The sequence below is a fragment of the Podarcis cretensis genome (assembly GCF_951804945.1).
Source record: "Podarcis cretensis genome assembly, chromosome: 2".
In the NCBI taxonomy this organism is placed as follows: Eukaryota; Metazoa; Chordata; class Lepidosauria; order Squamata; family Lacertidae; genus Podarcis; species Podarcis cretensis.
The window spans coordinates 22,804,540-22,923,785 of record NC_137171.1 but is presented as its reverse complement, the minus strand read 5'-3'; the positions used below and the strand labels follow the sequence as shown (position 1 = coordinate 22,923,785).

The 119,246-nt window shown below is 41.7% G+C and overlaps 3 protein-coding genes across 14 annotated transcripts; 2 read left to right on the top strand and 1 right to left on the bottom strand.

The window, feature by feature from the left end:
• The first annotated feature begins 464 nt into the window (after positions 1 to 464).
• BPTF (bromodomain PHD finger transcription factor) lies at positions 465 to 64,386 on the top strand. Of its 11 annotated transcripts, none has more exons than XM_079965309.1 (32): positions 465 to 1,388; positions 13,297 to 14,119; positions 19,928 to 20,151; positions 21,950 to 22,159; positions 22,437 to 22,625; positions 24,675 to 24,848; positions 25,122 to 25,297; positions 25,710 to 26,065; positions 26,986 to 27,117; positions 27,420 to 27,549; positions 28,356 to 28,491; positions 28,862 to 29,113; positions 29,442 to 31,818; positions 33,198 to 33,322; positions 34,435 to 34,563; positions 34,672 to 34,822; positions 36,667 to 36,709; positions 38,728 to 38,980; positions 39,879 to 40,040; positions 41,989 to 42,140; positions 43,143 to 43,266; positions 44,042 to 44,262; positions 45,572 to 45,803; positions 46,030 to 46,958; positions 47,911 to 47,993; positions 48,933 to 49,158; positions 50,654 to 51,006; positions 56,155 to 56,328; positions 57,119 to 57,311; positions 57,877 to 57,961; positions 60,267 to 60,453; positions 62,037 to 64,386. In XM_079965309.1, the coding sequence occupies exons 1-32, from the start codon at positions 695 to 697 to the stop codon at positions 62,071 to 62,073; spliced, it is 9,732 nt and encodes a 3,243-aa protein (XP_079821435.1). In that variant the 5' UTR covers positions 465 to 694; the 3' UTR covers positions 62,074 to 64,386. The 11 variants fall into 11 exon arrangements, with proteins under 11 accessions (XP_079821435.1, XP_079821432.1, XP_079821434.1 ...); XM_079965306.1 differs by having other exon boundaries at positions 36,667 to 36,790; XM_079965308.1 differs by having other exon boundaries at positions 25,095 to 25,297.
• Positions 64,387 to 65,239: 853 nt separating this feature from the next.
• Positions 65,240 to 82,609, bottom strand: LOC307210031 (UPF0450 protein C17orf58 homolog). Of its 2 annotated transcripts, none has more exons than XM_079965570.1 (6): positions 82,457 to 82,609; positions 75,164 to 75,766; positions 70,949 to 71,029; positions 69,791 to 69,982; positions 68,779 to 68,965; positions 65,240 to 66,681 (listed from the first exon to the last, which is right to left on the bottom strand). In XM_079965570.1, exons 1-6 carry the CDS (start codon positions 82,518 to 82,520, stop codon positions 66,594 to 66,596), a joined length of 1,215 nt encoding a protein of 404 aa, XP_079821696.1. In that variant the 5' UTR covers positions 82,521 to 82,609; the 3' UTR covers positions 65,240 to 66,593. The 2 variants fall into 2 exon arrangements, with proteins under 2 accessions (XP_079821696.1, XP_079821697.1); XM_079965571.1 differs by having other exon boundaries at positions 65,240 to 67,806; positions 82,457 to 82,608.
• Positions 82,610 to 88,960: 6,351 nt separating this feature from the next.
• Positions 88,961 to 107,440, top strand: KPNA2 (karyopherin subunit alpha 2). The gene is made up of 11 exons (XM_079965504.1): positions 88,961 to 89,112; positions 91,283 to 91,369; positions 91,460 to 91,600; positions 92,361 to 92,449; positions 93,310 to 93,578; positions 94,739 to 94,833; positions 94,931 to 95,194; positions 103,199 to 103,432; positions 105,061 to 105,243; positions 105,961 to 106,110; positions 106,844 to 107,440. Exons 2-11 carry the CDS (start codon positions 91,307 to 91,309, stop codon positions 106,931 to 106,933), a joined length of 1,578 nt encoding a protein of 525 aa, XP_079821630.1. The 5' UTR covers positions 88,961 to 89,112; positions 91,283 to 91,306; the 3' UTR covers positions 106,934 to 107,440.
• Positions 107,441 to 119,246: the final 11,806 nt, after the last annotated feature.

Here is a 119,246-nt window from a genome sequence, read left to right as displayed (position 1 = left end):
CAAGGTATTGAACTTGTTTTTTTTAAAAAAAACTCAGCAATTTCCTCTTAACAATAACTTTCGGGGTGCCCTGGTGAAACAATCTGGCAACCCCAGTAACCATCTGTTTCAGACACAGGCCTTTCAGACACACAAGCGAAGGGGACCGTTTGCAATGCGTGCGGCATTTAAGTCCCGTGTACAAATGAGCCGCGGCTTAACTCTTATCTGCGAAAGCGATCGCGCCCCTCGTGTTTTCTGGACGCGGCTTTTCGCGGGTGCAAAGAAGATCTGGCTCGGGCGGCAGCATCCGCAACATCAGCATCATCCCCGAACGAGCTCCCCTCTCGCGCGCCCCCTTCCGCCTCTCCCGGCGCAGCGCAGGCAAGGCCCGGCCACGTGACCCGCTCCGGCCCTGCCGCCGCTTCCCTCCCTCCCTCCCTCCCCCCTGTCGGAGCGGAGCGATCCGAGGCAGGCAGGCAGGCGAAGAAACAAGATGGCGGCCGGCGGCGATCCCGAGCGGGACGCCGGCCCTTCGCATTGAAGCCCCTCGGCCCGAGCGGCTCGCCGGAGGCCCTCCTTCCCCGGCGAGGGAGGGGGGGGCGGGGAGGAAGAGGGAGAAAGAGCGCAACCGCCCGCTCGGAAAAGCCACCCGAAGGCCCTCGCGCGCACACACAACACCTCCCCCCTCAGCGCTCTCGGCCAGCGCCCAGCGATGCGGGGCCGGCGAGGCAGGCCGCCCAAGCACCAGCAGCCTGCGGCGGCCCCGGCTCGGGCGAGCACCCCGGCTCCAGCAGCCCCGCCGCCGGGCCCTATCGGGGGACTCCGCTCCCGCCTGAGGGGCAGCAGCCGGGGCAGGTGGGCGGCCTCGGCCCAGGCGGCCGGGGCTGCAGGGCCCAAGCCGAGGGGGGCCGCTGCCCAGGCCTCCCCCTCAGTCAGGGGAGGCGGCAGGAGGAAGGGCGGCAGCGGCGGCAGCAGCAGCAGCAGCAGCACCCCTGGCGGGGGAGGCAATAGCGGCCGGGGCAGGGGCAGGTCTGCTGCTGCTGCTGCTGCTGGAGCGGCGGCGGGAGGAGGAGAAGGAGGAAGCCAAAGCAGGGCGCCCGCCGCCGCCGCCGCCGCCTCAGGTGCTTCTTCCTCCGCTCCCAAGAGGAGCGGCCGCAGCAGCCAAGTGGTTTACGACGACCATGAGAGCGACGAGGACGAGAGCGCCGTGTCCGACGACGAGGAAGGCGAGTCCGGGGAGAAGCCCGACTCCGGGGAAGACGAGGCCGTGGCGGAAGAAGAGGAGGAGGAGAACGACGACGACGACTCGGATTACCCCGAAGAGATGGAGGAGGACGAGGACGACGACGCCAGCTACTGCACGGAGAGCAGCTTCAAGAGCCACAGCACCTACAGCAGCACCCCGGGTACGGCGAGGGGTAGGTGGGGTGAGGGGGGGCGCCCCCCACTTGTTCCACCCGGAGCCCATCGCGTTAGGGAAGGGGTGGTGGACGGGTTTTTGCTTTGGGGGGGGGTTAATGGGGTGGTGCTGAGCCCCCCCTCCGCCATGGGGATGCGCGCTGCAATGGGGGCAAGATGTGGGGAGAAGGGAAGCGAGGGGCTCCTGCAGGAAGAGGGCAAAGTGCGGGAAGCCACAGTGGCAGAACTTGAGAGAGAGAAAGAAAATAAATAGCGATCCTAGGCTACTTGTTCGCAGGAAGAGGAGATGGCAAACATGGTCTGAGAACAGGGGTTCCCAGTTAGGGGCCCCATCCGTTGCCTCCCTTCTCTCTAATTTTTGGGGTCATTTTTGTGCATGGTAATATCACACATTTTATGGCCTGTGGTTGTTGTTTGTTGCTGTTTTTAGTGCATACCAAAACTCCTTTGCTTCTTAGGGACTACCCTACATTTTGTGCAGGGAATTGCTTTGCAGAGGCAGCCACCATGGAGTTATCAACATGTTCCAAAGTGGGGGGGGGGGGGTCCGTGGCTCTTGAAAAATAGGGGGTCATTAGAATGGGGATCCACGGCCCCATCCCTTCCTTGCCCTACCCCCAACTATTTTTTTGTCTTTTTTGCATGGTAATATCACACATTTTAGGGCCTGTTGTTGTTTGTTGCTGTTTTTAGTACATACCAAAACTCCTTTGCTTATTAGGGGCTGCCCCACATTTTGTGCACGGAATTGCTTTGTAGAGGCAGCTACCATGCAGTTATCAACATGTTGCAAAGCGAGGCTGGGGTGGGGTGTCCGTGGCTCTTGAAAAATAGGGGGTCCTCAGTAATCAGCTAATTGGGAACCACTGTCTTGGAAGAATAAATTGGGGATGAGCGAAATAGGGGAAAGGGAGCCCGTGTGGGGCACGCATGTGATGCTTGGGGAAGGGGGGGAGTAACTTGCAGACTCTTGACTTTGTGCAAAACTAGGGGGTGGTGTTTTTGTTTACAAAGGAAAGCAGTGCGTTGGGAATAGAGATCAAATTATTGGCAGAAGCGCAGTATGGCTTAAATCATAGCGTGCAAGCCCATCACATGTATTTGTAGTAATTGAAAACATTCAAATGGATATTTATTTATTTATTTATTTATTTTCATTTACCAATTTTTGTTATGCAGCAGTGTTTGCTTCCAGCTTGTTTTAAAGAGAGCTTGTGGTTTTTAATTTTACGGTGACTTTGCCAGTTCAACCATTGGAAGAAATTATGTTCAACTTTTTTATAACAAGTTTTAAGAGTTTGATTGTAGTATGGATCATGCTGAACTACTAGCATTTTAAGAATGTTTTGGGGGTTTTATTAAAAAAGGTAGATTTAATTCAGCAAAATATTATTGCATAAAATCTTACATGCTTAACTTTCCTTACTTGGTGGCAACTATTTTTATATACTTGCATGTGTTTTATCAAGTACGTAAACAATCAGGATTGGGACTTGTATATTGGTAGATGTGAGTGATATGACAGTTCTGTGCTTTTACAGTTTGACAAGGAAAACCCCAGTGTGGAATATTGAAATAGCTTACATTTTACTAAATATGCCTGTACAGTACAGTGGCTGTGTGAAAGTTATGGGGGAAATCGGACCCATTTTTCATCTATATCACAACATCAAAAGACACACTTCTCTATATTAAAATGGATTTTGAGTTTTCCAAGAGGCGGTTAATTTTGTTTGTTGTTAAGGTACTTTTATAAAGGCAAGCTTTCCTAATTCACAATATGAGAGTGAACACTGTATGAACAAGTTTAAAGTTTTGTTTAGCTGTAATGGTTCCTAGCTGTGGTTTTTCCCTTCACTGTGGCTTTTCAATGGATTATTTCATAGTACTAATGATATTTTTCTATATCGACAACATAGGAACTGAATTTTTATTCAAGGAGACCTTCATAATTGTTCACCTGTAGAAAAGCAAATGTTAGTGCTGTTTAGTTTGCTTCTAAAGTGTATATTTTAATTTGGATATGATTCAGTGTTAATGTTAATCAGATCAATTCAGAAACTGAATCATACCCAAATTAAAATATGTATTGTTTTGTATCTAATTTGTGTTGTATGCTAACATTGTGCCACTGATAGATATTTGATGTCTTGCAGTGGAGATGACTTTTTCACACACACACAGTGATTATTCTAACGGTTTTTAAAAGAGTTAAGAGTTGGTGTTAAGGGTCATTCTATATCAAGTGATCCAATCACATTTACCTTACCATTTTATATTGCTTCCACTTTCAGTTTCCTGAAAGTAAAGTGGTACCTCGGGTTACATACACTTTGAAGTTACATACGCTTCAGGTTACAGACTCTGCCAACCCAGAAATAGTGCTTCAGGTTAAGAACTTTGCTTCAGGATAAGAACAGAAATTGTGTTCTGGCGGCGCGGTGGCAGCAGGAGGCTCCATTAGCTAAAGTGGTGCTTCAGGTTAAGAACAGTTTCAGGTTAAGACCTCCGGAACGAATTAAGTACTTAACCCGAGGTACCACTGTAGTGTAAGAGACAGTCCCAAATTTCAGTTCAAAATTTTTTATCCCATCCTGTTTTTTAGTTATGAGGGTTTGAAATTTCAAAGAATTGGCAATTTTGGTCTACACAAAAACCTTACAATCTCAACCTAGATTTGAGATACTGTATGTCAAAATTAAAAATATCAATCTCTTCAGAACATCATTGGCTTTAATATGATATGTCACATAATATGATATGTCACCTTACTTTACATTTTAAAGTTAAGTTACAAAATTTTAAATTTTAAAAAGTGATTAAAAATAATATGTTCAGAAATTTCCAAAAAATGTAATGATTATTTAATGTTTCTAAGCGCTACCTGCAAAATTTCATCAAAATTTCTCAATGAGATCACATTAATTTATATATATATAAGGGACATACATGTCTGCCTTACTACTTCTATTTAGGATAAATGGGTCTTCTAGGCTTCAAAATATAATATCAGTTATTTTTCAGGCATTTGAAAAGCTAGTCAGCCTTTTCCTTTAAAAATGTGTTTCAAGGCAGCGTGATAGCTTGCTGTTGCTTGATAGAATTAACGCTTTGAAATAATTCTTGTTTGTACTTCATTTCATGATCTATCTCAGTTCTGAGCTGAGTTCTTAGTTTTTTGCCCAGCAAGGCCAAAATTTTCAATGTATTATTATTTTTAATTTCCAACACTCATAGCTCAAAAACGGGATGAGATAAAAAATTAAAATTTTAGATTTTAACTTAGTTTTGATCATTCAACAAGTGCAAAATATTAAGGAAATTGGATGACATAAGGTAAAAAATATATATTAAAAAATTGATCACTTGACACGGAATGACCCTTAAAACAAAACAGCCAGATTTACTTTACATGTATTTCTTGCGGCTGCTGCTTCTTTCTGACAGTTGGTGTCAGGCTTTCCTTGTTTTTACAATGGCCAATGATGGTCCATCAATCGGGTTCAGTAGCTACTTATGTTTTTGTTGTCCTGGTTCATCAGCAGCGAGGTGGTATACACTTGTCAAATCATGCCTGCCCTCTTTGCTGAACAAGGAGGAACCAAACCAGAGCACTGGCCTAGAGATAACAAGAAGCAACATAATGCTAATCCGCTGCTGTAGTTTGTTTCCTCCTCATGGGGAACAACTGAAGAGTAGGGCTGGTGAACTTGAACAGTGTGCACCTGCATTCTGCTGGCTTCTGGTATGACATGGTTTGTTTGGCCCTACCATAATCTTTTGGTTGTGATGGTGTACTGGATGGCAAATACTGCATCCACCTATTGACCTACTTGGTTCACGCACACCCACATACATAAACACACCCTAGAATGTGTGTTGTTAAAGTGCTATAGAATCAGTGTTAGAAACTTAGGTGTATAAGCTAGGCGCCAAATGGCTCCTTAAACCGAGGTTGCAGTTGCCAAAATGGAATTTCTAGTTGCCATTTGGGGGCAAGACAGCTCTAAAGTCTTGTTTTCCAAATGATGGACTGACTGACTGATTGATTCTCAGTTAAACACATGGCTAGTTCAAGACGACAACCTTGAGCTAGGTTAAGAGCTTTGAGACCTTAAAGAAGAAAAGACTGTCAGGAACAGTCAATGTATATGTTGGCCTATTGTGATGTCTTAATGGTGACCGCTCCTGCTCAGGCTGCACAGAAAAGGCAATTTGGTTCCAGAAATGCATTCCAGTTGTTCAGATAAAATATAACTGATAGAGTTCTACAGGATGGGGTATTAGTGTGTAAAAACAGTCCAGATCCAGTAATCCTCAGATGGTGGAGATGTCAGGCGCCATCCCAGGCATCTTCACTTGGTCACAAGTGGTCGAACGCTACTGAGAATGTGAAGGGATGCGGGTGGCGCTGTGGTCTAAACCAGTGTTTCTCAACCTTGGGTCTCCAGCAGTTTTTAGACTACAATTCCCATCATCCCCGACCACTGGTCTTGCTAGTTAGGGATGATGGGAGTTGTAGTCCAACAGCAGCTGGAGACCTAAGGTTGGGAAACACTGGTCTAAACCACAGAGCCTAGGGCTTGCCGATCAGAAGGTTGGCAGTTTGAATCCCCGCGATGGGGTGAGCTCCTGTTGCTCGGTCCCTGCTCCTGCCAACCCAGCAATTTGAAAGCACGTCAAAGTGCAAGCAGATAAATAGGTACCGCTCCGGCGGGAAGGTAAACGGCATTTCCGTGCACTGCTCTGGTTCGCCAGAAGTGGCTTAGTCATGCTGGCCACATGACTTGGAAGCTGTATGCCGGCTCCCTCAACCAATAAAGCAAGATGAGCGTCGCAATCCCAGAGTCGTTCACAACTGGACCTAACAGTCAGGGGTCCCTTTACCTTTACTGAGAATTTGTTGTTTCTGGAAAATAATTATGAGTAAAGTGGAGTGACTAATAGTTCAGAGCAGTAGATGTTTCATTTTGTAAAATTTACATCAGGCATGGGCAAACTCGGCCCTCCAGATGTTTTGGGACTACAACTCCCATCATCCCTGACCACTGGTCCTGTTAGCCAGGGATGATGGGAGTTGTAGTCCCAAAACAGGGCCGGAATTTGCCTATGCCTGATTTACATTATGCCAATGTGCACTGTACAACAGTGGCCCAGTGATGTGGTAATATGTGCCTTATAGACTTGCAAGCTCTTTCCTTCCCCGCTTTGCATACAAGTTCTCCCTCCGTTTGCTTTTCACAGGTAGTGTTAAGACTCCTTCAAACTAGAGTTTGTTAGAAGGCAGCTTTTCAAAGTGCTATTCAAGCTAACCATGGTAAGTGTAAATGTCGATGGAGAAATAGCACATCTTGGTAAGCAGAGCAGGGGATTAATGTGCAAGTTTGTAGGTGATTCCAATCTCTTACCCACGGTTAGGGTAAGGATTAATATTTTTTGCAACATTACAAAGCTTTGGTAATCCATGCCGTGGCCTCAACAATGCACTCCTTGGAAAATGGTGTAAAGGCTGGGGATGGAAGAAGAGAGCTGTTTAAAAGTTACACTTTATCAACTGGTGCTCTATTCAAACTGATATGTTGCAGTTGTCATTCAGGATCACAGTGGGCATGGTTATGCCTATTGTTGATTAACTTCACTCACTTTGACTGAAAAACTTCACCAATGGTTGCATGTCCTATGGTCACATCACACAGAATTAGTAGGGCTTCTGCCAAAAGTGGGCAGGGATGCCTTCCAGTATTTGATTACCTTTTGCGCAAGTGGCATGTCAATTGTAATATATATCACTCTGCGCTGAGCTAAGGTTAGGGGTGCTGCTCTGTTTACGTTGTATGCACTCTTCTGAGGTCCGTTGAACCTCCCCGAGAATTTTCATTGCAGAAGTTAAAGTGCTCTTCATAATCCATGAGTTGGTTAGGTTTACGAGAACACCCAACTTAACTGTCACATGACATAAATCGGTAGGCATGTAATTAAAGCTTTTGTTCAAAAAAGGCTAGGATTAAATAACGGTTTATTTTAATAGGAAGCCAGCCCATTTTGGCCTTGATTGCACTCCCCTTACAAAATCAAATTCATAGTTTCGAAGTACTCCTGGCCTTGGCCTTGTTTTAAGATGCCACCAGAAGTGCTTTGGCTGGTGCATCAGCTTTTCCATCCTCTTACAGTCACTGTCTGGCCACATCCCTTTGTGCATTAGTTATATGCTTATTGGGGCATTCTCTGTGACAATACCTTAGATGTGGAACTCCCTGCTCTAAGAGGTTAGCTTATCTTCCTCCCTCTTTGTATTTTGCCAGGAACTGAGGACATTTCTTTTTAAACAAACCTTTGTGTCTGCTGCTGCTTTATGTAATTTGTTTGTTGCAAGCTCCAGCTCTTCCTCCTTTTTGTTCTTAGATGTTGCTTTTAGTGATGGTTTGTGCAATGGTTAGTTTTTTAAAAAAGGTGGATTGTTATTTTATTTTTGTGCTTTTTAAATACTTTCGTCAGCCGCTTTGAGCAACTTCTTTTGGAAAGGAAAAACAGAGTATAAATTTTAGTATTTTGGTATGAATGAATTAAAATAAACCGCACCTCAGATGGTGGCAGGAGATGAAGCAAGGCCTCATTTGGTGGTTACATTAATGCAGGAGAAGGCAGCCCATAAGGTACCCTTGATCCATGCAAATCTTGCATGGCTTGTGGTTTGTAAATACCTTATGAGTTGCTTCACAACAAGAGCACTAGAAAGTTTATTTTTAAATGTAGGTTGGCAATCTAAGAATACTTGTAATCTAGGTAATTTGTGAAAGGTGACTGAAAAGAGGGTACAGATCAGAAAATCAGACCTTTTCTGAACATGTGGGGGGAGGGGTGCATAATCAGTGTCTTAAACTAACAGTAGTTAATGTTACTCACAGTTCGTTGTTCTAGATATCTTGACAAACCACATTTTTCCACACTGAAAGCTTTACAATTTCTTAATGACAACCCAGGTGGAGGATGTGCGTTTGTAAACCTTAGGTTCACTGTGGCTTGTTCACTTGTAGCATATTGCCTAAACTTGGCATTAGATCTGAAGTTTAATTGCCCAAATCCTAAAAGGAAATTTTGCATACAGTACTCATGCAGGTGTTTGCCTGGGTACACATTTCCCTTTGAACATCTGCATCTTGTTAAACTGGCTGGGTATATCTCTATGTATATCAGGGAATGTGCATTCCCATTCAGGACTTTTGTGTAACTAAAGCCTCATCCAATCCAGTATTCCAGTTAATTGAAAGATTTTTACAGTCTTTAGCCTCCCATCAAACTGAAGAAGTTGGCCATGATTATATTGTTTTTATTAAGCTTTATATGGCAGACAACCCTGTTGCTAACAGTTCTCAAATCTGGAACCCTGATAACCCTGTCATGTCCTGAAGTCCATTACACTAAAGACCCACAACCAAACTAGCCTCATAACGTGAATTACGGTAAATAATAACTTGGAGTGCTTCTTTTCAGAGCTTTGTTTTGTGAACCAGTAGGGCAGCTGTTGGCTCTGCCCTAATTTCTATAGTCAGCTGTAGCAGAATTTAAAGTGCAGAGTCATAGCTATGTTGAGTGTATGTCATGCTAAGTATCTGTGCTTCCCCCCGCCCCCCAACAAGATATATGCAGTTATCAGGTTTAAATCAGGATGCATCCTGTTACCAGGTTAACTGTAGAATTCCCTCTGCACAGAATTGCATCTGGCAACTTCACTGTATAGCTTTTGGCAAATGCTGAAGATGCACCTCTTTACCTTGGTCTAAGATGTGTGTTTTCAGGATCCACCCTATTCTTGTGGCTGACATTTGTTTTAGTGATTGTTAGTTATGAATTTTAAATTGTTGTAACCTGCCCAGGGACCTGCTAGCAAAGGGCATGTGATAGTACTAGCAACAATAATAACAGTGGTAAAAATACTTGTTGGTGTTTTTGCTTATAAATTGTGAAATCTGTTCTGTTCTGTTAACATGTATGTGTAGTATAAAGCACATGGTATGTGAACTCTCAAAAGACCTGGTTCACACACTTAGCTGTTGATGATTTTTAAATTATTGAATATTTCATGGCTGACAGCTGAATGTATGAACTGAGTTGAGTCTATTAAAAATCATTGTGTCTGAGGCAATGAGACACAAAATATAAACTCTGTAGGGTTGTTTTTGCTGGGCCACTCACACTTGTAAACTTGGCAGTTGCTCAGTTCTGAACATGCACCAGCTCTAAGTTTGACCTCTTGATTTCTAACTGTGCAAACGTTCCAGTACTACAGAACGTGCACATGTGAATAGGACATCACTGACCAATTAAGAGCTATTATAGCTTTCTCATGTGATAGTCCTCACGTGATAAGCCCAGGGAGCTTTATTTTTGTGGGGATTGATAGAATTGAAACACAAGATTCCCCACTGCAGTCTGTCCCAAATTTTGCAGTAATTTATTGACAAATCAATACCTTGAATAACTCACAGGCACATTACAAGTGCAAGATGGATGTAGTTGCCTCCTCATGAAAAAGTTCATTATCACTTCCAAGAAAGTGATGGTTTTTTAAGAATTATTTTTAAGAGTTATTTGGAATAGTCTTCCCCCACTCACCAAAAACTAAGAAGGTCAGAATATTAACTTTGGAAAAGTATATGGCGCCATAGACGTGGGGTGTCCTCCTAAGCAAGGGCTGTGATGGATACTAAGGTTTAGGAGAAAGCCACCAGGCTTATTATGTCTCTTAGGCCAGCATTTGATATCTTAACCAGACTTTATTTAAAATGGAAAACTCCTAAATGTCATTTGGGGCAGTTGAACTGGATTATTATTATTATTATTATTATTATTATTATTATTAGCTTTTCTCACAGAAGTGAACTAAAGCAACTTTCAAACACATCATAAACACTAAAACCAAATTTAAAAAGCACAACCAATGAAAACCTAACCAACGCATCTCTACAGATAAAGGACTGGTCTTACAGATCCTGTTGCACTAAAATAGGCCGCAAATACTTGAAGCCCTTCAAATTAAAGACCAAAAGCCCTGGTTTTTTTTTTAAAAAAAATATTATTTGCTTGGCCCCAGTGTTTGAAATTCCGCAGGTACCAGGCACGTTTTAATACAGGTGCGGGTCCAGTTGAGACTATGGAGATTTCTGGGTGTCAGGTTGGCGACCACCATTTAAAAAACCTCTGCCTTAGTTCATAGTTAATACTATTTCCGTTTCCCCTGTGTGTTACTTCTTCTTGCATACTGGGGACCAGTGGATTGTTGTAAGAGCAAGCTACAATCAAGCAATGTAGTTGAGATCATAGAATCAGATAATTGTAGTGTTGGAAGGGATGCTGAGGGCCATCTAGTCAAACCTTCTGGCGAATAGATACTCCGTTGTGGCAACCGTAAGCTAGAGCCCGGGTGCCATTTGGCACCTAACTTATATATCCGATTTTCTAATACTGCTTGGCTCCTAAGGATCGATAAAAATGGCACCATGGGGAGACCACTGAAACAGCCCATTTTTGTGTTGCCCCCTCATTGGAAGCATGGACTATGCCTAATGCTCCAGAATAAGCTTTGAGTAATCTGAAGTAATTGCTGAGTGAACCTTGACCCATCTAAATAAACAATATTGGTAGTTTCAAAACAGCACCGCCAATGGCATTTCCCCCTTCCTGTGCACTTTTAATACACACATACATTATATGGATTTCAAGAGTTCTCTAAGAAATCAGTAGCCTCTTTTACCAGTTAAATTTTGTCCTCATAGCGACCTTGACATGACAACCATTTGTTATTGACAGGAGTCCAGTGAAAGATTAGAAATAAATCTGGGCCAAGTGATTCACATTCATGCATTTTATTTGTATGCTGCTTTCCCACATAAAATTCATTCTCAAAGTGGTTTACAACAAAGGAAACAGGAAAACATTTCAAAACCAAACAGTGCAAAAATAATTTCATAATAGCCCAGCAAAACGACACAGTAGCAAATATAATTACATACAGAAAATAACATTTTAGTACTATAAATATAACAAAATTACATAACGACCAGCATCCAATAGCAAAAATAAAAAGGGAGCCTCTCAGGTTTATTGCGTCACAGTGTTCTTGCTTTATCTGATGCTTAAGTGCTTCTATCTAGTGATAACAGGTTGCAACTAGAGGAGAGGAAGAGTCTCTGGGAATTTGTCATGAGAGATTTTAAAAGGAAAAAAAATAACTTCTGTACCTAGAAAACTTGGTTTGTGTCAAATTGTCCAAAACTTTTGAGTTTAAATCAATCAATCAATCAATCAATCAATCAATCAATAGGGTTTCTACTCACTTTTAATTTTCTTTAGAAAGGCTTTGGATCCCACAGCATTTGCAACTAGGTAAAAGTAAAGGACCCCTGGACAGTTAAGTCCAGTCAAAGGCGTCTATGAGTTGTGGCACTCATCTTGCTTTCAGACCAAGGGAGCTGTCCGCAGACAGCTTTTCCGGGTCATGTGGCCAGCATGACTAAATGGATTCTGGCACAACAGAACACCATGGCAAGTACCAGAGCACACGGAAACTCTGTTTACATTACCTTTACCTATTTACCACTACAGTACCTTGAATATGTTTAAGTGTTTTGCATCTCTAGTTGTTACGCTACTGCTGTGAAATCTAAAGAAGAATTCAAAACTACTCTGAATTAGACAGCTTATTGCTTTTTTGTGAAACATTGTATAAAATATGGATGAGTAGCTTCAGCAAAAGAGAGATATAATTTAAATGAAAACCATAATCCAGGGTAAACTGTTTTCTAAATTTGAGTGTATCAGAATGCAAACCGCTGCAATTATTATTTAGTAAAGTGTTCCTAGAGTGCTGTGATTTCTCCCATTTGCAGTTAGTAATATGTTTTTGTTCATCACTGAAGAGAAAACGGAACATTGCCAGCTTTTGCAACTGAATTACAGTTAGGAAGAAAGAAGTGTTTTGAATTTGTAGACAAATAGAGGGAAATTCATTTCAGATTTTACCACAGCTGTTCACATTGCCTCTTCACTTTAAAGAGCAGGTTGATTTGTAGGCAGTGAGGAATGTGCAGTGAAAACCAGAAAGTACAGCTCAAGCTGCCATGCAGTCATGGCATATATGCATGTCATACCTCCTGGACTGAAACCCTACAACATCTGGGAAAGCAATATATTTATGTAATGTTTTCGTTGAACTGTTGAAAGCCCACAGATTCAGCAAACTTAAACAGGCGGCACAATGGCTCTGTAGAGCTCTTTCACTCGTACCAATATCTTAAACAAGAAAAATGAACTTGTCTCTCACGTAATTGAAATTTAGGAGAGGAAACAAGATTTGGGCTTGGATTGTGCTCAGCTAAGATCTGCTTGAGGTAGAGAAAAGGAGGTGGAAAGGCACTTTTGGCTGATTCCTCTTTTCCCCTGAAAATTTGAGGATTAGTGGTGTTGGAGACTACATGGGGAAGAGGGAATCAGATAAAATGGTTACCTTGTGGTGGTGATGATTCTTAATTAAATATCTTTATTGCCCTTCATCTGAGGATCACAGGGCAGTTTACAATATAAAATGGTTCCTTTGAGAAATGGAAAGAGCCCTTCCCTTTGCAGAGGGAAAAGTTTTGTTCTAACCCTTGTAAATGGGAAAGTTATTGGTAAAAGTGCAACATGCATGGTATGTTAGTTTCAATTTAAGGTAGAAGAATAACTGCCTATGTTGAAGTGCAAGTTCAAGAGTTTTAAAATACAACTGTGTAAGACCATTGAAGTGTGCGAGAAACTTCTAACATGGTTCTTATTTCACATCACATTCATTGTATAATAAGTGAACTTATATCTACTTCTGTTTCCTGTTAATCTTTTATTGTTCCTTTCTACTTACAGGTAGGAGGAGACAAAGAGTACATCGTCCACGTTCTCCAATACTGGAAGAAAAAGATGTCCCTTCTCTTGACTTGCCTAAATCCTCAGAGGACTTAATGGTGCCTAATGAGCATATAATGAATGTTATTGCCATCTATGAGGTACTGCGGAACTTTGGCACTGTCTTGCGACTGTCCCCTTTTCGTTTTGAGGACTTCTGTGCTGCTCTGGTAAGCCAGGAGCAGTGTACACTTATGGCAGAGATGCATATAGTGCTTTTAAAAGCTGTTTTACGTGAAGAAGACACTTCAAATACTACCTTTGGACCTGCTGACCTCAAAGATAGCGTTAATTCCACATTGTATTTCATAGACGGGATGACGTGGCCCGAGGTTCTGCGGGTTTATTGTGAGAGTGACAAGGAATATCATCATGTTCTTCCTTTCCAAGAGGCAGATGACTACCCCTATGGACCCGTTGAGAATAAAATTGAAGTCCTGCAGTTTTTAGTGGATCAGTTTCTTACAACAAACATTGCACGCGAGGAATTAATGTCGGAAGGTGTGATACAATACGATGACCATTGTAGAGTTTGTCACAAACTGGGGGATTTGCTTTGCTGTGAAACTTGCTCAGCTGTGTACCACTTGGAGTGTGTGAAACCACCTCTTGAAGAGGTACCTGAGGATGAATGGCAGTGTGAAGTTTGTGTAGCACATAAGGTGCCTGGTGTAACGGACTGTATTGCTGAAATCCAAAAAAATAAACCATACATTCGACATGAACCTATTGGATACGACAGAAACAGGCGGAAATACTGGTTCCTGAACAGGAGGCTTGTTATGTAAGTAAATGTTCTAAGCACAGTAACAATATTGGTGCATGGTGGATTTTCAAGAAGATGGGATTTTCTTTTATATTGGGCCAAAAATGTGTTTTATATCTCCATTCAGTAGAAATTGCACTGCGGGGGGTGAGGGGCCAATGGCGAAATGAAGTGTCCGTCACTGAAAAATACCAGGCTCCTGCTTACAGTGTTTCAAAACAAAAGTTGTGGTTTAGAAACATAAGATCTGGTCTGGCAACAGAAAACTTGTGTTATCCTGTTTGTTTTTGTATTTAATGTTTTTTGAATGAACAAGCTTAACAGCAGTATTACTTTCTTTTTCTCCAAAGTGACAATTTTCTAACCCTGAGAGTACTGCTGAAATTTTAGTATTTTGTGAATCCATTCTTTCCTTCTTATCTTTCTCATAACTTACAAATTCAAGCCTAGGCAGTGACTTCATTTAAATCCAAATGCAACATAGCTGCTATGTTATGACCCAGGTAGTAGAGCTTAGTGTGCAAAGTCATTTTTTGTAGAGGCATGATTGCAGAACCCTGAGATTTAGAATGCATCAGAAAAGATTACAAATTGCTGAATATCAACAAAAGCCCAAGGGCCAGATCACTGATTCTTCTAAGAATAAAATTTTAAATACCATTTATTTTAAGAGTCTCAGTTGGAAAAAGAAATTGCAACTCTGCTGACACCATTATCAGGCAACTAAGCAGCTTTTGGAGCAATGCAATTCTCACACCTCACACCTGATCTCATAAAACAGCAATTTGGAGTACATAGAAGTCAAATAAAATGAGTAAGAAACCCTGCCTGCCACCTGTGTTTCTTTCTGCAAATGGTGTCATGCTACCATGGGTGGTGATTCCATCCTGTCTGTAGAGTCGTCAATATATTTTTCTGAGGTGATGGTAGGCACTTCAAGGCATTGTAAAAATGCTTTGTCAAGTGCGGGGGTTTTTCCTCATTACCACATGAACTGGAGGTCCCCATCCCTGTTCTAAATCACAGTTTAGTGTAATGTGAATGAACCCAGGCTCTGGGGCTCTCTTGCTCCCCTTCCTCTTTCCCTGCCTCTGGTGTGGCTATGAGGAAATGTTTTTGCTTCCTAATATAGCAGTAAGTTTTATGTACTCCATGGCTGCACGAAACTAAATTCTGTGCAGGCCATCCAAATTATTCTCCAAGAAAAGCTAGATTCTGTAAAATGTATATATTATGCAAATAGACTAAGTTTGTATGATTTCCTTTTAGGTTAAATTAATTTATACTGCATTGGCTTCCTATTTTATAAAATCCATGCTGATTTTGCCAGTTGGGGATGGGTAAGGACTCTGAAGTCCCCATCCCCCCCCCCCCCCCCCCCGCAATCTTTGAAAAATCTTACTCTGCTTTTTCTGGCTTCTGCGATTTCAGCACCATTGCTTTTATACTTTCAAGATAGTCTTTTACATGTGGAAACATCACTTTAAAAAAGAAAGAAAGCAGAAGCTTCCTTCTTAGGAAGGTGAATTTTGTGCCCACTACCAAATTCAGTGTTTTTCAGTGGCATAGAGTCCTGAATTTAACTGACTGGTATTTATAATTTTCCAAAACACAAAAAGTTATTTCAGTTTATTATATAAATTGTATTTAATGCAGTAGTAAATTCTCTTCATTTTGAAAGAGCTAAATGACACTCTGTGCTTTCTCAATGCATCTTCCTGTAGTAAAAACTCATATATGAGATCATAAGGCATGAAATCTCAGCTTGTATGAGGATTTCATACTACAGTGGTACCTTGGTTCTCGAACTTAATCTGTTCCGGGAGTCCATTCGACTCCCAAAATAGTTCAAAAACCAAGGTGCAGCTTTCGATTCGCTACAGGAGCTTCCTGCACTCAATCAGAAGCCGTGTCGGACATTCGGCTTCTGAAAAAACGTTTGCAAATTGGAACACTTCTGGGTTTGCAGCGTTCGGGAGCCAATTTGTTCAGGAGCCAAGCCATTCGACAACCAAGGTACCACTGTACTTCATATTTTGAAGAACCATTGGACCTTTTTTCAGTGCAAAGTTGCTGTCTTTCTCTGTAAACCCACATCCATTTGTAGGCATGTGATCTTACCACTAATGAGTACAGTAAATATCTGTAGAAAGAAAAGATGGCACTCTGGATAAAGCCCTTGTATTTTGATCATTTGAGAGGACGTATCTGCTTCCCAAGGAGTTTCCTTTACCGTGAAGATAAAAAACTCCCATTGATTCCTACCAGATTCATTGTTGGCTTGCAAACAGCCAGTGATCTATTCACCTAGGATGAGCAAAAATTGCCTCTAGGCAACAGGGCAGAGAATTTTTTATGAAACTGAAAAACTTTTCTTTTTTTATTCAAACATCTTACACTGGTACTTGAGAAAAGGCACACCATTAAAAAAATTGTAAGCAGCATAGCAGAATGGGCTGGTCTTCGATATGGCTCATTATTGCTTGTTTATAAGTCTGCTATAGCAGTATAGTGTTGAATATAGATAATAAAATTTTAGAGAACAACTCTTTACTTTGTTTCCTACAAGCATATGGCTATCATTGATGTCCAAACACAAACTGCATTTAGTCTTAAGAATATGATAGCAAGAAAATTTCAATCCCTGATTTACAAAGCTGACTTATTTTCAATTACTATAGTTAAAGATGAAGTGCAGTTTAGAGTTCAGGTGTAATGCTGAACACTGGCTAATCAAGAATGGAAAAGAAAGCTTCTGATTGCCTCCTCGCATCTGTGCCAGTGAAGAATAATACGAATCTGAGGTAGACCCAAGGTGGATCTAAACATGGGGGGAAATACTATAAATAAGTCAGAAATTAGATCGTTTTAACAAAAGGAAAAAAAATCACTATGGAAAACTGTGTTTTAAAATTTCCTGCTCTCTGGCGCCATCTGGTGTTGCATGTTTATAGCGCATTCAATTTGCTGTATCTTTAGTAATGTAGCCGAGTCCCCTTTCTGTGTAAAGCCTCAATATCTAAAGATATTCCCTTAAGCCGTGTAAGAGGGGCTTGTTGAAAAATTCATTGGTGTTTTTTTTACTGAAACAGTGACAGTTCAGTGTCCCTGAGGCTGCCCAGTGGTAAAACTCAAGTGCCTCATCTTCAAATTTAGGCCAGACTCTTTGGGTGCTCCTGATACTTCTCCTCTTGCTAGACTTCTTTGATATTTTGATTAAGACTGCAGTGTAAATCTTTAAAGAGATAATTACACATACTAAATTTGCAGTGCACGCTAGGGAAATGAACTGGGGGTCTTCCATATCAAAGTCTGAATGGAAAATGCATGTCATCCAACTATTTACTTACTACTGTATATTTTTCTATATGTACTGTATTCCACTTTTCAGACAAATGTTGCCCCCCCCCCCCCCAGCTGCTCACATCAGTTAAAAGGGATGGCATTGCCGTCAGGTTTGCAGGAACACACAAGGAAAGGGAAATGGGAAAGGTAGGAGAGGGAGGTCAGTTCTCTAATGCCAGAACACAGTGGTGAGCTATAAGTGGGTGTAAGAGCGGGGAGCGCAGGCTGAGCTTCCCTTGCTGGTATTCTTTATTGAGTACTAATGGGCATTTCTTTTTCCTTTGTCTGATAGATAGGGCCAGAGTGTTCTTTTCCTTTACTTCTGCAGTCCATGGGCAACTGGCAGTTGTTGCTGTGTTTCTCTGGCCGGTAGTGTGTGGGGAGGAAGCTTCTGAAGCCACTTCTTTTCTGGCCAATGAATGAGCTCAGCCTGGTCTTTCCCTTCCGTGATGTAGATGAAACAACCTCTCAGGAGCCTTGGTCCCTTGTGCTGGTTTCAGCTCTCCAGTCCCTGGGTTGACTCCATACTTGCTACAGGGACATGGGTGGCGCTGTGGTCTAAGCCACTGAGCCTCTTAAGCTTGCCGATTGGAAGGTTGGCAGTTCGAATCTGCGTGATGGGGTGAGCTCCCATTGCTCTGTCCCAGCTCCTGCCAACCTAGCAGTTCGAAAGCACACCGGTGCAAGTAGATAAATAGGTACCACTGTGGCGGGAAGGTAAACGGCATTTCTGTGCACTCTGGCTTCCCATCACGGTGTTCCGTTGTGCCAGAAGCGATGTAGTCATGCTGGCCTCATGACCCAGAAAGCTGTCTGTAGATAAACACCAGCTCCCTCAGCCTGAAAAGCGAGATGAGTGGAGCACCCCATAGTCTACTTAACCGTCCAGGGGTCCTTTGCCTTTACCTTTACCTTTACCATACTTGCTATGCCAACTGATTCAGCAAAAACTACTTTTTTGTGTAGAGCATATGCTGCCACCTTGCACCAGATCAGAGCATTAGTCCATCTTGCCCCCAGCATTGTCTGTTTTGAGGGGCAGTGGGTCTCCAGAGTCTCAGGGAGATGGCTTTCCCATCTAAACCTGCTGCCTGATCATTTTTAACTTTCAGTTGAGCCTGAGACCCTCTGCATGTGAAGCATGCACTCTGCCACTGAACCCCTGGGCTCCATACCAATTGCACCAGGCAGTCATGCAGACATCTAGATACATGACAAAGAAGTAGACACTTTAATTCATAAGACTTCATTGTTTGCAGTAGGACATGTTGTAGGCTGAGGTGTGCAAGAACTTAAATGCAATTTTGTATGCAACATTAGGATTAAAGCCATTGCATATAGTATTTCATAGCTTGTTCTTCCAAGTTTCAGACAGAGTGGAGCAAAGCAGGAGTGATTGAGCCATGTGCAGTAACATATTGGTCATTCATAGTAAAGTGGGGTTTGTTGCTTATCATGATGTGTGAACAGAGCCTATGTGCAGCCACATTGGATGTGTTATATCTTCTCCCAGGTCTCCTACACTCCCTCCATCCTCTTCCCCACCTGAAGGGCTTTTCTTTAATATTCTTTCATCTTTACTCTCATCTCGTTGTACATACATTTGTTACTTGCTTCTTGGATTTATAAAAAGAAGCAAAGGTCATATAATACTATTAAATTTTAAAAGTGAATTATTTCTGCAATGCATAGTGTGGATTTGTTAAAGTGGCAAAGCATTATTTTTTCAGACCATATCTTTTAATTCTTGCTTTGGAGCACCCCCAAAGCTCAGCACGATATCAAAGATAAGAGAATGGGCAGGGTCAGTCATGACAGCAGATTTCTTCTGACTACCAAGATTGGCTAAATGTGATGTAAAGTAATAATGCCTGTACCCAAAGTGCTTGCCCTCCACTTAATGATTCTGATTTGTGTGACATAGACAGTCACCATATTTGTGTGAAATAGAGTCAGCATATTTTTGCTATACAGTTCCAAGTCATCAATAATTGGACCAGATTAACTGGTTGTACAGGACTTCATGGTGAATAAAATCTATGTTGAGATTTTTCTTAGGTGAGAAGCCACAGAACATCCTGGAAGAAATAATCATTTCTTCGAATGATTCAGTGTCTAATTTTTGAAATTATCATTGAAAATTCCTTTTGTATGGGAATGTCATAATTCTTTATAGTACGGTATGGTAAAGAAACATATTATTTGTGTATTGGAAAGGGAAGAAAAGGTTTGTGTTTTGTGATAATACAATTTTTAAATGTGGCAGCTCATATTATGTAGTTGAATTATGGAAGAATTGAATTATGTTATAACATTTTTTAGAGTTTGGTAATAGCTGTTTGTGGTAAACTAAAAATACATGCTCAACAGTGAACTTATGATATGAACTCAGTTATTCTTTTCATTCCTGTTTCTTTCCCAGTATATACATATGTTTCATTGCCATTTGTCTCATAAACAATTATTCTAATACTGTCACAGAGAGGAAGATTCAGAGTGTGAAAAAGATAAGAAAATCTGGTACTATAGCACAAAAGTCCAGCTGGCAGAATTAATTGAATGCCTTGACAAAGATTACTGGGAAGCTGATATCTGCAAAACTCTGGAAGAAATGCGTGAAGAAATACATCGGCATATGGATATAACGGAGGACCTTACCAATAAAGCACGGGGTAGCAACAAATCTTTTCTTGCTGCAGCAAATGGTAAGAATCCACAAAACTAATCCTGAATTGCTAACAGCACAGAATGGATTATCGAGCTCATTTTGAATTTCTACTTCATTGACCTGTATTCTAGTGAAGAAAGGTTTATGAGGAAAAGGGCATGTCTGTTAAAACTGGGAAGGCCAAGTTCCATGGACTGCATTTATAGTGCCACTGGAATACATATAGCCTTTAGGTACATTTGAGAAGGTTCGATTAAACCTCTTAGGCCTTATAGATTTTTTCAGGGAAATGGGCAAGCATTGGTCCAGGGCTACCCTTGTTGCTGCCCCAGAAAAAGCGCTAACCTATGCAGACTTTGTTTAATAGTGCAAAAAAAAACGAGAAACTGCAGGAGATCTATATACAGAAGGATGTGAGCAGAAGGTGACTTCTCTGCTCTTTTCAGGAGGAAACAAACTGAATGGTGTTGGCTGTGGAACTCTGTGTGTGTGTGGGGGGGTGTATTTAAAGATAAAATGGTATATTTTTGCTCTTAAGCAAAAGATAAAATGTGATTCTTCCTCTAACACCTGTAGTCTACAGAGCTCTTCCTGACGACTTTAAGCTTGTCTTTTTCACTCCTAAATATAGCTAGCTATAGTGTGCCTTTGAAAAATAGTCACCAGTATAGTGTTTGTCCGTTATCAGTTTCCTTAGTTGATCATAATACCTAGTGGCATTTACAAAACCTCCACTGCTTTATAGAAGAAATAATACTTCAGTCTTAAGTGGGTCAGTATGGGCAAGACCACCTGCTCCATACTTTTTATTCACAACCATCCCTTCTTGGCAGTGTTCTGTTTTGTAACAGCTGTAGCAAATTTTTGTTTCTTTGCAAACGGTTGGATTACTGGCTACATCTAGGCTGGGTGCCTTAAAACAGGGCAACAACTGGAGACATAAACTGAGGACCCTATTTTGCAGTGAGCATCCTTTTGCTTTTGGAGAAACCTGCCTTTTGGAAGAGCGCAGCTTTCTTCTCAAGTCTGCACTTGTTTCAAACCAAATGGATTTCTTGGTGGCACTGGGATCTGAGTCTAGTTCTAGAGCACTGAAAATATTGCAGCGGATAAATAACTGAGGGCAGGAGCAGGTCAGATTGATTATCATCCTTGTTGGAAGAGTTGCTAACTTGAGGTTTCCATAATCCCACAGCTCAGCCTTATTTTTCAGTCTTTGCATGTTTGGAGCCAGATTAATGTCCAGGAGCCACAGATTTGTAGATCTGTTAGGTTACTATATATGCATGTTATCAAAACTTCAATTAATCTGCAGAATCAATAGCAATTAATGCATGTTCTCTGACATTGTTTATAGAGTTGTAGATTATCCATATTGACTGAGTGATGTACACAAAATTCCATTCAGTTTGCAATCCCTGTCATTTTTGAGACTATGTATACAGGTAACTTGCAATTTACGTGCATTTAACTTGTGCATATTCAACTTTACACACTTGGCAAAATAAAGGGGGGCTCTGAGGGTCCAGGGAAGAAAAACTTTGGCAATCCCGTCCGCCATTGCACCCAGTGTGTTTTGACTATACAAGATTTTGATGTTCCATATTATCCCTGGAACATAACCCCGATGTAAATTGAGAGTCGCCTGTATCAACTTGTAATCCACCTGTTAAATGACTTTTTAAAAATTACATGTGCAAACAGTACTTCACAAATGTCAGTTGCACTGTGGACCATGTATCCAATTGTTAGATGGGTCTATCAGGGGTTAAAATGGATACTTCTGGAGCCCCTAGTCTTTGAACTAGGTGTCTATTGTCCATTTTTTGCTTTAGAAGAGATTCTGGAAGCAATCAGAGCCAGAAAGGGGGAAATACCAGAAGATAAAAGCTCAATAGCTGATGAAACGGAAACGGAAAAGGCTAGTGTTGAGAATAAAGACAGTACAGATACTGATAATGGCAAAGAGGAACTTTCGAACCAACTGCTGGATGTAAACAAAGAAACGCCACCAGATGAAAGTTCTGAAAAAGGAAGAAAGGAAGGTAAAGACGATACTTGCGAAATTAACATATTTTCTGCAGTAGTGTTTACTCCAGTGTATTTCATTTTAATAGCATTTGTTATTGTATCTTTTGGTCTGTCAACAATTTCAGTTTTAGACAGACATTCTTCTCATCACAGAATCAGCTCTCATTCCCCAGTGACATAGTCCAAGCAGTTTTCACAAACTTTCATTTCAGTGTAGGTAAAACTTGGCATCTTGGTATAAGCCAGTTTTTAAAACACCTGTTGCACTTTGTTACCCATTTGTTACTGTAGAGCAAACAGATGCTATAGATAAAAGCAACTCTGTGACATCAGCTGTTGGAGGCAACAGCGTAGATCCTCCTGCTGGAGAGTCTAGTACTTCTGAAGGAAAGAGTGCAGTCGGAAATGAGTCAGAAATCCTGGATGATAATGAGGCGAACAAGAAGCTGGTGACATCAGAGGCCCTCAAGAATGTCTCAGGTACAGAAAAATGCCTCTGTAATTTAGAGGATCATAACAGTTATGGAAATGGAAATGGCCTAAAACCACTTACAGTGTATGCTATTTGTGCTGCTTGTTTGCACTGCCATCCCTGACACTCTGATATATTTGTCTTCAACTGAATTAATAGTATCCCAGATTTAATGTGGATAGACTTGTGTTGCTGCATCCTTCAAATATTTGGGATTACAGTGGAACCTCAGGTTACATACACTTCAGGTTACATACGCTTCAGGTTACAGACTTCGCTAACCCAGAAATAGTGCTTCAGGTTAAGAACTTTGCTTCAGGATGAGAACAGAAATTGTGGGGTGGCGGCAGTAGGAGGCCCAATTAGCTAAAGTGGTGCTTCAGGTTAAGAACAGTTTCAGGTTAAGAACGGACCTCCAGAACGAATTAAGTACTTAACCCGAGGTACCACTATACTACTATTTATTTCAGCCGAAGCCGTTATGAATGATAAAATACATAAAACAGAATGAAAGCAGAATAAAATGCATGACATGGTTAAAATAATTATTAAAATCAGGCGTCCTGCCCGATAAGAGTTTGATCCCCCAAAGAATTTAACTTATCCCCACAAACTTTTCTCCTTAAAATTCCCGCTCTAAAGGCAAAACAGGCCACTTTTTGTGAGGTGTAAGGAGACTTGTTCCCTAATAAAAAGTTTATCACATAGTCATCTCAATCTCCCAACTGGGAGATTTAAATCTTTGTTCTTGAGTCCTCGTAGATTGGGCATACCAGTAAGTAGTAGAGTAAGTCTTCAGGCACATTACCTCCACATGGGCAAACTCTTTCTTCATAGGGGAATTTGAAATTATGTTTCGCGTGGATTTGCACTGTGTTTATTTTTAGAACTCCCAGAATGCATTGGCTCATATTTTAGTGTGGTATGCAAAGGAGTGAGAGCCTCTTGGGCGGCAGAGCATGATCCCATGGATGCCATGTTGGGGACATCCAACGGTAAAAATACCTGGTGTAATGTCCGAGATTGTAGAGTATGCAGACAGAAATGAATGTGAATAGATCAGAATCAGTGTCATCGATCTCATGCATGTGAACCTCTTTCGGAAAGATTTGAAGAATGTGTAAATAGGGGGAAAGCATCATTGTATAGAAATGACGGCAATATATTATTTTTATATGATAGATATAAAGACCAATTGGGAAACTATGTCTCTAGGGTGCTATTCCACGACTGCAGAAGTTGTGAATACCACAGCAATATGTACAGGCTTGTTTTTATGGATGTTTCTTGCCCAGCTAGCAGCCTCAGCAGCTTGTTAGGAACCTGTTAGGAGTTGTTTTGTTGCCCAGTGATCTGAGAATTTACTGCCTTGAATAATGTGGTATCATCTTCAGTGCTGGCCATCTTGATATTTCATCCTTGATTTCAGGTGACTCATGATAAGATTGATAGCAATGATTCAAAAATAATTGCCCCTCTTTTAGTTCTGTTCATAATTAAAATACTTTTGTTTATTCCTTCCTATCCTCTTACTCATGTCTGCTACGTATTCCTTTTGTGCATTAGAGACTGTCTTCAGTAATCCTCTCTGTAAGCTCTCCCACCTAACCAAAATATACAGCTCCCTTTATGTAAAACATGTATCTGGGAAAAGTTGTAGTCCAACCCTCTTCCCATGTAATCGTTTCAGTGTTCAAAGGTTGTGTTTTTTTAATGTGGGAGTGCATACAAATTCAACCTTTCTTCTTCTCCCACTCTCCCCAATGGGATTTTTCAGAATGTGTAATTTGGTTATTAATCATGTTTGCTAAATGCAGGAATAACAATGTGCTTAACTGTTGAGCTAAAATAAGAAATATAGTGGCTTTCTTTATAGAAGAAGGTGCACGTAATTAAAATATATACAACACCTGTTGACTTAAATTCAGAAAGAAATTATCATTTATATTTTCATACTATTGATGTTTCAGCACCTTTTGATTTCAGGATGTTCATCTTGCATTTTAAAGTGCCCTTCAGGTAATACTATGTACATAAATAGTTCCTATCTTTCACAGATGAAACAACTAAGATGGTTCCCAGCCTGAATGTTGGTTCTTCCACTGAAGCACTTTTGTCTGATCCAGAAAACAGCTGTAGCAATGTACTAAATTCCATGCAGGATGAATCAATGAAGGCTTCTGATGAAGTGGAAAATATTGAAGGAGGATCCCAGAGCTCAGAGGAGCTAGGTAAAAATAAAGCAGTCTGTCTTTAGAGTAGCTCAGGCATAGGCAAACTCGACCCTCTAGATGTTTTGAGACTACAATTCCCATCATCCCTGACCACTGGTCCTGTTAGCTAAGGATGATGGGGTTGTAGTCCCAAAACATCTGGAGGGCTGAGTTTGCCTATGCCTGGAGTAGCTGATTGCTGCTCCTAAAATGACACGTTTCAGCAATATCTGTACTAATTGGCCTTTCTGTCTCCTGTTTAAGTGGGTGGTTTGTTTTGGTTTTTGACAGGGGATAGATCTAACAGTGAACGAAGTGAATCTCCAAACACTGGAAGAGGCACGCCGGGTTCAACACGAATGGTCACCAGGTTACGAAATCCGGATAGCAAACTCAGCCAGCTGAAAAGTCAGCAAGTTGCTGCTGCTGCACATGAAGCAAATAAGCTATTTAAAGAAGGCAAAGAGGTTTGTGTTAATTTTGCAGACTTTTTACTGCAGAAATACTCCTGTTCACAGAAAGCAAAATGAAGGTGGTCACCTGGTGGCTTCTACTGGGTGGCGAAAATTAACAGCACAATCTTATTCATGGCTATTCAAAAGTCAGCTCTATTGATTTTAACAGAACCTACTCCTGGGTATAAGTAGAGTTTGTTTCTTTAGGAAAATCAACTTTGAAGACAAGTTTATCCTTAGCCTAAGTTCTTACAGTCAGAGCCTATTTCATCCTGTGCATGTATTTATAGATTAAGAGCTGCATTTTCTAATCCTCAACATTACATTCCCTAAAGATAACAGGGATTGGGCTAACACTAAAATCTAAGACCAAAGGTTGTAATTTTTAAAAATTTGTGTGCATTTTGTTTTTTATTTCAATAAGGTCCTTGTGGTTAATTCCCAAGGAGAAATCTCCCGACTGAACACGAAGAAAGAAATAGTGATGAAAGGAAACATCAGCAATTATTTCAAACTAGGCCAAGAAGGGAAGTACCGTGTGTACCACAATCAATATGCCACCAATTCTTTTGCTTTGAACAAGCATCAGCACCGGGAAGATCATGACAAGAGGCGACACCTCTCTCACAAATTTTGTCTGAGTCCTGCTGGAGAGTTCAAATGGAATGGCTCTGTCCACGGGTCAAAGGTTCTCACGATATCCACCCTGAGATTAACAATAATTCAGCTAGAGAACAACATCCCATCCTCATTCCTTCACCCCAACTGGGCTTCCCACAGGTGAATATAGTTGTGATTTTCATCATTTTTAATGCAGTGGTTTCTAAAATTATATAGGTTGGATCCAGACTTTCTCCTGTATGAACCATTTGTGCAGGAACCTGCAAAAGAGCTTCCCTGCTGGCGGAAGCAGTGGGGGGAGCGGCACAATAGTTTTTACCTATTGCTCGTTTCCCTCAGGAACACTTTCCATGCTGTCTGCAGGCTTTTCAGGGGCACAGGTTGCTACGTGAGAAGCTGGAATTTGCTAAATAAATAAATGCCCTGCTCCCTTTTTCTGAGCATAAGTTAGTATACAGCTTGTAAGTTAGTATAAGTTAAGCACCATCAACTTGCAGGGTAGCTGAAGAAGATGAGTTTACTGTAAAAGTTGACAGGGTGGAAATGGAAAAAAAGAAGGGAAATTGATGTAGTTGTCTCAGTTGCATGCACTTAGGCTTTGTTGCAGGCTGAATTACAGTGGTACCTCGGGTTACATATGCTTCAGGTTACATACGCTTCAGGTTACAGACTCCGCTAACCCAGAAATAGTGCTTCAGGTTAAGAACTTTGCTTCAGGATGAGAACAGAAATCGGGCTCCGGCAACGCGGCAGCAGGAGGAGGCCCCATTAGCTAAAGTGGTGCTTCAGGTTAAGAACAGTTTCAGGTTAAGTATGGACCTCCAGAACGAATTAAGTACTTAACCCGAGGTCCCACTGTATAGCACAAATAATTTGCTATATCCTCATAGAAACACTTTGAGGAGGGATTTTAATGAAGAGAGATAGTGTTTTATAATATATAATAGATAATTTATACCTCGCCCATCTGGCTGGGTTTCCCCTGCCACTCTGGGCAGTTTTGTTTTAAAGTATGCTATTGACGTAGCATTTATCCTACTGTATGCAGCAAATGCTGATAATATTTTTGTCACCTGTAGGTCTAATTGGATCAAGGCTGTGCAGATGTGTAGTAAACCTAGAGAATTTGCATTGGCTTTAGCTATATTGGAATGTGCAATCAAGCCAGTTGTCATGCTGCCAATCTGGAGGGAGTCCTTGGGACACACCAGGTAAGATGTCTGAATGAGTGAAAAACATAAGTCTACATTAAAATATGTGCAAGTACTGTACTGGAGAATTTTAACACCATTTTAGCACTGAAAATTCACGGGCACAATTTTTGCAATATGTTCGCCACCTGGAAGTTGCCTCATGTCAGTTAATCAGCAATGGAAAAACTACTTTGAAAGTTCAACAACAGTGTACTTTAAATGCTCTTGACTCAACTGCATTCGCTGTTTGTACAGCAGCGTGCAGCTGTTTGTGTATTTGTAGTATAACTGGCCCAAAAGAATGTGTATCTTGCGATTAGGTTGCGCAGAATGACAGCTATTGAAAGAGAAGAAAAGGAAAAAGTGAAAAAGAAGGAAAGAAAACAAGAGGAAGAAGAAACCATGCAGCAAGCAACATGGGTGAAATACACATTTCCTATCAAACATCAGGTACAGTTTCTGCATAGTAATCTTAAGTATATGTTTTTAGCAGATTTCTGCTCTTCCTTTATTAAATTTAAAAGGCTGTATGGGGTTGGGTGTGGTTTTTTTTAACATGGAGAGTAATAGGATCGATGAAAAGAGAGAACTTGAGACTGACTTGTGTGTCTTGGCCATTGTTTAATTGGATATTAGTCCATGATGGGTTGTAATCTTACTCAGGTGATAGAAGAGAGATTTCACCAAACATCTTTGATACTGTATGTGCATAGGATGTGATTTACATATCCCAGTTCCAAGTGTAAGAGAAATTTGAGACAGGTCAAGATCCCATGTACTCCATCTATTCAATGAAGATGATTTCCTTTTCCTTCTAGCCCCATGACAAAAAAAGCCTAAAAACAAAATATAGTAGCATTTATCTATTAAGAGCTATCCATAACAATCACTAAGAAGTCTATGTGGAACCCTTTGATAAGCCCTTCTAAAAAAAAAAAAGGCCTGAGTAGCTGCATAGATACACCCCTAGTATTCTTTGTGTGGAAATCGCGGTTCTAGGAACCCAACTGGTCATGGCAAATCTGCATCCCTAAAATGTTGTTGCTTTTCTATGTGCATTACTGTTGGGAGCAGAGGCTAGTTCTAGTAGTGTGCTCAGTCCTTTTTCATGCATTTATGTTGCAGATCTGTGTTGTAGCCACAGTTTAAGCAGTTTCCTGCAGCGTTTGTTGAAAAGCCATCTTTTATTTTTGTAATTGTATATAAGCTTTTAAAGTAAATTTATTATTTTAAAATGTGTCTGTGATGCTTTACAGGTTTGGAAACAAAAAGGAGAAGAATATAGAGTAACAGGGTATGGTGGATGGATCTGGATTAGTAAAACTCATGTTCATAGATTTGTACCAAGATTACCAGGAAATACTAATGTCAATTACAGGAAATTACTACCAGGTGAGTGTAAAATATCTTTGCTTTGAAATAATTTTTACTGTTAGTTACTGCATCATAAACAGGCCTTCTCAGCACTATAGTCAAACCTCAGTTCTCGAACAGCTCCGTTTTTTAACGTTTTGGGATACTCAAATGCATTCATGTATTTCTTCATTCTAAGTTTTGAGTATTCTGTTGTAAGAATTTTGTCTTTTTAATTACAGTTATATTTCTGAGTTCAAAATGCTGTGTTTTGGTGCAAGAATCAATACATTTGAATACTTTCGTTACACACCGTAACTTAATTCTCACTTTAATCCATGCACCCTGAGAGCTTGAAAAGGTGGCATAGAAATCTCATAAATAAATATACGTGTCCTTTTTTAACCAGCAAAAAGTGAAACTACTACCATCCCAGAAAAACAGTGTGAACTGGATAAAAGGAAAACTCCAGCAAAAGTGAAGGTCGAGCATGGTTCTTCGAAAGAAAAGATAAAACACTTCCGTGAGCCACACAAGAAGGACCAAAAAGAAACTGAAAATTCCGAGACCACAAAGAGAGCTCAAACCAAGGAAGAAAATGAACTGCATGAAGAAAAATCTGAAATCAAACATTTTGAAAAATCAGATCATGCAAAAGAAGGTATTAAGCATTTAAGGCATATGGGTGGGTGGGTGAGTATTTAGGTTTACACGGATTAATTCTGTTTAGCAGAATGTATGTGTGCTTATGTAAATCTGAGAACAATCCGGGGGGGGGGGCATTAAAAAAAAAAATCTGAAACTGTGGATGTCGGATACTAAAGTCCCGTTGACACATTCACCTGCATACATATGGAAGCCACTTCCCATTGCTGTGGTCACACATAGTTGTGATGTGTATGAATGGAACCATGTGGGTTAGGCGAAACAGGTCGGAAAGACCCAGTAATTACCAAAATGTCTTACTGAATTTAAATTGTTCTTCACAGAGAAGAAAGAAATTGGTGAAGGTGATAAAGACATCAAGGAAGAATCTATGGAGGTTGATGAAGTGAAAGTGGATACCTCCACAAAATATGAGGAAGCCCCAATCAATGTGGATTTAATCAACGTCAGTGAGAGTTTCCACTTAAGGACATTTTACAAAAGGAAAGTAAAATCATCAAAACTCGATGGACTGCTTGAAAGGAGAGTAAAACAGTTTACACTTGAGGAAAAGCAGCGACTAGAAAGAATAAAGCTCAAATCTGGTTCTAACTCTTCAGGCTGTAAATTGTTGAGGCAACAGGAGAGTGAGGATGACCTACAGTTACCTAAAGCAGGGGATGAGAAGCAAGTAGATTTGACATCCCAAAGCAGAATTGATACTTCAGATACAAATCAAATGGAAGATCCTGTTAAAGACCGCTTGTCACCTAGCAATCGCCACTTTACCAAAACCAGTGAATCAGTCCAATCTTTGCCTTGCTTGAATAGGCTTTTAGAGGGAGAAGCAGATGCAACTTCAGTTCAGTGTCCAGATACTCAAAATTTGAAAGCAAAGGATAGTAATGAAAGTGTTTCTGAATCCATGGATACGGATAACCCTCAAGTGCAGAGTAAGGAGAAAAGCACTGACTGTTTGAAAACAGAAGACCCTAAACCAATAGAAAACAAAGAAACAACAACATCTGGTATTTTAGAGGACAATGCAAAATGTTTGGAGCAAGCAAATACTGAGTCTCAGTGCGGAAATGTTATTCGGCCAATGGTAACTGAAAGCAGCTGTGAAGGAGTCACTTCATCTTCAACCGAGATAGGAAATGAAGTGTTAACATCTGAAAAACATGACTGTGAGTCTGCAGAAGCTTGTAGGTTAGAAAATCATCCCAGCATGGTATCTCTGCAAGCAAAAGAGAGTCTTGTGAAAAACATTGCAGATGCATCCGAACCCAAAATTGCATTAAATCCAAAGCAGACTCTCGGGGGCCTAAAATCACTGCATACTGAGCTAATTTCAGAAAAGGCATTTGAAGCCCAAATTCCTGACGTGATTGGAGAAAATATTATTGATGAGGTGGTGAAGACTAAAATCACTGAAACAAATGGTGAAAAGCAAGACCAGGAGAAGTGTGTCCCACCGAGTTCCATCAACAAGTGTTTTGATCAGATTAAGAGTATTGCTGACAAAAATAATAATAAAAACGGGGAATTGAATACACAAACAGAAAAGGGGAAGTCAGCAGCATTTCAGATTAATGGGAAAGACACTGATTTTAAAGTATTACCTAATGAAGAGTGCTTAAAGAGAGAGACACTTGCACAAACTGAGAGTGGCGTTGACTCGAAAATCAATAATATTAGCAAAAGCAACCCTCTGGTCAAATCATTTTCTTCTAACGAATCTCTAAAACCATTTATGAATGGTGATATTGCAGTGGAAGATGCAAATGATAATTTGGTCAGTAAGTTAGGTGTACAGAGTTCTGTGGGTGGTGATTCTAGAGACAATGATTTGCCTCAAGATAATATGTCTCAGTCTAATCAAAATACTGGAAGAAAGCAGTGTTCTCCTGAAAGGTCTAGCCTTGTTGATGACACATCTATCACATCTCTCCATTCCTCCAGTGAAAACAATATATATAATGAAACCGAATGCATGGAGATTGAACCACCTTGTGTTACGAAAACTGCTCCATCACCTGTAATTTCCTGTGAGGAATCTAGCTTGAGTAATGACTTTGCTGATCAGAATGGATTACCGATAAGCAACAAAATCGAAAGCGTCAACGGAGAAAGTGCAGTAAAAGCCGTTGTTACGGAAGTGACCACCACGTCAACTGTTTCTACAGAATCCAAAACTACTTATAAAGTATCGGGATTGTCAGCCATCAAGGAAGATAGGGAAAGTGGGGTATCATCCATGGAAAACTGTTCTGTATCCACTGTAACCACCACCATGACCACCACGACCACTGTAAGAAAACTAACCTCTCCCACTACAGATAGCAATACTGACGTCATTTCTGTAAAGGAGCATAGCAAAACTGTGGTAACAGCAACAGTGACGGATTCCTTGACTACTGCAGCGGGAACCTTGGTGACTTCTATGACAGTCAGCAAGGAATATTCCACAAGGGACAAAGTGAAGCTCATGAAATTTTCAAGGCCGAAAAAAACTCGTTCTGGAACAGCCTTGCCATCTTACCGGAAGTTTGTTACCAAAAGCAGTAAAAAGAGCATATTTGTTTTGCCCAATGACGACTTGAAGAAGCTAGCAAGAAGAGGAGGGATCAGAGAGGTTCCCTGTTTCAACTATACTGCGAAGCCTGCTTTGGATATTTGGCCATATCCATCCCCGAGACCAACGTTTGGTATCACTTGGAGGTACAGTGCTAACAGCTCTTTAAAATCATTTGGGTGGGAGAACATGTCTTCGTACAAATGGTAGGCGTGTTATAATCCAGCATGAAAATTCGGCACTTCAGGTGTTATCCCTTTTAAATATTAAACCAACATTTTTTTGGTCCTCCATATTTGAGGATATTTGAGCTGAATTTACCTAGCAGGAATGTTCGTTTCCCAGGTATGCTCAATTTAAAAGGTTACCCTGCTTCCAGGCTTAAAGTTTTGTGTACTGTCAAAGACTAGGATCAGTATTGAAGGGTGGGAAACAGCCAGTGTACATATGGCAGCTTTGCATCTACCATGCAGCGGGGTGAAGAGTTAGGGCAGATGATACACTGTTGGCATGTACATTCCTAGTCTTATATGCGTTGAATAAATTCTCCTTAAGACACAAGAACCTATATGGAGGTGTCTTGAAAGCCTGACCTGACGATTGCGATTTGAATCAGTTAAAATGGGTGTAGCAAAAATGATTTGATATTCTGTAAAAACAGATTGTTTAGTTATCTGCGAGACAAAATATTTTAGGTTACAAAGTTGCCTTGATCTAGATTATTAAATAGGGGAGGGACACAGGTGGTGCTGTGGTCTAAACCACTGAGCCTCTTGGGCTTGCTGATCAGAAGCTTGGCGGTTCAAATCCGCACGATGGAGTGAGCTCCCATTGCTTTGCCCCAGCTTCTGCCAACCTAGCAGTTTGAAAGCACACCAGTGCAAGCAGATAAATAGGTATCACTGCGACAGGAAGGTGAATGGCGTTTCCGTGTGCTCTGGTTTCCATAATGGTGTCCCATTGCGCCCGAAGTGGTTTAGTCATGCTGGCCTCATGACCCGCAAAGCTGCGGACAGACACCAGCTCCCTCGGCCTGAAAAGTGAGATGAGCACTACACCCCATAGTCAAGCATTTCTATACTGCTTGACTATAATAAAAACTCAAAGCAGTTAAATGCATTTCTGTTTGGTGCAATGGGACTTTCCCTTCCTTCCCTCGCATGCGGCCCCCAAGTTGGGGTGTTGGGAGGGACTACAGCAAAGTCTGATTGCATGACGTTGGATGTCACCCAATACCTTACATATTTGTAGAAAAAAGTCAGCTATTATGTGGACCTCTGTTCCAGAAATATTTTGGACCTATTTAGTTCATTCTAAAAACTTGCATGAAGCAAGATCCAATATATGATAGCACAGGCCTGTATAATGAGTACCACAGATTTTTGTAATTTATATGAAAATACACTTCACTTTTAGCTGTAAATTAAGAAGCTTTGCCTTATCTCTGAGAACTATGGCATTTAGACCATCTGCTTTGTAAAATTAGAAGTGATTTACATGACTTCCTTTATTATTATTTTTCTAGATACCGACTGCAAACTGTAAAATCTTTGGCAGGGGTTAGCCTTATGTTGAGGTTACTCTGGGCATGTCTGAAATGGGATGACATGGCTGCTAAACCCCCACCTGGTGGAGGAACTACACGTACAGGTAGATATTTTAGGAATACTTAATTTTGCTAATTTATAAAAACATTGCTGGTTAAATATTATTTCAGAACTTGTAATATGCATTACAAACTAGAGTCTTTTGAAGCAAAAGGGGTTTGTTTTTTTATTTGCTTTTTTCCTAAGAAAGTTTATCATGGATGGATCCATGATAACCTCTGTCATATTCACTAGACCCTTCTCAGTCTGGTTTCCAGTTTGGCACTGAAATTTCCTTCCTCCTAAGCAATCTTCATCAGGAGATTTGGGGAGGGTGAGGTCTGGCTATGCTGATTATCCCCTTGGAATCATTTGAGATGAGAACTGGAGTCATTGTATTTCACTGGTTCCATTCCTTCCTGGCAATAAATACTCCCTTCCAACTCTACAATTCCATGATTCTGTGATTCCATGTGGTATGCGTGTCTTTAAGTGGAACAGGGAATGTAAGTCACATTGAGCACAGATTCAGGTGTAACATTCCCAGTCGACCAAACTATGGGTTGTATCCAGTGAAGTCATCCTGTTAGTGCAAGGACTTCCACCTGTGCAACAATACTTCCTCTCCCCTCCCCCCCCCCGAGTTTGCTCTGAAGGGTTGGAGGAAACCCAAAACTGATTTGGGGGGGGGCACAGCTGGTGTGCAACGAGAGGTAGAAAACGTTGCATTGTGCAGGTGGAAGTCCTTGCACTGTCAGGGCAACGTCATTGGATACATTGGACACAAGCTCAGATGCTCCTTCTGTCTGTACTTGACTACAGAGGAGACTTCCTGCTTTATTAAACCACAGTTACTTTGAGGTCTAAACCAGAAAACTGTGTTTTAGTATTCTCTACAAACAGATATCAAAATGTGGTTTGCAATCGTGATTTACAAAGAACCTTAAACCAGTTACCTGTGTCAGACATCATGGGGACACTGTAGTTTAGCAAACTGGAAAGTTTTCTCTTTCTAATTATAGAATAATAAGTTTTAACTGAAAATAAATCTGGACTGTTTTTTAACAAAATGCCAATATTTCAACCATGTTATTTGAGAATAAGTTGTTCCAGAATTTGTGGAGAAACATTTCTTACTAGACTTGCAATTGAAACTTTTGAAATGAATGTTTGTAGACACATCAGAAACGGAAATAACAACAACTGAAATAATCAAGCGAAGAGATGTTGGACCATATGGAATTCGATCGGAGTACTGTGTACGGAAAATTATTTGTCCGATTGGTGTTCCAGAGGCCCCCAAAGGTAAGCATGAATATAAAATTCCCAAGTTACTTATAGAGGAGTATGTGACTTTAGGGGGACGCTATCAGATACTTAAACTGAATATTAATTTTTCTTCTGTTCCTGCAGAAACTCCTACGCCTCAGAGGAAAGGGCTTCGATCAAGTGCATTGCGACCCAAAAGGCCAGAAACTCCAAAACAAACTGGCCCTGTTATAATTGAAACCTGGGTAGCGGAGGAGGAATTAGAACTATGGGAAATAAAAGCATTTTCTGAAAGGTAATCTAACAGCTTAAAATTAAGCTCTTTGACTTGCTTTTTGAACGTATTTAGATGTGTAAATATCCTGTTGGGTGTGGATTTAATATCTAAAATAGTAAGTTTAAAGCTGCAAAATTATTTTGAACTATGTGTGCACTCTAGTAAGTAGAAACAAAAGTACACTTTACACCATCAAATAGATATACCTTCCGTTGGCATGCCCTGCTGTCAGTTAATGGAAAACTGGGAAACCAGAGATATGAAGCCAAATATTTGGTTGGCTAATTGCAATCAGTATGTGAATTTGAAACACTTAAGGGTGGTATCTATTGTTGAGCAAGCGGAAGACCGCTCCCCCTCCATGACTTTCTACCCAAAATCCTCTCCAGGAGATTGGGAGAACCTGACATTTTGGGTGATTCAGTGCAGGCAGAGGAAAAGGGAGAAACTTGCCTTCTGCTTGTGCAACATCAGATACGACTCCCAACACTTTAAACTGTGCAGTCCTCTTTTTGTTCCCCAGCCATTTGTTGCTCTAGCTGTTTTGCATACTGTTTCCTATTCATTCCCTCCCTGGTCTCTGTATTCCTTTCGCCTTTACCCCTGCTTTTGTCAGCTTCATGACATCTCTGTACAGTTTCAATATTTTTAGCTTTCTACATAGTCAATGGACGCGGGTGGCGCTGTGGGTAAAACCTCAGCGCCTAGGACTTGCCGATCGTCAGGTCGGCGGTTCGAATCCCCGCGGCGGGGTGCACTCCCGTCGCTCGGTCCCAGCGCCTGCCAACCTAGCAGTTCAAAAGCACCCCCGGGTGCAAGTAGATAAATAGGGACCGCTTACCAGCGGGAAGGTAAACGGTGTTCCGTGTGCTGCGCTGGCTCGCCAGATGCAGCTTGTCACGCTGGCCACGTGACCCGGAACTGTCTGCGGACAGCACTGGCCCCCGGCCTCTTAAGCGAGATGGGCGCGCAACCCCAGAGTCAGACACGACTGGCCCGTACGGGCAAGGGTACCTTTACCTTTACCTTTACATAGTCAATACACCTACTTTCTGATATCCCTTTACACTCAACTTCTTAAACTTCAACCTTTCTTGTCTCATCATGGCAACAGTGCTGTGTGTCCTTACATTGTATGTTTTTCATGGTTTCTGTTGCAACTTGGGTTCTGCTTTTCTTCACATCAGGCCTCTTTATTGACATTTATCCCTGCCAGCCACCCGGTGCACGTTCAGTATATTCCATCTGGGCTTCCCCCTCCCCCAGCACACACACGCACTCTTTTTGGACAATGCCCCCCACCCCTTTGCCTTTTTTGCTTATCCACACAGTTCTGTCTCCTTTCAGATTTAAGCTCAGTCCGTTCTCACTGAAGCTCCCTGGGATGCTCCACAGGAGAAAGAGGAGGGAAGTGATTTTTGCCAATTCAGGAGACCCTCTAGAAAAAATTGTAGAAGGTGGTCTGGTGGCTGCAGGGAAAGGGGGAAATAAAATGAAAATCACCCTCTTCTCCCCTTCAGTGCAAGCCTTTGCTGATTCTCAGTCTCTTCTGCAAACAGAAGTACAACTCTGGATCCAACCCATAGAGTTTCTCTTGTAAAAGTGCATAAACTGTGAGAATGTTCATGGGAGCTGCATGCCATTAAACAGACAGAAGGTGACAGCCAGATTTAAGAAAGTTCACACATAAGCAGGCCTATATGCAACAGGGCGGCACTAGAAAATTTCTGGAAATTAGATGTAGCATTTCAGTAACACTGAGAATTGGTTCCTATCACATAAAAAGGGCTGTTGGTATAAAATGCATGTTTTGTAGTAATTTGCAATGCCCAGTAGTGATTTTCTGTTCATCTCTTTGACAGAGTGGAGAAGGAAAAGGCACAAGCAGTTGAGCAACAGGCTAAGGTTAGTGAACAGAAGAAGGCTGAGGAATTCAAGGCCCAAATGGAGGCTCAACTAAAACAACAGCGATTGGCTGCCCAGCAGGTGGGGTAGCTCTTGGTAGTCCCGCCTGTTGAAGTTTGCATTGCTTGCATTTGTGCATCCTAAAATAAACATGGAAGTGTCTCTTTCTTACACAGAATTGTTCAAATGTTTTCATTTGAGTAAATATTTCCATATCCCTATCGGAAAAACTAGATTGCGATACTAAAATTAATCATTTGATGTGCTCTTAATATTACACATACAGTGGGAATTTGATTCTCTCCTTCAGGGTTGTGTTTCAGTCTTACAAAAGTGTCAGGGTAGATGTTGCTAAGATACCTAAATAACCTAGATCTTGTGGAAGTAAGGTTTGACATCCTGCTAAGTATAGAATCGGAGATGCTTCCATGTTGGAATGAAAACTAAATTATTAATTTGTATAAATCGGTATTTTAAAAAGTGGATACACCTTCAGTCTCCTAATTCTGATGCATGCATGCAGTCATAAAAATCTGTAACTTTTCCTGTTTGCCCAGTAAAGAATGGTGTCACCACTGCAAAGTTATTTCAATACTTATTCTTCTTTTTAAACATCTCATTCATTATTTATTTTTTGGAAAACTTATGTCTATCTCTCTCAACAAAATGTCCACTCAGGGTAGCTAATGATGAATTAAGATGCAACCCTATTTATTTATTTATTTATTTTCCTTGCTTGCTTTATATATTTTAGTACATTTGACTTTCAAAACAAAAGACATTATAATAAAAACCAAACCCATATTCATACAAAAATAAGACAAATGAAAAGGGTAGCACCCACGGAGGGAAGGCAACTCAAAAATGTCCACCAAAATAATAGTTTCTTCAGTGACTGCTTAAAATTTCTTAATGACAAGTGTGAGTTCATATTACAAAGCCATTCTTTCTGCTTTAGATAGCTGATACAATGTCGCTCCAGTTAAAAAGGAAAAAACCCCAACCAATTCCCCTTTTCTCTAAAAATGTGTTATTTTTATAGCAAATCATTGTGTATATGAGGGGCATGTAACAAATAGAAATACAACCAAGCACTGTAGTGATTACAGCTATTCAAATTGTTAAAAACCACTTAATAATGAGAATGAAGATAATATTTCTTTCAGATTTTTAGTCTACCTTAAATTGATCTTTCTTAAATTGATTTGGTTAATGTTTAGTTATGAACCACCTTTCTGTACATTATTGAACATTAAATAATGTAATTAGAAAAGGCTATTTACTTGAAGTTAAGTTTTGAAAGAATTGCTTTATATAGGTTGGTTTTCTGTTAATATAACCTGGCCTTCCCCCCGCCAAAAAAAATTTAAACACAAACCCTGTACAACACATTTTTAAATAAGGTGGAATTCAGCATCATTCTAAGGCAAACAGTGTCTGTGCAAGCATATCAGCTTCACATATGGAACAATCTTCCCCTGCATGCTGTTCTGGGGTGTTTTCCCAACCCAACCCCAATTTTGAGGGTGCAGGATCTCTTACATGAAATCCTAAAGCAGATCAGTATTATTACCAGCTACAGGTTACAAATGACACCCCCTAGCGGTCGTAGCAAGAGGAGAGATTCAAAGCAAAGGCATCCTGCTTTGTAGCTCGCGTCTCCTAGCTGCTACGGTACACCAGATCCGATCTAGTCAGACTTTCAGCAGATAATAGCTTGGCACTTGTGAACACTTGTTCTTTGGAAGCCGCCTTATTGCTAGCTCTGTCTGCAAATACAGTGGCGTCTCATGTTTGAAAATTCTTGCATTTGAAATGACTTTCACGCGAAGCACGTGGTACAGACATACACCTACTTGCAAGTCCGGCTGTGTTTAACGTGACTTGCTTTCCAATGAGCATTCATAAGATCACAGCAGCCTTAGTGTGCTTTTTTAACATAGGGTGAGAGGGTTGATATTGTAGAGCGGACTAGTGGTAGCTTTTCTTCATTTTACCCCTCTGCTTAACTCCTTTAGAAGCGACTGGAGCAACAGAAGCAGTTGCCTGCCGTGTGTGGCGCCGCTACAGCTACGACTACTAGCGGTACGGCAACCACCGTCTCCACTCCTCAGAAAGTTATGGTTGGCCCACTGCCACGCTCTATTCCTAGTGGAACCAAAGTGGTGCTTGCTACTAAAGTGGGATCTCCAGCTACAGTAACATTCCAGCAGAACAAGAACTTTCACCAGACTTTTGCTACCTGGGTTAAACAAGGCCAGTCTTCATCAGGTAAATGAGTTAGTTTAAAAAAAAAAAAAAAAAAAAAAGGCGGAGAATCTTCACCCTTTAAAAACAAAACACATATAACCAAATTTTTACTTGTACTATTAGAGGTGGTTCATATGCCCAGGCATCTCTTAGCCATGATCTCCAGCGGGGTAGGGGACCGCTGATAAGCTTGTAGCTGGGAAGCAGTCACACAAAATATATAAAACCTAATCGATGCTCTCTTCAGCTACATCCTTGAACGGGGAAGGAAGACTTTTTTTCTGTTAAAAGCTGTAGTTGTGGGTTAACACATTTGTCAACATGGGGTATGGGGTGTGCCTCAACTGCTTTATAAAGGCATAAACTGGTTTAGGCCAAGGCTCATTCATCGAGCCTAGTACTCCTGTCTCCTCAAGAGAACAGTCACGTTTCACAGGGAAGCTCAAAGCAATGCATGGTGGTGATGGGGAAAGCTTACCCCTATATTTTGATACTCAAAAAGGTATGTTGCCTCTGTCATAAAGGTTTGAAATAGCTGTCATGGCTAGCAGCAGTTTATAGATTTAATTCATGTACGGATGTCACCATTCCTTGTGGTAATGAATTGAGTTGCATGAAGCAGCCCTTCTGTTTCATCTGTCCTGAAAATTTTCACTGGACGAACTGAAGTACTGTAAAGATGGGGCTTGTTTTTTTAAAGAAGCATTTCTTTATCCACTGTTGCGACCAATCAATATTTTATAATCTTCATAAGAAAGTGCCAGCTTTTAAGACCTTTCCTTGTCGAAGAGACATTATTTAGAGCACACAGCATTTTAAAGGCAACCATGCCATAGGTTTCTACAATGCTGCGATGATACTTGCTGCTAGTGGCCTGTCTCAAGAAAACAGAAACTGACCACCATTCCTGTTTTGTTAGCCACAAGCACAACTGCTACATCGGCAACAACTATTTCCAGCAGTGGTCAGACTTTCCAGATTGCAAGCAGCCCAGTGACTATGGCAGGCAAAGTGATAACAAAGCTGCCTCTACCAGCAAATAGCAAGATAGTTGCTGTTAACGTCCCAGCCACTCAAGGAGGTAGGAGAACGCCGTTGCAGTTTGAACTCTTTTCTTTCTTGCTCATTCCATTTATGAATCGCTTTTTCATAAAGCATCACAAAGCGATTTCAACAATGAAAACATCAAAACATGCATGCAAATGCAAACTGGAATTAAAAATAAATAAATAAATACCCGCTTAAAAGACTTTTTAGAAAAAGGAGGTCTTCAGCAGGGGCCAAAAAGACAATAGAGACAGTGCCTGTCTGGTATGTAATGCAAGAAGGTTCCAAAGACATATTTTCCTAGGAAAATTGAGTGGTCACATTTCTAGCTTTTTAAAGTTTCTCCAGTGGGAATTTGTTCCTGCTTGAAATGATCTATCTTTGATATCCCTTTGCTGACCTACATAATGTTCCACATTATCAGCTTTTGAAGACTTTAGTGAAAAAAACCTACTCTCAAGCTTAATAGAAGGGCTGCATATGCCTTTCAGTATGTTGGGAAATGGTTATATTAGAGAGTTCCCAGGCTTTTACTTTTATTGCAGTTGACCATGGAAAGGCTTTGCTGGTTGAGTACACTGTGTTGCAGCAGTTCCACGCCTACTTTCAGGACTAACTTTGACGGCATGCTAGTTAATACCAGTACGAAACTGAACAGAGGTGTTAGCTGGGGATTTGGAGCACCATGTGCCAAATACGCAGTTGACACCCAGCAGGCTCACTTGCTTGCTCTTTCTCTCCCCCACCCCCCACCCCCCAAAAAAAATCCATCTGAATTGAGAGAAGCTGTGAAAGTGCTAGACCAGTACCTGGAGACATGATTGGCTGAATACGGGCTGACCAACTGAATCCTGATAAGATGGAGGTGCTATGGGAAGTTGGTTCCCAAGTTCAGGAATTTGGAAGACAAGACAGTTCTGGGTGATATAGCACCCTGAAGGGACGGGTTCTTCTCATTTCTAAGATAACACTCAGAGCAGAGGTAGCTTCAGTGGCCAATCCAACCAGATACTGCACTATACCTGTGTGCTAGTGGGCTCAATTCAAGTGGTTCTACTGGTGTACAAAGCCCTAAAAGGCTTTAGGCCCAATTACTTACAGGAATGCCTTTTGTACAAGTAATGCCTTGTGCTTTCATATCTGCAGGGGAGGCCCTGCTAGTGGTCCCATCAGCTGGAATATGTGGGTCGGTCACATGATATAGGAGATACAGGATTTTCTTTGCATTGAGGCTCCCTTTGTAGCATTCTCTCCCCAAGGGAGCTCAGTTTCCCCCCTCTTCTACAGTTTCAGAAACCAATTAAAGACTTACCTATGCGTTTGAGTTTTGTCTTTGCTATCTGGAGAGATACAGATGTAACGTGTAGACTTTCTTTATGGTAGTTAAACAATTAAGAGAGAACCATGGGATCATGCACTGCCTTTCCCCTCCAACGAGTGAATTCTTTCTTCTGTCTTAACCATGATAAAGGAATACATTTAGCAAGGAATCTGGTTGGCCAAAATACTGGTTGCCAAAATACCATTTCTCTAGGGAAGATCGAAAGATGTCTGTGCCAGATTAGAATTGATAGGTGTATCCTTCGTGCCGTTCCCGATTTCTCAGTTGAAGAAGGAGCTGTCATTATGCTCGCAGGTTTTCTACAAGATGTGTCTGTTAAATCATTTTTAAACCCAAACTAAGACCTGCTCTTCTGCTTTAACTCCCTTGTAAACTTTCAAATTTTAGAACTATTCTCAGCGACTAATATTGCTTATTTTCTTTAGCGGTGTACAAGTTTGAGGCATAGTGTGGTTCTTATTTAAGTGAACATGTGTCAATTCTCCCTACTGCACACCAGTACAAACCCTCCTGAATGTGGGTTCATTCTTTAGAGACCTGTATAAATATTCTGCAGGGTGAGTCACATCACCTAAAACAAGAGGGTGTTAATCTTTTACTTAGTAATGTTTTTAAATTGATGAATACTTTTCCCAAATAGGTGTAGTTCAAGTGCAGCAGAAAGTGTTGGGTATCATTCCATCAACTACTGGATCAAACCAACAAACATTTACTTCATTCCAGCCGAGGACAGCAACTGTAACTATTAGGCCAAATAACACAGGGACGGTGTGTACAACGAGTGCTTCACAAGTAAGATTGTTGTTGTTGTTTAAGATTAATGATCTTGTAGTTTTGTAATAAGGTTGCTCTTGGACTCCATTTGAGATGGCGTTTAATCTAGAAACTATTTACAGTGCCAGAACTCGGACCTAAAAATCTGAAATCTAAACCTCGGATTTCATACAATTGTTGGTTTTCTTAAGAGACACTCATTGGCGCAGTTTGCGCATAACACCAAGCCAGCATCCTGGACCAAAGCTTGCATCCGCTGCACTTTTCTTCTCCTCCAGCACTACCTGGGGCTAAGCCACGGTTGCTGTAGGAACCTGCATGTTTCTGCTAAGTCATGGCCTGGCTGAGCATTATGCACGAACTAGACCATTGTCTACTTTTGTCACTTATCTCTCAGTAGATCTTTACCATGGGGACTTGCTTTAAATCAGCTGGCTTCTGGGCCGGTTCAGGTCTCCTTGCTACCCATGTTTGAAGAATGCCCCAAGGGATTTTTTCTTTTATGGGTCCTCTTGCGTGTTTCTCTTGGTCAGTCTGTCGTTTCTTCCAGTTTTTTCTTAATACATACGTGATTTCATTTTTCATAGCGCTGGAGTTTTATTATTGTTGCAAATGTTTGGGTTGCACTACATAAATAAAACTTCATGAAAAGAAATATGAATGGAGATGTTTGAAGAACGGTGGATTAACCAGAGAAAAAGTAATGCAGTTTGAGCCTTAAAAAGGCTTTTGAAAAGTGTTTTGGATAAATAAAAAGCTTAGGGGGGAAAAAACCCAAAGTAAAAATTTCTCGTTATATTGTTATATATTGTTACATTTTATATTTAACTTTGGGGGATGTTTTGCTTTTTTCAACTTTTTGCTTACCTGATCAACAGTTTTTAAAAAATGGTTTCTTAAAAGTGTTTTGTTTTGTTTTCCATATACGAGTCACAATATGTATAGACATAAGTTTTGCCTTTTCTGCCTTTACCCTTAGTTCAAGAAAAATTTCACTGTTTTCCTTTGTAACTTGTGTAGGTAATGGCTGGGACACCTCTCCGGCCTGGGATGACAGTCATAAGGACCCCACTTCAGCAATCAGCATTAGGAAAGACCATCATTCGGACACCTGTCGTGGTACAGCAAGGTATTCTTCCAACTAGTAGGTTAATTTTGATTTTTAAACCTCCAGTATTTGAAATCCATGACTTTTTTATTCATTTAAAAAAAGAAAAAGAAGTATCATCAACACTAATTCAGGGTTTTTGCTTTAAATTACCGATAAAACTTAAACATTTCGGGCCAGTCAGCTGAATAATACTAAAAAGAAAGCACTATGCCTTTTGCTACTTATTTTTGTTTCTGAATCACAAATACGATAAATACTCTGGCTGGTATTCAGATTGTTCTTAGGTTCAGACAAGGTGCTTCTGCTAGACAATAGGAATCTTTGCCTTCTTTTTTGTGGTTAGAAAAGCTGAGATCCACTGCAGACTGCACTGAAGGCTTCTTTTTCAGAAACACGAGTCCAAACCCTTCTTGGACTTCCATAACTAGTTCCTGTACATCCTGGCTTCTATCAAGAGTGGCTAAGCTTCGGCCCTTCAGATACAGTTGGGCTACAACTCCTATTATCCCTGGCCATTGGCTGTGCTGTTGGAAATTGAAGTCCAGCAACATCCAGAGGACCAAAGCTTAGCCACGTTGGCATATATTATAACTAAGCTGCAGAATGAGGAAAAGGTAATACTAGGCTGCATTTTTTTTCATGGCTTTGAAGAGACATGGAGGCACACGACTGGTCAATAGACCCAGTGATTTTACTGGTCAATGGAACTTGGTAGATGGGAGGGAGAAGCAGCCTTGGAATTCTTTTTCGCAGAGGCTTCTTGTGTTGGGAACAGCTTCTTAATAATACAAATGATATGTCCATGCAGGCCAGACCCAGCAAGTAGTGACCCAGATAATCAGAGGTCAGCCTGTTTCCACAGCAGTGTCTAGCGCTACCACCGTTTCTGCAAATCCAAAGGTAGTGACAACTCCAGGAGCCCCTTTGCAGCACATGCAGCCGCAAGCTGCATCACCACACCCACCTCGTCCTCAACAGGGTCAGGTGAAACTTACAATGGCGCAGCTCACGCAGCTCACACAAGGACAGGTAAGCTTTCGTGATGTTTGTTGTGTGGCGATGATTTGCCTTTCCTTGCACGTGCAATGTCAATTTAAAGCAGGCATCTTCTGAGTTAATAACTGCATCTACTACATTTTTGTAAGAAGTTTGGAACAGATTCATCATAAGCTAAGGTTCCTCTCCCACGTGAGGTAAATGGGTTGCTCTCAAATGATATGTTTAGTTTCTGTTGCATTATTGTTGAAAAACTTTTCTTTCTTTCTTTTTGTTTTTTTAATGATTTCCAGTTTTACAGTCATTTTAACATTTCAAAACTCAGAAAGAGGAGGAAGTCTAATTTTGAAATGTTAAAATGACTGTAAAACTATTGAAATGTATATGAAAATCTCTCTCTCTCTCTCTCTCTCTCTCTCTCTCACACACACACACACACACACACACACACACACGCATAAAAAACATTTCAAAACTTTGCTTCCTTCCACCTATTTCTGCGGTTCCTTATATTTATTTTTATCATTTCCTGCATATTCTAAATTAACAACTTATTCTTTTATTCATCTACTTAAATTATTTACTCTTATGAAACTGCAGGTTATTACAATAATGCTGCCAGTGTCTTTCTCTGTTTACAAATTATTTGTACATATTCAATAAACCATTTCCATCCATTCTTATTTTTCTAGTAAATTTCACCATCTCTGCATAATCCATAAGTTTTTGTATCCATTCTTCTTTCGTCGGACCTTCTTCTTTCCATTTTGGAGCAAATAACATCATTGCTGCTGTAGTCGCATATATGAATAAATTTCTATACCGTTTTGGTAGTTCTACCCCTATAATTCCCAAAAGAAAGGCTGCTGTTTTTTGTTTGTTTGTTTGTTTGTTTTAAAACAAATGTTATTTTAAACATCTTTTTCAATTCAATATATATCATTTCCCAGTAAGCTTTGTTGTTGAAAAACTTTTCAATTTCCCCCCCCCCCCCTTTATTTGCAACAACTTACAGGTGTGGTAAATTATTTTTCAGAAAAGACTGCTCTTTTAAATAACCAAATGCCAGAGCTTGTGGGTGAAATCTTATCCACTAGCGGTGGAAGGGATCCTCTCTCCTCCCTGCAGCTCCTGTGTATTCGATCAAGATTTTCTCTGAAAGGTTGGGGGGGCCTCCGGGAGTAAATTGTGGGTGGGTGATTGCAGGGAAGAGAAGGGGACGCACCAACATTGGGTGTCACCAACCATTCCGGCTGGAAAGTTCATTACACAGTGCAAGCCCTTGATATACTCCATTGGGATCTTTTGTGGGTATTGACTTTTACATTTCCTCCACTTTTAGGGTGGCAGTCAAGGTTTGACTGTGGTGATTCAAGGGCAAGGTCAAACCACTGGGCAATTGCAGTTGATCCCGCAGGGTGTCACGGTAATACCAGGACCAGGACAACAACTAATGCAAGCAGCTATGCCAAATGGTACAATCCAGCGGTTTCTTTTCACCCCACTTCCACCAGCAGCAGCAGCAGCTACTGCAGCTAGTACTACTACAACTACAGTTTCCACCTCAACACCAGGTAGGGTTGTTTTTTCATATGTATATATATATATATATATATATATATATATATTAAATGGAAACAAATGCATTTCAGCTTTGAAAGAAAAGTAGTTTTTCTTAGGGAATGCTTTTCGGGCTTAGAAATGCTGAAGCCTTGTGGTGGCTTCTTAGAGAAGGAAAGCTGCTCCTCAGATTGTTGTTAGTATGGCTCTGAAGGTAAGTCCTGCTTTTTATCTTCCCAGCTGCAGGAGAACAGAAGCAAACTTCTCAAGCACAGACCCAAACACAGCCAGCGCCAGAGCTTCCTCCTCCACCTCCTCCTCCTCCTCCTCCTGAACCCCAGCCGCCTCAGAGTCAGCTCCAAGGCCAGTCTCAGGGGCAACCCCAGAGTATTCAGCCTCAGCCTCCAGCTCAGACGCAGCCTACTCAATCTCCGCCTCGGGCTGAAGCCCAGGCAGCCACCGAAGCTCAGCCTCCAGCTTCACTTCCATGCCCAGTCATCTCCGAAGCACAGCCTCCAGTATCGCAACCAACCGTAACTCCAGCCGCTGCTCAGACTCCACCCCAGAGCCTTCCGCAAGGGCAGCCTTTAGCTCAAGTTCAAAGCCAGGCCCAGTCAGGAGTACACCCACAGACCCCGCCCAAAGTTCAGATGATTCAGCCAGCTCAGGTCCAGACTCCAGCGCCACAGCACGTCCCCATGCAGCCGCATCCTTCGATCCAAATCCAGACTTCGCAGCCCCAGGTTCCAACTTCGGTTCAAACTCTGCCCCCCACACCAAACGTAAATCAAGTTACCGTGCAATCTCCACATCCTCAGCTGCAAATCCAGCCACCGCAGACTAAGGTGATCACAGTCCCGCAGCTTCAGCAGCAAGTCCAGGTGTTCTCTCAGCTCCAGTCCCATGTTGTGGCTCAGATACAGGCCCAGCAAGGTGGTCTGCCTCAGCAAATTAAACTTCAGTTGCCTATTCAGATTCAGCAAGCCGGCCCGGTGCAAGCTCATCAGATCCAGAACGTGGTAACTGTTCAAGCGGCCAGCGTTCAAGAGCAACTGCAAAGGGTTCAGCAGCTCAGAGAGCAGCAGCAGAAGAAAAAACAGCAGCATATTGAAATTAAACGTGAGCACTCCCTCCAGGCTTCTAATCAGAGTGACATTATCCAGAAACAGGTACACTTATCCAAAGACATTATCACTCCTGTTCTTGGCCGTCAAGCTATATGCATGTGAATCCTTTGGCCTGTGCATTTGGTTTAAATCTTAGGGGTCTTTCCTTATTAAACTATATTGCATGTCCCTTTTTGTAAGTGTAACAGATGTTCTGTATCTAATATTGTTTTTTTTTTTAAGTACTTGGTGGCATCTGGGTCATGATTTACTACATCAGAGTTTGCTGCCAGGGCGTCTTCAGTTCAGGGGAGAAGAGACTTAGATCTGATTGCTCAGTCTTCCACGCTATTTCTGCACTACATTTTTTCTGTAGAAGAGAAGACTTGGCATGATAGCAGCCTAGTGTTGTAAACTACTAGTGATGGATCGGGGGAAGAAAATTCATACACAGTCAATTCTGTTGCCATACTATAGTTTTAGAGTAGGTAACGTCCCCGTCCTCCCACTTGTTAAACTTCAACTCCCATCACCATTGGTCATTCTGCCTGGTGCTGATGGAAGCTGGCGTCCAACAACATCTGGAGGGCAACATGTTGGCTATCCCCGCTATAGTGCCATACATCTAAAATACTTTAAAGGCTTCTGTACAAAATTGAAGGAGACCTTCAAAAGCATTTTGTAGTCCTCTTTAATTGAAACTCTGAGAATGCTTCACTCTTAGCTCACGTACTTCTCCATCAAATCTTCCTCTGCAGCTAATATCCCACCCCACCCCACCCCTCCTGATCTGCTTCTTCCTCAGCTTTAGAAGGAATCAAGGGCTCCTATTTCCCTTCACCAGAATTGCACAGGCAACTGCTGAGCAAATCAAGGTCGCTTTTACTTTACTGGCCATGGGTTTAATCTCTGTGACACTCAGGTTTAAAATTACCTGCAGCTTTAAAAGTGTGTTTCATTTTGTTGCTTTTTGCCATCAAAGGTTTTGATTCCTCCCCCCCCCCCTTTCTTGAAGGTGGTAATGAAGCACAATGCTGTGATCGAGCACCTAAAACAGAAAAAGACGTTGACCCCTGCTGAACGGGAAGAGAATCAGCGGTAAGGCAGATGGACAGACATTAAGCAAGGCGTACGGTGCCTTTCAGTGTTTTCTGGTGTAGAAGAATATGTGCTGATTCAAACGTTTACTACCAACTTACTCATAGAAATGATTGCTCATGTTTGTTTGCACCATTGTGTCATGAACTGGCTGGGTGCAGAGAAGTGGCAGGAGTCAACAGCCGGGGAACCCGCAAGGGAGAAGATCTGGAGCCAGGGGATTGGTGGTGGGGTGACAATGAGTGGTCAGAGGAAGAAAAGGGAGCAGACTGGGGGGAGAAGGTGTTGGAAGGTGAAGAGGTGACAGGGTTTAGTGAGCAGGAAGAGTCTGTGGAGAGCAGTCCAGAATTGGAGACTGGAGGGGGGGGGACAAGAGGCAGAGAAGAAGCCAGGGGGTCTCTATCTCCTGCTGCGACCATACTACTCAATATTGTGATTTCTTTTAAGTAACTTCTTCCAACCTCTGATCCTACACAGAAACCACAAAATGCACAATGCTACAAAATTGGATAACAGTATGTTTTTGTAAGCATCCCTTTACATAAACCGCTCCATGTTTTTTCTGCATGTTTACAATATGACCTGACATTGTCCCATGTCTGCTGGTATTTTTACTATTCTACAAAATTTGAATGGTGGAAAAGGAAGAGAAGATGTGAATACAGAATATTATTTAGAGAGTTGGGGAGCCTGTTTGTACGCCTTGTAGCTTCACATAATGTGTACTAACGTCTAATCTAGAGGCTCTGGTACCATAAAAAGGTTTGGTTTCTGATTGATATTTTTTTCTTCTCCCTAAAAATGCTCTTCAGCTTTAGCCATTATCTTAAAAATAAAAAAAATCTTATTTGTATTTGATTACCAAATGCAATCTTTGTGGTCCTCTCTCGCCCCCTTATTAGTCTCTTCATAATAGTATTTTTTCTATTTCTTCTCCAGAATGATAGTGTGCAACCAAGTTATGAAGTATATTCTGGATAAGATAGATAAAGAAGAAAAACAGGCTGCTAAGAAACGAAAGCGAGAAGAGAGTGTGGAACAAAAGCGCAGTAAACAGAATGCAACTAAACTCTCGGCTCTTCTCTTCAAACATAAGGAACAACTTAAAGCTGAAATACTAAAGAAAAGGGCACTTCTGGACAAAGACTTACAAATTGAAGTGCAGGTAAAATGAATTTTTCTCCTTAATGAATTGTTGGGCTTATTTATTTGACTATGTAAGAGAAAGTTCAGAGCTAGACTTTTTGTACTCCTGGATATTCCCACTCAATATATGCATTTTAACTTAATTGCATTCTGTCTCAGTGCATTTTGCCACATTTTAGCACTTTCTCTCCCATTATATTCCCTTGGCCTTCACTCTTGACTGATGATCCAGAACCCCTGTTAGTTGAAATCTTAATTGGTCCGTTCCAGACAGATTTAGCACTGTGGGAATTCCATGCTGTCTTACCGCAAAACACAACGAAATTTAGGTAAAGGTAAATGTTCCACCTACTTGCAGAGTAATTTGTGACTCCTTTGGTCATCTTGGATTAAGTTTCACATACATTTATAATTTTTGTCTCGTAGAACTGCTTATTAGTCTCCAAGTCAGATTCTTAAAAACACATCATATGGGTGTTTTCTTACTTTTTTAGTAGTTATAGCAAAAATAAATTTGTATGTTTACTGAAGATTAGCGATAGCAATCAGCAAAGGGCTAATCATTCACATTTCTAGGTATAGCTCATCATAGTCTTAAACCTTTTCTTTGGGTTTTGGTGAGATTTGCTTCCGTAGGTCTCCAAAACAAAGGCTAAGTTGATATAAAGTTATACACATGAATATGCCTATGCAAAGCTATTTATTTTTAAGGAAATGTTAGTGTATTGATAAATTAGGCACGGATACTACATTAAGCTAATTCCATTTAAATGTTTTCCTGTTGGTTTGCATCTCATAAAACTAGATTCTGCTTATTTCTTACAATTTACATTTCCTGTGTGCCTTGTTCTCTTCATTGGTAGCAAACTGATTTCGGATTTCTTGACAGAGCTTTGGCATCCCCCTAATCATTAATTAATTTACCTCTTAATTCCAGAACAGACTTCTAAGCCGTTTACAGAGTATAAACACCCATTAAACAACATTATGGAAATGCACAAGTCCACAAATGCTGTGGTCCAATAAATTCTACACAGGGCAACTCACAGCATCATAGTACAGGTGGCGACTATTTTAGGCGCATCCAATTGATGCGCAGGTCTTTTTGGACCTGGCAGAAGGCAGAAGGGGGTGGAGAACGCTTATATGTGCTCCACCGACGCTCATGGGGGCCAGGACCAGAACCCCTGTCAAATCTTCACCACCCATACAAAAAACCATAGCTGTCAACCTTCCCCTTTTTTGTGGGAAATTCCCTTATTCCAGCACCATTTCCTGCTGCTATCCCGGATTGTTAGATATCCCATAGACTGTCCCCAGGACAGGTGAGGCTTCTGATCCCTTATTTTCGAGGCTGCTGGTCCCTTATTTTCAAATCTGAAAGTTGACAGCTATGCAAAAAACTTGCATACACAGCAGGAGTGACTAGCTCCGTGTGTTTAATGGCGTATATCTAGATTGACCTTGTAATTAACTGTCCATGTTTGCTGTTCTTTGCTTTTAATTTCACTTAGGAAGAGCTAAAGAAAGACCTGGCAAAAATTAAGAGAGAGAAAGAAAAGGCACAGGCAGCTGCCGCTGCTGCTGCCGCTGCAGCAGCAGCAGTACCTCCACCACCACCACCTCCACCTCCTCCTCCTCCACCTCCACCACCACCTCCTCCTCCACCACCACCACACAGTACCAATGTTGCATCGACAACCACGGTCACGACACCCGTTTCATCCCATAAGAGAAAACGAGAGGAAGAGAAAGAGTCCTCATCATCTAAATCGAAGAAAAAGAAAATGATATCTACTACCTCAAAGGAATCAAAGAAGGACACCAAGCTTTACTGCATCTGCAAGACGCCTTATGATGAATCTAAGTGAGTAGTGGATCTTAAAGGTGTTTGTGTTATACTTAGTTTAGTTTTAGCATTTAGTTAGTAGTTGTGGGAGATTACCAGAAATGGGGTTGAAAGGTATATATATATATATATATCAGTTGTCTATACGGTCACTGGGAAGGTACTGAAGATGTAAGCACTCAGGATTGTATTTCTAAATACCAGTCTATTAGTTTTTGTGATTCATATTTTATCTATTTGCATGTTTCCATTATATGATGTCTCACATTGCACATCCTTTATTTTGCTTTTATTCTTTCCTTTGTCTTTATGCCTCTGCTTTGGAAGAAAGGGATTATAGGCCAGTCTTCTTCTCTTCAACAGGCTCTGGACATCCCCCAAAGAGATTTCTGGATTGTATTTCTGCACAGGGGAGAAGCATTTCTTCTGTAGTTTACATAGGGTCCAAGTTACTGTGCTGCAGTACATTTTTTAAAGTGTTTATTTCTTCTTCGATTATTTAATACCTTTTTTTAGACTTTTAAGATTTGGTATTTTAGAAGCTGAAGGCACTTAACAAAATGGAAACTGCAGTTCTATATAAATAATGTTCAAATTAATAATAATACTAAACAAAGAAAGGGAGAGTTCTACAAGTACAGTCGTACCTTGGTTCTCAAACCCTTGGTACTCATAAATTTTGGCTCCCAAATGCCGAAAACCTGGAAGTAAATGTTCCGGTTTTCGAAAGTTTTTTGGAAGCCGAACGTCCAACGCAGCTTCTGTTTGAGTGCAGGAAGCTCCTGCAGCCAATCGGAAGCCACGCCTTGGTTTTCGAACGTTTCAGAAGTCAAACAGACTTCCGGAACAGATTACCTTTGAGAACCAAGGTACGACTGTAATGGAGAAAACATTAGGGTGGGATGGACAGAAATAGCTTTGACTTGTAGCTCATTAGAGTTTGAGAACCAGTATAACTCCTAAAAGGTCCTTTTAGTGAAACTGTGCTCTGTTCACAGAATTCACTTTTACTAAATAGATCAAAATCGGCAATTCATCTCTGGTTATGCTACCAAAGTGAAGCATTCATTTCTGTGTCTTGTCCTGCTCCAATCTCTGGTATTCAGAGTTTTTACTAAGCTGCTGGAGCTGTGCTAAATTTGTGGGAGTCACAAGTCCCCAGTCTGACATTTCTTGTTCCCATCTTTAGAGCAAAGCTTTATGAATGATCATCATATTAAGGTAGAGTCTTGTTCCGTTTTATCCAGTTGTGTCCCTCTGCTCACAAGAAAGGCTCTTCAGTCCAGCAGACGGTTCCTTGAACTTAGGGTACAGAGTGTCTTGCTGATTTCTCCTTCCCTCTGCTGCCTGAATGCTGCCTCCCCGCCCTGTCCCCAAAATACTGCAGAGGAACCCTCCAGAACAATGTGGGAAGTAGTACCAGGGGCTGCAAAAGAAAGGGGAGATTTGCAGAGATTAATTTAAAAATCACTTCTCCCGCTTTAGTTCATCGAAAGATCTGCTGGAGCAAAGAGCCTTCTCTGAGCAGAGGGACACAATTAAAAACAATCCCTTGTGCAGTACTGCATTTTAACATAGGCTGGAATTTCAGCCATATGGTTTTTTTTCTTTTCTTCCTCTGGACTACAGTGAGCAAAAGGAATTAAATGATTGCAGGTGCTTTATAGCAGAATGAGCAAATGAGCCTTTTACTGTGATTTAAGAGTTAACAGCTTCACAAATCAGTTTAGTTAGAACTGCTGGCAGTGGCACAACAACATGATGCAGCCTAATGTTTCTTTATTAGAACTTATTACTGTATTTTTCCATGTATTAGATGAGGTTTTTTGACTCAAAAATTGTGTCAAAAAACTGGAGTTGTCCAATATACGGATAGTGGCATGGGGGAGAGAAGCGGCGTGCACGCAACTTCCCCCAATGTCGCTGCGTGCGGGAAACAATCTAGGGGGTGTTTCCTGTGTGCAGCTGTGGGGGGGGGGGGGAGAAGCTCAACAACTTTGGGCCATCTCCCCTCATTTTCTTAAAATTGAGTCCCCCAAATTAGGGGGTTCTTATACATGGGGGCGTCTTATAGACGGAAAAGTACGGTATTGTAAAATGCAGCATAGTGAAACCATGTGGCTGAGGTGGCATATTTGAAATTAATTCCACCATGCGTGTGAAAAAGCATTTGTTTTGTTAAGACTAAGCATGATCCACCAAACTCGGGTCCTTTGTATCTGACACTATTTCTAATGGGGCTTGTCTTAGGAGTAGATCTCAGATTTTAATTTATGGGTCCAGCATTTTTAATACATTTCTACAAATAAGGTAGTTTCTCCCTTACGGTTCAAAACAATTAGAAGGGTGTTTCATTCTCTACTCCAACTCTGAACTTATTCCGTTTGTGAGTAGATCAGCTAGGGTTGGATCCAGCACTGCGTGGACAGAGTTCCTCGTGCAACGTGACTTCCCTTTCTCTTCTCTTTCCTCGTGCCCCAAAAACCTGCTCCAGAGGCCATCTCCCAACCTTATGGAACAGGTTTTGGGAGTGTGCAGGGGACACCAGGGGAGAGAAGTGGTGCGTCTTGTTGCTCAAGCAGAATCCTTCTGCACAAATGGAACAGTGGCATTGGTATATACGAATTGCAGGTTATTAAAATTTTAGTCAAGCTGTTTTTGTTACTTTGGATTAGTTTTTTTAAAAATTAAGTTTCAGTGATTGCATGGAAGAGAGCTGACGATTCATACCACATTCTGTATATGCTTTTATGCTACAATTATGCTAAGCGTAGGGATGAGGCTTCTTGCAGTTCAAGCCCATAGCCTTAACGTTCTCAGTCTTCTCAGAGGTTGACAGAATGTAAGAGAAGCAAATCTACCAGGAGCCATAGGCTTGCATACAGAGCAGGGTGAGCAGAATTCTGCTCTCGTGATGGGGCATTCTTTCTACTGCTGCCTCTGCTGCTCCTGATGGGGAGGGGACTTATCCAGAATTGAGTGGGGGTGGGGTGCTCAGAGGAGGACAAGGTAGAGAAGCCCCACTGTGTGAACAGAGTTCCACTCATGCTGCCTGGATCCAAGCCATAGTGTATTGGTATTAGCAGTCCTTGTGATGTGTATGCCTGGCCATCCTGTAGCAAAACTGTTTCTTTAGGCTCAGTAGATGTTCTGTTGTGGCAGCAGTGGAAGGCAAGCCAGGAGTAAAGGTGGTGAACTGAGATATCGCTTTAAAAATTACTGGATTATTGTAACTCACTCTACGTGGGGCTGCCCTTGAGACCGACCCAGAAACTCCAGCGGGTGCAGAATGCTGCAGCAAGACTCCTTACAGGGTCCTCGCGGGAACACATTCACCCAGTACTATACCAGCTGCGCTGGCTCCCGGTGGAGTACAGGATCAGGTTTAAGGTGCTGGTTTTAACCTTTAAAGCCCTATACAGCGTAGGACCCTTGTACCTACAGGACTGCCTCTCCTGGTATGTCCCAGGGAGGACCTTACGGTCTTCAAACAAAAACATCTTGGAGGTCCCTGGCCACAGGGAGGTTAAGCTGGCCTCAACCAGAGCCAGGGTTTTTTCGGCTGTGGCTCTGATCTGGTGGAACGCTCTGTCACAAGAGACTAGGGCCCTGCAGGACTTGACATCTTTCCGCAGGGCCTGCAAGGCAGAGCTGTTCCACCAGGCCTTTGGCCAAGGCACAGCCTGACTCCCTCCCTTGGCAATCTTCGCGGAGCTCTGGCCCAATGGTTGCCATTAATCTGATTTGAACTGATTTTATAATGAATTGATTTTAGAATGCTGTATTATTTTACTGTTGTTAGCCACTCTGGGCCCGGCTTCGACTGAGGAGGGTGGGGTATAAATAAAATATTATTATTATTATTATTATTATTATTATTATTATTATTATTATTATTATAGTGGAGAAGTTCCTCAACAATGCTACAAAGAGAGCATTGAAGCCGTAGTAAATAAATTCCAAGCTATTTGTTTGGGGGGGGTAACCTTTTTATGAGCTGGGGATAGGGAACAGAATATATACTAAGCATTGCTGTGCAGCAATGTTTTGTGTTGGAGCCGATCAGTCTGCAGGAATTCAGCCCATAACGTTAATAAAATGTTAACATGGTGCACAAGGAGAGGGCGCCCTGAAGGCGTACTCAAATTAGCTTCGAGATAGAAGCTCATTCAAGATGTAACACCAAACCAGCTTTGGTGGCACATGAACGAGCTTAGAATCGCCCTTAAGAATCAACATGCTCCTTCTTCCCGTACTGGCTGCATTTTCCTTCCTTCCCTCCCTTCTTGTTTTGGGGCTCACAGTACCTCTCCACCCCTCCAACCTAGTTTTGGATATATGGTTTGCCCCCAACCAGGACGAATGGGAAAGAATTGGAGCGTCAGACTGTGGTTTGACACGGTATGCCACAGACGTGGCTCTTTTTCCTCCATAACTTTGGTAGTCGCATTTGAGTTTAGATGCAGTCAAATGATATCGACTTGCAAAATTGCCAGTGTGAAAGAGATACTTGCAGAATTGTGTGGTGTTTTTTTTACTTCATGCCTTAACCATACCATACTTGATCTGTCACACAGTGTTGTCTTGAGAATTTACATTATTGAAGGAATAGCCTTTCAGTTTTAAAGAGTCAAGTTCCACCGATTTCAGGCTGTTTCTTAGAAATTTTAAAACTTACATCCACTTGTCCCATTTTCCTTCATGTCATGTTATACCAATATGTATTTTACACATGGCTGGTATGCATGCTCTTTTTAGTGTACCTGTTAACTTCCAGTTGTGTCTGTGCTTTGTTTTTTAAAATGGAGATAGACATTTTCAAATCTTACAAAATTAGCCTCTATTTAAGTGGCTTCTTAGCTGCACAGTTTTGAAAATGATTATCTTTTTCTTTGGCCTTGTGTTTGTGCATTCACAGTTGAGACATTCGCATATTTCAGAATTCAGTGCATATCAACCAACCTGTTTTTCTAAGAAATACAACTGTTTATTGAACCAGGCCCTAAAGAACTATGTCCACCACATTAGCTTCAGAGGTTAGCTTTGGAAGGCTAGGTTGATGTAGTTAGGAAAATGAAATCAGAACGTTTCAGGGAATCAGGTTAGCAAGTGCCATGCCATTTGAAATGACAATTACATTGTCATTTTCATTGTAAATACTTTTAGGTTCTATATTGGCTGTGATCTTTGTACTAACTGGTATCATGGAGAATGTGTTGGCATCACAGAAAAGGAGGCTAAGAAAATGGATGTGTACATCTGTAATGAGTGTAAACGGGCACAAGAGGGCAGCAGTGAGGAATTATACTGTATCTGCAGAACACCTTATGATGAGTCACAGTGAGTTCTGACAAGAACCTCTTATTTAATATATAGGTAGCAAACTGCTCTGAGTTTGGTAATGTGTTTCTTGAACAAAAAAGAAATATTGTTCCACATATGTTGTATCTAGTGATGTGACTTTTTAAAAAAAATATATGAAATGTTGCTCAAAATGATGAATATTTGACTTTCAGGAAAAGTGGGGTTTGCAGTATTTCTAATAAAACAAGTTAATATTCTAAAGCAGGCAAATTTTACTGATTTGTTACAACACATTTCCTACAAAATACAATAGCTAGTAGGAGTTCCTAACTTACTGCAATTAAAGTTATGCTTTGTTTAAACTGAATATGGTACGGGTATCTGAGTGGTATTAAGTCTGTTATGAGTACCCCTTTAATGTGTTGCAGGACTCTGAATTACCATTTTTAAATGAATATAGATATATTAAAAAATAGTTGGGCAAACTATTACTTTTGGTAACACCTCTGTTTGCAAATGCAAAATGTATGATTTCTGACTTCACTTTTGTTTCTTTCAGCTTTGCAAGTTGTTATGGTCTGTAGATAATTCAATTGCTTGTGTTTTTTCAATTGGATTTGCGTAATATAGGCATTCTGGTGGTTTTTGGTAATTTTTCTTCACAGTTGAATGCTGTTACAATTATTTCAGTAAACATGTAGCTTGATTAGCATTTATAGCATGTTTCATTTCAAATTCGAGAGGCAAAAGTTCTTACTCTGTTTAGATTTCTGACCAGTGGAATATTTTCATGAAAAGGTTAACTGGTTTTTTTGGGATCTTGCAGATTTTACATTGGCTGTGACCGGTGTCAGAACTGGTATCATGGGCGTTGCGTTGGTATTTTGCAAAGTGAGGCAGACCTCATTGATGAGTATGTCTGTCCGCAATGTCAGTCAACTGAAGATGCCATGACAGTACTCAGTCCCTTGACTGATAAAGATTATGAGGGGCTGAAGAGAGTGCTACGGTCTTTACAGGTAAGGACCAGACTTGGTTCATTTTAATTTAGTCCCCCAGCATATTTAAATTCGGTTCTAATACATCTTTTGGCAATGGAATTTCATTAAATGCATGGAATTGAAAAGCACTCTTGAGGACATAAAACTCCCTCTGAAGTCAGAGCAGGTCACTTAGTAGGTAGCAATTGCCCAAAATTATAAATATCTCCTCATACATCCCTTCCCAACGCCATGCAGTTTAGACACACAGAGTTGGATCCTGGTTTCTGCTTAGTGATGCTCCACTGTAGGAAGGGGAAGACAATTATTGCAGATTCTTGCATCTCCCTTTGCTTCCAAGAAGCTGCTCAGAAACAGCATGTGAGATAGTGTAGGATAAAGGGAATCAGCAAAGATAATCTCTCCTCCCCCTTCTTCTTTAGCTGGAGCCTCTGCTGGTTCTGAGTAGCATCAGTGAATGGAAGGAGCCCATTTGTTTGTGGAACAGCCAACAGTTGATCCAGCCCACTAGACTTGGGCTGAAATGGGGTTCATATTAATTAATGAAATGAATTTTGAACTGAATATCTCCTTTTCCTAACAGGCTCACAAGATGGCATGGCCATTCCTAGAACCAGTAGATCCCAATGATGCTCCAGATTATTACGGTGTTATCAAAGAACCGATGGGTAAGTGTATTCCCACGTGATTTGATTACAGTCACGAATGTGCAGTGCACATATGCTGCCTTTCATTGACAGATCTGTTATCCAGGATATGCTCACCACACAGAAGGGTAGATCCAAAGAAACAGTCTTGTTCATGTATACTTGGAAGTATGTGCCATTGCATTCAGTGGGACTTACTGCCTAGTCACTGCAAAAAATGGCAGCCAAAGAAATTTTCATACGGCTCTGTAGTTTACGACGGAGCAAAATGATGTATTTATTTAGATCATGGTAGGCAAACTAAGGCCCGGGGGCCAGATCCAGCCCAATCGCCTTCTAAATCTGGCCCGCAGACGGTCCGGGAATCAGCGTATTTTTACATAAGTAGAATGTGTGCTTTTATTTAAAATGCATCTCTGGGTTATTTGTGGGGCATAGGAATTCGTTCATTCTCCCCCCCCCAAAAAAAAAAAAATAGTCCGGCCCCCCACAAGATCTGAGGGACAGTGGACCGGCCCCCTGCTGAAAAAGTTTGCTGACCCCTGATTTAGATTCCTTAAAGAGATTTGTAAAAATAACATCTGGGATATAGCAATTTCTGAGTGTCTCACCAGACACAGGAGAGCAGTTAAAGGCACAACAAAGAGAGACACCTTCCAGGAAATGTGGACCCCTTTCTTTAACTATGTTAATGACCAAAATCAAGACTTTCTTATACCAGCCTTTCAATATTCTCAGTGGAGTTGTTACATTAAGTAATTATGTTTGAGTGTTGAATGTATAAGTGCATGTCTAGAGACAATGGATAAAACATGCACCCTTCGATGTACTGCTGGATAAGTGTTTAATGGTTATTGCGTTTGTATTTGTTTAAAAACCAATTAAAAAATTGTTAGAGTGTTGTATCCCACTTTTTCTATGGTGGCTCGCCATATGGTTTGAACACACACACACTAAAATTGCAACGAGATTGTAATAAAGCATAACTAAGAATTAGAAAACATTGCAACATGAAAGCCGTTTGTAAGTGTAGGGTACAAAGTTAGAATAACCCAAAATCCTGACAAAATGAGGATGTCTGGAGTATTTGCTATAAAACACGGAGCCGACCAAACTTTGAGTGGAAGGGATGTCCTCGTCCTTGATGCCACCACCAAATCAGGCCCTCTTCTGTGGCCCAGTCAGTGGTGTCTGTGAAGGCAGAAGAGCAAAGGTAACAGACAATGTGAGAGAACATGGTCTTTCAAATAACCTGTCCCCAGTGCCTTAAACAGAGATCCTGACGTTAAGAACAAAAGAAGAGTCGTGCTGGGTCTGGCCAAAGGCCAGCAACATGGTCTCACGGTGGCCAACCAGAAGCTTATTGAAAGACCACTAGCAGGACATCTGTGTGACAGCACCGTTAACTTAGAGTAAAGCAGTCTTAGTTACATAGATAAATCTACATCTGTGCTTGGCCTAGCTCTAATGTCTGGCAGGTTGTGCCCTAAATAAGTTAAAGTTCATGTGCTAATTCTATATTCTGAATTAAGAATAAATTTGGTCCTACATAAGCATATTTTAATCTGATTTTCTACTCAAACTGCAGGATTCAACTAACAAGTCCCACTAGCAGAAGCCTGTGCAAAGAATTCCACTAGAGCAAGTTTTTAATAATAATAAAAAAGCTTTGCATAGTTTGTGATAGAAAGTGTATGTTGAGGAAATACTGTTCATGTAGAATTTGAGAAATGTTTCTATTTCCTGACTATTATTTATGACAATTTTCTTGTGACGAGAAGGTGTACGCGTACCCTCTTTCTCCTTTTCGCCGCTTTCATTTCGTCCTCGGTTGTTACTATGGCAGTTACAGAACTGGGTCCTTCATCACAATCTGCTCTTTGTGTGATTGCATGTGCATTTCAGTGACAACTAATTGAAGCAGTCAACCAAGGTTATTAATTGAAATAGGGAGCAGTCAGCAGGAGTAGATGAGCTGCAAATTAAGCATGTTTATGTGCACTAATTGCTTTGAGTGATAAAAAAATGAGAAAAGCCAAAGCTGAAAATTAAGGGTATAAAAACCAAGTGATCTCCATTAGGAATGTCAGCGAGCTTATTAAATTCTCCACAGTGACTTCATGGATTTCTTAAAAATCTGCATATTTGTAGCTAATGATAATACATTCCCCTCCCCTTCTCCATCCTGTTCTCTACTCCACCTTCCTATTACTAACTGTTATAAAGTGTTGCTTTTCTTACTTGTTTTCAGTGTATGAGATGAATTCTTTAGGTAACTGACTTTTTTTTTAATTTAATTAAAAAAACACCTTTGTTTACTTTGAAGACCTTTCCACCATGGAAGAAAGAATACTGAAACGTTACTACAAGAAGGTGACCGAGTTTGTGGCTGACATGACCAAAATTTTTGATAACTGTCGTTACTACAATCCAAGTGATTCCCCTTTTTATCAGTGTGCAGAGGTTCTTGAATCATTCTTTGTACAGAAACTAAAAGGATTCAAAGCAAGCAGGTAAGTAGCCATTTCCCCCTTAGCACGCTTTTCTATTAAGTGTGCATGGCATACATGTTTATTGCTAACAATTTATATGCTTAACTTTTTAAATGTCTGGTTCTCCCCGCACATTGCTGTGAAAGTAAACCTTCAGCAGTGAACGTAGAACGAGTGCACAACTAGCTTAAGGTTTTGTCAAACCAATTGTGCAATCCTCGTGAAATGGCAGAGCAGTTTTGTTTAAATCAGAAACGGTGTACGGTATAATGAGGAGGGTGTAAAATTTGCATAGCACCTTTGAATATTGGGAGTGGCAGGCAAAAACCCTTTTTGGCTACCTAGGCAGATTGTACCCCCAAAGTTCTATCAGTCTCGGGGTGTGTGCTCAGGAATCGGTGGGACTTGTTTCCTGTCGAAAGTGCTAAAGATTTTTCATTTTATTTAACAAATAGAGCAAAACAAAGTACCTGCTGATGAACTCTTCGGTTATAAACCAAGGAGATCTAAGGGCCCAACGTTGACTTAATCGTACTCTTGGTTTCCCTCTAGTGAAGAAATTCGTGGAGAGTTCCTGGTTCCAGGAGAATGAGAGTCACTTTTAGTGGGGAATGAGGGTGATTCTCAGTGATGTTGTCTGTGTCTGCTCCAGCCCTTCCCCTGTTGCTTTAAAGATCAGTAGCGCAAAGGTTAAGAAGGTCTACTTCTGCCGCAGCACTGTTGCTCCCTGATTCTTAGTGTATCTGTAGGTGCTCTTGCATTTCATTCGTGGTAGTTTTTCAGCAAGGCCAAAATAAGGCAATAGAAACATGAGCGGAAAGCAGCAGTTGAGTTGACACCCATTCAGATTGTCATTAGTTTTGTCTCATCCTTTATTTTATTACCAGCACTTACTGTTTGGTTGTGACTCCCATTGCTGCTTCATTTACACCACCCATGTTCTTTTTTTGCAGATTGTGATAACTTTAGTCTGACCTTTCTAACTGGAATCAGAACTGGATGTTTGGCTTACTTTTTCATTGTACCATGTCATTAAATCACTTTTTAAAAACAAAAACAAATCCATACTTGCTGTTCGCTTTTAAACTGCGCTTTAATGTGGAAGCTGCCGTTGGCTAGCAGCTATGTCAGAAAATAAAATGATCCGTTCTTTGAATACTGTGTCAAAATGAAGTCCAGTAATAGCAGTGGAAGCTATGTAATAATCAGTTTTAATAAAAAAAAAAAAGTCCCAAAAGAGGTTTTGATGAATTCTAACCAAAATGTGATATTTTAAATTCATGTTCTGCCAATAAATATACTTTTCTCTAAACACCTCCCAAAGCAATGTAAATTGGCTACATATAATATGTACCTCACTCTGAGTATCATGTGACATTTCTGGATTATTATTTTTATATTTCCATTGAACATCATGTGCTTTTATACACAACTGAAAGTGGTTATGTAGATGGTGTATATAGTGTTTGCCTATGAAAGATGAAGGGGAACAGCAGCATGGCTGCCTTTCCAGCTGAGTGACAGGCCCTTGGCATCCACTTGAAACAACTGAGATCTCTTTAAATGAAGGGTGCTTAATTGTTCCCCTTTTCTGCATTCTGCAGGTCTCATAACAACAAACTGCAGTCTACAACTTCTTAAAGTTCCACGTGTTATCCTAACACAAAGAGCAAGAATCTGGTTGTCTGAATTTTATTTCTATTTTTATTTTTTAATTGGAAAAGCCAGAGGTTTTTAAGTCAGGGCGTCCTGACAAGTCTTGATGTAAACTGCATTTTTATCAGTCGCATCAGATTATATTCTTGGCTTGATTTTGTCCAAAGGACAAAAGAATGAAATTCAGCAGCATCGTTTTCTTGTCAAGATCAAATTGTGACAGAAACAGGAAAACGTTTTATTAAAGGACGAGAGAGGAAAACAAGCGAGAGAAAACAAGATACAGTAAAATGGGGTCGAGTCCTAACCCCATAGAAATGCCACATCTGTTCTTCAGTGAAGAAGCTGGTTTAAAGTCCACACAGAGAAGTTTTGACTGTATTTATTTATTGTTGCAAAAGGACGCTTTTTTATTGCTGCCCTCATTTGTCAGCTTTTTCTTTCTTTCTTATAAGCCCCAGCTCTGGTTAAATGTAACCCATTCTGTATCTTACCATGGTTCCTGTAGCTAAAAGTACAAGATGACCTCTAAATGTCTTTTCTTTCTATGAAAGGAGCTGCTATGTACACATGTGCACAAACAAACTGGGAATCAACAATGAGTTTATCGTTCATGGTAGAAGAAAACAATTAAGCTTGCATAAAAGTTGGGCTAAGTGGTCATGTACTACAGACTTTGTTGCCTTGAATATAACAGTACAATTTGTCATTTACTCTGCACCGGACTGATACGAGTAAAATCTATTCGAAGGTATCTTGTTTGTAAACATTTGTCAGATTTTAATTTTTTTTCCCTTCTCCTTTTTGTATTAAAAATTCAAAATATGGATGTATATGAAACAAAATAAATGGAGATCATTGTTCTCTCCACAGATGTAGGTGTCTTTTGAATGTTCGCTAACCTGTTCGTGAGGTTTTGGAGGTTTGTTCTGAACTGTAACAATCCTGAGATATGGAAGGGAAAAGTAGGAAGGTGGACTAACCCCTCAGTGTGGTTTTCCTTATGTTTAATCAAATGTAATAAAATTCTACTGTGGTGCCACAACTTTTGCCTTGATGATGAAGGAGTTGCGTAAGAGTTGTCATTGTCCATTGCAAAGTGAGATAACATGGAGCAAAAGATCATGTCAGGATAAATAACGGTCTCAAAACTGTGTTTCATTTTTGTGGCTTCTTTACTAGGAAAGGTGTGTAAAAAGATGAAAGCCAACAGAAAGAGAGGCTTTGCAGATTTTTTAAAAATTGCTTTTCCAACCAATCACACCTGCTGTTGATGACAGTTTAAATATGTATATTATAAACCAGCAGCAGTTGGTTTTGGTAGCTCTACACCTGTGTTAACTAGATTTTGCACTAATTCACAATTTTGCCCTTCTGTGATCTGAAATTTATCTGATTATGGATAAGCTTTCCTTGGGTTTAACTTCACCCTGCTATGCAAGAACCTTTTCTGTTACTTTCTTAGACATTGCGATCAACCACAATTTTCTTACTAAGTACAGGCTCAGGTGTACAAATACTTTGGGGTTAATTTTCTCTACGAAAGCCTTCGCTTTTGTATATAGATGCTATCATTTTAACCAATGTGAAATCAAAAGGAAGTTAATTGTTCATTGTGAAAAGAGCATCCATTTATGCTACTTAGAAGATAGGAAAAAAAGAGTATTTGTGTTTTAGGCTATGTTGTCTTAGGACTTTTTACAAAAAAATATGCTACATATTGTATGCATTATGTTTATAAAAACAGGAGAATTTTCATCCTTAATCCTACAGATATTGTCTCTTCACAATATTTCTGTATTATTCGTACATATGGCTGACACTGAAAAAAAAAATGTTGAGAAATGAATTTTCTTACCCGTAGGCAATAGAGCACTGTTTTTAACAAATTGTGACAAACTGAAGAATAACTTTTTTGTACATAATAGGGCATTTCATCTTAGACAAATAAAGGAATGTTGTTGGACATCAGATTTGGTGGAATTCCTAATGAAACATCAGTTGTTTAAAATAACATATGTAGCACTTGGCATTGCCATACTGTGCGGTAATTCTTGGGGGAATTTTTCATATAAATAATTATGAAATGAGGAAAATGCTACTTTCATACACTTTTTACCAAGCCTCATCATTTTTCCTACTGCTTTGTAATATATGAAGACAATTCTTAGCTGTAACTACTATGGTAATTTTTAGTTTTTTGGGTTTTTTTTGAAAAAGTTTTATTTATGAGCCAGTGTAATGTGTGTACATTTTAAATACCACTTCTGTAAAAGGAATAAAGAAAATTATACTTTACTCAGTTTTTTTTAATGAAACAATGTGCAGAATATTTGATTTGTTTCCGAACACCTCAGTGCATTATTAAAACTCCAGAATGTATGTTCACTTACTGAGACATATCTCTTTAACATGGGTATTATGTAAAATGAGCCAGCTGAGGTCCCTTTTTAATCGCAGCTCCTCAGTCAAATTGAAGGATTTGGTGTTCCATGTCTAAATGGAGTTCAAAAGCTTCTCATTAGGTGCTTTGTTTTGTGACGGGTTAGGGCCTATTTATGGAGTCTCAAGTTGGAATGGTTTGGCTTTGAACAGCTGCAGAACATTTCTACCACTGTGGCAAAACACAACATTTAGTGGATTTTAATGAATGATCACTGTAAGCAATGACCATATGCAACTGGTCTCTTAAACATTTTTTTAAACAAAAATGCATGTTTTAAGTTGCATAGTCAACCATTTTATTTTACCAATCTCAAAGGTTGACTGCATTCAGACATAGCACTAAATCATGTTTTAGAGCTTTGAGAATAAGCCTAGCCTCCTGGGCTACCGCATACCCTTCCACATGGCTGAGAGCAGAAATTTGGAAGCTTTTGCTTCTGCTTATAGTTAACTCTGGATCAATGTTAACCCGAGGGTCATAATTTCACACAAACTATGGCGGTCCCTGCTCCTGCCAACCTAGCAGTTCGAAAGCACGTCAAAGTGCAAGTAGATAAATAGGTAGCGCTCCGGCGGGAAGGCAAACGGCGTTTCCGTGCGCTGCTCTGGTTCGCCAGAAGCGGTTTAGTCATGGTGGCCACATGACCTGGATGCCGTACGCCGGCTCCCTCAGCCAATAAATCGAGATGAGTGCCTCAACCCCAGAGTCGGCCATGATTGGACCTAATGGTCAGGGCTCCCTTTACCTTTATGGTTAAACAGGCCCACTTCATAACCCACGGTTTGCAGTTCTTAGTTTTGAAGGTAAGCACAATTCGTGTTAAACCATGATCCTTGGTTTGGACAACACTTGAAGCCTTGGTTAATTTAAAACCTTAGCTGCATGGCAGGAGAGCCCAGGAGGAGGCTAGGCTTGTCCTTTTAGTGCTAAATCATGGTTTAACATTACATCCAGAGGCAGCCATTGTTCTGTTACATTTAGTGGAGCACGACTTACTTTTGATTTCACATCAACAGCACTTCTAAATTTTATTTTACTTTGAAGTAATTCTCTTCTTAGTAATTGGCATGTAAATCCGCAGGAACATTTTCCAGAGTTTTATTAATGACATTTGGTGGGGTTTTACTCATAATAAATATAACTACTGTGTCGTGAACTTTGGATAGTATGCTAGCTCCTTTTCTCAGTGCACAGTCCCGCAGCAGGTAGAAGTGGTTACATCTTGGAAGAACATACTATGTAAACACACCCAAAGTGAACTAGTTACTGTGGGGACAAGAATCCAATCTAGATACCGCTGGGAGGCAAAAGGTAAGTTTAAGTACAACCAGAGTTTTCTTTTTCACAGAAAGGGAACAAACCTAAGCTGAAATGCAGCCAGTGTTTTCAAGTATTTATCTCATGACAATACGCTAAAAGCCAGGAAGAAAAGCAACTATATTTCACCATAGTTTTTGATGACATGTACCATTAGACATATTAGCCTGACTACGTAGGAAGGTAACTAATACTGTTAAAAGGGGGATACTACTCTCCAAAGAAATTTACAGAGGTCGATATGGACAGAGATGTCACTCCTTTCTTTTTCTGACTCATAACAGGAATCGAGAGGCAGAAATGAGGGGAGTTTACCTGTTCTTACCACATCATGCAAAACAGCATTTTCAAAACTGCTGGTAAGAATACATTTGGAGTTTCGGATGCTTTTACAAGTTTACATAGCAGAGTATTGTAAACAAGGAATCTGTTGAGTTGCGTTTCCAAAGAAAATAAACACAAAAGCCAAACATTTCAGATAAAGCAAGGGGTTTGAGTTCGCCAGCTATTGATGCATTTTAATGTTATTCTCTTCACCAAGTCTGCTTTCACCAAACTTCAGTACATGTAGCACTAATCCTTATCGGAGTGTTTAAATGTTAGGAATAAGATACACACATCTTAAACGTGTATACTCAGAAGTCTGTCCTAGAGGATTTACTAAGTGTTTTAGTGTATAGGATTGTACCAAGCGCTTGCATTACAGGAAATCCCCAGTTCAAATCTCACCTCTGTCATGAAGTCATGAGGCTTTAGGAAAGACCTCTCTCACACACACACAATAATAAAATGCCATGGAAGTAGAACTAAGCTCTCCAAAGCAGCAAGCTCTGCAAAGCAATTAAGAGGGTCTCTGAACATCATTTTTATCATTAGTTTAATACAGGTACATTAATAGCTACCTCATACTGATATAATCAAAATAGGTATTCGTCTTTTCTAGGAAGCAAGTTTTAAAACTACACTGGTCCTATAACAGCTCATCCTTTCCGCTGGTAATGGAAGAAATCTGGCATCGTAGGCATTTAGATTTAGGTTAATTATAGAAAATAGTCTAATGGAATAAATGTAGGGAATAGTTGTATGCAGGCTGCCCCCTGTCCTCCCACTGGTCTGGGCTGCTGCCAGGAAGTCTCCTTTTGACAACATAAAATGCCTTCATTCAAGATATCTTGGAAAAAATTCAATTCTGACATCTTGATTGTAAGTGTGCCATTTCCCCACACAATCTGAACCAACTCCTTTCCTTCCATTAATAAAATGCATTAACCTGTTATGAAATCATGACAGATCTAACGAGGAGACATTTCTGAATTGTTTTGCTGGTATAAGGTTGCAGCTCTCCTAGGTAATTCCAGTCAGAGCTTTTTTAAAAAACGCCAAAACCCTACAATGGCAGAGAGTGCTTATGAAGCCTTCCATTCCCTTTCCATCTCTCATCAAGCAGTCTTTTTTTTCCTTCTGAAACTTGAGCCGAAGAGCTGCATTTTTTCCCATTGCATACATATGCCCTGTTACTAAATTGGACCATTCTGATAACAATATTGCTTTCTCTTAATAGTAACTACATCTTGGAGACATTGCTGTTGTTGAGAACATAGGCCTAGTTTTCTTGAAACATTCAGTTATCAACTCTCAATGTTTCCTCAAAATGTTTGAATGCATTGTTTTCTACATAAGGCAGTTGCCTTTGTGAGATCAGTTGTGAAACTGCCCCTAAAGCAGGTAACTCTTTGCATTTTTGCTTATGATTTATATGTGCCTAATTTCTTTGTACAATTGCCTGGGGGAAAATATCTATTAACAAAAGACACTTACCTTCTGGCCTGAGAGCTACAACATTCACCCAATGTTCTGCTTAGTTCGTGGCTATTAAATTTGAACTTGAGGATGAATATGACTGCATAAGCTTTGTGTACTCTCAGGTCAGCAGAAACTCCCACCATAAATTACTTCTGTTAACAAGCAAAAAGGAAGGTAAATAATGGCATGGCTTGTGCTAAAAACCCACTCTCCAAAGTACTATAGTGGGATGTGGAATTGGGAAAGCCCAATTCCATAAGCAGGTTTACTTGTAGCTAAAATTCTATACGTTGTTTATTTTTAATCACATGCATTTCTGAACGTGCCAAAGAATGTATCATATTTTAAGAACGCGAACTCCCCAATATTAATGCCCAAAACTGTTGGTTTCTCATGGAAGCATGCATATTGCTGGCAACTTCAGCCATCATTTGATTTTCCGTTTGAGAGGTTTTTGTAGACTGCTCGCATTTCCTATGCTGTTTATTGCAGAGTTTGGATAATAACAAATCGTAGTTTTGATCAAGCAAAGTACATAGCAGGCGAGCTAATTGGAATAGCTAGATGCCTAAACTTGATTTAATTTTAAGAATTGAGAATGAAATTATTCAGGACCACAACCTGGAAGATGCCTGGTAAGAAGCAAGTGTGCCTATATTATCACGTTTCATCATTTTCAGCATAGAACTGTTCTTGTCATGTTGATTTGCACCTGTAGAAACTTGCCCAGGAGATGAAAATAATTAGTTTTGATGAAATATGTAATCCACTGAAGGGACTATGGTTAGAGACGGGTAGAAATACCGTTGTGAAAGTACATTATAAACAGGAAAGGGCGTAAGAAACTCAAAGCATGCGTTGACCATTAACAGTAGCGAATTCCAGAACCGCAGCTCAATCTTGAGATGCAAACAGGTTTGTTGTGGATTTTGTGTTGGCTGGTAGATTACTGAAGCCAATGAAAGCTCATGTCTCAATAACCTGGTTAGTCACTAGGGTGCCACAGCAAAAGAAACAAAAAACCTCCCACCACTCTTTTTTCCAGAGAAGCTGGAAAAGCCATGGCTGCTTCTAATTAACAGCTGCAAACCTGCTTCAGTCCCAGAGGAGCTGTACATCCTCACCCACATTTGGTGTGAGCTGCCTGTTGAACTTTCTGATGCCGCCTTCTGTTGAACCTTTTCATGTAGCTGTTGCCCCTCCAAAGCAGCCCGTCTCCTGGCCTCAGGTGCCCTCTGACATGCTCTTGCAGAACTGCCGGCAGCTGTCTTCTCCTGTGGTAGATCTGACCCATCATTATGTATCTGCTTCCTGCAAAACAGCAAGCATCATGGGTGCCTTCTGGATGTTCGGCAGTGAACGTGGTGCAGGGCACATTTTGAGGTTCTGCATTTTACAGTTAACTTGATTATAAGGTTAATTAATGCCTGAGAGGTTGGCATCGCCAACCAAGTCTTCAGCCGTATTCCATCTTCCTGTTTAAAACCCGAGTTGAGGGACCCCATATTAATAGCACTTGTGTCTAACTTGCATTAGCTGAGGCCAGGGGACCATAACTGCAAGGGCCATTTGTCATTCATTACCTAATCCCATATGCAACAAGCTCAGTTTGATTAACTCAAGAAGCTTTGGGAAAATAGAAACCTCACACTTTTTAAAAAAACAACAACAACCTATTGGTGTAATTAAAATCTAAAATACTGTATACACAACTTGAGTGGCTTTTGAATGTTGTGGCGGGAATGTTAAGTAGCTCAATGCAAGAACATCTGCATTGCATGCAGAAGGTTGCAGGTATCTATTTCCAGGTAGATCAAGGAGAGAAATATGTCTGAAACCCTGGAGAGTTAGTATAAGGCAGCTTCCCGTCTTTCTGGCAGGGTTTCCCAAACTTGGGTCTCCAGCTGTTTTGGGACTACAACTCCCATCATCCCTAGCTAACAGGACCAGTGATCAGGGATGATGGATGATGAAAACAGCTGGAGATCCAAGTTCAGAAAACACTGTTGTAAAAGAACTAGGAAGTTTCTTTAGCAAAAATTAACACATTGTTTCTGCATTTTATTCTTTTCTCTCTCCTTGCCTGGCCCTGCTGACTTGGGCCGAGTTAGAAGAGAAAAGGCTGTGGTACATTACCAAGTTTAAAGTCCGGACAGGGTTTACTGCAGTTCAAGGTATCCACAACCATCATATGAACTCGTAAGAAGAAGCCATCAGGGGTGAAGTACAGGCGATTTATCTTGTACAGTCCATTGCTGCTCACCAACAGTGTCACCAAACTCGCTCCTTTATGAACCATGATGACATCATGAACAATCCCATTCACCACTTTTAAAAAAAGAGAGGAGCACGTAATTGATAGCTAGCCGGTACTAATTTTTCAATTGTTTGAAGCTGCTTGTAACACTCTATAAACTATTTTTCAATATAAGTTCGCTGCACAGTGCTCACCACAATAAAAAACAGCATAAAAACTAATTAAAATGTCAAAGTTAGAACTAATAAAAATAGTAAAAATTTACAATTGGTGAGTTTAATTCAACAACTGAATACATTATTCATAGTAAAATATGAGGCCGACCTGGGGGGGGGGAGTTTTTTGAATATGTGGGTATTCAAAAATACAGCCTGATAAATTGCACCCTCTGCAAACCACAAATACAACAGATTTCTGTCTCGATGTGACCTTCCCATCTGCTGAAGAAATGAAGCCATTTTACAGTACCCACGCTGGATAAATATCCAAACAGCACTAACGTTGCAAAATTGTGGGGTAGCCCCTAACAAGCAAAGGATTTTAGGTATGCTAAAAACCAGACCATAATATTTGTGATATTTCCATGCAAAAATGTCAAAAAAATTAGTTGGGGGAAGGCAAAGAGATGGGGCCCCTGACCCCCTGGGGACATTTCACGGAAACCCAGGGGTTCCCGTGGTATCTTAGGTGGTCAAAAGTAAAAGCATGTCAAGGAGCACTTTGTAAGAACATGCACAGAGAAAAAAAAACTACTACTGAGTACTTTGAAATGTATTTCCATGTGTTTCTATATTTCTACTCTGCCCTTTGGGGGTTGACTATAATGTTATCAATGGCAATGATAAAACGTTAACATTCAAGTAAGTTGGAGGCTTGTGCTAGCCCTGACTCTGGAAAGAGGGACAACTCCTCTCTTGGGTAGAAAGAAAACTCTTTTGGGAGTGCTAGAAAACAGTTGCTGAAATTGCCCCAAGCTTGAAGTAAGACTTGTATGTAACCGAAGTATGACCGATTTAGTTGGAGCTGGGTGATCTTACCAAATTCGCTGCTGCAGAATGCCTCCACCTCTTCATGTTCCCTCCTGCAGTCTGTCAGGCACACCTCTGTATTGTCAGCATCTAGAGCAAGAACAAGAGTCCCATGGATGTACAGAAAGTTAACACTGAGCAGCTCTGTAGCAGGAAGGAATGGAAGCCTGTCTTACCCAAGCAACCATATGTCAGGAGTGCTCTGATGCTGTTTCCTGCTTGGCAGGGGGTTGGACTCGATGGCCCTTGTGGTCTCTTCCAACTCTATGATTCTATAACTAAGCAGTGGAGCAGACCAGTTTGTTAATGGCTCTAAAGACATTCGTTTTCCTAAGGTGTTCTAGCAGCCACCAAACTTCCAGTACCTCCTGTTGTGATATCAGAATGCTGACCTGATGCACTAATTGGATTTTCTCTCTCAAAAAAAAAATAAAAAAAATATTGGAACAAACAAAAACTCTCATGTGTGCAGATGCATTCAGAAGACCCAAATGCAAGAGATCTCACACAGCAGAGAAACTTGAGTTGAAAAGCGAACTTTAAAGGTTTCTAGGCAGGGTTTCTGCCCAGGCTGAAGCCTGGAGAGGAACATCATTGAGGCTCCCAGCATGTCTGGTCTTTAGCCGGAGAGAAAGATGAAAAAGTGAGTGGCAGCTGCGAGCTTCGTCCTTCCCCTTTCCCCGTGAAGCCAAAGAAGGCTCATTTACAGGGAGAGGGGAGTTGGAGAATCTGGAGAGGCTGCAGTGGCTTTCCCCAGTGGAGCAAAAGATAAGATTCCCTGTGGGTGTGAGCAATAAATTCTGTAGGGATGGAGGGAGGGGTGGGAAGCTGAGGAAGAGAATCGGTTGGACTAGATGATATCTGGGGTCCCTTACAGCTCTACAATTCTATGATTCCACAATCCCTTCAGAACTTTGAATGTGTTTAAATAGCTACAGTTGAGTCATTTCACAGACTACACACGAACTACACACGGAAAATTAAGGGGTATGTGAGCATTTTCAAAGTGATACAATGGTACCTTGGGTTACAAACGCTTTAGGTTAGAAACACTTCAAGTTACAGACTCCGCTAACCCAGAAGTAGTACCTGTACTAAGATTTTCAGCTGCTTTTCCGGCTTAAAAAACATATTAAGAAATCACTGCAGTAATTTGTTCAGCTTCAGCTTTTTCAGAGCAGGGGCCGTGGCTATTCAGTGCTTATAATACTGTACCCTTTATCACTGAATGAATTGTATAAATTCAATGAATTGTATAAATTGGATAAGAAAAATGGTTTTGCTTTTGAAAAATTTAAGTTGGAGATGGAGTTGTTTGATACTAAAGGTAAAAATTTATCTAAAATGTACAAGTTATTGTTGGAGTGGCATACAAAAGATGAACAAGTTAAATCTGTGATGATAGATTGGGCAAGAGATGTAGGATATAATATAATGTTTGAGGATTGGGAAAGATTGTGGAAGAAAGGGGTCAAGTTCACCGCATGTACTTTGTTAAAGGAAAATATAATGAAAATAATGTATAGATGGTATTTGACTCCTGTAAAATTAGCAAAGATATATCATAATTGTGACAATATGTGTTGGAAATGTAAAGAAAAGGAAGGAACCTTTTATTATATGTGGTGGACCTGTCCCAAGGTGAAAGACTTCCGGAAGAAGATTTATAATGAATTGAAAAAAATGTTGAAATATACATTTATAAAGAAACCAGAGGCCTTTCTTCTTGGAATAACAGGTTTGGAATTGCCCAAGAAAGATGTTAAATTATTTTTGTATGCCACAACTGCTGCTCGTATTTTGTTAGCTAAAAAGTGGAAAACCCAAGAATTACCAACAATAGAAGAATGGCAGATGAAGATGATGGATTTTTCGGAGCTAGCTGACCTAACAGGAAGAGTCCGCGACCAGGAGGAGGAGTATCAGGAAGAGTGGAATAAATTTAATGATTATTTAGTTAAATTTGCTAAGTTAAACTAACTGTAAACAGCTTGCAGATACTTAATGGGCTTAGGATTTTATTTATGTTAAGTGATGAATTAATATGTTTAATTCCATAAGGTTAAGATCTAAGGATGTTAATGTTTAAGGTAAATTTCATAAAAATTGGGATTTGGAAAACGTTAAAAGGACATGCAATGAAATTCAACCAAGGGGAAGCGAGGAAGTCAATAAGGCTATGATTTATGTTTGTTTGTTTTGTGTGTTTGTTTGTTTGTTTATAATACTGTGAAAACTAATAAAAAATTTGGAATATATATATATATATATATATATATATATATATATAAAATACTGTACCCTTACAATACTTTCAAATGCCTAACAGAACACTTATCAAAAGGCTGAAACCAAGCATAGACTTTGTTCCTAAACCTTGAGCCCATATTAATTGCCAAATCCATATGTTTAATTTGCATATGAACTAAACAATTGCAGCATGATTCTGGTTGGTTTCCCTCCCTTCCCCAATGAAGTTTGTTTTCGACTTCTTAATTATCCACTGAATTTCACATAAATGTAAGTTGTTCCTCCATTCGCACAGGAGGGAAGCGATTTCCACCACCTACAGAACTTTGTGGAATATCTTGCTCCAATCTCAATAGTTGCCCAGTCCCTGGGACCAGATATACAAACAGTGCAGGGGGCTGTAGAGGGTAGAAATGTATTATGTACCACGAGCTCTGTTCCATTAACAGAAAAAACATCAGGATTCAAGCCAGAGTTCATTTCTCCTGGTAATATATGTTTTAGAAAACAAGATGAATTTTCAATTGTCTGTTGTAATTGTAAAGCTTGTTGCCTGCCAAGACACCTTTGTCAAGAAGCAAATCCCGTGTCATCATGCATTTAACAACTAGTTGTTGTTTTTTCATTCGTTTGCTCCATTGTCAGCCTTGCCAATTTCATTCTTTCTCAGACCTTTCGAAGCCATTAGCTTAGTTGGCTGTGTTCAAGCCTTGCATTGTCTGGCAGAAAACTAACAGCAAACAAGCACAGCTGCATATATAGATTCTCTGTTTTGTTTTCCTGATGGTTTACCTGTGCAATCGTATAAAGGTAAAAGGTAAAGGACCCCTGGATGGTTAAGTCCACTCAAAGGCGACTCTGGGGTTGTGGCACTCATCTCGCTCTTCAGGCCGAGGGAGAAGGCATTTGTCCGCAGACAGCTTTCCAGGTCATGTGGCCAGCATGACTAAACTGCTTCTAGCACAATGGGACACCATGACAGAAACCAGAGTGCACAGAAATTGCCATCTAGTTGCACATTGTATATTGCACTTAAGGCACACTTAAAATGTTTTATTTGCAGCTGGATAGCTGAGTCCTAGACAAATAGACAGCTCCTGCTATGCTCCGAAGGCCTGCAAAAATAAATGGGCCTTAAGCTGACAAATGCATAAGTATGTGGGGAACGATCAGATCTGTACTGGGTTCACGCAGCTATTTTGAAATGAAAAGCAGGAAGCGAGCGGCTTGTATACTTACTACTCTGGCTATTTTAAAGCATTAATTTGATCAGCGTTTACTACAGCATTTGCTACTGGGAGTGGCGGATGCTACCATGATACGTACTACTTGCAGTGGGATATATTGTGCATGGTATTTAAATGCTAGGGAAAACGAAGCCGCTATTATCCAATAGAATAAACTGAAAATGAATGAGCTGTTTTACATGGGAGGTCCGATTAAGGCTCACAACCTTCTGAGCTTAAAAACCTGATCGTACATATGCTTATTTGGAAGTAAAAAAGGTAAAGGGACCCCTGACCATTAGGTCCAGTCGTGGCCGACTCTGGGGTTGCGGTGCTCATCTCGCTTTATTGGCCAAGGGAGCCGGCGTACAGCTTCCGGGTCATGTGGCCAGCATGACTAAGCCGCTTCTGGCGAACCAGAGCAGCGCACAGAAATGCCGTTTACCTTCCCATCGGAGTGGTACCTATTTATCTACTCGCACTTTGACGTGCTTTTGAACTGCTAGGTTGGCAGGAGCAGGGACCGAGCAACGGGAGCTCACCCTGTCACGGGGATTCGAACCGCCGACCTTCTGATCGGCAAGTCCTAGGCTCTGTGGTTTAACCCACAGCGCCACCCGCGTCCCTTATTTGGAAGTAGGCACCAGTAAAATCAGTGGCACTCCCAAGCTAGTTGCGGGCGGGTTTAGGATTGCCGCCTAAAGCTGTAAATGGACTTAAGGTGAGCAGCAAAGCCCTGCTTCCTTACCGTTCTTTGAGACACTGTGGTGATACGGCAAGCTTGATGCCTGTCGGTTTGTGAGCCAAGAGGGATCGGTGCCATTTCCGAGCGAACGGCTGGGCTTGTCATAGGGATTGATCTTGCCAGGCCGATGGAGGCGATCCAAACTTCCAGAACGTTGCCCGGGGCTTGACCCTGCGTTCTTGAAAGCGTGAGCTTCTGCCAGCAATCTACCCTGGCGATGGGAATAGGCAGGGGGCCGGAAGTAAGCAGAGATGCTGTTGGCTGCTTTCAGTTGTAGCCTATCCGTGTGCATTCGGTTTGTTTGACTGAAGTTAATGGCGGGGAGAATGCTCTCCTGGCGGCTCTCGGAAGGGAAGCCCTTGGCATCCTGAATGGGCTCCTTCCTTAAACCTGTGTGGTTCTCTACTGAATATTTGACCTTTTTCTTCCGGGACAGCAGGTGCGTCTGTTCGGCTTTCCCTTTCCCCAGGTCTTCTGGAGGCAGCGTCTGGTCCTCAGTGCTGCCGCCTCCTAGTGGAGACTTACTCTGACTTGGTGTGGAGCCAATGGACCCATACATGTCTTTGCTGAACGGCTGGATAGACTTTCCAGCATATGGCAGGGGCCCTGCATTTGAGAGAGAGTGAGAGGGAGGGAGGGGTTAAAATGCAACTCGATCAACGATCCAAGTTCCATGGGTGCAGCAATCACTCTTCCCTTCTATGGCAAGGCCTTAACATACTATGGGAGAAGAGCACAACTGTGTTTATTTAAGTTTCCTAGTGGAAGTCAAAGTTGGTGACTAATGGGATGTTAAGGGGGATTCATGGATGTTCGTGGGATTACCCTGCTCCTTTGCATTTGCCTTTAAGCATTTTACATGCAGTACGTTTGTACAGTGGTACCTCGCGTTACACACGCTTCAGGTTACAGACTCCGCTAACCCAGAAATAGTACCTCGGGTTAAGAACTTTGCTTCAGGATGAGGACAGAAATTGCAGCGCGGCAGCAGCGGGAGGCCCCATTAGCTAAAGTGGAGCTTCAGGTTAAGAACGGTTTCAGGTTAAGAACGGACCTCCGGGACAAATTAAGTGCGTAACCAGAGGTACCACTGTACACCGCTGAAATGGTCCTGCTACCTCTGAAGGATCTGGTAAACCTCCGGGTATAGGGCGGTATATAAATTCAATAAATAATAACAATAATAATAAATGCAAATCCTACAATCAAATCATAAGGAGACCAGCCACTTCTTAGCCGGCCTTTTCCTCCTCCTCTTTCTCCTTGTGTGGCGTATTTTGGTCAGGGACCTCATTGGAAGAACAGGACTGAGTGGCAGCTGCTACATCAGGGCAGCTGTCCTGAGGTCTCAGCAGCCACATTTGATTATGTGCCAGATTCTAGTTCCTAAAACACTACCCTATCCATGAATGCCACTGAAGAAACTCAATGGCATTTGTCTATTTTCTCCCGCCCTAGAGCAATCTTCTCTAATCTGGGGTCTCCAGATCAACAATTCCCATCATCCGCAGGCAGCAGTGCCCATGCTCAAGGGCCCTGGAGTTGGACAACAGTGGAGCACAAGACTGGGGGAGCCTGTTTAGAGCCTCCATATAACTTTAAATTGCTACTGTGGTGAAACTGTTAGGCTGGCCGAGCATCTTTCCAGTTCAGGCCTCAGCGCTGCAGAACAATGTATTGCGTTGTGTGCTTTAAAAAAAGAAAACCCAGCTGTGGACAAGCGGAAGCATGGAAACCTAGAATTATTTCCCCCCCTGTTTTCGTTACAAATTAAAAGCACGATTTATAAACAAACTCCTCTCTAAAAAAAGAATGCTGAATGTCGAGGGAGCATCCGGGGAGCAGGGTTCACATTGCATCCTGGTCCGATTGTTTAAAAGTCCCTGACAAACATGGCTATTTGATTTTCCCATCCACAGGAAGCTCTGTTGACAATGTCGTCTGCTCTGCTTAAGCCCTGTCACCAGCTCTGCATATTGATGAATAATTCTTCTACCTAAGATTTAGATCCCCAAGATGCAAAGGCAGTTGTCTGAGAACCCTAAAAACCAAACTATAATGTCCCATCTGCCGTTTGTTACAAATTACAATCTGATCCTAACTGTGTTTATTCAGAAGCCCCATTCATTGCTTGGATCGATTTCCGAGAAGGAATGCTTAACACCTCACCTTCAGTTCTGGGATTCTCAGTCTCCAAAACCAACTTTTATGTATTCCCCTTTCAGCTTGCAAATAACAGCGCAGTTTAAGCTTTGAAACTGGTTTATCCACAGTCAAGTTAACTCTCTGACTGGACATATTAACAACCTTGAATTCAAAATACTTCATACAAGTAATTTAACTCAACCTTCCCACGTAGATAAGCAACTGTGTTTTTTTTAAAAAAAATGCACAATTATAATAGCAGGCGGCCTATTTCTTAGCAGCTGAATAGGAGGAAAGTTTATTAGGGAGGTTTGACCTTTTTACTCATGGAAGCTTAAAAAACCAACGATGGTGAGCTCTCAGTTGTATTTTGTTACTGCCACAAGCTGGCGATACAAAACGGGCAACTTCCCAGACCTGGTTTTATGCCGGTTCCATGGAGAATGGGCTTTCCCACCCCCCACCCCCGCTGGCAGGATTGTTTGTGGGTTTGTGGGTGGGTGACTGCATTATTCCAACCCTTCTTTCCCACATTTAGATTGTCAATATAGAGAATTTATATATATATATTACACATAAGATACTCAAACAAATATTCACAACTCCCACTGTTGATTCTGTCTGCTGATTTAACTCCAGTTCTGAAGTCTCTTGCCAGTTGACATCGTCATTGACATGCTCTTTCCCATGACCACAGCTGGTGAGAGTAAAGATTGCCCTGATACCGCCAGCGAAGGCAGAACATTGCCATGAAGGGAGAGGAAAATCCCTTTCAGGCCAAGTGGTGGCTTTTCCATCTAACCATGCCCATTTCTCCCCACCCTGCACTCCTTTGATTGAACAGACCCACCATTTCTGTTTTTTAGTCCATCACATGTGATTCCAAGGGGTAGGTTGTCATGTAATGGGTTGTACTTTTATCAGATGGTGCTTACATTAAAATTTTCCTGCCTGTATATTCTCGGGTGCCCCATTTACCGTAGAGGAGCTAAGTGTTCATATGCACAAGAGCCAACTGCATGCCGTCCGAAAAGGAAAGTTCAGGGTTGCACAGGACTCAGCTACGCAGCTGCAAATAAAGCGTTTTAAATGGGCTGCAAAGTGCAATATACAAATGTGACACTAGATGGCGAAGGTGAGCAATGCAAAATTCAATGTATTTTTCAAAACTTTTTTAAAAGCATTTTCATGGCTTTCACCGCAATCTCATCCCAGGGAGTTCTAATGAATCATAGACCTTTCCTTAGTGCAGATGGGGCCTAGGACTCTTCAGTTTTATCACTAAACAGTTGTGGTTTCTCCCAAAGAATCCTGGGAACTGTATTTTGTTGTGGGTGCTGAGAATTGCTAGGAGACCCCTGTTCCCCCTCCCATAGCTACCACTCTCAGGGTAGTTTAACAATCAATCCCTCTTCCCAGAGAACTATGAGAACAGTAGCTCTGTGAGAATAGGGGCCTCTGAACAACTCTCAGCACTTTTAGCAAACCACCATTTGCTAAACCAAGATACTTTGGGAGAAGCCATGACTGCTTAAAGGAGCATGATACTGGTCAGCTCCAAAGACCAGTGGGTGAACTTGGGCTGGTCACTTTCTCTCTCAGCTTAACCTAACCTCACAAGGGACTCAGCTATAAAGCTGCAAATAAAACGTTTGAAGTACGTTTGAAGTGCAATATACAATGTGACACTAGATGGCGATGGCGAGCCTTATGGAAAATTCAATGTATTTTTAAAAACGCTTTTTTAAAAAAGCATCTTCAGAACTTTTTTTATATGTGTGTTGTTGTTTCAGGAGGTAGCCAATAATGCATGCTGCTTGGAGGTCCTTTGAGGAAAGGCAGGATAAAAAGGCGAATGTTGCTCTTTTTATATTTCCACTTACAGCTCTTCCCCTCTTGTGCAATGACTCACTCTGCCTGATCTGCTCTAGCTAATTCTGACCTAAAAGAATGTAAGACAGGCATTCTGCTTTATACTTTTCTGGACCTCCAGGATCCTTTTCTCTATCAGAAGGAGCTCTGGATCTATGAGTGCTGCTGCCAGGCTTGGGGAAATTTCCTGTTGGAGTCCCCCTCCCCGCACAAAACTGATGAACATAGTGCAAGAATGCCCAAAGTGTACGATGTATCGTCGTCCTCATTCTAGAATCACACATTTTATTTTATATAAAAGCATTTTTAAACTGCAGAATATTAAAATAGTCACTAAGCTATGTATATTAGGAGGAGGAGGAGGAGGGATCTGTGTGTGAGAATAATTTTAATACATTAATTTTAAATAAAATGCACATGGGTGACTTGGAGCACAGCCGTCTGCTTTGCACTGTTTGCTCCCTGCATTGCTTATACAGTGGTACCTCGGGTTAAGTACTTAATTCGTTCTGGAGGTCCGTTCTTAATCTGAAACTGTTCTTAACCTGAAGCACCACTTTAGCTAATGGGGCCTCCTGCTGCTGCCGCGCCACCGGAGCACAATTTCTGTTCTCATCCTGAAGCAAAGTTCTTAACCCGAGGTACTATTTCTGGGTTAGTGGAGTCTGTAACCTGAAGCGTATGTAACCTGAAGCATATGTAACCCGAGGTACCACTGTATAGAGTTCAATGAGGCTCACTCCCCAGTAAGAATGCATAAGACTGCAAGTTTAGCCAAGCACAAGGGATGAAGCAGGTTTCAGATTTGTTTGACTCCTCTTTCACTCAAAGCGAAAACCTTAATGGGTTGTTTTTGTCACACTGCTTATCAGTGGAAATGCAGGATGTAGAATTCCAAATGGTGGGAGGCTGAAAAGCTTAAATTAACCAGCCTAGGAAAGGGCCCTCCCTCATTGCCAGAGTGTGCTTTGCACACAGAAGGCGCTAGATTTAAACCCTGGCATCTCCAGGAAGGCTGGGAATGTCCTTCACCCAAAACGCTGGAATCATAGAGTTGGAAGGGACCCTGACGGTCATCTAGTCTAACCCCCTTAAAAAGCAAAAATATGCAGCTGCCCCATACAGGGATAGAACCTGCAACCTTGGCATCATCAGCACCACGTTCTATATTATGTTTTTATGTGTGTTGGAAGCTGCCCAGAGCGACTGGGACAACCCATTCAGATGGGTGGGGGTACAAATAATAGGATGATAATGATGATGATTATGATGATTTATTATTAACCAACTGAGCTATTCAGTCAGTGCAGATAACACTGGGCTAGATGGACCAGTGGTCTCACTCGGTTGAAGGCTGTGTTGCTAGGGAAGGCGTCAAGCAGCTCCTTTGCAAATTTTTTCTCTCTCTTATCTATCTCTTCTTTTCCCCCTTCCTCTCCTATCTCTGGAGGCTTAAGTTAAGGATTCGCTGCACTATCTCACCAGCCTGAGGAACAAATGGTCATAGTCCCTCAAAGGCTTATCCCGTAGGCCACTGTTGCGCTAGGTTGCCATATGTCTGTTTTCCCCCTGAACATGTCCGGGGTCCCAAGGATTTTCATTTTAAATTGGCAAATTGTCTGGGTTTTCGCAAACAGAACCGAGAAGTATGTCGTGTCCAAAAAAAGCTCAACAACTCTTTGTGTCTGGATTTCTACTTCTTGAAATATGGCAACCCTACAGTGTTGCCTCACCACCTCACCAGTTGCCATAATTTAGATGTCTCTATGCCGCTAGTCCAGAAAAACACCCATACACACACACACACACACACACACACACACACACACACACACACACAAAATTAACATCCCAAACAGGCCAGATGCTGGTGCACAGGTTTTTCTCCCTCAGGCGTGCACACAGGTGCAAAGGTTCCTTCCCAAGGCTCGGGGGGGGGGGGGTTGAGGGTTGCCACAAGTCCGGAATCTTCTGGACGCAGCCAGAATACTGCAGTCGGCAGTAGTGTCTGGCTGGAAATCGGGGGTATGTCCGTGAAAATCTGGACATACAGCAACCTGTGTTGGCATTTTTGCTGATTTTCCATGAACATATCTCAAAAACGTCATTCTCAACAACTTCGGCTAATAATAATAATAATAATAATAATAATAATAATACAGTGGTACCTCTGGTTACGTACTTAATTTGTTCCGGAGGTCCGTACTTAACCTGAACCTGTTCTTAACCTGAAGCACCACTTTAGCTAATGGGGCCTCCCGCTGCTGCCGTGCCACCGGAGCACAATTTCTGTTCTCATCCTGAAGCAAAGTTCTTAACCTGAGGTAATATTTCTGGGTTAGCGGAGTCTGTAACCTGAAGTGTATGTAACTTCAAGTGTATGTAATCTGAGGTACCACTGTAATAATAAAACTCAACAACTTTGGGCAATAATAAGAATAAGAATAATAAAACCTCAACAACTGTGGGTTAATAATAATAATAACAGCTCAACAACTTTGGGCAATGATAATAATAATAATAGCTCAACAACTTTGGCCAATAAGAATAACAATAATAAATCTCAACAACCTTGGGCAAGAATATTATTATTATTATTATTATTAGCTCAACAACTTTGAGCAATAATAATAATTTAAATAACACAACTTTGGGCAATAATAACCAGTCCTTTTTTTCTGAGGGGACGCAGGGGTACGCATACCCCTAAATATTTTGTGAATCTTTGTACTTTTGTCCATTTACTGTATTTATTTTTCCCGATTTGAACTACAAAATGGTATTTTCTTGAGTCAAAATGAGAGTACCCCTAAACATTTTTTTAATAGAAAAAAGCATTGGTGATAATAATACTGCAATAATAAAGCTCAATAATTTTTTGGGGGAAATAAGAATAATAAAAGCTCAACAACTTTGGCCATTAATAATAATAATAATAATAAAGCTAAATAACTGTGGATCATAATAATAATAATAGCTCATCAACTTTGGCCAATAATAATAATAATAATAAAGCTAAATAACTGTGGATCATCATAGTAAGAATAGCTCATCAACTTTGGCTAATAATAATAATAATAATAATAATAATAATAATAATAATAAAAATCTCCACAACTTTGCTCAGAAAAGCTGCACGACTTTTCTGTGAGGCGAATTCCCTCCGCGTCTGTGGGAAAGGCTGCAGCTGGTGCAGGGGAAAGTTGGGCAGCAGGCAGGGAAGCGCGTGAGTGCGTGTCTGTCCCCGCGGGGCCTCCTCGGCTGCTGGCAACACCTTACCTGCCCCAGAGCTGAAGGGGAAGCCCAAAGCGAAGCCCAGGAGCCAAAGACCTGGGGATGTCATTGTGAAGGAAATCTTTTTCCAAACTCCAAGGCAGCCAGAGTGTCTCTCTCTCTCTCTTCCTTTCTCTCTCTTTTGGCCCTTCCCCCTGTTCATGCTAATGAGAGGCATCCTTAGGGGAAACGGGAATCAGTCACTCCCTGGAGCAAGACCCAGCTTTTTTATTATTATCACCATCGTTTGTTTTATTTACTTATATTTTATTGAAGTGATTTCCATTAAAAGAAATACAGAGAAAAAGAAAAGCAAAGGGGAGGGGGAAAGAACAACAAAGACACATATTTTAAAAAAAATAAATCGCAAAAATGCACTATGCAACATTCCCACACGTTCTTCTAGAAATTGGTACAGTTTTGTTATCTTAATACTTATGTGAAGGTTAATGGCCTAGTGTATTTGTATAAAATCCTTCTGGATATTATCATATTTATCTAAGTGTGTGCCCTGTAGCAGTCCATTCAGAGGTTGCGAGTGATGCCAAACTGTCAATTAACGGGTATCGTATCTTTTATTTTTCCAATTAATCAATATCAGTCTCTTGGCCACCTTTAGGGCACAGTTCCTGGGAGCAGCCTGGCTCTGCAATCCTGTCAAGGGGCATATTCCTCCAACTAACCCTGGTCCTCCGATGGCAGCAAGGGCCTGAAATAATTCAGGGAGGGGTGGACAGGAAAAAAAGAGACTAAAAGAATCAAGAAAACTGCCAAAGCATTAAAAAAATTTAAACAGAAGCCAAACTGGAATGAATATTACAATTAACCATAATAATTAATGATTGGCAGAGAAGAAGGAAGACAATCAGAGCCAATATTCAAACTTGGAAAGAAAATTGGAAATACAGACAGGGGGTGATTAATGGCTGCTGCTGAAGAAATATTGAAAGGAGATAAGAGATCAAATGTGATTCACCGGGAGAGGAAGAAAAATAAGATATTGAAAAAGAACCATTACCACTTTGGACTAGAATCACGGGGCGTATACAAAAAAAAAAGAAGGAAAGTGTTATCCCACTTCCGCTGAGTGCTATGGGAGATCATTTATGGAGATGAAAGGATTTATTAACAGACCAGTGACAGTTTAACAGCCTGCCAGAGAAGAATGGAGCCATATAGGAGTAGAAACATGATTTTGGAGGATGGGAAGAATGGAAAGAGGAACATTGGGGCTGTGGGATGTACCTCCAGCTGCCAATAACAGAATAAAGAGGAAGACGAGAGAAAATGGAGATATAAGAGCTATCTTGGCAAACAGAGGGAAAACAAAAAAGTAAATTAATTGAACTGAGGTTTAGTCGAAAGAAGGAGGAGAATGAAATACTGGCACCATGCAGAAAGGAGCAAGGGAACGCCACAGGAACTCTCCCCAAACAGACCAGGTGCAGAGACATTGCTGAACTACAACTCCCATCATCCCTGGCCATTAACCATGCTTGCTGGTGCTGAGGAGAGTGGTTGTTCAGCACCATCTGGAGAGTCAAAGATTCCCCACACCCATAGGAGGCAACTCCTAAGGGCCGAGGTCCCTTCAGGACCCCCCAATAAAATCCAGCCCCCAAGTCAATAGGCATTGCCATTCAAATGGGGTTTGTGTGTGTGCTGCATCTTGTGACTGTGTTGAGCAGTCCTAAGATAGGCAGAGGACCACTTACTCATGGGGCATGATGAAATTGACTTGAGAAGTGTTGGGGCCATGGAAACCTCTGGCCTTTTGTACAGCCAGAATGGAGCCCACAGTACCAAGATAAAGAGTTGTTGCTCCATTTCCCTGGGCCTCTGACCCTGCCCAACACTGGCCTACGACCCCTGGAAGGATCCCTCCAAAAAATGTAGTTTTATGATGTTTCCGCGCTCTCTTTCTCTCTCTCTATATATATAAATTGTGTGTGTGACTCTGTGTGTGTGTGTGTGCATACAACACTTGAAATCACTAGAGGTATACGCACAGTTGTGGTAGGTTGGAATGGATTAGACCAGTTCCTTTAAAGCAGCGTTTCCAAAATGTGGGTCCATCTGTTTTTGGACTACAGTTCCCATCATCTCTGACCACTGGTCTTGCTAGTTTAGGGATGATGGCAGTTGTAGTCCAAAACCAGCGGGAGACGCAAGTTTGGGAAACACTGGTTTAGGATGATGCCTCCCCAGCTGTCGCCATTGGCTGCAGACTGCTCGTGATGTCACAAAAGCACTTGGTAGCTGAGTGGATACAAGGGCAGGCCAAGGAGAAAACCCTTTTCTACTGCCCAGCAGAACACAGCTGGCAACAGCTGTGATATTCAGCAGTGTCTGATGTCCCCCCCCCACTTTTCCCCCCTTTGGAGTAGGTGAACTGGCAAATGGAAGGTGATCATCCAGCAGCAGTATGTGAAGATGTGACAATAAAGCAAGTTTGCTTGCTGAATGGGATGGCAGCTTCAAGGCTGATGATATCATAGAATCTTAAGAGTTGGAAGGGACCCAAGGGTTATCTAGTCCAACCCCCTACAATGCAGGAATCTCAGCTAAAGCATCCATGACAGATAACCATCCAACCTCAGTTTAAAGACCTCCAAGGAAGGAGAGTCCATAATATAAATAGTATTATAGAATGGGACGTCCTTATTTTCATCGGAGAAATGTTGGAAGCTATGAGCTCCTAGGGGCTGGGGTCCCTTTGCCCCTTCCCCAATAAAATATTAGAGGGGGCTGCCCTCCCAAAAGTTGATGAACACTGCCATTCAAACAGTGTGCGTGTCATGTGATCACTTAGGTGGGGCGGGGCTTTACCCCCCCCCCCCCAAAAAAATATTTTATTCAAGTCGGCAGCTCTGGTTCTAGGTCTTGTTAAAGGAAGCAGCTCTGCATATACGTGGTCCCAAGAGAAGTCGGCAAGGCAAATACGCGAGCAGGTTGCGAAAAAACAAACAGATATTTGCTTGCACAATGGCTTTCTAGATTCCCATTCACAATACTATGCACTTTATTTAATGGGGCGTCTGCAGCTGTAGCCTCAAGCCCCACATTCTCCGGGCGCAAGATCGCGTTGTGTTTAGGATGCGCGCGATCACCACCCGGCCTGATCAGACTTCTCCCTCGTTTTCGTGCAAACGAGAGCTTGCAAGCCCTTGCTGTACCTTCCGCAGCCTGGGTCCACAGACCTCCGCGCCCGCGTCCAGCAGGGAACGGCGCGACTGCTTGCAAAAGCGTGCAGCAACAGCGGCTCAGAAAGCCATCGCCGAGCTGCTTGGAAGCGCTTGGTGAATTTTGAAAGCCTTGCCGCAAAAACGAGGAACGACCCAGATGGGACTCGAACCCACAATCCCCAGCTCCGGAGGCTGATGCCTTATCCATTAGGCCACTGGGTCACCTGGCAAGAATAGCTGAGCGCCGCATTCTAAGGGCCCCGCCCGGACACGCGTGGCTCCGCCCACTCCGCGTCCATCCTCCCTCTCCTGACTTCGTCTTCCGCCCCTGAGACAATAAGCCACGCCCTCCCTGCGTTACTGCTCGATTCGCGCTTCAGACTGGCTTTAACTCCACCGCCGGAGCCGCAGGCTCTACTGCGCATGTCAGGCTACCGTAGCTTGGCCGTGGGACGGCGTCGACTCACGTGAGGGACCTGTCAACACGTGGAAGGTCTCCCGCTTGACCCCGCGGTCCTCGGGACTAGATATTTTGGGATGATTTTCACAAGCGACGTGTGTAACCTGGCTTTGCACTATCCAAGTCTTCAGACGGATCGCCATACTTCCGGGATTTCCCGGACATACAGATGCAGCAAGCGGTGTGGTCGCGAGGGATGTTGGCTATTGTCCGGGGAAATCCGGATGTCCGGCAGCTCATGCCGGCAGAGCAGCGCTGGCAGAGTCGTTTATTGTTTTATTTTTGTTGATACCCTACCCATCTGGCTGAGTTTCCCCAGCTACTCTGGGTGCCTTCCAGCAAAATATAAAAAATAATAAAATATCAGACATTAGAAACTTCCCTGAACAGGGCTGTTTTCATATGTTTCCTGAAAGTTGTGTAATTCTTTTATCTGCCTGTTGTCTGATGGAAGGGCATTCCATGGGGAGGGTGCCACTGCCAAGAAGGCCCTCTGCCTGGTTCCCTGTAACTTTTTGCTAAAATAGCCCAATTTGTTTTGCGATTTTGCAAAAAAACAAAAAACCAACCCAAGACCTTTGGCCAAAACTAAAAAAAAAAGCAACAGGGAGAAAAAAGCTCAACAACTGTGGATTTTCTCTTCCACTTTTTGAAATATGGCAACCCTGCAACAGTCCGAAAGTGATGACACTTTGGTGAAAGGGGATTGTAAGCTTCCCCTATGAGGAAAGGTTCATGGGATAGCCAGAAGGGGGATGGAAGGAGGCAGCTGCCCACCCCCTTGTAAATCAAGTTTATTAAAAAAAAAAAAACCTTTCTTTATCCTCAGTGGAGAGGTTACACTAAGTTATATGTTTGAATGCTGAATGTGTAAGTGTATATGCCTAGAGGCAATGGATAAAACAAACATCATTCCTTGTGCTGTTTAATGGTTATTGTGTTTGTCTAAAAATGTGTTTATGAATATATATATATAAATACTTAACTCAAAGCAGAGATTGTAGAAAGATTTTGATGGATTTTTCTGAACCCTCGGGTCAAAATAAAGTAATTTAAAACAACTGTTGTGGATACATTTCATTCCGAATCTGCTAGACAGAAGATGTTGACAGGTGGTGCCCTGGCTACCCCCATAACATAAATCCTGAAAGGTCACAGCATTTAGGACTTTTTAGTATAGAATAAAAGCAAGCAAGGCGTGATGTAATAGACGTTTATAAAATTAGGCGTGCCATGCATGGAAAAAGTGGATCAAGAAACGTTTTCTCTCCCTTCTAACATCCAGTAAAGCTGAATGTTGGAAGATTCAGGTCAAAGGAAAATGCTTCTTCATGCAGCTAATTTATGTTAAACTTGCTCCCACAAAGCAAAGTGGGGGCCACCAACTTGGATGGCTTTTCAAAGAGGATTAGACAAATTAAGGTAGGATAAGACTTTCAGTGACTATTAGCCGCAACTGCTATGTCTACCTCCACTTTCAGAGACACTATGCTTCTGTACACCAGTTTATGGGAATCACAGGTGGACAGAGTGCTCCTGCTGCACATTTTTTGCAGACCTTTTACCTGCTTGGCCACTGTGAGAACTGTTGCAGGGTGTGTGTGTGTGTGTGTGTATGTGTACAGTATGAGTTTTCCTTTTTCTCCACTTCAAATCAAAATGTTTTACAAACTTTAAAGCACCCGAGGACTTCCCTTCTTCTCCTTCCATGGTTCATATGACACATCATACTTTCCTACTACGTTAGTGATGTATGGAAGCGAGAGCTGGACCATAAAGAAGGCTGACCGCAGAAGAATTGATGCTTTTGAATTATGGTGCTGGAGGAGACTCTTGAGAGTCCCATGGACTGCAAGAAGATCAAACCTATCCATTCTGAAGGAAATTAGCCCTGAGTGCTCACTGGAAGGACAGATCGTGAAGCTGAGGCTCCAATACTTTGGCCACCTCATGAGAAGAGAAGACTCCCTGATGTTGGGAAAGATGGAGGGCACAAGGAGAAGGGGACGACAGAGGACGAGATGGTTGGACAGTGTTCTCGAAGCTACTAGCATGAGTTTGACCAAACTGCGGGAGGCAGTGGAAGACAGGAGTGCCTGGCGTGCTCTGGTCCATGGGGTCATGAAGAGTCAGACACAACTAAACAACAATAACAAAACCCCATCAGTGAAGGTGCTAAATGCATTTCCAAGGGTCTGTCCTGATCTAACAAATGTGCATTTGAAATCTTTTTGCTTTCTAACCCTGCTTCAAAATAGATATTATTATGATTATTATTATTTTTTTTAAGTACATGCTGTATGGCTTCCTCTTTGCAATGCAGAGCTGCCTGCCACTCCTCTCATATATCAGAGGTTATGACACAGCCAAATCTGAATAGCACTACCTCTTGATAACAACCACCGTGGGGGGGGGGGGAGGCGGAGTCTTACGGCACCTTAGAGACTAAAGAGATTTATTATAAGTTTTGTTGACTCAAACCCACTTCAGCTGCATGAAGACTTAGCTGGCAGGTATAAAATGGAGAAAGTGGTAAGGTGAGAGCTGAAAGGCAATGAGATACAACAATGGCAGTCCGTGATATTTGGAGCTTCACCAGTTGCCCTGGGAGTGGCTAACGATTCCTCAATCACGCCCTCCATTCCCGATCCGAATCCGGCTCGGATTCATTCAAAAAAAGCACTAAGCAGCCGCGCTGAATGCTGGGGCGTGTAGTCCCGCGAGCCGGTTTTCTTAACAGCTCTCGCGAGGTCTTGGCACCGGCGCGGACGTTCCCTCCCCTCCTCCTCCTCCTTTTAGGAGCGAGCGCGAGCTCGGAGCGCGTCCTTATTTTCAAATGGACCAATGAGCGTTCCGACTTGGCTCGAACGCACCAATGAGAGAGCGAAGGCGCAGGGAAGTTCAAATTGCGCACCGCGGTGGGCGGAGTATTAATAGTCGTGGAGAGAGAGGCCGTGTCGGGTGCTGCTTGCTGCTGCTGCTGCTGCGACGCGACGAAGCCGGGGCTCCTTTTTCGGGTAGGGGAAACCCCCGACAGTGCTCTGGAGGGACCCAAATTGGGGGAAATGCGTCCGGGCCCACCTTTTATAGGGCATTTGGAGAAGAGGGAGACGCCTCTGGAAGGTTTTTAGGGGGAGGGGACCGAAGTGGACTCTTTGCTTTTTCTCCTCCCCACCTTCTTTTCCCGCTCACTTGCTCGCTTATCCGTACTGGGTTTTGCTCTTTCCTCCTCCCTCCGCGGTCCTTTTTCCTTTTGTGCCGCGACTCTGGAATCTCGAGGGCGACGTGGCGGGTGGGTGGGAGGGATGGATGCTTTGTGGGTGGTCCCCCATAAGCTGCTCTGGCTCGGCTCAAGAGAAGGTTTTCTTTTTCCTTTTCTCCTCCTGTTGATGAGGCTGCTTTTTAATGTTGTATTTTAATCTTGTTTTTAAGTTGTATTCATTCAACTTGGTTTTTTTGTTGTTTGTTAGCCGCCCTGAGCCCGGCCTTGGCTGGGGAGGGCGGGGTATAAATAAAAAATGTTTTCTTTATTATTATTATTATTATTATTATTAGAGACGCTCGGCGAGTCAAAGTGACTCGAGCCAGAGCCGTTTAGGCAGCTGAGTCCGTCATTTCCTGGTGGAGAAATGGATATCTTCTCTTTCTCTCTCGCACGTGTTCGCTTAAAGGGGAGCTGGGGCAGGAGAGGTTTAAGAAAGGGGGTAAGGAGTGTTAGAAACTGAGGTGGGATCTACACACAGGGAAAAATAATCTGAAAACGCTTTTTTTAAAGCGCTTTTTAAAAAAGCGCATTGAATTTTCCATAATGCTAGCCATCGCCATCTAGCGTCGCGTTGTATGTTGCACTTGAATCAGGCTTAAAACGGTTCACTTGCACTTGCAATAATATGAAAGCTAGGAGCTAAAAGCACCTTAAACCGAGGTTATGGGCGCAACAACGTAATGTCCAGGCACACTTTTTGATAACAAGAATACAAATCTGAAAATGAATGAACTGCAACTAAAATATTGTGTTCGTTTTCCATATGGTCTAATCCTTCCCCTGCCCATGCCCCCTAATATTCTTAAGAGGGTCTCTTCTCCAGTCTTTGGAGAGTAGCTGGAAGTGGGGAGGCAGAAAAAAGTTCCTCCTTTCCTTCCACTAGGCAGTTTTAATTTGAAATCTTAAGTGCAGTACTGCGCCCAACTCGCTAAAATGTGCCTAGAACAATGGGAGCTTTGAACAGTGTGCGTAAGAACAGAAGGAGGGGCACCGGTCCAGGACTTTCCTATTAATAAGTAACAACCAGTAGGATTGCATCTCAGGGAAATGTGAAAGTGATCCTGAAAATATGAGGTCCTTGAGCACTTAAGGAAGCTTGGCTTTCAAATCCTGAATTGGAGTGTTGAGGTCAAAGCTGTCCATTCTATTGTTAAAGCCCCAAGGGTTAACTCTTACGTGCCACTTTTTCATTCCTTCCTTTTTCCTCCAAGGAAGGAGAATTTGAAAGTGAGTACCCATTCTTGTTTACTCGGAAGTAAGCACCACTGAGTTGAGTGGAACTTGCTCCCAGTAAATAGTTCCTAAGACTGCAGCTGTAATAACTGACACAGCGTCACAGGAATGCCGTAGATTTTGTAGTTATTTCAAATGTTGAGGGTGCCTGAATGAAAGAGGGGGTGGGGCAAACTTGTACGGGAAAGTTAACTGAAGCTTAACAAAACAGAATATACCTTATTCTAGGGTTGCCGTATTTTGAAGAGCAAATAAAAGGGGACACATTTTTAACTATGGGTCACTGACGGTTCTCATTTTAAATACCCATGAAAAAAGAGGATGTGTCCTGGAAAAAGAGGACATATGTCAATCCAACTTTATTCTCCTTCTGGTGTTAAGTGTTTTGCAGGCTCCCAAGGCTGTAATCTGAAGGACACTGTCTTGGAGTTGAGAGCCACTGAGCTCAGTAGGACTAGCTCCTGATCATATTTGATTCTATCCTCTTTAAGTAGATTAGTCTTATTTGAGTTGGGTGAAGAGTAGTTCATGTTCTTGAACAGGTGGTGGCGATACCTTTAACAACTCCACAGGATTTACAATATTGAAATAACAGATAAATGACATAAAACATAAACTTCCTTGGGTGCCTTGCCGGAAAGGCAATATATCAATGCCATAAACAAATAAACTCAAAAATCTCTTTGCAGATTTGAAATCTTGCCTATATCAAGATGTCTGCGAATGAGAATGCTGCCCGTCTCAACAGGTTCAAGAATAAGGGAAAGGATTCTAATGTGAGTAAAACCTGACTGTTGTTAGTTTTTTGTTTTGTTTGTGTGCCCAAAAATGCAGTTCAGTTTTTTATAAGGTTGCTTTTTCACCAGGAAATGAGGAGGCGGCGGGTGGAAGTCAACGTGGAGCTGAGGAAAGCCAAAAAAGATGATCAGATGCTTAAAAGAAGAAATGTTAGCACTTTTCCTGATGATGCCACATCCCCTCTACAGGAGAACAACCGGAACAATCAAGTAAGCAATGAGTCTAGAGGCTCCTCTGGCTCCCTTTCTGGCTATACGGGTGTCTTTTTTTAAAAAAAAAAAAAATCTTAAGAACATAGGTAGCACCAGTGGAGACTGCCTGCTAATAGAATGGAATCTCTCAGCTGATTATTTATTTCATTGTCCACCTTAAATCTGTTCTAGAGGGTTGGGAAGAACCTCTGGGCCAGAATTAGATATTTGGGTAGTTGCAGGACGAGTGGGGATTGCTGATTATCTTCCTCCCGCCCTAAGCAATTTCATTTCAGCAGCAACCTGCCATCACTGGAAATTACCCGTCGGGAGCTTCTTTCTACTGAGTCCACCTACCTCTGTATTTTCTGACTTGACCAGCAGCAACTCTTCAGATTTTCAGGCAATATTCATTCCCTGATTCCAAGGATCAAAACTCCAGATTCTACACTCCTTTGCTATTTATGCAGCATAAAGAAAATAATTGGTTCTAGTATTTGAATAAAGAGTAGCCACACGTGTGGCTTAAATCTTCCTTTTCTTTTAGGGACAAAATTAATTTGAGCATTGTCTATATTGGAAAACCATCTGGAGTGTTGGAAGGAATTCTGACTTTCTTTTTTTGTCAGGAAAGAATAGAAATCAGAAATCCAGAAGGCATACATACAACAGCTTTCACATGTAATTTGTATGTTGCCAATGATTTTGCTCTGGGGTATTGGTAATTGGCAAAGAGACTTAATGCGTAGGTGTTTATAACTTGAGTTTTCTTTTGCAGGCCACTGTCCACTGGTCTGTTGAAGAAATAGTTAAAGGCATCAACAGCAATAATGTGGAATGCCAGCTGCAGGCAACACAGGCTGCCAGGTAAACATACTGAAACTGAAACTAATATTTGCAGTGAATTGCTGGCATTTTACAGTTCTCAGCACTGAAGAGAGTGGGCAAGCTTTCTCTAACATAATGTTCTTGTCTTACCTAAACATCTTACCATCTAGCCGCCCAGAGTGGCTGGGAAAACCCAGCCAGATGGGTGGGGTATAAATAAATAAAAAATATTATTACTTATTTGCCATGTCTTCCCCATTACATTAAATAGTTGAGTGCCTTGTTGGAGAATGGACCTAACCAAAGCTAAATGGCACAAGTCTGAATGTGAATGCACGTCAGAGGCTGACCTCAGCTCCTTGTCTTGTAGTTCACAATAAAAGTGATAAAGATAATTTAACTGCTAAAATGTTATGATGCAGATCCCCATCTGGGGTGCTTCGGGCAAGCATCTGTCACTGTGATGCCTATTAAGTCTTCTTCAGTCCAGGCTAATACGTTCACATAGCTATGAACCAGGCTGGTGGTACAGTGTGATTATGAGAAGGCATTAATTGTGAGTCATTGGGATCACTTCTGGAACTGTGCATTCAGTCACACCGCCTATTCCTGGAAAATATCAGTTCTCATGTAAGAATTCCCCCCCAAAAAAACCTGGTGCCAAAACAATCTGCAGATTTTGTAATTGAAGTTGGGGAGTTTTAAGCCCATGTGCAGAAGTTGACAGAAAATGGCAATTTATTTCATGAAACCCTGCTAGACTAATGGGCACCATTTCTAGGTGGGATGCTAGTTGTGCATAGCATGCAACAAGGGCTGACTATCAGCTTATAATGGATTTGAGGACTGTCTGTAAAATGTTGATGAGTGAAACCAACTTGCATTCTTCTTTCTCGTAGGAAGCTCCTATCCCGAGAAAAGCAGCCCCCTATAGACCAGATAATCAGAGCTGGCTTGATCTCAAAGCTTGTGACCTTCTTGGGAAGAGTAGATTGCAGCCCGATTCAGTTTGAATCTGCTTGGGCCTTGACCAACATTGCCTCCGGCACATCAGAGCAGACAAAAGCTGTCGTAGATGGTGGAGCAATACCTGCCTTTATTTCCTTGCTGGCTTCCCCCCATATGCACATCAGTGAGCAAGCTGTGTGGGCTTTAGGAAATATTGCAGGTAGGCCAATACTACTGAGCTCGCGCGCCCGCTCTCTCTCTCTATATATATATATTCTGTGGATTACTTTGTCTATGTGTACTCTAAACGTGTATGCAAAATGTGGAAATGGATGATACACTTGAAATCATGCACTTGAAACTGGATATGGTACCATCAGGACACAACGTCATCAAAGCTAGAAATTACGTCATTCATTATTCAGATCTAGAAATCCCCCACATTGCTTTCTCGGGCATGCACTCTTAAACAATATTTAAATGTTAAACAATATTTAGTATTGTTTTATTGGTTTCTATTTGTTGCTAGTATAGGATATTTTGCTTTTTAACGTTTGATGCTTTGTTGCGTTTTTATATACAGTGGAACCTTGGTTCTCGATCAGTTCCGGGAGTCCGTTTGACTCCCGAAACAGTTTGAAAACCAAGGTGTGGCTTCCAATTTGCTGCAGGAGCTTCCTGCACTCAAATTTATTATTATTGTTATTAGTTGGCAATTTCCTATTTACATTGATTAAAGCGTGTCACTTTATGGTTGAAGCTGATATTTTGACCATAAAGAAATTCTACTCCAACGGCCTTAACTTTGAGATCTGAAAGCTGTTCAGTCAGTAACCAAGGAAACTTTTGCATAGTTGAATAATTCTGTAAAAGTTTCTCAAGAAATCCCGTGTTTATTGACAGGAATTGAGGTGTAGTGGGGAAGGATGAGTGTGGAAAGCACTTGAAGGGACAGGTGGAGAAAACACAGTCCTTTTGGTCATCCATGCTGCTCCATAAACTCAGGCTACAGTTGTTTAGTACGTCTTTGATCTGGGCACTCTTCAGCATGGGGGTGCTTAATGCAGGGATTCTGCAGACTGAATTTCAGCAACCTGAAGATAATCTCTGTGCTGATGTATAGGGCCTTATCCAATTGTGCCGTTTTTGATGTTGAGAAACTCCTATATGGTGGCATCTGATGGCCAGCATCTGTTGCATTGTGGGTTTAATGCTTTAACTGCGCCCAAGTTGTCCTATGCCAACGCTTCCCTGTGGGTTTCTTCTGTCAACGTTTTATTTACAAAGTACAGACTCAAAAGAAAAAAATTCATGGCTGTGTACAATTTAAATATCGTGGTGGTGTGTATCTTAACATTTGATCTCAATCTCTACCTTCAGGTGATGGTTCTGCCTACAGAGACCTGGTCATTAAATATGGCGCCCTCGAACCGCTTTTGGCTCTGCTTGCTGTACCTGATCTCTCCTCTATCGCTGTAAGTGTTTGAGCGTTGCGGCGGCAATTTGGCTGCCAGGCACTTCTGTGTTAAAGCAACAGCAGCGCTAACAAATCAACTTCGTGATTGCTTTCAGCTTGGCTACCTGCGCAACGTAACCTGGACTCTGTCAAACCTCTGCCGTAACAAGAACCCTGCGCCGCCCATAGAAGCTATTGAACAGATCCTTCCCACTTTGGTTCGCTTGCTGCACCACCATGACCATGAAGTCTTGGCAGATACGTGCTGGGCTATTTCTTACTTGACGGATGGCTCGAATGACAGGATTGAAGTGGTGGTGAAAACAGGGCTCGTGCCGCAGCTGGTGAAGCTCCTGGGATGTGGAGAAATTCCCATAATGGTAAGCTGGATACAACAAGAACATATGAATGAAGGTTTGGCAGGGTTAAGAAACCCTGCTTTATTGGGCTGATCTGACTAGATCGTTGCTTTTAATCACAAGCAGCTATCTTCAGCACAAACAGCACATTGTTCCTTAGGAATGCGTCCTTTTTAATGTTAAGCTTTGCTCCAATACGCTGTGACCTGGAATCTTTTCAGTTAGTACAGCTGCAGCCCAAAGCCTACTTAAAAGGTAAAGGGACCCCTGACCATTAGGTCCAGTCGTGGCCGACTCTGGGGTTGCGGCGCTCATCTCGCTTTATTGGCCGAGGGAGCCGGTGTACAGCTTCCGGGTCATGTGGCCAGCATGACTAAACCGCTTCTGGCGAACCAGAGCAGCGCATGGAAACGCCGTTTACCTTCCCGCCAGAGCGGTACCTATTTATCTACTTGCACTTTGACGTCCTTTCAAACTGCTAGGTTGGCAGGAACAGGGACCGAGCAATGGGAGCTCACCCCGTCACGGGGATTCGAACCGCCGACCTTGTGATTGGCAAGCCCTAGGCTCTGTGGTTTAACCCACAGCACCACCTGCGTCCCTAAAGCCCACTTACCTAGAAGTAAAAAAAAGGTTACTTCCCTGGGTGTAAGCCCCATTGAATGCAGCAGGATTTACGTCCAACTAGACTTGGTTAGGTTGCACTTCTAATGAACCTCAAACTACAGGGACTGTTAAGTACAGCTACACTAACTGCCAGGGCAGGGAGTTGCAATAACACATAATTTACTTTCCTCTGACTAGCACCAGGTAGGACTAATTTTTTTTCTTTTCTTTTTTTTCCCCCCATAGCTTTAGTTTATTAATAGTTTTTTTTTTAATTATAACATAATAAACGAAACATACATAAAACATCACATTTCATAACATATTTTCTTATCCTTTTTTGACTTCCTCACATCTCCCTCTCCTACGTTCCAAGATATAAAAATTAATTCAGCAATTTATCACCTTGTCCCCACCTTATCTAATTTTCCAATGTTATATCTTAAATTTTAGATATATTCATTTGACTTTTTAAAACTTTTTAGTTTAGCCTAATCATTATCTAAAAGTTGATTTTTTCCTAAATTTAGCTTATCTTCATAGTTCAGTTTATCTAATTCAATGGTGCCAAGTTGTTTGTGATCAAGCATCCTCCTTAACATTCATACAGTTTACAATATTTTTGCAAATAGTCCTTAAATTTCTTCCAATCTTCTTCCACCGTCTCCTCTCCCAGGTCTCGAATTCTGCCAGTCATCTCAGCCAGTTCCATATAGTCTATCAGTTGCATTCTTCCAGTGTGGGTAGATCTTGGGTTTTCCAATGCTTCGCAACGAGTATCCTTGCTGCTATTGTTGCATACATAAAAAATGTTCAGTCATTCCTTAGCACCCTCTGGTCAACGATGCCCAAAAGGAAGGCCTCTGGTTTCTTAGGGAAGGTATACTTAAATACCTTTTTCAGCTCATTGTATATCATTTCCCAGAAGGCCTTAACCCTAGGGCAAGTCCACCAGAGGTGAAAGAACGTTCCTTCACTTTCCCTGCATTTCCAACACTTATTATCAGACAAGTGGTATATTTTTGCAAGTTTGACTGGGGTCATGTACCATCTATATATCATTTTCATTACATTTTCTTTCAAAGCATTACATGCAGTGAAATTCAGCCCAATGGTCCATAACTTTTCCCAGTCCTCAAACATAATGTTATACCCAATGTCCTGTGCCCACTTTATCATAGCCGATTTAACCATTTCATCTTGTGTGTTACATTTTAACAGCAAGTTATACATTCTTGAGAGTACCTTAGTCTTAGGCTCTAACAGTTCCGTTTCTAACTTCGATTTTTCCACCTGGAATCCTAACTTTTTATCAAGTTTAAAAACTTCTTTAATCTGAGCATAATGTAACCAATCTCGCACTTTGTCTTTCATTTTCTCCTGACTCTGCAATTTCCAATTATCTCCATCTTTTTCTAATATTTCCCAATACTTCGGCCATTTGGCCTCCATATTGAGTCTTTTCCGGGCCTTAGCTTCCAATGGTGAAAGCCACCTTGGAGTTTTGTTTTCCAATAAGTCTTTGTATTTTGTCCAGACATTAAACACTGCTTTTCTGACAATATGGTTCTTGAAATTCTTATTGATCTTAACCTTGTCATACCATAAATATGCATGCCAGCCAAACGCATTGTCAAAACCTTCCAGATCTAGTACATCAGTGTCTTCGAGAAGCAGCCAATCTTTCAACCAGCAAAAAGCTGCTGATTCATAGTACAGCCTTAAGTCTGGCAGGGCAAAGCCCCCTCTTTCTTTCGCATCAGTTAATATCTTAAACTTAATTCTGGGCTTTTTGCCCTGCCAGACAAATTTAGAAATATCTCTCTGCCACTTCCGGAAACACTCTCTTTTGTCCACAATCTGTAATGTTTGAAATAAGAAAAGCATTTTCGGCAATACATTCATCTTTACAGCAGCAATTCGGCCTAACAAGGAAAGTTTCAATCTTGTCCAACTTTCTAAGTCTCTCTTAATTTCTGCCCAGCATTTCTCACAATTATCTTTAAATAGACTCAGATTTTTTGCTGTTATATTTACCCCTAGGTATTTTACTTTTTTAACCACGTTCAACTCTGTCTCTTTCTGAAACCATTCTGACTCTGTAACTGTCAAGTTTTTCCCCAATACCTTAGTTTTCTGCTTATTTAACTTAAAACCCGCTACCCGACCAAACTCTTGAATTAATTGTAATACTTTTTTCGTGCTAGATTCTGGCTCCTGAAGGGTCAAAACTAGATCATCTGCAAACGCTTTAAGTTTATATTGTTTTGCTCCGACCTGAATACCTTCCACCAGCCGGTCCCCTCTGATCATGTTCAAGAGCACCTCCAGAACAGAGATAAATAACAGTGGGGAAATCGGGCAGCCTTGTCGTGTTCCTTTTTCAATTTTGAACTCTTCAGTAATCACATTGTTAACTATCAGTTTAGCCTTTGGTTCTGAATAAATTGCGTCAATCCCGTTCCCAAAACTCCGTCCCACCCCCATCCCTTCCAAATTTCCCTTCATAAATTTCCAAGAAATATTATCAAAGGCTTTCTCCGCATCTATAAAAATAAAACTGCTTTTGTGTTGATATTTGTTTGCAAAAGTTCCAAAATGTCAATTATGTTCCTTGTGTTAGCAAACAAGTGTCTTCCTGGGAGAAAGCCTGCCTGGTCTTTGTGAATTACCTGATTCAAGACTTTTTTAAATCTACTTGCTAATATGTCTGCAAATATTTTGTAATCCACGTTTAGGAGGGAGATGGGGCGGTAGTTCTTAAGTTGAGTCTTTTCAGTTTCCGATTTGGGTATCAATGTGATAAAAGCTTCTTTCCACGATTCCAGCGCCTTTTTCCCCTCCAAAATTTCGTTGCTAACCTCCAGCATTGGTTGTATCAAATAATCTTTCAATGTCTTATAATACTTGGAGGTTAGTCCATCTGGCCCTGGAGATTTGCCCAATTGCATATTCTGAATAGCTTGTTCAATCTCTTGTCGTGTTATTTTAGAGTTCAAGATTACTCTATTTTCTTGTGACAATTTTGGTAATCCATTCTTTTTCAAAAATTGTTTTATCTCGTCCTCATCTTGCGGCCCTTGAGTATATAATTTTTTGAAGTATCTCTGGAAACACTTTCTAATGTCCACAGGGTTCTGAATGTTTCTTCCTTCAATCTCTAAATTTGTAACTGTATTTAGTTTCTGTCTCTTTTTCAACTGCCATGCTAGCAGTTTCCCACATTTATTCGCCGAATCAAATGATCTTTGTTTCATTAATTTGAGTTTCCACTCTATTTCCTGGTTTATCAATTTAGAATACTGTGCTTGATGGAGTTTAATTTCTCTAAGAATCGGCTGTGACTTCGGATTAGATCTTAGCTTCTTCTCAAGTTCTTTGATTTTCTCCAAAATCTTATCTTTTTTCTCATTTTGTGTCCTTTTCTTTACAGCATTCTGTTGTATCAGGAACCCCCTCATCACGGCCTTACTTGCATCCCAGATGATTCCTTTTTCCACCGTAGTGTTCAAATTTATCTCAAAATAGTCCTTCAAAACTTTTTGGGCCTTCTTGGTAATCTCCTGATCTCTAAACAAATTGTCATTCATCTTCCATCTAAAGGAGCCGGCTGGTAGTAGTGTTATGTTCATCTTTACAGCATTATGGTCGGAGCAGGTCTTTGGGCAGATTTCCACCTTTCCAGTCTTAGGTGCCAGACCTCTAGATAGCCATATTTGGTCGATTCTCGTCCATGTCAGTTGGGCTTCAGGAAAGAATGTTCCTTCTCTTCCCAGGGGGTTCTTTGTCCTCCAAATGTCAATCAAGTCCATGTTGTCAGTTAGTTCAAAAAAGGTCTTTGGTAGTCTTCCATCTTTTGTAAGATTTTGATTTTGTGACTTATCCATGTTGGTTGATACCACGCTGTTCATATCTCCCATCATAATGATGTTGTCATAGTCCAGATAGTCCAGGACATTCTCATGCAACTTCTTATAAAATTCCGATTTCCCTTCATTTGGTGCATAAATTCCTAGTATCAAAAACTTCTCTCCTTGATAATATATCTCTATTGCCAAAATTCTTCCTTGCTCATCTTTAAATAAAAATTTAGGTGATAGGCTCTCCTTTGCATAGATCACCACTCCTCTTTTCTTCACTCGGTCCGAAGATATAAATTCTTGGCCTAATCTTTTATTTATTAGCACTTTTCTATGGAGCCTTGTCACATGTGTTTCTTGCAGACAGATAATGTCCAATTGTTCTTTTTTCAATATATGAAATAATTTCCTCCTTTTTTCCGGAGAGTTGCACCCATTAATATTCCAGCTCAACAGTTGCAGAGACATCCTGAGCAAATCTGTTATTTCTCAAGGGGTGGTATCTTTTTCTCTGGATCCTCAGGTTCCAAGAGAGTAGGTACAGCAGATGCTCCAGGCCCCAAGGGTGTTTCGATTCCTTTCTGAAGGTCCTCTCCGTAAGCAATCAAAAATTTATCTCTATCTTCAAGTGTTTTAATCTTGACTTTCTTCCCTCTGAAGGTGAAGGATAATCCCTGAGGAAATTCCCACCTGAAAATGATTGAATTACTCTTTAACAATCTCACCAATTCAAGATAGGCGGATCTAAGGTCCAGCAGTTGTTTCGGGATATCTTTGTAAATTTGTGCTCTTTTATCCAAAATGTCCAGTGACTTTTCGTAGTGTAATCCCAAAATCTTATCCCTTTCCTCCCTCGATCTCAAAGTTATCAAGCAATCTCTGGGCTTATCTTTCTTTGCAAATCTTCCAAGTCTGAAAGCCGATACAATTTTAAAATTCTTTTCTTCCTGTATAGACCAGAACTTGGAAAATTCTTTGGTCAGGAACTCAGCTAGGTTTTCTTCTTCAGCTTCTGGTATTGACCTTAATCTTAAATTATTTTCCCGGTTCCGCAGTTCTATCATAGACAAATACATCTGATGTTCTCCAACTTGTTTACATAATGGTTTTACCTCTTGTTCTAATTTTTCAACTTTTTGGCTGGTAGCCTCAGCCAATTTACGATTCTCTTCAGAGGCCTCAGTTAACTGCCCAATTGCTTGTACGTTCTGTGCCACCTGTCCAGTTATTCTGTTTAGACAAGCTGTATTTTGATCAATTTTAGCTGTTTGTTCATCCGCTTTCTTGTCCGGAGATTCTACTCTTTTATCCAAGGATTCCAATTTTTCATAAATTTTCTCTAGGATTGAAGCAGTTGCTCCTGAGGCCATATCTTCCAACTGTAACTGCTCAGTTTCTTCTTCTTCCCCTGCCAACGGCAGAGTAGATACAATTTCTTCCTCCCCTGCTACCGGCAGAGTAGGTACAGATGATCTACGTGTCTGTAATGCTGAGGTTAAAGTTGTTTGTCTAGTTCTTACTCCCTTTTTTCTTGTGCCACTCATTCCAACTTTATCTAACAGTCAAGGTCAAGCTGAGTTGTTCCCATGAGAATTCCACAGCCCAAGAGTAAACAATCGTATAGGAGGAAAGGAAAAAGAAAGTAGAATAATGTCACTGCTGTAAGTCCAGAATCCTCTAGAGGGAGCTTGCAATGTCTTGAGAGAAGATGTCAAATCAAATAAAATCAATAAAGTCAAATTTAATGTCCATAGACCTTCAGTAGCTAATGCTTAGCAGAGTTAGAATTGACAGCAAAACATTGTTTCTGACAAGTGTCAACTGGTATTTCAAAGTAGCAAGTCTTAAAATGCTCTAAATGTTGCAAGTCCAAATCCACAATAGCCAAGTCTGCAAACTGACAGTTTTACTGTTCAGGCAGCTCAAGTACCTGGGCTTCTCAGTCAAAATCTATAGTTCCCATAGCAGAAGATTGTCACAGTCCCAGTAAAGGTTAAATCCAGTAATTACGTTAAATCTTTACTTTGTCTCAAAGCAGCTTCAGTGGGTGCTCAAATCAGATGGTTTAAAAAACCTCTACAGTGGCTCCACTCCTCCAGCTCTTTTTGCTTTGAAATTTAAATAGCAGCGGAAGATGGACTTCCTTTTAACACCTCTCCGCTTTCAGCCAAATTTCCATTAATTTAGATTCCAATTTTAAAAAGTCCTTCCTTACTCACGGGTTGTTGCTTTTCAGTTCCGAACGTTTCAAGGAAAAAAGGTCAGCGCTCACCGGCAGCAGCTGTGTGGCTTCACTCTGCAGAGTAGCGATCGACTCACAGCGCCGCAACCCCCTCCACGATCCGAGGCTCCTTACGGGGTCTCTTCAACGTTTTGAGGGTCGCTCCTGGCGCCCGCCGAGTCCCAGGACCACAGGCTCTTGCTGCCTGTGGGTTTCAGACGCAGGTCTCCGCTTCGCCGTAGCGGAAGACCCGATCTCCGCAGAGCTCCCTTTCACTAAAGGAAAAGGACCGCCATTGCCGTTCGCGCCGCCTCCGGAAGTCCTCAGGACTAATTTTTTTTTTTTCTGTGCTTATAAGCATCAGCGATAGACCATGCTTTGTTTAACGCTTATAAAGTGCCTAGCATTTTCTGTGTGCTGTTAAAATCTTGAACAATCCCTGCTCCCTCCCAGGCTCACAATCTTAATAAACACAGCAGAAAAACTCAAGGAATGGGGAGAGAGCAAGAGTTGAAGAACATGTGTTTCTTCTGTGACTGATGAATGGAGCCAGGTTGTCTTCTCTCTTCCAGGGATGCAGGGATTGCAGCCTCCCGACAGCCTTAAGTCTCACGACTGGTGGCAGAGGCCAAAATGCACCTCCCTTTTGGCTCTGCTGAACGTGGTGACTGACACTCTTTAGTTCTCCTGAGTGGCGTTCATTCATTCATGGTGCAAGCACATCGAGGAAGGCTCTGCGACAAATTGCGACATGCAATTTGGGGCCCAGTTCGAAGAGTTCCTGGTCCTCCCTTTGTATGGTGACATTTTCACAGAACGCTGCCTCGAAATGCATCCAAAGAATGTGCCTCATCAGGAGGAGTGCATAAATGTAGCAGGAGCAAGGCGCTTTAAAAAAAAATTGTTGTCTTGTTAAGTGCTTTGCATGATACCACGTCAGAAATGTGCGGCTTGTTGTTTGTGTTTTAGGCACTGCAATAAAGAGCTGTACAGTAATGCCTATTATTAATTAATTAATTAATTAATTAATTAATTGGACCCTTAATATAATAGCCAAGGGTCTGCTAAAAGCTAGATCTATATACTGCACACAGTAAGAAACTCTTTCAAAAGATCCATTTAGGTTGTCTCCATCGTGTGTTGATCTGATGCTGGTGCCAATTGGATGCTTGTCATGTAATGGGTCCCTAGCCAGCTGGAGACTGACCGCTATCAGTGAACACTGGATTAGGCAGTGTCACCCTTTGATTCCTCTCTTTAATAGTATGATATAGCTAGCTTAATATGTGTGGTTTATGAATATGCTTCTCAAATGGCTTTAAACCATTCCCCCCCCAGACGCCTTCATTAAGAGCCATAGGAAACATTGTCACGGGGACTGATGAACAGACACAGATTGTAATAGATTCGGGAGCACTCGCTGTCTTCCCCAGCCTGCTTACTCACCACAAAAACAACATCCAGAAAGAAGCAGCCTGGACCATGTCTAACATCACTGCCGGCCGGCAGGACCAGATCCAGAAGGTTGTGGACCACGGGCTTGTCCAATATCTCGTTGGCATCTTGACAAAGGTAAAAAAAGGAACCTAAATCTAATTCCCCCCCCCATGTGCCATTTCTGCCGCAGATGAACACTGCTTTTTAAAACTTCATGTTTATAGAGTGGAAGGTACCGTATTTTTCGCTCTATAGGATGCACCTTGTTTTAGAGGGGGAGAACAAGGGGGAAAAAATTCTCCCCCTCTGCTCAGCGCCCCTTCAGCAAAGCGGCAGGAGAAACGGAGCCCCTTCCATTTCTCCTCCCACTTGGCCGAAGGGGCGCTGTGCAGCTCTCCCTCTCTGCTGAAGCCAGGAGAGTCTTGCTCTCCAGGCTTCAGCGATAGCAACGCGAAGCCTCCAGAGCGCGGAGGGAGTGCTCCCTCTGCGCTTCGGAGGCTTTGCATTGCTATCGCTGAAGCCTCGGAGCCTGCATTCGCTCCATAGGACGCACACACATTTCCCCTTAATTTTTGGAGGGGAAAAAGTTTGTCCGATAGAGCGAAAAATACGGTATATATTCTGAGTCAGCGTGGGCTCACTGAAATTTAACACTAGAGGCGCTGTTACCTTCCAACAGTTTGACTTCACCCTGAAAGGCACACTCTTCCATGGCCAACCATCAGCTTCGGTCAAATGCAACCTCTACTACCGTTAACGTTAAAATAGAAAACTGAATGACTTTCATAAGCTTCTCCCCTGTTTTTGAGGACACAAAATCTCCTTAACTTTGGTGGGGGGAAGCCCATAGGCTCTGAAGCTTTTAAAAATAAGAAACAGTTCCCAGAATTGTCAGAGGTGGTGGCTGAAAATGCAAGCTGGTATGCCATAGGACGCTTCACCATGCCTGTTTGCCATTTGAGGAAGCGAGAAACCAGCAACTTAAGGGTAGGGTTTGCCAACCTTTTGAAGCCCATTGGTGCATTTTGAAGCATGCGCCAGGAGTGCCACACCCTCTGCTTATTTCTCTCCTCTACATCACATTTACCCAACCTAGAGACCAATATTTGCGTTTCCAAGCTGTTTGGGTCAGTTAGATCCCAGAGAATTGGGCTGAGGTTTGGAAAGCACACAGAGGTTAAAAGAAGTAACAGGAAAGCGCATCACTCTCTCAACTTCCTTTTAGCCCTATGTAATTTTTCAAGAAAGAAAAATGATAAGTTCTGTGGGGGCGGGGCTCTATCTTCATGGGCTCAAGGTGAAGATTACAAGAGTACCATTTTATTCATGGGCACCAGGTTGGTTGACCCCCAGCTTAGGGTAAAACAAAAAAAGGAAGGCCCTCTTGGGACACAGTAAAGTATACCAAAAAATACCATTGCTTTAATACTGCATTTTTTAAAGAAAACTTTCCTCAAGCGCATTCATTGGCCACATTCTGTTCAACTATAGTAACATTCATGAACTGGAACAAGCCAAAGCAACTCTTCACAACCATCAATGTGGTTTTTTAAAAAATTATTATTAGAAAGCACTTTGAAGGGCTGAACAGAAGCTGGAACAATTAGCTATAAACGGTTTCATTGACTTTAGTAAGCACCTCCCCAGATATTTTTTCTTGAGTTTTTCAACATAAAGTATCTTGTGACCAAACCTCCCTTTGACTTCTTCCTGACCATCATTGCTAGGTTTGTGTAATAATACTCTTGTGTGTATTAAAACAGGGAGACTTCAAATCTCAAAAAGAAGCGGTGTGGGCTGTGACCAACTTCACAAGTGGTGGAACAATTGGCCAGATCATATACCTTGTTCAGGCTGGTGTGGTGGAACCACTGTTGAACCTGCTGGTGGTTAAGGATAGCAAAACCATCCTAGTGATCCTGGATGCCATTAATAATATATTTGCGGTAAGTTGACCCAAAGAAGCCTGGCCGGGAATTGTGTGCATTTGATAACGTTGGCAACATTAAGATAAATTCAACAGTGTAAATAAGTTTTAATGGAATACTGAATGGTTTAGTTTATGTAAAATATGCAGTGATTTATGTTATGCAAAATGAACCATGGAAAGAGAATAAGGGAAGTCATTGATATTTTAAGGTTGTTTAAATGAATATTCTAAATTGTGTTATACACACACACACACAGTGCTTTTTTTCTTTAAAAAATGTTTAGGGATACTCTCATTTTGACACAATAAAAACCACCATTTTATAGGTCGAATTGTGAAAAATAAATACAGTAAATGGACAAAAATGTTTAGGGGTATGCGTACCCCTGTGTCTCCCCAGAAAAAAGCACTGTGTGTATGAGTGCAAAGGAACATTGGCCAACAGAAGCTGCAGTTCTCAAGTTATTTTACCTGTGTGAAATCTCAATAATTTGCTTTCTAAAAGGAACTGCCTCAACAATATCCTGCAGTATTGGGCAATTGCTTCTAACTGTTACATCATGGAAGCCCATGATGGTTAAAGTTGCACCAGCGCCTCTGCTTATGGTCGTATAGTCATACACAGTATTTTCCATAACTGCCCGTTATCTGTACTATAAGGCTTTGAATCGAGGATGGGTTTTGCAGATGGATCGATAACGGTGCTACCAAATGTTACGTATTCTTCTGACAGGCAGCTGAGAAGATAGGCGAGACCGAAAAGCTTTGCCTCATGGTTGAAGAGTATGGTGGCTTGGATAAGATTGAAGCTCTACAGTCCCATGAAAACGAGCAGGTGTACAAATCTGCGGCAAACCTGATTGAAAAGTATTTCTCGGCAGAGGTGAGCAAGCTCTGAGCTGGCCAAGTGGCAGTTGCAGTGTTGTGAAACAGTGGCAGTTGTACCATATAAGAGATTCCAGGGGTTAAAGCGTGTTCTGATAGCTGTCAGTACACGGATGGTGCTGTGGTCTAATCCATTGAGCCTCTTGGGCTTGCTGATTGGAAGGTCGGCGGTTCGAATCCCGGGTGAGCTCCCGTTGCCCTGTCCCTTCTCCTGCCAACCTAGCAGTTCGAAAGCACGCCAGTGCAAGTAGATAAATAGGTATCACTGTGGCGGGAAGATAAACTGCATTTCCATGTGCACTGTTTTCCATCATGATGTTCTGTTGTGCTGACCACATGACCTGGAAAGCTGTCTGTGGACAAACGCTGGCTCCCTCGGCCTGAAAAGCAAGATGAGCGCTGCAACCCCATAGTCACCTTTGACTAGACTGGGGTCCTTTACCTGTTTTTACTTTTACTACTGTAGGGTTTTAGCTGGTTGTTAAATTGTTGCACTGTAAATAAAAAGCAAAAAAAAGCTATTGAGTGGCAAAGAGGAGGAATGGTCGTGCCAGATGTACAAAGGCCATCTTGCACCTTTTTAAAAAAAGGTTTGTATGTGCCAGCTTGCGCTAAATCAGGTTGAAGCTAATGGACACACTGACCTTGCTTCTAACTGGCTCCAGCCATCTTATTGGTTGCTGTATCTGCACACTGATTATTATACTTAAAAGTTTCTTCTGCTTGTTTAGGAAGGAGAAGATGAGAGTGTCATCCCAGAATCCAGCACCGATGCATACAATTTCCAGATTCAGGACACTTCCAACGCGTTCAACTTCTAGCTGTTCTGTGTGACACAGCATTCAACCTCTCTAATCTGTCTTTGTCTGTCTCCATCTTCTTTTTACTGCCTTTCTTTTTTTTACGTGAAATGTGAAGTAGCACTTCGTTACAACTGAAATGTACTTGAACAGTTCATGGCAGGGTGTTTATGCTTTGTGAACTGGCCAACTGTCTTCCTCTACCTGTTTTTTTGTATAATTGTAAATTCTTCAGTTCTGTTTCTTTGAACTAACCTTCAGCAGCGAAGGATTTGCTGGGATTTAGGCTGCTCCATATGGTATTTGGAAGACTTTAAAAACAGCATGTGGGATCTGGACTTCCCGATAACCTCCCAAGCCTGCTAAACACACATGCACACAGAGCACAAGGGATGTAGTCATATCCTGGCAACATAGCCATCTCAATGGAGTTTGTGCTTCCTTGGCTTTCAGGTCAAAGCCTTCCAAATACTTTTTTTAAAGAGTTCTTGTTCAAACTTAATAAACTGGTATCTGCATATAAGCAAAGTTGTTAATCTCTTCTTTGAAGATGCAAAATAGTGCCTGTAGCTGTTGAACTATAAAATACAATGATTAAAAGACGCAGTAACAATTCAGTTGGGAAAATAAAGCATGCAACAAAAGAGACAATTTGAAAGCATGATGAAACGGTTTTTTAAAAATTGAAATGAAAAAATGGGTGTGTAAAGAGGTAGGGAGCAATGCGATGGTTGGATTACTCCTCCTCTTCCCACAAGGGGCAGGCTCTTTAGGAGAAGCAAAGTGATCGTTTTTGCTTTTGTCACAATCTGTCTCCAGTACTAAACTTGTTAAAAGAGTTTGGTTGCGTGCTGTTCTAGATAACACACTTAGAATAGCGATAGCTGGTGGAAAAGGATGCTCACCTTTGTCCCTGCCTTGCTGCTGGCTGGATCCTACCTGACTAGCTCCACCTGTTCTCATCTGCCTCTTAACTATAGTGACCCCAAAGACTGTTCCTTGGTAAGAACAGCATCTGGCATTGTTCTGATAGTAAATATAAAGTGCACTTGTGGCGCTGTGGGTTAAACCACAGAGCCTAGGACTTACCGATCAGAAGGTCTGTGGTTCGAATCCCCGCGATGGGGTGAGCTCCCGTTGCTTGGTCCCAACTCCTGCCAACCTAGCAGTTTGAAAGCACGTCGAGTGCAAGTAGATAAATAGGTACCACTCCGTGCGCTGCTCTGGTTCACCAGAAGCGACTTAGTCATGCTGGTCACATGACCCGGAAGCTGTACGCCGGCTCCCTTGGCCAATAAAGCGAAATGAGCGCTGCAACTCCAGAGTCAGCCACAACTGGACCTAACGGTCAGGGGTCCCTTTACCTTTTTAAAGCTATTTGAGCTACAGCTACAGGCAGTGCTAGAAATGGAGATATGAAAGCTAGGAGCTAAATGGCAACTTAAACGTAGGTTGTGGGCCCAACAATGGAATGTCTAGGCGTGCTTTTTTATAACAAGAATACAAAGCTGAAAATGAATGAACTGCAGCTAAAATCTTATGTTCGTTTTTCACATGGTCTAGTCCCTCCCCTGCCCCACCCTCCTAATATTCTTAAGAGGGTTTCTTCTCCAGTCTTCAGAGAGTAGCTGGAAGTAAGGAGGCAGAAAAAGGTCCTTCTTTCCTTCTACTCTGCAGTTTTACGATTAAGGCACATGCCCAGAGCTCTGAATTTGCTCACCTTCATGAAGTTCCTTGTTGCAAAATGCGCCTAGAACAATGGGAGTTTCAAACGCTGGTTACAGGCAAGTAACTTCGGCACCTTGCCTATTCCCGAAGCTGAAATGGCCATCTGCTGGCTTCTCTGGAGAAAACCCTTTAAATGTGAAATGGGTACTGGCTAATCTTCACAGATCAACATGGATGGAAACTGGGGAAAGCACTTTGTCCTGTTGTTTTAGTGGGACTGGCACTGGCTTCTGCTAGCACAACGAATTAGTTGAAGGGCTTCATTGATTGAAGGAATATCCTGGGTGGAAATGAGCTTTTGGGGGATAAATCTGTTGTGGTTTTGTTTTTAATATAATGGCTGTTTATATCCTGTGAGGCTCTATCCTTTAGTCAACAGTCAACCTCTTGTTAAGCCCAGCAGAGCTTCAGAGTTTGTGATATAGCTGTGAGCTGTGGGGATCACTTCCTGAGTGTTAGCCTGGGTCTATAATTCCTCGTTAGGCAATCAAGTTCATTATACAGTGGTACCTCTGGTTACATACTCTTCAGGTTACCGACTCCGCTAACCCAGAAATATTACCTCGGGTTAATAACTTTGCTTCAGGATGAGAACAGAAATTGTGCTCCAGCGGCACGGCAGCAGCAGGAGGCCCCATTAGCTAAAGTGGTGCTTTAGGTTAAGAACAGTTTCAGGTTAAGAACAGACCTTCAGAACAAATTAAGTACCGTACTTAACCCGAGGTACCACTGTATTTCCTGCCTAGTGCCTGATCTTGACTATTAGAGTGTTGTCAATCCTGTGTAATCCCTGCCGCCACCGCCGAAAGATTAGTTGGGTTTCTCTCAACTTACTAAAACTATAGTCTTGCATTTTTCCTTTTGCAGTTACTTGATGGTAGGGAAGTGTTGCAAAACACTTGAATCAGGCTTCGAACAGGCATCAGCTGTCCAGGAAATACTCTGAATAGCTGCTTTCCCTAGAGAATAAAAAGCCAGAACGTTGGAATGTATTATTGCTCTCCTTTTTGTTAAAGGGGTGCGGGGCAGAGAGAAGTACTCTGAGGCAGACAGCAACCTTGTAATGCTCTCCTTTCTAAAGGAAGTTCTCCCTTGCTACAAGATTGGCTTGGCAAGTATTGAACGCTACTTAAGTCTCACATGATAAAATGTGAAGAGACTGAGTAATAGCAGGACTTCACAAAATTATGAGACTTTGAAAAAACATGTTTAGCTCTAAACCACAGAGCCCAGGGCTTGCCGATCAGAAGCTCAGCGGTTCGAATCCCCCCCGACTAGGGGGTGAGCTCCCGTTGCTCGGTCCCTGCTTCTGCCAGCCTAGCAGTTCGAAAGCATGTCAAAGTGCAAGTAGATAAATAGGTACCACTCCGGCAGGAAGGTAAACAGCGTTTCCGTGCGCTGCTCTGGTTCGCCAGAAGCGGCTTAGTCATGCTGGCCACATGACCCAGAAGCTGTCTGCGGACAAACGCCGGCTCCCTCCGCCTATAGAGCGAGATGAGCGTGCAACCCCAGAGTCGTCAGTGACTGGACCTAACGGTCAGGGGTCCCTTTACCTTTTATTCCATACAATGGTAATAAGAAAAACATGACTGGAAAATCCAGGCCAAAATGCGAACCTTTAAGAGGAGTTCTACTTTCTTCCGGGTCGTTCACCTCCTGACAAGTGGATAGGAGGACTCTGTTGCAACAGAGAATGAAAACCAGCCTTGCTTTCACTGGATTTCTGCCCCGGCTCATTTATCTCTGACCGGTAATGAACTTGGGGAGTTAGGCCATCATTCTAGGCGCACAGACACCCCTGTGTTCTAGTCACAACACCCAATGCATTTGAAGCAATTGTGTGGACTGCAATTGAATTTGTTTTTAAGAAGACGCACCCTCGCAGATGACTTCCAGGTTGCCAGAAGCGGTATCTTTCGACTAGCAAGTACCAGGTGAAATCCAAGACTTTTAAAAATGCTATGTGAATGCTTTAAATATATGCTGTGGCAACTTATGACCTGAGCAGAATAGTGTACATCTGTCTGCATCTCAAGTGGGGGAATAAACAATTGTGAAAAGTATGGAAAGTGCTTATGAGTACAGAGAACAAGAAACAATATTTCTAGTACAGTCAAACTGAGTGTCTCAGAAGCCAAACATTTCAGAAGCCGAACACTAAAAACCCGAAAGTGAATGCATCCGTTCTTGAATGCGCCTTGGAAGTCGAACGGCTTCTGAGGCACTTTTCTCAATTTTCCCCATTGATCTTGTTGACAGCCCTTCGATTCTCAATTTTTTAACATTTCAGAAGTTCGAAAATCGTGTTTCCGCTGTACAGCAATCAAGTTAGATAAAGAAAACGATATTGCAGGCATTGCAGAGACAGAGATTATGAAAACAGTACAATGTTTTTAAGGAAGTAGAACAGGATCCTGGTATGATATATTTTGCACCTGTGCAGAGGGTCTTGGGGTCTCTGATTTCTGCCTTCCAGACAGCACCATGGAGGTCTATGACAATATTTTCACTGTTAATGTGGAGACCATTTCAGTACCCTGATTTCTGACTGTAGTACAGAAGAAGGCCATGAGAGGGCAGTATGCCCTGACTTTCAACCCAGCTTTAGTAAGCTTGGACTTTTCCCAGCAATATGCTTTACCCTGTATTGTGAGCTATTACATCTAGACGAGGAATGACCCTGCACCTCCTAAGCAGCTTGCTTGATGTGTTTCCATCTTCCCAGGATTACAGTCAGGTGGTCAGTGATGGATTGAACAAGCCCTTGGGTTCCTTCCAATGCACAGGTAAAGTTGACAGGTTTTATGTGGCAAAGACATTGTGCGGATTTCTTGGTAACCCTCTGGATCATGGGTAGGCAAACTAAGGCCCGGGGGCTGGATCCGGCCCAATCGCCGCCTAAATCCGGCCCGTGGAAGGTCCGGGAATCAGCGTGTTTTTACATGAGTAGAATGTGTCCTTTTATTTAAAATGCATCTCTGGGTTATTTGTGGAGCATAGGAATTCATTCATTTTGATTTTTTTATTTTCAAAATATAGTCCGGCCCCCTACAAGGTCTAAGCGACAGTGGACCGGCCCCCTGCTGGTAAAGTTTGCTGACCCCTGCTCTGGATGCTTCAGCCTATATCTCCATGCTTCACCCCCTTTTTATAGCAAGACATCTCAGCCTCAATATTCAATAGGAGCAAACCAATGTTTAGGAGAGAGTATCAATGAATGAATTAAACGAACCTTTATTCTGCCCTTTCTTCCAAGGCATTCAGTCACCTCCGCCCATTATTTCTTTACAACAGCCCAGGAAGGTAGGTGATTCGGCTACGGATAGTGAGTGACCGGCCAAAGTTCCACACTGAAAACTTCATGCCAAAGTGTGGATTTTGTGGTGTTGTCATTTTGTAGAACTTCAGCTACAGGAGACAGAGGCACTACAGTGGTACCTTGGTTGTTGAATGGCTTGGCTCCTGAACAAATCAGCTCCCGGATGCCGCAAACCCGGAAGTAAGTGTTCTGGTTTGCAAACGTTTTTCGGAAGCCAAACATCCGACACGGCTTCCTACTGAGTGCAGGAAGCTCCTGCAGTTAATCGGAAGCCGCACCTTGGTTTTTGAATGGTTTGACAACCAAGGTACCACTGTATTTGGTTGCAAGGGGGGGGGGGGAGCTAGATGCATTGTGAAGAACTGTCCAATGGCTTTCCGGGTTGTAGTTCAGCAATTACATTGAGGAGAGATCACCTAAAGTCATAGATGTAGGCCCGGGGAGCCTCAAGGAACTGGAAAACAGAAGGTTAAGAAAACTTCCTTAGCTTTGCTTCATCCCGCTGAAATTCTCCCATGCAAATCGAAATCTTTCAATAATCAGTTAAATAAGTACAGCTGGCCCAACGCAAATGTGATGCGTAAGCGATAAAATGTGCACATTGTGGTGGGGGGGGGGAGAATTTAAGTTGATATGGCATCCTGTGCTTAAGTTTGCTTTCCTGATAACATGCTTATGCTGCTGCATTGAAATACTGTGAAAGATATTGGTCTAATTGTTTTGTGTGCTTTGATTTTCTTGTTTTTCTTCTGTTTGTCTTGTTCTGTTTTTATTATGTGTTTGAAAAACGAATAAAAATTATTTAAAAAAAAAAAAGAAATACTGTGAAAGAGAGAGAGAGAAATGCCAACATTCTTAGACATTCTGGTACCCGAGGTGGACCCCAAAATTGCGCCCCCCTACCCTGCCAGGTAAGAAGGGGTGAGGGAAGAGCTACCGTATATCAGGGACAAAGGGGGAAGAAAGATCCACATTGGGATCTATTGCCTCTGTGGATCCTACAACCCGAGGTCCTCGCCTCACCTTGCCTCATGCGTGTGCTGTGTGTGTGTTTTGAAAGGTAATCAGTGATCCCTTTAAGAAGGCAATGAAAGGAGTCTTCCCTTCTTTTGTTCTCCACTATCACATCCTGTAGGGGATTGATAATTTTGCAATATCAACAGCCTCAAGTCGTGAACTAGTTCTGAAGCCCATGGGAGTCCAGGTCGGAGGTGCTGGACTTAAAAAAAAATTATTTCAATAATTTTGCAACCAGTTTAATGTTTAAAAACTCAACTTCCTTCCCCCTCTTTCTGCGGTTCCTTAAATTTATTTATTTTTATTTCCTGTATATTCCAAATGAACTTCATCATTTGTTCCATCTACGTTAAACGTATACTCTTATAAAACTGCCAAGGTTCTTATCTGTTTACAGTTTGTTTGTCAATCAGAGGCTCTAGACCTGCCAGAAAACCATGAAGAAGAATCACCAGAGTGATTATCTATCATCTAGATAATGTCACCTTCACCCACTATTATGAAGCAGATGTAAAAAGAGTGCTTTTCAACCGTTGGATTGGCTAACACAGCTTTGGGCCACAGATAGCCAAGGCAATCCTTCTCTTAGTGCTGCGTGGATTAATCAGAAGCAGTGATTCCCCATGAAATGTCCCCCCTTCCTTCCTTGCTTCCTTCTCTCCCCTCTCCGTCTTGGAGCAGAAACAATACTGGGATTGAACTTGACATTCTTCCTTTCTGAATAGACTCTCTAGGAATGGGGAAGGGCTTTGAATCACCTCCGCATACCATTTAATTTCCTCCAGTGGCTAGAAAAAGAACATTGTTTCAGCCAATATAACTTACCAGAAGGAGAGTATTAGAAAGAGTAGCATCTCCCCCCCCCCCGGGAAAAAATGCAGCATGGCATGGAATAGATTATAGGTTTTTTTAACACACACATTTTTAGCTTTACTGCTTCTCTTATTGTTGTTTATCGTCACATTTTGTTATGCTTATTTGTTGGTTCTCCCCCACCCTGGCACCTTATTTGTTGGTTCTGACTTGTATTCATATGTTGTGCAGATTAATTTACACACACACACACACACACACACACACACACACACACATATTTTCCACTGCCCTGGAACCTTTGGGCAAGAAACATTTCAGATAGAAACAAATAAGGACCTTTTTGCACTGTGAACATTGCAGCCAGGCTTTTTTCCAACTGGGGTGGCAGAAAAGGGCACAGTTTCAGGCAGGAAAATGTCTTGGGTGTAACAGTGTACATAGCTGAAGGTAGATGCTGTCTATTCAAACCATGTGGCTTTCAGTGGGATGGGTATTTTAATGGGCATCTTTGGCCAAATTCTGGCACAACTAATCACACGGCTAGACTTGGAGGGGGATGCTAAAATATTTCTTCACAACCATCGGGAAGGAAGATAAATTGGTCTTTGGTGGACCTGTCAAAGGATAAAAGAGTATTGGGAAATAATCCATAATGAATTGAAAAAAATGTTTAAAAGTACTTTTCCATAAAAAACAAACAAATCAGAGTCCTTTTCGTTGGGGATAATTCAGAGGGCAATTCCCAGGTGTCAAATATGGTTATTTATGTATGCCACTACTGCAGCCTGTGTTTCGTTAGCCCCAAAATGGAAAACGAGCGAGGTCCCAACTAAAGAAGAATGGCAACTTAAGCTGACGGAATATGCACAGCTTGCAGACTTAACATATAGAATAAGAGAACCAGAAGAACATACGTATAGATAAGATTGGAAAATGTTTATTGAATATAAAGGGGGAATTTGTGTACACTTGAAAACGTTGGAAGCATTAAGATAAATTCAACAGTGCAAATAATTTTTGGTGGATGTAATAATGAAATACTGAAAGGTTTGGTTTAGGTAAAGTATGCAGGGATTTATGATATGCAAAATGAACCATGGAAAGAGAAGGAGGGAAGTCATTGATATTTTAAGGATGTTTAAATGAGTATTCTAAATTGTAAAACAGAAAATTTAATAAAAATTAGATAGAAGATAGATAGATAGATATAGATAGATAGAGATAAATTGGTCTTAAAAGCTAAATAATAATAAATCTCTGTTAATGTGTTCCAGTGACCAAGTAGGCAGCTTCACAGCCCAGTGTTTTATGTGAAGAGGCTCCCCCACTATGCAGTTCAGGAGATATTTAACCAGGTCAATATAGCCTTTTCTTCAGTTTCCAGGCTTATGCTGATGTGGTTCAAAGTACCCCAAACTGCATCAATGATCCACCATGCGGAAATCCCTCCAGGGTGCTTTGTGTCTGGCAGCCTCCTGCTCCATATGGCTGCTTGAAGATATGAATCAATACGGCAGGAATCCAGATGTTTCACTAGGCAACATCCTGATGTCTGATGTCGCAACTGGACAGAACTTCTGGCAAAGTTTCTGCATCTGAACAGGTCAGCCTGTGAAAGGTTGCTTAGCTGCTTATGCATTTCTGTAAAGGCTTCGATCACACAGGAATCATCATCATCACGATAATATTTTTTTTTAAAAATTGATTTCTTACCTGGCTTTTAGCATAAGGTCCCAGGGTTGGGTTACAACCATGTAAAATGCAATATTTGAAGAAGAAGAAGAAGAAGAAGAGTTTGGATTTGATATCCCACCTTTCACTCCCTTTAAGGAGTCTCAAAGCAGCTAACATTCTCCTTTCCCTTCCTCCCCCACAACAAACACTCTGTGAGGTGAGTGGGGCTGAGAGACTTCAGAGAAGTGTGACTGGCCCAAGGTCACCCAGCAGCTGCATGTGGAGGAGCGGAGACGCAAACCCGGTTCCCCAGATTACGAGACTACCGCTCTTAACCACTACACCACATGAAATGTTTAAGCACACAGTTTTGGTGATCCAGATCTTTGTAGATTCTTTTATTACGTGGTAGATCAGAACAGACAATGCTATAGTGCTCATATCGCTATCAGGCCGAGGGAACTGGCGTTTGTCCACAGACAGCTTTCCAGGTCATGTGGCCAGCATGACTACAGTGATACCTCTAGTTACAAATTTAATTCGTTCCGGAGGTCTGTTCTTAACCTGAAACTGTTCTTAACTAGAGGTGTGATGGCCTGGGATTCCGATTCAGAGGATGAACCAGAGGAATCCCAGCCTGCACAGGAGTCCCCGCCTCCAGGGCCGGCTGAACTGGGGCAGGGCCTTGATTCTGAAGCACCTGCACCTGTGCCGGATCCTCAGGAGCAGGCACCAGGTAATCCCACTCGGGCTCCAGAGGTAGTTGAGGACTCAGTGCCTGCAGGTGAGTCTCCCCCTGGGCCCAGTAACCCTTTAGCCTCTCCTGAACTGCAGAGGCTCAGGGCAGAGAGGCGAAGGGAACTGGTTTCCCCCAGGAGGAGTGCTCGCCTTAAGGCCAAGAGAGGCAGGTCTCCTAGGGGCTGGGACCGCCCCTGGCCTTAGAACAGATAAAGGCCAGTCGGCCCGGTCCCAGGTTGTGGGAGCAACGTCGTTGTTGAGTACCCGTTCCTGCCCGGACCCAGACCTGACTCTCCAGTGTTCCTGTCCCTGCCCGGCTTCCTACTTCGGACCTCGCCCCGCTCCTTGTGGACTGATTCCAGGCTAGTGACCCAGGACCGGACTTTGACTACGCCAACGGTAACCTTCCCCCCAGGATCAGCACGAGAGGCGTGATTTCGCTAATGGGGCCTCTTGCTGCTGCTGCGCCGCCGGCACATGATTTCCGTTCTCATCCAGGGACAAATTTATCAACTTGAGGTAACTCTTCCAGGTTAGTGGAGTTTGTAACCTGAAGTGTTTGTAACCTAAGGCGTTCGTAGCTCGAGGTACTACAGTGGTACTTCGGGTTACATACGCTTCAGGTTACAGACTCCACTAACCCAGAAATATTACCTAGGGTTAAGAAATGTGCTTCAGGATGAGAACAGAAATTGTGCTCCAGCAGCACAGCGGCAGTGGGAGGCCACATTAGCTAAAGTGGTGCTTCAGGTTAAGAACAGTTTTAGGTTAAGAACGGACCTCCGGAACGAATTAAGTACTTAACCCGAGGTACCACTGTACTGTAAACCACTTCTGGCATAATGGAACACCGTGACAGAAACCAGAGCACACAGAAATGCTGTTTACCTTCCCGTTGCAGTGGTACCTATTTATCTACTTGCACTGGTGTGCTTTTGTACTGCTAGGTTGGCAGATGCTGGGACAGAGCAATGGGAGCTCACCCTGTCATGGGGATTCAAACTGCCGACCTTCTGATCAGCAATCCCTAGAGGCTCAGTGGTTTAGACCACAGCACTACCCACATCCCACTAGATCAAAACAGACAATGCTATAGAGCTTGGGCTAAAACCTCTCAGAACATTTCCTGGAAAGGGGAAACCTTGTCAAAGGCCACATGCTGAGTCCGTTGGGCATCGCTAGCTTGCCAGGATTTCAGGGGGCTAAGGAGAGTGGACTGTGGACAGCCTTGAGCTATAAGGTCCATGGGTCTGACTAAGTCTGACTAAGTCTGAAGCACACTTTTCAAATAGTGCTCAAAGTTTGGGAAGGGTGAAAAACAGTTGACCTTCAAACACAACAATCAGTTGGGCTGGCCTAGTTTTGAATTAAGTTAGAAGAGAGGGAAATACCAGAACAGGTGAGGGTTGGAAGACATTATTACCTTGCGCAAACAGGTACTTCAAGCAAATAAATAATTATGGGACAAAGTTAAGAAAGACCTGAGTGGGGCGAGGCATAGGGAATCACCCAGTCCATTCTCCACAGCTCAGGGACATTTGCTTCCAATGCCATATTCCTCCCCCCCCCCCCTTCCTTGTACTTTGTCCAGACTAGTTTTGAAATACTTTCGGTCTGGTGTAACCAAGAGCACATGTTGTATTTTAAACAAGCAGACAAGGCTCAATTCTGTCTGCTGCTAGACTGCAGTGCACTCTTACTAGATCAGTTAAACAGAGGGATGGGCACTCAAGTCCCTTGCTGCCATTCATAGGTACCTTACATTCCTTTGAGATGGTCCTTACACACACACACACACACACACACACACACACACATATATATATATATATATATATATATATATATATATATATATATATAAGGCAACAAGGAAGATGAGATTGCAGCATTCTTTGCACACCCAAAAGCCTCTCTGAGTAACCGGGGCGAATTTCCGAAAAGCGGCACTTTGTCCTGGATCTTAGGCAAGCTGATTTAAAAGCTCAACAATTTTCGGGATGTCCTGGTTTTTACTTTTTGAAATAGGGCAATCCTACTACCACTGGTCTACACAGATAGGCAGTAGCTCTCCAGGATTTTGGATCAGGGCCTTTCCAAGCCCCAGTCATCAGAGACACTAGGGATTGAACCTGAAAACTTTTGCATGCAAAACGGAAATCTACCCCTGAGGTAGTTAGCATCATGGCATTTTCAATTGCATTTGCCCAGTACCAAGCAGCAGGGCAAATTGCAGCTTTGGATTTCTCAGCTATTACAAAAGAGGCAACCAAGCCCATTTATATGTTTCCCTTTGCTCTAAATGACCCTGGATAACAGCTGAATAACGATGAACATATCTGCTCAGCATTCCAAAATATCAGATGACTAAGAATTGTTTGCATTATTGTTTCCGAAATAGTTTCCATATTTGGAAAGCTAGTTGACATTTTTAGATGGTAGAACTAAGGTCAGGGATATGAACAGATAATTCAGTTCTGGGGTAAGTTCACAATTCATATGGTATTCATCATCATCATTATGATGTAAAGAGACTTCTGAGTGGGTTACAGCAACTGGAAGTGAGAATAACATTCTGACTTCTTGTTATATTTGACTTTATTGTACCATTACATCACTGAACCTCTGTCTCTCTCTCTATATATATATGAGAGAGATATTCAACAAAGTTTGGGAATAATAAAGTTTTAATAAGCATGCATACATTTTGATTCTTGCATCATCTACACCCATAATTTCAAAACCTCGATATCTATAAAATAATAGATCAGATGGTGCAATGGTGCAATAAAACACAAATAAAACAGAGACGGGACTATTTTTCCCCTAGCTTCCCTTCTTGCATCTTTACCAGCAGATGTTCAAGGGTATGATGTGACATATTAAAACATCCCAGAATCTAAGGATCTTCAAGGCCATCAACCTGACCATGGTCTTATGGATCAAAAGCTTCATCCACATTTCCTCAATGTTTGAAATTGCTTGACAAAACACAACATTGCAATCTGGTATGTGCAAAGGTTTATCTTGCCTCTTCCACCG

Excerpts from the sequence above, each read along its gene's own strand:
- BPTF (XM_079965302.1), top strand. The coding sequence starts at position 695 with ATGCGGGGCCGGCGAGGCAGGCCGCCCAAGCACCAGCAGCCTGCGGCG. Across the intron at positions 14,120-19,927 it reads CTGAACAGGAGGCTTGTTAT|AGAGGAAGATTCAGAGTGTG; the intron begins GTAAGTAAATGT and ends ATACTGTCACAG. Across the intron at positions 49,159-50,653 it reads ACTTACAAATTGAAGTGCAG|GAAGAGCTAAAGAAAGACCT; the intron begins GTAAAATGAATT and ends AATTTCACTTAG.
- LOC307210031 (XM_079965570.1), bottom strand. The coding sequence starts at position 82,520 with ATGACATCCCCAGGTCTTTGGCTCCTGGGCTTCGCTTTGGGCTTCCCC. Across the intron at positions 71,030-75,163 it reads CCACAGTGTCTCAAAGAACG|ATGCTGACAATACAGAGGTG; the intron begins GTAAGGAAGCAG and ends TTCTTGCTCTAG. Across the intron at positions 66,682-68,778 it reads GCAGCTCACACCAAATGTGG|AGCTTGCTGCTTTGGAGAGC; the intron begins GTGAGGATGTAC and ends ATTGCTTTGCAG.
- KPNA2 (XM_079965504.1), top strand. The coding sequence starts at position 91,307 with ATGTCTGCGAATGAGAATGCTGCCCGTCTCAACAGGTTCAAGAATAAG. Across the intron at positions 95,195-103,198 it reads GTGGAGAAATTCCCATAATG|ACGCCTTCATTAAGAGCCAT; the intron begins GTAAGCTGGATA and ends TTCCCCCCCCAG. Across the intron at positions 103,433-105,060 it reads TCGTTGGCATCTTGACAAAG|GGAGACTTCAAATCTCAAAA; the intron begins GTAAAAAAAGGA and ends GTATTAAAACAG.